Source organism: Pangasianodon hypophthalmus, chromosome 9, assembly GCF_027358585.1.
Source record: "Pangasianodon hypophthalmus isolate fPanHyp1 chromosome 9, fPanHyp1.pri, whole genome shotgun sequence".
NCBI classification, from domain to species: Eukaryota; Metazoa; Chordata; class Actinopteri; order Siluriformes; family Pangasiidae; genus Pangasianodon; species Pangasianodon hypophthalmus.
The window spans coordinates 11,863,812-12,007,990 of NC_069718.1; the positions used below are offsets into that span (position 1 = coordinate 11,863,812).

The 144,179-nt window shown below is 38.1% G+C and overlaps 3 protein-coding genes across 4 annotated transcripts in view; all 3 read right to left on the bottom strand.

The window, feature by feature from the left end:
• Nucleotides 1-8,448, bottom strand: part of LOC113529703 (protein diaphanous homolog 1) — a 67,424-nt gene extending 58,976 nt beyond the window's left edge. Inside the window, exon 1 of one of the 2 annotated variants that reach the window (XM_053237206.1) lies at nt 7,617-8,448. In XM_053237206.1, the coding sequence (XP_053093181.1) occupies nt 7,617-7,736 (120 nt within the window). In that variant the 5' untranslated portion in view covers nt 7,737-8,448. The remainder of the gene's footprint in view (nt 1-7,616) is intronic. The other variant, XM_053237205.1, reaches the window with a different exon arrangement.
• Nucleotides 8,449-11,931: 3,483 nt separating this feature from the next.
• Nucleotides 11,932-13,670, bottom strand: LOC113530033 (uncharacterized). The gene has a single exon (XM_026919708.3). It carries the CDS (start codon nt 12,654-12,656, stop codon nt 12,204-12,206), a length of 453 nt encoding a protein of 150 aa, XP_026775509.2. The 5' UTR covers nt 12,657-13,670; the 3' UTR covers nt 11,932-12,203.
• Nucleotides 13,671-39,831: 26,161 nt separating this feature from the next.
• trpc7b (transient receptor potential cation channel, subfamily C, member 7b) lies at nt 39,832-120,052 on the bottom strand. Its single transcript, XM_026919526.3, has 12 exons — nt 119,431-120,052; nt 107,048-107,810; nt 89,613-89,795; nt 84,064-84,228; nt 81,624-81,840; nt 78,154-78,387; nt 75,784-76,048; nt 54,366-54,561; nt 52,800-53,021; nt 49,231-49,311; nt 47,590-47,665; nt 39,832-45,994 (listed from the first exon to the last, which is right to left on the bottom strand). The coding sequence occupies exons 2-12, from the start codon at nt 107,798-107,800 to the stop codon at nt 45,852-45,854; spliced, it is 2,535 nt and encodes an 844-aa protein (XP_026775327.1). The 5' UTR covers nt 107,801-107,810; nt 119,431-120,052; the 3' UTR covers nt 39,832-45,851.
• Nucleotides 120,053-144,179: the final 24,127 nt, after the last annotated feature.

Here is a 144,179-nt window from a genome sequence, read left to right on the forward strand (position 1 = left end):
AGGATGGCTCAATTCTGGCTCACTTTCACAGTTCCTTTTTTTTTTTTTTTTTTAAATATCCACTGTCTCTTACAGTTGCAAAAGTAAGAGAGACTTATGTAGCACAGACGTATGAATACCAGCTGAATACTGCTTTAACCAAGAGCACTTTTTTAAATTAATTTAAGTATAACTGCAATTACACGACTTGGATTTCATAACTGCACAATATATTTAATAGTTTACACCATGCACATGATGGTTGTAAGGGATGGGTCTAATCTTGTCTTGTTTGCAGTGAAAAGGCCTGTTCCTGAGCATGTTTGAGCTTACAGACTTGTAGTCATGGTAACAAGTCTGACAACAGCTTTGAAGTATGGAAAAATCCTGTCTTATAGCAAATCATCAACAATGCATTCCAGCCAATTCAGTAATCCACATATGAAGCATGAGGTCCAGGTTATGGAGAGTCAGAGCAGACCTCTGGTGTACTGTAAACAGTATAAAGTCACACAGGAAGTTCACTTTGCACACTCACTACCTGCTTACATCAGACTGTTATAATCCACAGGATTAGAGATGACAGAGGATGGAGAAATACACATGATTCTCAGCAAGCAGGGTTTATTCAGTGACCTCTGGTCATGTCTACTCTCAGCCAGGAGACACACCCGGGCCAGGATTTCTTAGAAGCCTCTTAGAAGTGCACTTAAGACCGTAAAATATCTTAGTTAAAAGCTGTGAGTAAAACTGTGCTGTAAAAGGTCAACTCTGAGCGAGGTGTAGGAGTTAATCCTAGGAGTAAATCTTGAGCATGAAGTACAACAGTTGCATCGCTGTTAATCGGTTAACCACATCCATTTCTGCAGTCACAGCCAATACGCGAAGCTCACTCACACCATGCCCAAGTAGTCATGTTACCTAAGGCAAAAATATTTATGGGAAGTTAAAAAAAAATAAATAAATAACCCACACTGAACAAGTTACAGTGTTAACAAAAATAGAATTAACACCACTTCCATCATATCCAGTTACAGCTTCTCCATATTTTATATGGGCTGGGTTATTTTTTCATTTGTTTTGTTTTTTTTTCTTTCAATTTTGCCTATTTATAAATTGTTCTCACTTTCAAATACAAACCATGTAGCTGAGTGAAAAAAAGAAAGGACAGAATAAAGAGTAGATTTGGGTTCAATTTGAGTACTTATCCAGTTTGCCATGAGATGATCCTCTTATCCAGTTATCCTGTGCACCACAAATGAGTGTGAGAAAAGATGGTGCATGCTATCAATTATTTCCACGTATATAACTATAGACTCTATTAAAACCCGTGCATAACACTTGTATCAGTACTGGTTTTACCACATGCAGAGAAGGACTCACTGGCTGAGATTTTTCATTCTGTGATCAGTCACTCCAGCAGGTGAGTAAATGCTGAGTAACTGGGCAAGAACGGAAGCATTTTTATAACCAAAATGTGCATTTTTTCATATATAAGCGTCATTATTCAATAGAGCATCTCAAATGACAGTGCCTGTCAGCCATTAATGCAGTGTTCCTCAAAGCACTGTTCCTCAAAGCACTGCTGAAGATATTTGATTAAAATTCTATGATTTAAAAAAAGCAAACATCTATTTAAAAAAACAGCGCTGCATTGAGTGCAATATACAATCCTCTCTCACTCATTCTCACACACACACTCACACACCCACACACTCACACACTCACACACTCACACACTCACACACTCACACACACAAAACCTGATGTTACTTCTTTACTAGTGTACGGCCATTCACACCATGCAGTCCAGAGAATGGATTAATGTGCAGGCGTGTCTTCATGATGACAACACGCTAAAAGTTGTGGCTAACACAAGACTGTTCTGGCCAATCCCAGCACTGTTCTCAGCATTATAAACATACCATTTGTAACCCATTAACTTGCAGAGCAATATCTTAGAAAAGTGGACTAGGATGGAATTGAATATTGATATTGACAGTGTATGGTCATATCAGTCAGTCCTGTGTATAGAGAAACCGCAGACCACTGAAGTAACATTCATGTAGTTATTACTAATATAGCAATTTATTAGCACTATGGAGATACATCTAGCATTAGGGATCTGAAGGTTTTGTCAATGGATGTGACGAGCCTGAAAAAAGTCCTTCATAGACTGCTGTGTGATTAAAATTAATTAAGACGACTTTGTTTAACCATTTGTTAAAATGATACGGCTCTGCCGCTCCCTCTAATAAAATGTGTTGGAGAAATGTTACTATTTCCTTAGAAACTCAACCCGAGCCGTTAAATATAGAGTTGAGCAGCTGTGTTTATGGTTTTATTTTTTTTATGGAAAGGTTGAAGTTTGCATAATTGCCCTTCCTCATCAGACCTAAAACGCAACCTACAGCTATTAGCTACAATGCAGACCAGTCACAGGGTGAAGTCTGGGGGTGTTTTATAGTTAACCACAGGGCTAGAGAGCAACATATTTTCTATCTCAGCACAAAATACTACAACGCTTCTTGTTGTTGTATAATTAATGACCAGTATAAAGCTGATTTGTGACTGATCCACGGATGGTGAAAACAACAGAATCTATATCCACTTATAACCACATCAGTGAGGCAAAGCATGAGCTACTCAACATTAGGGAAGTGCTGACATTAAAAACTTAACTACATGGACTCTTCTTAGCTTCTGAGCAGTATAATACTCCATACAATATGTCCTCAATATGTCTAGCATTCAGAAGACTCATGAACTTGAAGATGGCTCAATACATTATCCATGAGGTCAATAAATTAAACATAGAGGTCAAATTGTGCCAGCAGCTGTCACTACCATTCAGCCGTTACAGCCTCAAGAGCTGTACTGTCTACAGCGACCTGTAAAGACTCACCACTTTCATTTCAGACATGCTCAGCTCCTTACAAAACATAAGGCAACTGGTAATACAAGATATTAGCTGACAAAAACACATCAGGCCAAGATGCACAGCTCTCTTGTTTACTTTCGAACCAATTTTCCCTTCCAAATATCCAGATTACAAGCCATGCACATTTAAATGACATGTGAAAGTTTGACCCAGTTTGTAGCTCTATTATCTTAGACTAGTGTATTGGCTTGTGTAAACTACACTCCTAGGCAAATAAAATTGGGCAAAGCCCAAAATGGCAAAATATTAAGCTTTTAGTGGTCTTAACAAATCATTGGTCAGGAAATTAGCAAGAATAAACAAATAGATAAAGGAACTTAGAATGGGATAGCTTTTCCCTTTGACTTCTTTAAATGATTAATCCTTGTGGCCCTTGATGGGCTGCATCATGTGTGGATAAACAAATAATGACTAATCTTTTAAAAAAAAAAAATATCCCAGAAGATATTTTTGGAAAACTTTGTACACCCAGACATGTATTAGTTTAAATTTTACATCAGACATTTTAATCATCATCATGCTTTTACCTTTGCGTACAAGAAGGCTATATAAGGGAATTTCCTTGTTTCTAGCTTTTCCCCAAACTGTTCACTGCAGCAAAAGTAAATGAGCAAATGGTGGCACAGGAGCTCTCAGGAGTGCATTTGTTCTGACCAACGATTTGTTGTTAAGAACATTAAAAGCTTAATATTTGCCATTTTTTTGTCCAAGAGTGAATAGACTGGCCCATAACTTTATCATCTTGCACAAGCATTCTGTACTGTAATGCTAAGCTGCTGAAAAGCCATCCAAACATTCACCAGACTTTCACGTTCTGCTTTCTGAGATTTACAGCCCTTGACAGATGGAATGTGGCCCTGATATGCAGGATGGCTTGCGTCACACAAAAGAACCTGTTTTGGTCACCAGCTTGCTGTGAAAATGAATTAAATGAAATTACTGACATGTTGGTCTGTTTTTACTTTGGTTAACAGCCAGTGGATTTTAGCCCTCAGTTCAGCTCTACCTAGAGAGAGTGATGCAGAGGCACTTTAGCCCTTTAGGCTGTCCAGCTCTCTCACCTCTTCATCTGTACACTCTGCTCAACCAGATCAGGAGGAGCTTCAACCTTCACGCTAATACTGCCATCAACAGCTTTAAGCTCGTCAATCTCATAGATGGTTGCCGAGCCGAGCCTCTGCCATAACTCAGCATAGCTGCACTGCATCCTGGAACCTTGAGTCCAGTGTTTGCACCAACATCTCCACCATTTCCACGTTGGAGTTCTCATTAACATCTCATGACACTGAACTTCGCTGGAAAATGGTGAGTGAGGAACGAAGCTCCTGCTCTTTTGTTTTTGGGAGAAAACCTGACAGTTACAACTTATACTGGGGATCACTGAAATTTTCTATTGAACTGGAAAGACAGGAACCTAAACTATACAGCCTCACCAGGGCCTATAATACATCACATTGTCCCTTCAGTATAACGAATGATCTGTAAAGAGAGTTATGGTCTCTGAAAAGTGAGATCAAAGGGTTAAAAAAATTGACATTGCAACGACAGCTAAATGGGTTTTGGATAGAGTTTAAAGCTAACTGCAATATAAACTGCATGTGTGTTTTTTTTCCCAGCCACACTAGAAAGTGGAAGTATTCTCCAGTATTCCACTGGCTTAGCCACACAGGAAACATCTGCTTCACAACCAGGCAGAAAGATGGAGCATGTCTAATGTTTACAACCCAGAGAGGATGGGTTTCATTACTACACCATGTCAAATGCCAGGTGTGTTTGGGACTCTATGGTAACCTTTTGCTGGCTGAAGATCAGTTTTCTTCAGAAGGAGACATGGGGAGATAGTGTAACAAGTTGAGCGCTGTCATCCAGAGGCTCAACACTGTGGTGTAACTGTTATTTTTAGCCACGCCTGACTCACCGCTCCCAGAGTCTGACGTAATGGAATTCCCTCAAAATTCACCACAAATGTGAGCTTCTCGGAGGTTTATGACTGACTCAGTCTGCATCTGGATGTTAAGCTAAACTGAGCCAAATTGTTCATACCCCTGCAGAATGTCAACTGGACGGGCGGCAACTTCAAATATAGTGTTCAAACTTCAGTTCAGTGCCTTTTAAAGAAGAACGAGGAAAAGAAGAAATAAACAAAGCAATTTGTAAAAGCAAAAAAAAAAAACAACAACAAAAAAAGATTTTACCATCCCATCAGCTAGGGCTGCACAATATATTGAAATTATTGAAATATCACAAGTGGAAATACCATGATATGTATATCGCAAGGGCCTGACGATAACTGAATAATTTTAATACTTCAAAAAGTTACGAAAGGTCAAAGTTTTAGGGTGACGCACATAACAGAATGTTTTCCTCAAAAGAACATGAAACATGTTTGCTGGTCATGTCATTTTCGGCTTTTAAATATATAATTAAATGTAATTTAAATCGATTTTACATATTTTCTTCAATATCTTGCAGCCATTACACCAGCTAGTTGTTGCGATGAGTAAACATACAACTGGTCAGTTGGCTCTGTGATTGTGACAATTTCAGCAGTTTCTCAGGATATCGATGTCATATTGTTACATCTCTTCCCCCTGTCTTTCCCTCCTCAGACAGCCAGACTCTTGCTCTGAACCCAAGAATCTGTAAGAAGTCTCACTTGTAAGACTCTTTTACCCAAAGTGCATGTTAAATAAATAAATGTCAATATCAGTGTAAATTAACTGACAGCCTGTGAGCCTAAAAGTGGAAGATCTGATATTAAAATGAGATAATTTTACTGGAGAAGCCGTACTTGGCAGTCAAACAAACTTATTCTGTGATATTCCGCCTCAAAATGTGCCAGGGACAAGCAGACTACCAGTTTTTCTGGGCTAGAAAATTTTTATTTATAGTTGCCTGAAGGACAAGCAGGTTCAGAAAGCTGCTGACTTCAGGGTCACCAGTATCTTTTCTTCCCTGTTCTATAACCAGAGAAAGAAAAAATCTCTGTGATATTAATGTTTAACCATGATTAGCTTTCGTGGTGGGATGCATGCATATTGTTTAAAAAACTTAGTTTTATTTTCACTGCTTTGGCCTCCCATCCACACTAAACCACCCTCAAATGTGGTGCAAAAATGTGCTACAACTTTATCATGGTTGCTCACCAGGTTGTGAGTATATGTCAGTGTAAATTAACTGACAGCCTGTGAGTCTGTATTTTTTTTTTTTTTTATGTGACATGTTTGCAATTTAATTTCACTTTGTTTTATTATTACACCCTCTTTCAGAGGTGCCATAATACAACATATGCCTTACTGCTCATGAATCCACCGCAGAAATTTTTTAATAAGGCCAGGCAGAGCACTCTGTATTCAAGTGCAACCTTGAGCAGGAAAACTGAAGAACCGTTAGAGTGGTAGAGTGAACCTCTTTTTCTAATGCTGATGCACAATGAAGCGGCGATTTTGACCATCGAAAAAAGCATTAAAAAAAAAAAAAAGTGCTGTGGTGCACATGGCGCAAACACTAATCTGTGAAAATCCCCTTATTGTCACATGATCCAAACCCAGTACTGAAGTAATTTGACTTCTCTCAGTGCTGTCTTGCATTGTTTTATCAACTGAACACGGCTGTGTACAACATAAATGCTGCATTCCACCTGGCAGGACGAAAGACTGTATATTTCCTGCTGCATGACCGACCTCATAGTGTTATACCTCATAGTCATTTTTGTGGCACTTAATCAGTGCAAGCACAAAACTATTTTACATAGGAAGCAAAAAGCCAATGTGGATGAGAAACTTGTGCATATCAGTGTGGACACTGTCTATGACTGTAGAGAAACTATATTTAATAAAGTGGCTAGCTGGGTCATTAAAATTGGATTAACTAAATAAACAGTGGACCATTTTTGCAACTATAGACATTATGTCTGTTCTTCAGGGAATAACAGCACCAAAACACTTTAGGATTATTCAGTCTGAGAATAATCACAAAACTGTCAATAGTCAGCAACTTAAACATAATTGTGTACCAGGTAATTAATTATCTTTTCCATGTCCTTGTTCAGTATAATATTTTAAACTTGTTGCTGAAACAGCATTATTGAAAAAGCTTTAACGTGACTCTGCTGTTGAGCAAACTCAAATCTCGCGATACTATCGTTGGAAATGTATCGTGATGGTATATTGTTGTCATATCGCATGTCTCTAGAAGTCATGTACTTGTTCAGTGGAAATATGATTTTTCCTAGAAAGGGTTACAAAAATGTACTAGGAGATCCTGACCACATGATCTGAGAACAAACCCAGACTTCACACACACACTTGTCTCTCTCTCTCACACACACACACACAGCGCTTACTTCCTCATTAGCCAAGTCGGGGCACGTAGAAGAGATTTCTACACAACTATCAAAACCTGTCCTAACAAAAACACTCGCTTTTAACAGGTACGAGAAAGCCTGGAAGCTTTTCGTCCACAGACTGAAGAGTGGCAGTCTTTAATAGTAATAATTAGTTACTGTATCGTGTTAGCGTGGTGAATAATAAGGTTTAAGCCGCACATTCACCTCTAATGACAACAGCAAGTTAGCAAGCAAGTCGTTAGTCGTTAACGGTATTCGCTAAGTTCAAATCCGCTTCAGCAGGAGCGCAGAGAACCTACAGGAAATAGTTTCACAGCTCACATTTGTTCCAAAGTGAAGTATACTCACAAATTTCTTTTTCCCATCTCCTTCATCGTAGGTCTTCTTCGGTTTTTTGTCTTTGCCGCTTTTGGAAGAAGCACCGGCGGCGGGCGCAGATGCTGAATTTCCAGTGTTAGGAGGATCCATGATTGACTCAAATCCCAAAAAAATGAAGTATTCAAGGCTCCAGAAAGATTGACGAAAGTACGAACTAGTTGAACAGAGTCACTGTACTAAAACTGTAGAGTTTGCCCGGTGAGGTTGCTGCCCCTGCGGCCTGAGTGTGCTAGCCCGCCGCCCTATTAGCTCCGGCTCCCCCCGACTCAGCAAAACGGAGGGAAATTTGAAAGCCAAACCCCGAAAATGAGCCAAAACTTCTCTTACTGGAAACTCAAACTCCTCGATATCGGTCACGTCCAAAGATTTAACGCTAACATTTAATACTTAAACGTCGCCCAAACCGTGTTATGTGACTTAGCATAGGTTTAATCACTCAACTTGGCTAGCGTTAGTTACTGCTCTGGCGTTCTGTCGCGCGCGTGCGCGCGCACACTCACATACACACAGCTGCAGTAGCAGCGCGAGACGCCCGCTGTCTGTCTATCTGCTCGAGCTACTCAGCCGCGCGCGCCGAAATTTCACTCCTCTCAACCCCGTTACCAGTCACCCTAGTTATTTATCATCCTTTCGATCAACGTTATGACTTTCCGCCTTGGCGTGCATACTTGTGCCTAAGCAAGTTAACTTTCCCAAGCCGTGCTGTTCATACACAGGAACGAAGCTCTTCACTTCCTGTCTTGAGTACAGGTTAGCGCGAGGACGGGCTGAGGAGAAAGGGCGGGGCCACATGCGCACTTCCAGCTCACCTGAGCCTCCTCTGTAGGGCAGGGCTTCTCAAGCTTTAACTGTAAAAGCTAAATAAATAAATAAATAAATCCCACTGACCCCCTCAGCACTGATTCATTTCATAGGCATCATTTAAATGGGTACAGTAATATTTTGTATGTTTATTATTGTCTATTTGTTATTGCATGGTTGCAATGGCTTTCCCACACACCACTGTTCTGTTCTGCACTGTGTATCTATTGTCTAGTGTATTCAGTGTTCTGTGTATTTTGTTCTATGTACTTATTTGTCTCTCACTCGTATCACAATGTGACATATTTTGCACTTTCTGTAGTCTTGTGTACTGTACTACTGTACTGCTATGTGTTGCACCATGGACGTTACGATGTATACAATCTATATAGAGGATTGACAGTGAAAAACCCACATGCTTGGCTTGACTAGAGCCGTAGAGCTTTCTATTCCTGAACTTTCCACCAACACATCAGGTCGAAGTTGGCATTGCTTACAGGCTTTTTTTTTTTTTTTTTTGAGTTACTGATTAAATCCATTCAATTGAAGTGACTAGTCAATAGGATAACTGTAAGAACTCAGTAATAAATACCTTTACCTCAGGTAAAAGCATGGACCAACACTGTCTGAGGTTTTATTTCTAAATAAAACACCTACAAAGTGCATGTGTAGGTTTTAATTTACTCCACTGTGATTTTAAAAGTGTAGTTCAGCCAACAATGTAATTTATAAATTCTTTCACATATCATCATTCAACAGCAAGCTTTCATTTTTGGACTTGTTTTGTAGAACCAAGTGCAACAGCACCACCAGTGATCCTGAGAAAATACACAGAGTAGTATGAAGAATTGAGGCCAGGGCTGATTTCTTTCTAGCCCAGACTGTAGATTCATTCAGTCTATGAGTAACAGTCATGTCAGCTGATTACAGAAAGTGAAATGCTTCCTGGATTTGATCTCTATTTGGGCTGATATTTATCATCCCACTTCACTGTCACATTTGCAACACGTCATAAGATAGATAAGGCACGTGTGAAATACAGTGTTGGGTGTAACGAATGTGAACAGGGTGGATTATTTGCTCTATCATCTTTTCCCCCAAAATGCCTTTGGAGAAGAATCCAATAGCAGACAGATCACACACACACACACACACGCACTGTCCAGTCAAAGTACAAATTATACAAAAGGACAGCCCAAACTGTACTCTTTACATTTAGCCCACACTCATACATTTAGTTTTTTGTTAGAACAGGAGGGCTACAGCTTCTCTGTTGACTATGGTATTCAGAGGAAACACAGCATGACCCTTTTTTCAGGCATTACAAACTTTTATGAATGCAGCTTCCCATCTGCCTTTAAGTGTGTGTGTGAAACAGTTTGCTCCACATCATTCTTATTATGCCATCCATGACACTTTGGGATATAATGCATTGCTCAGCCCTAATAGTTTCATTGTCAAGCTTTGGATAGACATTAGATTCTATCTTCTCTTTTTCACACTCTTTTTGTTTATAAGACAAAATAAATACAGCTTGTCATGTTACTGACAAACCAGAAAGTGCAAAGTCCTCTGTTCTGAAGCTGTTTCTGTGTTGGGAAACTTACTGACCATTACAAAGTTTGACATCTGAGATACTTTCCATAAATGTCAAGTAAACATATCCTTACAGAAAACTTCGACATATCAGTGATTATATATTTTTCTTTTTAAATAACAGCATATTTGTATACATTTAAGTGGATCTTCTGCTATACAATTCTAAATGTAAATTAGTTATTATAGAAACAATGAAGTATAAGAATGAGTGCACTAATATTCATCAGCCCTGGGGTATAATATTCTGTCATCCCCAAAAAGACATTTTGTTGCTTAACGACAACACAACAGATGCAGTGTAAACTTCAGACATCAAACATGTCTTAGCTGAGTAACTCAGACTGTATGTGGTGTAAGGGGAAAATTGTGGACATGTCATTTTTGGCTGAGCCTTTCCTTTAAATGATCAGGTCATGTAAATTACTCCAACACACTGTGTTTGCAGCATTCATTATGCTATAACTGACTATACAGCAGTTTGAGCATATTGCTAGGCCTGCATTAGATCTAAAAGCTTTATCAGACAACACATCTGTTGAGTCCACACAGGGAATGATTGCTGCATGTAGGTGTAATCACTTCTTTTGCTAACAGCTCCACCCTGTGTGAAGTCTGTGAACAGCAGCCTGGGTCTCTGGTTCAAAGGCCAACACTCAACGTTCAACTATCCTGACACTTACAAGTGTTGTGTAATACTGCAAACGATCAAGGTTTTACAAAGTTTCTACACTGATTAACTCATTTATCAATTTTCAGCTCAAATTGCTCTATAGCTCAAATCATGTCTTCCACTTACATTTTATTCAAGGCTGAAGAACAGTGTAAAATTCTGCTAGTGTATATAATTAAGTGATGGCTAATCCTGCCTACAGGATCTTTGGCACACCCAGAGAACACTGCCACTCAGCCCATGCAAATTCACTGACATGTTTTCCATGATGGCTTCTCCGTGCTTGCTTGGAAGATGTGCTGACTCAAGCCAGGTTTATTTTGGTCGCCTTGCAGTTGATGTGATTAAGTTGCCTATTATCATGGCTTCTGCACCCATTCCGCCCACCTCTGCACAAAACCTCAGAAATACGGATGCGCTCACTGGAGCGCTGCTTGGCCTCGGCTGACTCTCCTCAACAGCCAGTGTTTGGTGTTTCATCGCATTAGCTGACGTTTGGTAGGCTTTATGAAAACAGATACACTGCCCCACACACACAGTTATGTTATTATGCATGATTGAATGATGTTTGCATGCTTCTGTTTTGCCAGATTGACTGCTCCCAGGCACGGTATAGAAGTAGCCCATGCAACATTGTATAGATTACATGGTATATGCACACAGTGTCATTTTATTTTCATTCTTATGTTGAAATAAATTGCATTCTATTACAGTAGGTGAGTATTTTCTGGTCAGATGGTCAGATATAATCCCATGTGCTGGTGATGTCAAGTGTCACGACAAGGTCAAGACTCTTAACAGATGTGTATGAAATAAGGTCTGGTCCCATTATGGATGCATTACTGCACCCTTTAGCAATTTTTTCAAGGTTGATTATCATTAGAATTAGTCTATCCACTCTTGGTCTTAGTATAGGTATATATAGTTATATTATTTTTATTTTATTTTCTGTCTGAGTGGCCTTTGTGTTGAATCCATCATTAAACGTGTAAAATATTATTTTCTGCACCTACCCACTGGTTATTTAGTCCAGCCTAAGCAGATATGCATCAGTTGTTGGTTAGCACGAAAGAGATGCCCTGAAAATGACAGAAAAAAGAGACTCGTGCATGATGATGATGATGATGATGATTATAACAGGCTAATGTTTATCATTCGCGCTTTCAACCACTGTGTTTATTCTGCAATCAGAGCCCTTAATGAACGCAGCTGATGGTACACAAGATTTAATTAGATTTAATTCATGCAAGAAAAGAACCTGCAGTACAGTGCAGTACACACGACATGAGATAAAGTTCATGGACAGAAAGGCATTGACATTATAGTCTGCGCGAGGTCTGGAGAGGGGAACACTTAAATAAGACCAGCGTCAGTTCTAAACCTCCAAACGGCCCCGTTAATCCACACGTCCCGTGGTGCAAAGCGCGAGGCCCGCTTTCCGTTCCGCCACAAGGCACGTGCACCCTGCACGAGCGCGCGGCCAGGGTTCACTTATACGAGGTTCGGGCCTCGCGCAGAGAGCGGTCATATGGCGTGGAGGCGAAGAACGAGTTGCGCAGCTGGCAGTTGATGAAGACCACAATCAGCAGCACGAGGAGGAAGAGTACTATGCACATGACCACGTAGGTCGTCAGGTCCGGTTTACTGAGCTCGCCCTCACGCAGCGCGCCCCCGCCGGCGCCTCCGCGACCCGCGGGCTTCAGCAGCGCCGACACACTCACGGGCGCGTGCGAGACGTCCAGAGGAGCCGGCGCGTGCGTCTGGCTTATAGCGTCCAAGTCCCGCGCCGCCGCCGCCGTCGAGTTCAAGAGCATTTGCCGGAGCATGATCGCGCAAAAACGAAGAAGAAAAACGGGGAGAAAAAAAAAAACACCCAGTAAGGCTCTAATGAAGAAATCCGCGTTCCAAAACAGACGCAGCAAAGTTACAAATTGACGCATATAGTTACCCAAAAATCCTCAAACGCATTTACGCATTAGAAAGACGTGATATTTTGCATGTTATACATTTTCTTCTCTCATGTGCAACTCGCCTTGGGTGCGTCTCGGCCAAAAGCGCAAAGGCCAAGTGGAGTCGACGGGTCGCGGGGTGCGCATTTCACACACTTCGCGCGTTTCACAGAATCGTGCGTTTGTCCTCCAAACATCCCGCGTACATCACATGGACACAGCCTCCAGTACTAAATTAGCAAAGACTCGCAGTTTGTCCATGTTTCCTCATGCGCTCCGTACAGGCTTCAGTCTCACCGATCCGGAAGCTGATCCCCAAAACCTCCCTTATTCTAACAGACGCCAGTTTTTCAGAGCACGAGCGCAGTTTCTCCCCGGTTTCCCCGCACCTTAAAGTCACAGTGCGTCACGTACTTCTGCTGGGAATCAGCCGGAGTCACTCCGGTTAAGTTTGCGTGCTTCCACAGACGCGGGCGCGAGCGCAGTGCCACTCAGGCTCGACCGAGAAGAAGTGTGAGATCAGTGGAGACGCGAAAGCACACGTACACGGTCCTAGCTGCCTCGAGAACATCCTCCTGGGAAAATCGCCCTGTCTCGTCTTCACCAGATCCGGATCAGTAACGGAATTATCCGGAGCTCGACACGGTGCTCGCGCTGGACTCGCCTTGCTGTCGGCTGACGGTGCGCACAGAGAAGAAGAAAAACAGACTGGGCTGAAGAGAGAGAAGAGGAGGAGAGGGATGGGTAGCCTAAAGCACGTGACGCGTCTCTCCGTCCTTCAGACGGGCTCTTCAATTTGAGAGCGAGTGAGCAGAAGAATGTCAGCTGAGTGTGGAATGTCTCAGTGAAGGAGGAGAAGAAGAAAGAAGGGAGCTAGAGTGCCAGAATCAGACATATTACAAAAGGTCTGTCTGAGTTCATGATGAGGAAGGGCTGTTTTCCTGACCTCAGGGTTGCTTTTTCCATCAGATCATTTCTGCAGGACAACCAGGTTTTATCTCCTAAAGTCTGCAGTGAAAAAATATTAAACCATTAAACCAAAAACCCTGTAGGAGGCACATAGCATCAGCTAGCAATCTGTTTAAACATTCCTAGCCTATTATTTTCCTGTCAGTGAAGAGGACAGCTGAGGCCACAGTGGCTTCAAAGCTATTCACTTCTGGTTATAGCATTAACCCCAGAAATCCTGTACTATCTGAATTTGAACAAACATAGTTGAGATGAAGTTTTAATGTTTCAAGATCTAGAAAAAATAATATATTGTCTAAGATACCTGAAGACCTGTGACATACAATATCACCATGCAGTAGCTCTGGCTCTGACCAGTTTCTTTATTTCCCGTTTCATAAATCAGATCTGGAGCTATTGCTACACTCTCAGGAAAAAAGGTTAAGTCTAACACTCAAGGGTTCTTCTGTTGTCCGTCTTGGGGAATACTTAAAGGTTCTATGTAGAACCATACACCAAGGTGTTCCCTACTCAATGTGGAGGCCAAGTAGAACATTGTTAGGAAGGAAAGAACCCTTAACTGTCCAAAGAGTCTTTGAATATAACAATTTGTCTATAAATGTAATGCTGGAGGGTTGGTTAATCAGTAGACATGGCCAAGATGACATTTAACTAACGTTAGAAATGATCACCTACAGACCTCTTCTGTAGCCTGTTGGCTAACAGACAAGGGTATCTTTTCACTACTACTACTACTAATAATAATAATAATAGAGAGATGCCTTTGTTTGTCACATATACATTATAATACAGTGAAAATATTTTCACCCATGGGGGTTAGCCGTGATAGAACGCCCCTGAAGCAGACTTTTAGTTTTACTGCCTTGCTTACAGGTCCAGCAGTGGCAGCTTGGCAATGGTGGGGCTTGAACCCCCAACTTTCTAACTTTCTTTCTTTCGATCTCAGTTCAAAATCTCTGTGAAAGTGTTTTACATATAATCTGAACTAATTACTATAAATCATAAAAGTTATATTTAATAAGATGAAAGACTCAAGAGCTATAAATAAGTGATCTTAAAAAAGTATATTTTTTCGACTTATCATCTTTTCCTCATGACAACAGAGGTACACATGGTTTCAGCAGTAGCAGTGGTCAGTTTGGGTAAACTCACAGGCAGCAGAGGGCGCTTAAAAATTACAAACAGCTCCTTTAATGTCAAGGAAAAGCATAAAGATGTCATAAACATAGTGTCAGACATGTTTTGGAATGAACAGTGCAAGAATAGAGGCTTCAATCTGAAGAACAGGTGGTCGGTGAAGAAAGCATGAACTGCAGCACTGTTGGAATGTCCGCAGTCCAACTATGTTTCCTGTAGCTGGAACACAGAAATCTGTCTGAAACTGTTAAAGCCCTTCATTTAAAACAAGCGGAGCGGCTCAGGGTGACCACAGCACTGTGCTCCAAATGTGCAAGCACCTTGTCACAGTGTGTAAACTACTTACAGACAATGCTAAAGCAGCAACAAACAACAATCTCACAGTTGTGGTTTCTCACAGCCTTCCTGCTCATATATACATTGAGTGGCAAGGGAAAACCAGGTTTATTTATTTATTTTTTTGGAAAGGTAAAAAGCTAAGAATTTGTGGCACTTTTCCCTCCACAGGTCTATTTTGCTCCAAGCGAGTGCTTACCCTCCAGCACACTTGCTGCCGCACTGACCCACTTTCTCTTTCCTTTGTCCAAATCCATCTCCTTACATTACACTTTGTGACAAACGGACTCCTCCTCTTCACTCCATTCCACTTGCAGGCTTGTCATGGACATCATACTTGGACTGGACATGGAGTGAGAGTGAAACAGAGAGAGAGAGAGAGAGAGAGAGAGATTATACAACCTAAAATTGTAATAATTTTGTTTATTAGAACCTGCATAGTGTATGAGTTTATATCCACTTAGCATTAATTTCTATTCAGTATTAACATGGCATTTAATTTTTTTTCCAGGTGCCTTGTAACTGTAATGGTGTCATTTATTCAGTCTAAGATGTATTATGCGTGTTCTGTTATTGCTACTGTAACTCAGTTAAGTGCAAAGGTTTACACACCCCATGGTTTTTGAATGAAAAAGAAAAAGTACATCTATTTTATCTATAAAAATAGAATGCGGCCATATCTGATAACAAGGGAGAATCAACAGAAAAATATTTTGAAATGAGACCCTGGCCTTTTCTGCCTCCAGACCTGATTTGAAGAAGTCTGTTTATCACACCTGGCACAGTTGGATGCGCAATGTTGGGCTGCAGGGGGCCAAATATTACAACTATGTGATGCCAAAAGCTCTCAGAGGATAGATATTGGACGTGCTTTTAAAGGAAGGTGGGGGATAGAATTTATTAGATTTAGATTTACATAGATTTAATGTCTTAATATACTTTACTCAACAGCTCTGTTGAGTTCTCAAATCTGATTGGTCAGACGGTGTTGATTAATTTTATATAACAACAAGGCGCTGACAGTGCCAGCTGTAATTAAAATCACAGTTTGATATTAATTCTAATACGTTATTGTTTCTACAGTAACAGCTCATTCACAGGGACTTGTATGGCAGACGCTCAACATAATCTATGACTATTAATAACGGATTCGAAAATGTGTTGTTATTTATCAAAGAAAAACTTCTAATTGTTGGTATGATGACATTTTCTGCAAGGAGATGTTTATTTAATAGTTATGGAGGGAGTCTTGGCTAGCAGTGCTCTGTAACAGGCAGTAAGTTTTCCACAGCGGGAAAGTCTTCAGGACAGAGCAGTTTGCACTTTGCAGTTTCTCAGTAACACGACAAGCTGCATTTTTTTGTCATATTAACTTCAAGAGAAAGAAAAGAAAGACTGGTGAGGAAATGAATGTTTACAGCTGGTAAAAATGTAAGTGCTAAGAGGAAAGAGCTTGTTTTCTGGACATTGCACAACATTAAATGTAGCTACAAAGAATTAAACAGCATGTTGTTTATTAATGAATTTAAAATTGTAATCACTGGCAAATTGCTGTAGTATAAAACACTTCGAGATGCACTGTAATTGGAAAATAATCAACTTTGGCATGGTAATGTTACCATCCTGATGCTGATTATTTTCCTATAACAGCATGCACCTTTGTGTTTTACCATTGTGCACCATTTTTATTTGTGATAATGAGAGAAATGTCTGTAAAATGCTAAAACACCAAATATCTTGTTGCTATAAATGACTTTAAATATATGTTTGGTTCATTTTGCATCAGGGTATGCAAACTATCTATCTATCTATCTATCTAAATGCACTGTAGAGATTTTGATTTTTGCACTACTCTTGCTTCTTCATTTTAAAGTGGCTGGACTCTGCTACACGTAATCACGCAGGATGACGGGAAATCTCATTAAACACGCAGCCCAAGAGCAGAATTTCCCAACATCCGCCTACTGATGAAGGTGATGAAGGAGAAGCAAGCGGCCACCAACGTGACTGCTGAAGAGCCGATGAGTGTGAAAGGCCTCAGCAGGGGGGCAACACAGTGATGAGATTTAAAGTCTCTGCTGCCATAGCCTTACTCATTGGCTGGATGCGAGCCACTTGTTAGTCTCTAACTTCATTTTATAAGCATAACTCATGACTCAAGCGACTGACAAAATGTTTTACACATTTTAGTGGATGTTTACACCTCCTGGCCTGGAGATTATCCCGGCCTGGAGACTATGTGAATACAAGGCACTAAAATAGCTTCTAGCACTCCAGTTACCTCCAGTTCTGCCACAAGCCTTTCCCTTTGTAGGAGCAGTGACGTGTGGTGTGGGAACTATATCAGAAATCAACTTCTGAATATCATTGGACCAAGGTCCTATCATTCGAGCATTTGTCTTTTCATCAGCTGGTCCCTGAACCAATCTGATACGCAGCGCACTGTGCCAAAATGTTTTGTTTCAGGCATTACTACAGATGCCATGACAGCCTGAATAGAGACTACGCAGAGGAGATGGCGAAGGCCAAGAATCCTCTCGGCATGTTAGTCGTTCAAGCAAAGCTCAGTGAAATATCACTAATGAAAAGACCTTGAATTGTAAACAGACAACTTTAGTCCAAGATAGTCTGAAACATTATTTTTGTATAGTAATAAAACTATAACTGAAGCCTGGAGGATAAAAAGACTAATCAGACTAATCAAGTGAAGGATTGTTATAAACAAACAGGCTACACTTTTTTTTTTAAAGGTTCTCTACAAATACACTTCGGTTCCTTGGGGTACAATCAGTGTAACTGAAAAAAGTACATACGTATGATGATACTCCTCTACAAATATGTTCCTCTAACTCATACTAAAGGTACAAAAGACATCCTCTTGAGGGTCCTCTGAAGGGACAACAGGTTTGTATTTTAAAACCCCTTTCTCTGAGACAGTAAATCATTTTAGGAATACAGTTTTGTTAGGAAGTATATATGTACAGTAATTGAGTATATATTGTTTGTGCAGTAATGTATTTCAGCAGCTTTTAGCATCTATATACAGTCCTAGATTACATTTTAGTTAATGACTATATAATTGGTAACATTATTTAGTGCAAAAATAAAAATATTTTAGAAAATGTAGGGCTTTCCAGAAACCAGAATGATAAAAGATAAAACATTTAAAAAAAACATTTGACTCAGAGAAGGGTAATCAGCATCATTAGCTTAGGCTTTCCTTTGTTTGTGCCAGTTTGTTTGCTTTAGGCTTTACATGTTTTTATTCTAATCCTAAAATAACCCCAGGTTCCATTCTCTTATTGGCATCATGGCCGTTATTGGTATCAAGCTCTCTCATTCTCTTTCCCTCCCTCCCTCCCTCCCTCCCTCTTTCTCTCTCGGCCTGTCAGACTTTCCTCTTTATTTCACACAGCTATGCAAACTACACGGCCAAATAAACAGATAGTGTAGGGGCATATGGACAAACTCTCTCTCTCTTCTACACTCCTAAATCTAACCTTAACCTTGACCACAGTAACCAAAAGGAAATAACTTGATTTTAGATCTAAAAAAAGTAAGAAAGAAAAAAGTGTTTCTCATTTTAATTATTATTTTTTATTTTTTAAACAATATTTATCTAATATTTATCAAGTTCACCTTACATTCTCTGTGGCTTTTCTTATTGAGGCGCTCTAACCTGGGCTGTGCACTGTGAGGAACAGTGTTTGTTGCTTCAGCTAATTTCCAACTAAATTATTTACACCTTTGTGTCAAGAAGATTTTATTTTGATCCTATGCACATACCCACAAAATCCAAAGTGTAAATAGTGAGTGAGAAGTGCAGTATACAATATGGGTGCACAAATATAAACTATACTCAGTAAAATCAAGAGCAGTGCAATATTAATTTTTATGTGACTATATAGTGATAACAGTATATTGCTGAACAAAACCTTCTTTGCCATGCAGTGCACTATGTACAGGTTTCTATGTCATTATGCCCTATGTAGTGAGAATACATATTAAATAGGAAAGCATTTGGGATTCATAATAACTGCTAAGTAATAATAATAATAATAATAATAAACAATTGCAGATTTCAGATAGCATAAGAATGATAAAATTAAGCTAAATGTAAGCTCCAGAAAAAAAGTAGTATGGAGTACTATGGAGCTTATTATCCAATTATTATCTTAATATGTATAATAGAAAGCTACTTAGAATAGTGAGGAAAATCTGGGGATCTGGGACTTTAAGAGGTTCAAGTTTACAGTATGCAATTTGCAGAAGAAATCGACAGCTCTGCTTTATAGATAAACATAAACATGTGAAACGTAATCTTAGTGAATCTCAAAGCCGATCAGAGTAGTGTGTTTTGTAGAGTGGTGTTTGTAAATCAGCGTAGCTTCGCAGCTATTGCTCAGGGTTGTAAAGACAGCAGAGAGAATCATACCTCAGGTCCACATTCCTGTACAGAGATTTGTGAGCATGGGCTATGGGAGGAACTGCGCATCTGCCTCAGATCAGTGTAAAAGGGCAATTCATCCCTTTGCCATAAAAGTCACAAGCTGACAGTTAAATGTGCCTGCTGTGTGAAGTCGACTTGCTGTTCCATAAAAGTGTTTACTGTGTCTCTCGATGTCTTTCTCTGAGCCTCTCCTTCTCCCAGCCATAAGAAGTTGACCTTCTCTGAGGCCTATCAAACAGCTGAGATACACAGACCATATCTCCTGCTGGAACACTGCTTTGTTTGATCACCTCGCTGACTCACTTACTTTATGTCCACAACATACCACGGTTGTTTTGATTTTAGTGATAAGGTAGCTGTAGTTGTTCAGAGCTTTACAGTAAATGAAAGTGGCTTGGAGATGTGGAGTGTGTCCTATGTTTACTTACAGGTGCTTATACTGATGAAGGCTGTAACACCAACGGTTGTTTCTGGGAGGCCCCTTTATCCTGTGACTAGTTCTGCTAGCTAACAGAACAGCCTATCATTCCATCTACAGGGTGTCCCAAAAGTCTGCATACATGAAATGAAATGAACACTTTTTAATAAAATGTCTTCCAAAATTTATTTATATATATTATATATATTTTTCTCAGATAGCCTTTAAGAATGCCTTTGATAAAAGAAGAACGTATTGAAATCATTCTCATGGCTGGACTGGGAAGCTGTCGCAAGGTTACGATGGACTTTAACAGGAAACATGGCACTCACATCACACACAACACTGTTGCCAAACTTATTAACAAATACAAAAAGATTGGAAGTGTTGCGGATCAACCAAGAAGTGAACGCCCATGAGCATCCTCTGACGAAGGCAAAACCGATGTGGTGCTGGCATACATAGTCCCCTATAGATGGAGAATTTTGGGACACCATGTACTGTTTACATTAAAACATTATGCTATTATCAACTCAATGTTGAAAACATCTAAGGAGCACTTGTAAAAATCAGCATTAAAAGTGTAGCGGCCTTCATGTGGTCAAATTTTCATATTTTCTACTATGTATAGTTCTGACAACTACAGATTTTCCTGAACTATAGCATGTTTCCCATTTGTATGTATCTTAACCAGAAGTACAGTTCTAAATCATTCTAAAATCTGGTTACATCCAAAAAAGAAAAGGGAGAAAATTGCATTTAAAGATTTCATTCCAATTTCTCTGAAAGTCTCCCTGCCTATCACTCATTTATAACCTAATCTTACTTATAGAAAAACATTACTGCCAAATTTTAAAGAACATTTTCAATGGGAAATAAGTTCTCACTCTGATCAGTCATCAGTCTCTGTCTCATCGCCTGAAGTAAAAGTCACTCAGGGCATTTAAACACAAACCTCATCTCGTCTCAGAGATATCCAATGGGCTTTTGTAGATGACCACACAATTTGTTGCAGTCAAATTGCTAATGTGTATTTAATGTACTCTACACAGTAGACAGTAACACTGGCTAGAATATTGTGATGAATTCTTTAAATAGACAAACTAATCAATGACCAAACACAGAACAGGTGGACACAATCGAGTAACACACCAATGACAGGACGGGGCAGGGAAAAGACTAGAACAGAAACAAAAGCACACGATGTAAACCCAAAACAAAATGACATGAAAGCAGCGCTTGTGTCTTTAGTCCTGTTTTTGCCCCTGTTCTGTCATAGGTGTGTTACCTGATTGTGTTCACCTGTTCCATTGCCATTTTGGTTTGTTTTTTTTCTTTTACATAAAATTCTTATTCCAAACATATGCCAAAAAAAGCCCTGAAGACAGCACATATTAATATGTTGTCCTCAAAACTTCAGAGAAGAACAAGAAGAGCTCATCAAAATGAGTTTGAAATTCAAGGCTTTTTTTTTTTTTTTTTTTTTAAATAAACATTGTTTCATACAGATAAATGATTAGCGTTAGCTACAGGGTTAGAGTTCGTATTTTTTCTTAGGACTTGATTCAACTAATGAATTCCAGCCACGGTCCAATTTAAAATGATTTTTTTCTCCCCTGAGATCATGTTCAAATAAGCACAAGTAAATCGTGTAAATCATCTGACTCTTAAAAAGAGAAAGAAAACGTTGCGTATAAAAGAAGAAAGTATATCTAGCCTGCCAGCTGGAGCTCGTAGCATGTGTGTGTGTGTGTGTGTGTGTGTGTGTGTGTGTGTGTGTGTGTGTGTGTGTGCGTTTGAGTGTGTGTGTTTGGGTGTGTGAATGGCAATACTCCTGTTTGTCTTATAGGTGGTGGGAGCCTGTATATTTGTTTTAGTGAAACACGGTGAAAAGAAGTGACGAGCTGTGAGAAATTTCATTAACAGCACATATGGCCTCTTAACAGATCACTGGTAAGAGACGTCTTCCTGTCCTCATTTTATTCTAGAAAGAAATGGAAAGAGAAAGACACTGATGGAGAGAATGAGAGAGGAACTAGTGGGGTCTCCAGTGGCCAGAAGGAGCATGAGCGAGACAGCCTTAAGGCACATTTAGATTTCTCTCCGGACACCCACATTGATATAAAGAGATTGGCTTGTGAAAATGCTTTGTAAACACATGCTGACCTTTCAGATCCTGAAAACACCGAGCACAGCTTGTGGATACGTGTCTTCAGGAGTATGTGTATGTGAGCTCTCCCTCTCATATTAAAGCCCTTGTAACAAACCAAATCTGTGCCATGAATGCCTCAGAGTAATATAATAACATTCCTCTGGAACACAAAATATGATCAAATAACTTAATTTCTTTCTAATATGAGCCTAGCTTTCTCTTGATATTCTTTAATGAGTATAGATGAGAATCCAAGTGGGGTTTTGAAGATCTTGATGCAATTTTACTGCTATAATGAGAATAGATGTTTCTGGAGATTCTGGAGTTACCACAGACATTCTGTCTCTTATGGGTGAAGCTATGAGTAGACATCTATGAATGTATTACAGACATGAATTTTAAAAATTGATTGCTGTTGGTGTTCATATCAGTCACTAAAGGTTGATCATTAAAACTAGCTACAGAATTAGCATGTGGCCTTGCAGTTCTAGTTATTTAATTCAACTAGCTAGTCTGCAACAGTTAAGAAGTTTAACTCTTCTTAATATATACTCACCAGCCACTTTATCACAAACATCTGTACACACCTGCATAATCATGAAATTATCCAAACAGCCAATCATGTGGCAGCAGCACAATGCATTAAAAACATGCAGATACAGGTCAAGAGCTTCAGTTAATGTTCACATCAAACATCAGAATGGTGAAAAAATGTGATCTCTGTGACCTTGATGGTGGACTGGTTGTTAATGCCAGATGTGGTCTCCTGCTGTTGTAATCCATTCAGCTCAAGGTTTAATGTGTTCTATGTTCTGAGATGCTTTTCTGCTCACCACAGTTGTAAAGAGTGGTTAGTCATCGTAGACTTCCTGTCAGCATGAACCAGTCTCACCATTCTCCTCTAACCTCTCTCAGCAACAAGGAGTTTTCACCTGCAGACCTGCTGCTCGCTGAATGCTTTTCATTTTTTGCACCATTCTGTATAAACTCTAGAGACTTTGCATGTGAAAATCTCAGGAGATCAGCAAACCAGCCTGCCTGGCACCAACAACCATGCCACAGTCAAAGTCACCGAGATCAATTTCCCCCCGTTTCCCATTCTGATGTTTGATGAGAACATTAACTGAAGTTCTCCCATTCTGATGTTTGATGAGAACTGAAGTTCTCGATCTCATGGATGGCTCTCCAGGAGAGTCAGATGCAAGTGCGAAGATTGACTTTCTTAAATTACACACAAACAAAGGAAAGAACCAAAGCTAGGAAAACAAAAACAAAATCTAGACTAAAGCATGGCCACCATAAATGCAAGCTACACACACTGCAAACACAAACTCAACAACAATGCTCAGCAACTAAGGGACCAAACGACAGCACTTATATAGGAGAACAAATTAGGGGGAACACAAAACAGGTGCGCACAAACACAGGAAGTGAGGCAGACAACAAAGGAAAAAATTCAAAACATAAGTTAGGTTGCCCTCTAGTGGTCTGGAGGGAAATTATCCTTGGTGGACATGACATTTGACCTGTAGCTACATGAATTTATGCATGTTATGCTGCTGCCTCCTGACTGGCTGATTGGATAACTGCATGAATGTTCCTAATAAAGTTGCTGGTGAGTGTAATGTGGAGCATAAACCACTAGCAAAACCATAATGTGTATATGATCAGCACTGTGTTCCTGTATGTTTACTGATAGAATGGTTATCAGTATGTTGTTAGATATAATGGAAACATCTGTTAATAATGAAGAGTGTGTCTTCTGATTTCAGAACTTCCTAGAAGATAACTACATATGGACAACTTCTAGTAAAACTTTGGAAAGTTCTAGAAATTGGACCGTTCTTTAAGAAAACAGATCTATCATCTTGCTTTGGGGAGCAAGAAGCAAGCAATGTGACTTGTTTCACTTTTCTAGACCAGCCAGACAATACAGAATAAAGAGCAGACAATAACTCACTTCACTGCTTCTTAAGGGCTTTTCACATTTGCATGGAAACATTTGGCATAAAAATGGAACTGTGCTTTCCACTTCAGCCATGTGTCCATCACCAAAGTTTCGAGACGCATGCTTTTTTTTTTGTACTAATGGTGCTCAGAGGTGTGTCTAGCAGCACTGTCTCTTTGTTTACCTGGTAATGCATACATCACACAACACATTATACAAACAGAATAGAAGCATGAAAAGGATGGTATGCTCTCTCACTTGTCAACCACAGAGACACTAGCCAATGGTGGGCAGTTGTAAATTATGTATGTGGAAGAGGGTGGATAGCACTGTTCTCTAGAGTGTTATGCTGGTTGGCTGGTGGATGGGAATTGGCAGGTGAATGAATTGGGGAGAATATCATATCATATGCTCTGGCTTTCACTGTCACCATATCTTAACCCAGTAGAACACCTATAGGAGATTTTGAAGCAACGTGTTAGACAGCACTCTTCGCTACCTTCATCAAAACACAAACTGAGGGAATATCATTTGGAGGAACAGTGTTCATCTCTCCTGTGGAGTTTCAGAATATATGCCAAGGTACACTGAAGCTGCTCTAGTGACTTATGTTGTCTCAACACCTTACTAAGACACTTTATAATGTTTTATTCCTTTAATTTGTCACCCATGTGTATTAGATAGAGCGTAATAGAAGAGCAGCATGGTTCTCTGTGTGTGTGTGTGTGTGTGTGTGTGTGAGAGAGAGATACTAGGAGACTGTGTGTATGAACAGCATGTGGGAGACTCAGGTGAATTTTAATGGCTGTTTTTGCTGAATATTTGTGCACTTGGCTGATTTGACAGAGTGGAGTCTGTGAGAAGAACAGGATCTTAAACTACCTGCCCTCTCATGGGCCAAACACTCACAGCAGAGAGGATGATAATGAGACAATAAGCAATGCTCACTCTCTGTCTTCTGCTCTTTTTTTCTCTCTATCCCTCTGCAATATAAAAGTGCTCTGTTTGCATTGTTGCTTTGGAGACTATAGCCTAATTATATTGAATTATAACCAAACTGCATGTTGGCTAAAATGGAATATGGCCCATTCTCTCTCTCTCTCTCTCTCTCTCTCTCTCTCTCTCTGTCTGTATGAATGAAAACTGGTTGTTTCTCCAGCTTAATCGCACTGCTAATGACATACTAGCTCTCAAATGCAATCAATACAAATGAATGCTAATGTTCAAGTTCATGCCGCTTCTCAAAACATATAAATTCAATTACTTTTATGAAAGCACTCTGTCTCACAGGCGCTCATACAGCCACACACATCAGGGGTCCCAAACACAAATTAATGATGAGTAAAATTAATAAATTTTTAAAGGCATACATTTAAAAAACAGGAGAAGCACTTAGAATATTATTACATTTTGTGTAAATAGCATGTTGTAGATAGATATTATTGATTATCACCATACAGAGGAGAGATCTTTCTCTTGTGCTCTAATACACAGCCAACACTATGTACTATTATGCATAGTATGAGCAATAACCATGCTAACTGGGAAGCTTTTACTAAAATTAAGCAGCTTTTTGAGGTGAGCTGACTGCTTTTGTGAGTTTTTATTTACCGTCTGTGTGTGACACTGCAGCAATTAGAGCAATTAAACCACAGAGTTCTGTTTAATTATTTGCAATGGCTTACACTGAGGGCTTGTAAAAGTCAAATTACACAGTATAACCTCAAGATCCTAATGTTTCATTAAGTATTCATGGTGGTAATATTGCAGTAGGTAACATAAGGCTTTTTATAAGATTTAGATGGAAAACATGCTGGCACAGTGGGTAGCATTGCTGCTTCACATTTTCAGGGTTCGAGCTCTGGTTACTGATTTTCTCAGAGTGTCTAACACCTAGAGAGCCCCTAGGTGTTAATGAGTGAATGTGTGTGTGTGTGTGTGATGCCCCTGAACTGGCATCCCATCCAGGGTACATTCTTGCCTCGCACAAAGTGTTCCCAGGTTCTGGATCCACTGTGACCCTGATCAGGATAAAGCGCTTATTGAAGATGAATGAATGATGTTTTAGATGGTGATGATTCTATTCTCTGATTATGCTATTTTCATATAAATGCCCAAATGAACTACTCTTCACATAATCTCCAGTCAGCCATATTCAAACCCTTTCACTATCTCTCAAATCCTTTAAAATAACCTGCTCACAAACAATCTTACTCCAGAAACCCTTTTGTGATATTACTGAGACTTTTGTTCATTGCCTGTTTTTGGATATTTGCATTGCTTTATTTTCATATTCACTCTGTGTAGCCTAGCCCATATTATGCCTGTTTTCTGTTCCTGTTTTTGAGTATTACTTCACCCATATGATTTGTTTCCATGGATTTAGTTTAATAAAGCCTTTAACCTGCACCTGCATCTTCCTGTCTACCGTTTATGCTATAAACACAAGAGTAATCATGCTGATTATGACATTAGTTATGAAGGCAGTTGTATTACATTGCTCTCTTTTGCGTGTGTGTATGTGATGTGCTACAAAAGACCATTAAATAAGAGATAAATCTGTATATTTACAGTTGGCACTATTGTTTTTCTATATTGTTATTGATAATGCACTTGGCTTACATGATTAGATGACAGAAATAAAAGAGGAAACTGGAGCTATATGGTTATGAATTTCCTCATAACTCTCAAACTCATTGTGACTTTAAAGCTGCTCTGTGGAAAAAAAAGAAAACATCTCTTAGCAAGCAACATAAAGGGACATAATACATTTGTAGCAAGACAATAATAATAAACTTTGATTCATATAGTGCATTTCATACCTGAAATGTAGATGAAAGTACTTTACAAAACACACTATATTGCTTGTAGTACTGAAGTGCGTCATAAAAGTCTTTGAAAGGAACATTTTTCTGCAAAACTTTCTGCATTAGCGCACTTCAAGGAGCCAGGGAAATAGGAATATTTTGTAATCCTTTGTGCTAATGTACATACAAATGGGTGACAATTTTAAAGGAAAAATAATGGCTGTTATTCTGTGTTATTCTGTGTACAGTTTTGCTGGCATGGTTTGAGTCCACTTTGTCCTATTAAATTGAAGCATCACAGCAAATCCATACAGAGTTCTTCTGACTGATCACCTTTATCCTATGAAATAACATTTCTTTCATTATTCCCGATGAACTTGGTCTCCTATGGATGAGCATGAAAATGACATAAATCATATGCTATGACCTTCACAGTCACCAGATCTGAGCCCAGTTGAAAACCTATGGGAGATTTTGGAGTGCTGTGTTTGACATTGCTCTCCACCACCCTCGTCAAAATCAAATGAAGGAATATCTTTTGGAAGAATGGTATTCATCACTCCAGTACAGTTCCAGAGACGTGTACAATCAAAGGCACATTGTAGCTGTTCTGGTAGCACATAGTGGTCAAACTTAGTAAGACACTGGAGCTTGTTGTCTTTTTTCCTTTAATTTGTCATTGATATTGCAAAGAAAACTGTTCTAAAACATGTTAAATATGTTTATATTGAAATATGTGTGTTGTCTTTAGCAATTCTTTTGTGGTTGGTGATGTATTTTCATTATTCCTGTGAGACATCGGCAGTTGTGTGGCACTCTGACATCACAGGGGGACATTGCTAGCACAAACATCACAGTGATGTTTAAAAGGAGAAAAAATTCAAGTGAACTCAAATATAAGCAACAATGGTCAGCTTTCACTGTTAGAAACAAAAGAGCAAGAGCTTCTTTTCTCACTCACCATTTTCCAATGACTAAAGTACTAAAGTGCTGCTGCATCACTCTCTCTAGGTAGAGTAAATCCCACCGGCGCTACTACGAGCAGGTAGGAAACCATTAAACAAAGTGAAAATAGATCAACATGTGGATGAAAAAAAATTAAACTAAAAAATCAGATTTTCATTACAAAATAAATCTTGGACATCAATGGAGATGACGTAATTATAAAGATTAATATGCAAGTGATTCAGGGAGGATTTTTTCTTTAATTACAACAAATTTATTCTTTAGCATTCAAAAACATATAAACAGGATTACTTTAAAACCACACATTGTCCTGATCAGAATACAAGCTTGCATCCTAGGAGCAGATCTACTGAATAGGGTAGTGTTTGTCATTTCAATTGCCACTTCTCTTCCACAGCCCCTAAGATATGAAGCAAAATTGTATCCAGGACAATGTGACTATACTACCAAATTCTTAAAGTGGACCAGAGAACTGTATCCATTATTTATACATGGATTCACTTAAATAACCGAGACAGGGCTCCAGCTCAGAACATATACACTGCAATATCAGATTTCAGAGGTTCAACCTAAAAAAGGGAGACACAATGCTTTGCATAAGTATTCACCCCCTTGAACTTCACATTTTGTACTGTTGCTATAACTACAGTATACCTGAAAGACTTTTTTTAACTATTTGATTTACCTGATACAATATGCTTAACATTAGAAGTTTTTACTGTGATACAAAGGTTAATTAAATGAAAAAGCAGGCATTTAACGGTTGCTTAAATATTCATCCCCACTGGGCCAGTACTTGATAGAACCACCTTTGTAGCTGCAATTATAGCTGCAAATCTTCTGGAGAATGTCTCTATCAGCTTTGGACATCTGGATCCTGATATTTCCATCCATTTTTCTTGGCAAAATTGCTCAAGCACTGTCAGATTAGATGGAATTTCAAGTATTGCCACAGATTCTCAATCAGATTGAGGTCACAACATTTATGCTTTTATTTGCAAAGAATTTGCAAACTATATTGAATTCCCCCACTTCAGTATTGTTCATGATATAAAATCACAATTAAGTCTGTCTATCTATCTATCTATCTATCTATGATAATTAGTAAGTTAAATGAATAACAATAGCTACAGTCTAGCTGCTTCCTCCTGTAGGTCTTTTAAAACTATCCAGATTCACAACTGTGCCAAAGAGTGACTGAAGTGACATTACGGAAAAAAAATACCAAGGGATGATGATGATGATGATGATGATGATAATGATGATGATGATGTGGCTTATGAGAATAATGAAAGATGCTTTTCTTGAGGGTGAGAAAGAAAATTGTGGTTTGTGTGGAATCGGGGTTGTTCAGGGACAAGGTAGAAAGGGAATACGTGTCATTTCATTCTCTTCATCCACCAATGAGTTTGTCCCCTGCAGGCCTGCAGTAGAATCAATACACAATCTTTTTACTTTTTCTTTCTCAAAAAAGACTTAAATAAGAAACTTTTGCTTTATTAATAGCAAGAATGAGACTACATAGTACTTCATTAGAATAACAGATAAATTAATGAACCAAAACGTTTGATCAGTTTTCTACAAGGGATTTCTTACTATTATTTAAATGAGCTGCCATTATTCATTACAACTCAAAGTGCTGCTCTGCCAAGGAAAGTTTGAGTGGAAATAGCTAAATGTCTGGTATTAAGGTAGTGACCAGAGGGTGTGAGGTTACTGTTGGGCCCTTGAGCAAGAAATTTAAACCTCAGCCTGCATCTGTATGCTTTGGAGTCTATCCTGGGAACACTGAGTATGAGGTGGGAATATACCTTGGATGGGATGCCAGTTCATTGCTGGTCACCACACATACACACTCATGTGACAAATGTGTTGGAACTATGGGTGAAACAGTGTTTTAAACATTCCTGTGCTGGTTTTTGCTGGTGACCAGCATATGATGGTTAAAACCAGCACAGACTTGTTCAAAATAAATATATATATATTATTGTTCAAAATAAATATATATATATATTTTTGCATAACACGTTATGGTTTTTGCTGGTCAGCATCACATACTGGTGTTTCTTGCCCAATGCATGATAGTTTTTTGCTATCAAATCACTATCAAATACGGGTGTTTTTAGCTCAAGATATGATGTTTTTTGCTGGTCTCCCAGTGTGCTCATGCTGCTTTAGCTGGCCTCCTAATATGGCCTTGTTTACTCACCAGCCAAAGCAGCAATAAGACCAGCACTACCAAGTTTAAACCAGCTCCATACCAGCATTGACTAGCAAAAACCATCTTAAATCTGCTATGCTGGTCTGTACTGTCTTTTTCAGCAGGGTTGTACTTAATGTCAGCATTGCTCATAATGTTTCTTCTTGAAAGGTCTGTGAAAGCTTTAAGAAACATGACAGCCCAAACTGCTCCAACGGTGCAAATGTAAGTGAAATAGCTTGTTACATAGACAGCTGACATTGATATACTGTTTTGCTTAATGGATGTAACTAGTCTTTTTTTTTCAAAGATTGTCAAAAGTCACTTCACGGTTAAAAATAACCAGCTCACAGCTTATGTACCACACAGCGTATGTATCATAGGCAGAGAATTTATAGTATAATTGATATTAGCTAGATAGCTGTTTTCCAGCATTAAGTAGGTTGTGTTTTTAATGTACTAAAAGTATTAGTGTATTATAATTCTGACTGGTTTCCTGGACACAATGCCTGCCAGCTTTCTTTTTGATTAAAATGCTTCCCAGTGACACAGCTGCTTTGAAAATGGATCAAAAGATGCATGCACAGGAGGTATATGTTAGGAAACCTTGCAATAGTGTGACGAAAGAAGAGCAGTTAATATAGCGAGGTTCACTGCAGCACTGCTCCGTGCTCTGGGTGGGAAATGGAGCCACAGCCACCTGGCCACCAGCCCTGTGTCCTTCTACCATCTTGAAGCAGTAGATAAAGAAACACGCGCACACACACACACACACACACACACACACACAGCCTCAGAGTTGTCACCCCTGCAGAGCCATTAGGCCACACGCTCATCTTTCTTCTCACCTTTTCAGTATCAGTCTCTCTGTCTCTCACTCACAGACACAGACAATTAGAGCTGTCCCTAAAACCATGCCAATGTTGGTTACGTCTCATGCCAGTCTGCGCCTGTGCACCCCTGAGGATGGCAGCTCACCCTGCCATGTGCTGCAGCCCTGTTTAGCCCTGTTTATACACTGCTTAATGCCAGCCAAGGGCCTGGAATACAGACACACTCCTCGCTTCTCATCATCACTACCCTTCCTCACCCTGTCCTTCATCATACTGCTCTTCTCCCTAAGGGGAATTTAGGTGTGGACCAGAAGATGCCATGCATCCTGAAACACAAATAAATCTACTTGCAGCTTTCTGGACTGTATGATCTTTTTTTATTACTGCAATGTTCAAGAACATCAGAAATCAGAGTATATTGTAAACATGTTGTTATTCATTAATCTCATGGAAAGAAGTGCTAAACTTTTAATAACTTACAACATAAACCATATCCTGTAAGCTGTAAAGATGTAGATTCTTAAAGTTCCATATATTTATATGGATGGGATAACAGTCCATCACAGGGCACCATGCACACACTCATTCACACCTTTTTGGCAGGTGGGAGGAAACTAGAGACCCCAGAGGAAACCCAAATGTGAGAACATGTGAAACTCCAGACAGACAGTAACCTGAGCTCAGCATTGAAGTAGGGAAGTAGGGATTCTGGAGCTGTGAGGGACTGTGCCATCTGAGATTACATACTTATTAATAATATTTATTTATTACTACTGATAGGAAGTATAATATGATAGATATAAAATGAGACCCTAAAATCAGAAACCTTTAAATGATCATGGCACAGTGCTTGTTTTATCCTATATCATTTTTTTCCTTTCCCCACAGGGGCACTTTTCAAGTAAACTGTAATAAGTGTGGGGCCATGAATCATGCTGTTCCCCCGAGAGCAGCTGAATAAAAATTAAGGGAATATTTCATACTGAATCCACTTGAGGAACAGCCTCATGGCATGAGCGAGATATAGCAAATAATAGGAATAAAAAAGTAAGAGTTGAATAATATTAGAGTGTTTTAACAACTAACATAGGGCACAGGCAAATTAATTATACTGCCGTGGAAACAGGAAGTATTCAACCAGGAAGTATTGTGTGCTTTTTTTTATTTTTAGCTGACAATACTGGCAGATGGCATAAAAAAAAATCCTCTACGATTATTAGTATGCTGAGTTTCCCTTTGTGATGGGAGTTAAAAACTCACCTTTATTAAAAATTAAGGTTCACAGAAATAGTTGCACATGCCACTAAATTGTTCTTAAATTCTTTTAAATCATATCATCCTTGAGGACATTGTTAGTTAGAGAACATTTAAAATATAGGAATAGCTTATCCATTAAAGGACCATTCAATTAGTCAAGACGTGTTTGTGTTTGACGGTTTCTTCTTTAGTTTTGCACTGTAGTTATGAGGCTAATGACAGTAATGGAATTCCTTCCAATAAACACATGCCCAAATGTTCTTACTTGCACCAAACGACATGATTAAGTTATGTAATTTCATTATAACAAGCAAATTGTGTAATATATCATGGAGAGTCTGTATTTACAAATTTAAGTTAAACTATATTGTTGTCAGCATCACTTTCAGATTGCTGGGACAATTCCACCATCAAATACGTATACACCAAACAGGACTAAGGGAAAAAAAAACTTATTCCAGTTTTCCAAGATGGCTGCCCATACAGTGTTACTGGGTTCATCTACACTATGAGTTTTTGTGGAAAGTCTGCATGACATACCTTAAGATGTGGATAGGGCATGTGGTGGATATTTTTGGAAAAGATTTTGGGTGAGATAGAGTTCCAAGCCTTGTTACATCAGCCTCATAGCTCCTGTGCAAAACAAAAGAAGCAAACAAAAAAAAAAAAATCCTGTTTTAGCTGATTGACTACATTTAGGGTAAATGGAAAATTGTGTCAATGTAACCGTGTGGCTAAAATAATACTTTAAGCTGATGGAAAGGGTTAGGACCATGTTCAGGTTTAGGGATCTAACTGAATGAACCAACTGCCAAACTTTAAACACTCAGAACACATCAGCAAGTCTAGACTAACATTCGTCCTTCTCATAACTGCATACGGTTTGCTATTAGCATCACTGCTTTAGGATGATTAGCTGAATAATAAGATAGTAAGTGTTCAGATTTTTTTTTTCAGAGATTTCAGATGGGTGACAAAAATAAAAGGAAAAGCTGGTGGCTCTGGAAGGAATTTTGCTGGTGTGGTTTGACTCCACTTGTCCCCTTTGTGTTGTTCTGACTCATGAACTTTATCCTATGATGAAACATTTCCATTCTGGTAGGAGTGCTCTCTTTCAGGATGACTCCGCCCCCATCCACAGGACACGAGGGCTCACTGAATTGTGTGATCAGGATGAAAATATGTAAATCATATGCTATGGCCTACACAGTCAACAGATCTCAACCCGGTTGAATCCCAATAGGAGATTTCTGTTCTAGATGTTCTAGATAGCACTCATCATCAAAACACCAACTGAAGGAATGTGTTTTGGAAGAATGGTGTTCATTGCTCCAGTACAGTTCCACAGACTTGTAAAATCTATTTCAAGGAGCATTGAAGCTTTTCTAGAGTCCCAACACTTTACTAAGATGCTTTATGTTGATTTTTCATTTCATTTGTCCACCATCTGTATAATTAAAACTATTTTAACATATAACTGGTCCAGTATGTTTGCAAAAGCAAACATCTAAACATTCTAATAGTTGACACTAGGTTGCTAAATATGCAACAAAATCTATGATTTTAGGTGACAGATGGGCTTTACTGCTTCCTACACCAGGCATCTGTGTTGAAGAGCATAAAAAAGGACTGCCTGTCCTCATAAGTGCACTCGTATGTGTCACAAGCAGAGAAAAAGAGAGAGCACAGAGGGAGATAGATGACATGAGCCAAACAGAGAGATAGAAGGAGAGAGAGAGAGAGAGAGAGAGAGAGAGAGAGGTGCAGAGGGAATGAATAGAAAAAGAGAGAGAAGGATTTAGATAGAGTTAGAAAGGAAAAGAGAGATAGTTTACAGCTGATGAAGTGCAGGCTCTGCCCTGTGTTTATTAGAGGACACACACACACACACACACACACAGTTACTTAAGACCTACACTTTACACGAGAACCCTGTTCCATCAAGACTGCACTTTTATTTGACAGTTGACCTCAACACCTCTGTGTCATGATCCTCTTTCTAACAGGAACAGATTGAGATATTCTCTGTTCTCTACAGTAATTTAAACTCTACACTCTGATTTTCTCTCTGTGATTAGGCCAGTTTCTATTCTCTGTTGGCTATGAGGTTTGTTGGTGCATGCCCTTTTTTGTCCACATATTTTGCTTTGTAATAACTATTACCTATGAAGTTGGACTTGGCCAGGGATAAAACTTTCCACTTTCTGTTTATGAACTTATAAACAGTATACCAATAAACCAAAATATGAGCACAGTTGTGTAAATAATCAAACATGATGAACAGTAATAGTAAGTAATAAATATGAAAATGTACTTACTATGTAGTAAAGACAAAGCACTGTGTGGTCAGTGTGAAAGAACACAAATATTTATATATATTTATACTGGCAAATTCATAACAGTCCATTTGTATAAAGAGATAATGTTAGTGTTAGAGGTGGAGTTAGAATTCTTCTTACAATGACCAAAAATCCAACCACACTGCTCATTCAAATTCATATTTTTTTGGTTCCTACTAAGAGATGACAGACACAAATCATTTATTTCAATGATATTATGAAGAGCTACATGGCATGTTAAAGGGTTCCAATCTGGATAGCAGTTGCTCTGCATGGTTAAGCATTTCCCTCTTCTGATCCACCTAAATCAGCTCAAGAAGAGCTCAGTAATTAGCTGGTAGTTTAATACTGAGAAAATATTATCAAAAAGGGAATGCAAAACAGCTGGCGTATTCTAATCAAAGCTCAAGTAAGGCTATAATGCCTAAAATATATAAACAAAAACACATGGAATTACTGATTTAAAGGATAAATTCAGCTGGATTGATAATCCAACAGCTGGATTACCAAACTCTACCAGTGACCGCATTCCACTTTGAGGCTCAGTCTAAGAAAATCTGATTTATGTTTTTGTGCAGCAATGAACCAAAAAGATCCCAGGAGTAATTCATACAAATTCAAAGAAGTGAGAGTATGGCTTAATTCAATGTCATACAAAGAAAGTTTGTATGAGGAGCAAATGCTGATTTCGTCCTGAACCCTAACCTTAACCTTCAGAGTAGAGCAGAAGCAACAGAAGCAACTTGCAAAATCTGACTCCTTGTTGTTGGAAGCCATGTTATAGTTAGAGATAGTTTTATTGCGTTCATTTTGTTTTTATTATTTAATTAAATTAGGTCTTTTGGGCCTTCTATCCCTTGGTGTCAGGCATCATCGTGGTGGTGCAGTAGGTAGTGTTGCTTCTTTACTGCTTCATAGTCCAAGCTTTGATCCTGAACTCAGGTTACTGTCTGTGTGGAGTTTCACACGTTCACCCTGTGTCTATGTGGGTTTACTCTGGCTTCTCTAGTTTCCTTCCACCTCCTTAATGATTGATGGTTTGGCTACTCTAAATTGACCCTGAGTGATAGGTTGGTGTCCCATCCAGGGTGTGTAAGTGACGTGCTCCCAGTGTTTACGGTATAGGCTTCAGATCTACCACCACCCTGACTAGAATAAAGCATTTACTGAAGATTTTTATTCAAATCAATAAAAAAAAAATCAACAGCTTTGCTGTTTTGTGATTTTTGCTTTAGCAAGTTTATTATTTGTTTTCCCATTTCAATGCCTTTATTTGTCTGATTTATGTTCTACTTGACTGATTTATGTTCTACTTGACTGTGACTTCTGTGTACTCTGCAATTGAAATAAAATTTGAAGGACAGTATTTTTAGGCTCTAGTGGAAATGGAATGAATTTTCTATTTCTAGGATTGAGGCCTTCTGCAGTTAATGGATGGCTGCTAAGCAATATCCTGTTTTTAATTAAGCAGAAGGAACCATTGCTTAATCAATTAGAAATAAAGAGATTGAGCCAGGGGTGAAGGTGTTAATTTATTTCATTTCTTTGTGTGCTGGTGTAAAATTTGGAACATAGTACACACAGTTTCATTAGCCACAAAGGCAAAGTGAATGGCTGAAGCTGTATGAAGGGACACCATATATACATTCATTCATCTTCATTTAATGCTTTTTTCCTAGCCAGGGTTTCTGTGGATCCGGAGCCTATCTTAGGTTTAAATAGACCCAATTTATTGTAGTGCACCATACACACACAGATCCACACACTCACTCACACCTAGGGATAATTTAGAATAGCCAATCCATCTACTGCTATGTTTATGGGAGTTGAGGGGAACCAAAGAACTCAGAACTCTATACTAAACATTTTACACACAATACTGTTGCACAGTGCAGTTTTTTGTTCATCTAAATTGCAAATTTGCTTGCGTGTCATTTTATTTAACACTCATAATAAGTGCATGACCTACATGCACCCTTCTAGATACTGTAAATGCATTATGAATATTCATTATCAGCGTGTGTTTTTGTGTGAATATGTGTGTAAATGTTCTCTCCTGAGTTCAGGATGTCTGTTTGTGTGTGTGTGTGTGAGTGATTGACGAGCAGATGTTTAGTCTTTCTTGACAGACTGTCATTGCAGAACAGGACACAATGTCCCAAGAAATGACACAACTGAGAGCAGTATGCAGCAGAGGAGGATGGTGGGATTGTGGAGTGATAGATGCAGTGCATATGGAACAGCTTGTTGCAGTGGAGTAGTTAAAGCTCAGGCTATTAGCATGGCAATAAGACAGCCATTTGTGTGTTTTGCCATTTCCTTTAATAATCCTGCCTAACAATTAGGAATACACCCTTAGCTGGTCAACAAAACAAAACAGAAAAAGCACAATATGCCTCGCTAAATTGAAGCAGTAGTGAAAAGTGGACTGTAAATTTACTATTTATTAAAAATCAGACTGTGCTTTTTTTCTTTATTGCAAATAGGCAAGGTAAATAAAATAAATCCATGTTTAATTTCCCCACAGTGTAGTGAACCATGAGGGAAATCACTCTAGCAGAAGGTGTGGGAGAGAGAAGCCACTAAGCCTTGTCCACGTCCATCTCCAGCTCCATCAGTAAGAGTCCCGTGAGCTTTAAATTTGACATGACCTTAATGACAGGCCAGTGACGGCACAATCAAGAGGGCAAAATAACCTGTCACTGTTGTCTAAAGATGTGTGCCTAAAGAATTCCTTCCCCAAGTCTGTAGAAGATGCAATGTTTGCAATGAAGTCTATAAAATGGACTATGTAAAAAAAAAAAAAAAAAAAGCGACACATGACAGGGTCATAATAGTCATGTTCTGTAAAGTGACATCCCCTGCTACACAACTTGCCGAGCAGATAAAAACACCAGCATGGCCAGCAGAGAAGTCAATTTGCTTCTGTGCCAGAGATTCGGCTGGAAAATTATATACATCTATAAAGTTGCAGTGAGAACACGGCCACAGTCTGTGGTATTATACAGATTAAAGCATCAGCATACACACATACACACATACGCACAAAAGCATGACAAAGACTAGAGAAGTTTCCATGGAAAGAAAAAAAAAATCACAATTAAAATATTTTATTTATTTAATTACATGTAATATCTACAATCTAAAATCAACCAAACAAATTCTTTATTCCTACCGTTTCATTTATGTTGAAAATATTACAATATTTCAATACCAGTGAAAAATACAGTTTCTGAACATCAGTTTCATGACATAAATAATAATTTACTTATTGAAATAATTAATTGAAAAGATTTAGAAGTGAATGTATTGGTGTCTGATATGCACTCATACATAATGACGCAATTTTACTACCAAAAGTCAAGAGCACAATGTCAGCAGGATTTCTTCTGTACTCACAGATTTTAAAAAAAACAGTGTGCGCTCGAATCTGTCTCGCTTGCCCAAGGATTTGAATTGTTTACTGTCAAAACCACATGCCAAAAATAATGCAGCTCAAATTGTCTCTGCTCTGAGTGTGTACACGCTCTCAGCTCAGTCACCAAGCTTTTTACGTTTTTACATTACAATGACCAACTCTCACAAATATGGTGGGTTGGATCACGCATGTGACCTTATTGATTTGGAAAATGTGTGCATGTGAGTCATTTCATTGCAGAGATCTGTCCACACTAAAGATGCCTCATAAATGTGAATGTGAATCATCCAGGCAGTCAGATGGCTCTCATATTGTCTGTGCAATGATACTGCCAAAACCTATTAATCAATCAGAATGGGTTATGCTTATTTTTTTTTCTAATAAATTGAGTAATGCTGCTATGTTCTCCTCAGCAGAGGAAACCAGAGAGTAAACAGGCCAATAAGGTTTTTTTTTTTAAATCTGTAAAGTGAGTCATATCCAATTCGTTGACAGGAAAAGATTCTGAATGCCTTATTTAAACAATTATAATAGCATTTCTTAATCTTATTAAATTCTCACTTTAGAAATGAAACACTGAATACAATCCCCAAATTTGCAAGTTTAATACTGTTATCTGTGCATGTTATAGCCACTTTTATTATAAAAGACCTGACCACAAAGCTTTCCTGGGAATTTTAATATAGTTACACTGAAACAGATATATAATGCAAGTTTAGAACCTATTCAGAAAGCTTACTTTGTAAGAATTTATCTACTTATTGGGTGATTTGATATCAAGTCTTATTGTCTTGATACATATCAACACTTGAGAGGGCTGATATCAATTATAAACTAGTTGTGCTTCTAATCAGTGTAGCGGATCATATAAACTTGATATTGAAGTCTATGTGTTATTCCTAAAATGATTATCTTAGAAAGTCCAAAGACACCAAAGATATTAAATAACACAGAAATGCTGAATTAGAAAATAAACATGCCATGCCACCATTATTGCATCTAATGAAAAGATCATATGCATTTTACATGTGATCATGTTTTTCATAATCATATGTGATTAAGTAATATGTGATCATGTGAAAAAATATGTGAAGGTGCATTTCATCATGTTATGTTCTGAAAATGCACATGTGCCAGTGTGCCATGTGAATACTATGTGATGATGTGTGAAAAATAAACCCACATGCTCTTCATGTGAAACTAAATGAACTGTGTGGAAGAAAATCACAAGTGAAAAAAAATAAAATGACATCCACAAAGTGTGAAAACAATGTGTGAAACATAAGTGTCAAAAAACCATATGTGTAAAATTTACATGAGAAGTTCATATGATTTTTTTTTAAATAAGGGACTGGGAGGGGTTTCTCTTCAGTTTTCCCCATTAATGAAAATATGTGAGGGTAGTGACAACCTCATTTTGATTTTCAGCCTCATTTTAATTGGCTTATTAGCTTTCACAGCATCATTGCACTGAAAATCTAACAGCATCATGTTTTACACTGATATTTGTATGTGATCTTCTCGCACATCTCTGCCCTGAAACGATCTACAGTCTCCTAATCAGAAAGGTCACATGTATGAATCATATTTTAACACCAACAATAACAACAAAACCATGATATTTGCTGAACAGTCCACGATTGCTGTGGGGATAAAATGAACAAATTAGCAGCACAAGCCTTCAGTGTAGAGATGATTTGCTCAGGAGACCAACAGCTGTGAGCTGTTTATGAGGAGAGTAAGAAGGCGAATAAATACTGGGTTTTCTCCAGGAGATGTGTAGGTGAGCTAACGGAAACACGAAGCGATTTGCCCACACACACTGAAGTGCGACATTCAAAAACACATTACTGTTACATAGGACTTCATATGAAAGTGGCTTATACCTGATTTAAAAAGATTGTTTCAGCTCTGAAAAAAATCTCATCATTGATAAACATTTACTTCATATATATATGAAGGTCCTTTTTGCTGCCTGACCAAAACTATGTGGACATGTCAGATTACATAATGATTGACAGCAGTGTCAAGGCATGTAGGAATGACAGAGTAGGTTTTTACGCAGGTTGCTAGTCAGACAAGTTGTATGGTATGTGTGGTATATTTTGTAGATATTTCTAAAGGCATGGCACTCAGAGAAAATGAAAAAAAAAATAAGGTAAGATTGTGGTATGTGTACATGTGATTGCTATATAGTTTAGAAAGCTACATGGTCAGCAGCACATTGTATTGCAGTTGTGCAGAAGTGGTACATTTGTCACATCTATTTTGTAATGGTTTAAATTGAGTTTAACTCATTATGGTCACAAGCTTTGACAGTGAAGCTTGGCAATATCAGAGTAACTTTCTTGTTAACATATTTCCATTTGAGCTGGAAAATGTGAGCAGCAAAGAAAATCAGAGCAGCACAAATATGTAAAAATAAGGAATCCCAGATTATAGATTAAAATATTGTGCTCTTGACTTCTAGTGGTATAATAACAGCATATTACACATTCATCTCAAATACACTCAAAAAATATCCATGGCTGAAGTGAAAGTAACATGACACACTTTACAAGAGTGCTGTAAGCATTAAAAGGCTGAGAATTGTCTTTGTACTGAGTTAATTAGACAGCCTATTAAAGATAAGTGTAGAGGAAGAGTGCAGTGACAGTTCATGACTTTCAGGAGAATTATTTGATATATATAAGACTAAAACATGTCATCAGGTAAGACATTTCTCTTCTACAAGCTACAAAACCCTAGAAATGTCACAGTGGTTTTCTCTTTTTTCTAGCATTTCTTTTTAAATCATGTAGCCAAACATATTATTCACAATACGATGTCCCAGCATGCACCCTGTTTCTACTGTTCTATGTCTCTTTTCTCTCACCTCTCTTGTGGTGTCAATCTGCTTGAAGCTCACAGCCCTTTCATAATTAAACCACAATTAAGTTTTTAAACTAATTTATGTTACATGTTAATCACACTACAGAATCAACGGAAAAGAGTCAAATATGACCCTCTGGTTCCAGGCTACTGGAAAATTAGCCAATTACTCACTTTCCATAGCCACTTACTACATTTTTTAAAGGGCCCAAGTGAAGTTACTGGCTCCCTGATTTGGAAAGAGAAATCAACTGTTCACAGTGTAGAGTAAAACGTGGATTTGAAAAAATACCTAGGAATATAATAGAAAAAAAATTTCATAGATAATTAAACTCTTAAAGATGGGTGTCTATTCAGACTATATGAGCTACAATGGCAGTTTTATTTATTGAGTACTTTAAAAAGTTTTAAAATTGCAAAAGTTTTAAAAAGTAAAAATGCTTTCTCTACTAGCCGTCTTAAATATTTCATTTTAATTTTGCTCCATTACCAACAACTGGCTCATGGCTTGACAATCAGTCATGTGCCTATTTTTTTTTCCAGGATGTAGTTTGAGTTATGAGTTGCAGCTGCAGCTATGCTGGTTTGCAATTATATAAATCATTTTGGTCAGACTAGCCTAGTTTGTAATCACTGTTTTTCAAATGAACACAATACAGAATATCAGTTAATATTGTTAACAGTTAACAATGCAGAATTATAGTGTTAATTAGAGTGTTAGTAGCTTATTGTACTAATTATCCTTTGCACAGTGTATTCACATTCGCTCTTTATTTCTGCTCTAATTTATTTAATTTCTCATTCATTGCTATGAAATGGCATTTTATTAAGTCAGTTATATTATATTAAGTCAGTCACATTTTGTAATTTAATATATAGCTTTTACATGGAAACTTGGATCAATTGTATCTTTAAAATGTTTTAAGGTGCATAAATAGACCATAATTAGTTTTAATTAGAGGAAAGCTTTAAATGTACACTACATGCACCTTCCTAGGTAAAAAATACACACTAAAGGCACAAAGTGTATACCCTTGAGGGTACTACAACTGGCGACAAAAAAAAAGTTTAGTACCCTTTCTTCTGAAAGTGCACCTGGCTTAAAGAATCCCATTTTAACTCAATGAACTGGCATTATAGCGAGTAGATTAAAGCATCTAGTTTAAATAAGCTCTCTGTTTTCACTTCATTAACTGGCAATGCCAACGTGGTTGAATGTGATAGCAGTTAATTCCTGAATAAATCCAATAAATTCATTGTCAATCAGTTAATTAATCAGTTAATCAGTGTTAAAATAAATGCAGTTAAATTGTGAAATGTTGCTAGCTCTAATTTAACATCAGAATTACTGGAGCTTGTTACCTAGCATACTCATGTTTTGGCAAGAGGGCTATAGGATAGCTGGTTGCTAAAGGTGAACACTGCCAGGCTGAGGAGGCATGCTAGTCATTATTTAGCCTGGATAATTCTACTAAATCAAGATATTACAACTCCTATTACTGTATCACAAAACATAGACTAGCCTTTTGGGCACAGATTGTAGTGTAATTATAGTATGTTTAGTAGTTTTACATGAGCTTTTCCAGAGTTATAGTTTCTCCAAATGTAGCCCTTACTATCTCAAGTCAAAATAAAGAAAAGGGTGTACTACAGAGAAAGACATTAAATAAGAGTGCATTTGTGTATTGGTGATGTGTGAGAAATATTTTGTTTGATGTGTGAGAAATATTAAGTTGCTAGAGGACAAAAACTTGTATGCAATAATTAATATTACTTAATGTTAGGTTAGGACAAAAATATGGTTAGGTTTGACAAAAAAAACAAGTGAATTAGTTTTATTGTGCATTTCATTTTTTTAGTTTTTTTTCTTGAAAAAAAAAAAAAAAAGAAAAGTTGGCCACTACATGAAAATCACTGCATCCAAACTGTGCACCACATTGTACAGGTTCCTGGCTACGCTCCTGCACTGAAGTGGGAGGAATTTAGGAATTCCACCTTATCTTAATTGAAATGGACTGGAGCCAGAGACTGAGGATAAAATCAAAATGGCCCACAGTTTGAAATGTAGTGATGCTACTACAAGGGCCGTTGCCTTGTGAACGCACTGCACTGCTCTACAATTCAAGCACATGTCCATGAAAATAATGCTTCTCATTACTGATTATGTAGCTACAGTTACATGAAGTCTAATAATGTAGACTTCTGGCACTAACTAGCAAAAACCAAATTGGCTCAGGATGTCGGCAATACTTCACAAGTCAAATCATATTTTCTTTTGATGAATGTTTTTGTGTTGAAAATAACATAATATAAAATAATAAAAGGATAAATCTGTGTTGACCTGAATGAATGTAGTACTAATTTTACATTTTATATCATTATTCCCAACTTGGCTATGCAATTAGTTTGTAAAAAAAAAAAAAAAAAAAGAGGTGATGTGGTATGCAGCTAGTTTTGTGTTTTTTATTTTATTTATTTATTTTTTTTTACAGAACTGGATGTAGTATCCAAAATTAATTTTATGAAAGTTGAAACATGTTTGTGAAGCTGTTAAAATCAGAATTAATTCTCAAACTTTAGAAAATGCTGAGTCATGGCTAAATCTCTAACTGCAGGATTTCTTTTCTCTTGGCCAGTGATTCAATCTTCAGATGAGTGCACAATATCATTTGGGTTACTTATAATGGGTATGTAAATGAAGACTTTCAATAGGTTGCAGTGCTTAGGATACATGTAAACAGCTGATTCAGATTCTGAAAGTGAAATGATAATAATTCAGATCAGTGAAAATATTTGGAAGCAAACATGTATCAGATTCAGACTGATACAGAATTTCAGTCTAAATATTTAAAACCGAGTCCATCACTATATGACTGTCCTGATGGTAATTAAACATCCTTTATATCCTTCATTCAGGCTTAAACTGTATCAAGAAAAAGCAAATAGCAGATTTTATTAGTGTACTGTTTCTGCAGAGGATTAGTGTATCCAGAGAGAAGAGAAGACAAGTGCAGATGAGCAAAGAGAGAGGAGAGGAAAGATAAATACAGGATATGGACAGAGCTGAGGAAAGGGGATCAACAGCTCTCATCCACTTTCATATCATGTTGCCCTCTATTTGCCCCATAACCCTGAATGAGGGATAATCCTTTCACCTGTCATACTCTCTCCTCCAGCTCACACAGCTCTTCCCAATTATTTGAGCAAAATCCTGAAAACAATGTTCACATTTTTCAACTCAAATAACCCAGCCTTTATCCTTTGAAATACCTCATTAAAACTTATTCGAATTACATAAAGCATAATAATCTCATTACTGGAGACAGGCTGACTGTAAAGTTCCTACTAAATACTGCTCATTACTATGGATGCATTATGGCCCTCAAATTCATCTGCTACCCTGTATTTATACTTGACAGTTATGACTGAAGCATACTTTACTCTTTACTTTCCTCTAATATGCTCATCGAAATGGACAAAGCTAAAGAAATTAGCTAAAAACTACTTAGTGATATCCTTCTAGAAATTTAAATCTGATTTGCATGTACAGGTATATGCAGAGAACACAACGTATACACCCCAGTCACATCTGTGCTTGTAGCTTGTAGTCCAATTCCAGTCCAATATTACTTTCATTAGAATAAATAAAATAAAAAATCATGACCGGACATGCTGTTATAGGAAGATAATCAATGATGGGGTGGAGTGATGAGATCCAACCCAAAGCAGAGTTAGTGTTATTTTAGAAAGACAACATGTCCCGAAGTGTTTTATTCCTTTTATACCACAGCACTTAAATTTTTTATTTATTAATGAGTAACACTGCAATATATATCGTAGCAAGTGAAAATGTCTTTAATATGGGCAAATTTATCTAATATTTCTTATTATGAGATTATTATAAATCAAATATAAGATTATTTAGCCTGTTTTTAGACACTGTTACACATTTCAAGCTTTAATGTCTTATTCGATTGGTAGATAATTTTGCTTCTTTCTACAAATATATGCTTAAAATTAGAAAAATAATCAGCCAATAGAAAAAGACGTTCACATTTGCAGTTAGTAGAAATATCTAAAAATAGGTTAACAATCATATATTTTGTTTACTGCAATCTTAGTACAGGAGAGACTACAAAAATTTGACTATATTCAAGAGATTTTAACTTGTTAAGATGTCATTTTCTTGCAGTGAACATTAACATTTTAATCATTTTAGTTAGGTTAATGTTTGTTCTCTGTCTTTAAGTTAATAAAACAAACAACAACAACAAAAATGCAGCTTGTCACGTAACCAAAAAAACAAAAAGCGCAAAGTCCTGAAGATGTTCTCGTGGCAGAAAACGTACTGACAGTTACAAAACCCTGACACTGGAGACTCCTTCCATGAATATTAAAATGTTTACTGTCAGCATTTTATTATTAGATTATGTATGTGGAGCAGTCTCCACATAGAGCTGTTACTATTGAAACAACAGCATATTAGAGTGAGTACATTAATATAATATATAGCCTTCAGTACTATCAGAGCTGCTGTTACACAAAACAAATCAACACCTTCTGACAAATCCGAATTGAGAATTCAACAGTGCTGTGGAATAAATCTTAATAAATCACAATTTCTTTCCTTCATTCAGCAAAACCATTCATTATTAAAGCAAACCATGAGTGAAATCTAAAAAAGGAAAGAGATGAACAGGCCGTATTTCTCATAGTGTAATTACTCATCATTCAGATAAAAGACGTCGATTTCACCATCAATTTTTTTTCTAAATCTCCAATGACTGTAATTTGTCCATTTCTTTAAAGTGCAGAGCACAAAGCAGAGGAAATGGCTGTTTTTAGGACCTGAATTACACATTTCTCTTCATAGCATGATTTTCTCAAGTGCAGTTGTCATATATTGGTGATTGCTCATCTTTTTCTTGAGAAATGAAGCAAAAGAGCTTGTTTTAGCCAATTAGAAAGCATTTTAGGATTGTGTCAATCGAGAATGGCTTGATTTGTACTCTCTTCCTCTTCTCCCTTATACTTCTCTGTCTCACTCTCTCTCTCATTCTCTCGCTCTCCCTCTCTCACCCTCCCTCAGGGCTGTTTTTTGTCGTTCTTGCTGAACTTGTCGCTGAGTTGTTGAATGAGGTCGGCCAGTTCTCCAGTGGCCTGAGATTTCTCTTCCAGCAGCTCGTAGCGCAGGCTGGAGATATCCTGCTTTATCTCCTTCAGCTCACCTACAATACACATACAAAAAACACATTATGTTCTCACACACACAGTTAGACTCAAACATGCACTCATGCATGTAAAGTGCAAACTGCAAACATACAAAGAGCCTGCATATTGTGCATGTGTACATATGGACATAACAAATAAACACACACAGACACACACACACAGAGTCTTTCACCTTTATATGTAACACGGCCATTTCAGTGTACACAATGAATTCTATGCCACATGTCTGTTTAATTATCAGACAAGAAGGACTAAAAACAAGTAAAAGTTTCATCAATGACAATGTAAAGAAAAAAAAAGATTTTTTGTGCGCAAAAATCAAAAAGTACTATTTATTTATTGCACTAAAAAACAACTGACTATCTCTCATTTTCTGGACAATAGATCTTCATTGCTAAAAGAAAGTCATATGGATGAGATTTCCACAAGAATACAAATGCACTTGATGTCCCAACAAAGCATAACATAACAGCTTTGCTCATCACAAAATGTTTTGAATTACATAAGAAATTTGGTGACAAAAAAAGCATTTTGTGACACACAAGATTAATGCTATTCTATATGAAAATAATTTCATGGTACAAAATACATTTTGTTCACTACTCATGTTTTATCGACATCCTGTTTTATTTTAAGCTCCAATGATGTGATTTATTCTGTGCACAAACAATAACAATATTCTGTTAGCAGAACGTTTTCAGAATGTTACAGCTCCAGGAATATTCAATCTGATTCTCTGGGTGTTCTAAGAATAATTTTATATAAAAATGATTTAATATAAAGAATGATTTTATATAAAATTTGTAGATGTTCCTATGAGGTTGCTGCAACAGTTTTTACACTTTTATAAGAATGTGACACTAAAATTTTAATAATGTTCTAATAGCATTGTGAAGCAATTCATTATTACAGCAAGTGTAATTAGAACATTTAGAATTAGTTAGTTTTGGAACGTTACAGCTAACAGAGAACAGTTACTAGAATGTTCAGGGAACAGATTGTAAGACTGTAACGTTAAAACTTAATTCTATAATGTTCTAATAACATGGTGAAGCAATCCAGTATTACAGAAGAAGTAACATTAGTTAGTAACATTAACATTACTTTTAGAACGTTATAGTATAACCTTCTTACAGCCTGTTCAATACTCACTGAACGTTCTAATAACGTTCTCTGTTTGCTGTAATGTTCCAAATTAAATGTTGGTGTTATTAAATGTAAATTAAATGTAATCAATCTTCTTCTGAAATAATGGATTGCTTCACAATGTTACTAGAACTTTACAGATTTAGTTAGTTTTGGAACATTACAGTCTAACCTTCTTACAACCCGTTCAATGCTCACTGAATGTTCTAATAACGTTCTCTGCAGGGTGTGATGGCACCTCATGTGTATCTTCATACACTAAATAATTTGCGTGTATTGTATTTTTGAGTGTTTCCTTGCACAGTGAGATAACCTGGGCAGTTTGGTGTGTCTGTACGTTATAACATGTCGCTACAAACACAAACACACACACACACACACACAACCATCAGCCAAGTGACGTGCTAGTAATTGAAACAGACACTTAAGCAAACGAGATTTTTACCTTCATTAACTTCATCATTCTCCCTGTCGACCTGCGCCTTTAGAACATACCTCTTTATAAGACGCTTCATAATCTTCTGTTAGAGAGAAAGAGAAAAGGGGAGGGAGGGAGAGAGAGAGACAGACAGATGGAAGATGGAGAAAGAGAGAGAGAAAAAGAGAGAGACTCTGGTGAATGTTCTGTAAATCCTATTCCTGTGTCTTTCTATTGTCAATTGTCTCAATACAGGATAACAGTGCAAGATATTTTTATCTTGTCTCAGCACATACTCACACACACACACACACACATGCATACACACACACACACACACACACACACACACACACACACACACAAATGTCCAAGGTAACATTGCTTTCTGCTTACTGTCCTTCAGCTCCCTATAAAAGACTATTTTATAGCTGTTGTGTCTCCTCTGTCTAGGAACAACTGAACCTGGAAAGAACATTAAACATTGAAAGAACAGCTTATAGTCTCTTATACCACAATGCAGTTAAATTCTCAAATCAGAAGGTATTGATTAATTTTCTACAACAGCAGCTCTGACAGTAGTCCAAGCTGTAACATCAATCACAGGTTTATCGTTTCTATAGTAACAGCTCAATCACAGGAACTTGTACGACAGACATTTCACATTTATTTAACTTTTATGGAAAGAGTCTCGAGTGTCAGTGCTTTGTAACAGTCAGTAAGTTTTCCACTAATGGAAAGTCTTCAGGACAGAAGAGTTTGTGATTTTTAATCATTGACAAATCACTGTGGTATAAGAAGACTAAAACATGCCAGGACGTGCTGTTGTTGGAAGATAATCAGCTTTGCGGTGGTAAGAGTAATTCTGCTTCATGATGGGCGTATCATACCATCCCCAGCGTGGATTATTCTCCTATAACATCACCCTCTGTTGGGTTTTATTCCTGACATATCCACTATGTATACTACATGAGACTCTGTCACTATCTAATACTTAATATCATTTCCATGCTATAACATGAGAATATATAAACTATGGGAGCCTCATCATTCACCAACACCACTACTGTCCAACCGCAGCCTCAGGACTTTAATAGCTCTACTGCCAGCAGCTTATTTTCATCAAATCTTCTAAGAATAAACTACTTTAAGTAATGATGTTACTTCCTGGCAAAAATGCTACTGCAGACATCTTCTTCTATAAAGAATTTCAAGTATATGCTGGATATCCTGTACATCCTTTATATCTCGCTGTGTGTCTGATCTCTCTCTCTCTCTCTCTCTCTCTCTCTCTCTCCATACTTTATGTCAGACTTTGTCTGTCTCTCCCCCCTTTTCTCTGTTTGTTTGTTTCTCAGACTTTGTCTCTCCATCTCCCTCCTTTGGCAGTCTTTCTCTATCTGTCATACTTTGTCTGTCTCTCCTTCTCCCTACTTTACCCTGTTTTTCTGTCTTTCTCTGTCTGTCAAACTGTGTCTCTCCCTCCATCTTTCTCTCTCTCAGACTTTGTCTATCCATCTCCCTCCTTTTCTGTTTGTCTGAATTTCAGACTTTACATCTGTCTCTCCCTCTCCCTCCTTTTCTCTCTTTATCTCTATCTCTTTCTCTCTGTCTGGCCGTCTCTATCTCCCTGTCTGGCTGTCAGTCTCTCTGGCTTTCTCTCTGTACCTGGTAGCGTGTGGGGTTTTTGATGGGTTTCTTCACTGTGTTCTCCTCTCTGATTCTTGAGTGAGCTCGGTATCGATCCAGCTGAAGAGAAAGCAAAGCAAGAAACAAAATGTTCAACAAGAAAAACATGCATTAAAAGAAACGAAAACTTCCACAGTCTTTCACACCTGTTCAATAACAACAGGGCTACATCTTACAGTCTGTGGTGCTTATAAAACTAGCTAACACTTTACATAAGGGTGGTGTTCACAGGAATACACGACACCTGCAGAAGCCTTTTATAAGAAGTGAAACACACAAACATTTATTTCAACAGGCATCAGCTGCCAAAAAGACTGTATTTGTCAATTTTTGTTGACAGGCTGAGTTAAGTGAGACAGGTTATTTCCAATAATTCCAGTAGTTCCCATCGTTTGGAAGTGCTCACCTTGCCAGCGGCACACTGAACTACAGTCAGTTGTCATGACGCTTGTCAGGTAGTGAGGTCATAGAGGTCAAAGAGTGATGCTACTGCTCCTGGAAGCAAAATGAGCCGCTCACCCCTTCTCCCGTTAATGTTCTAGCGCTCACTCACCCCTGATACCGTGCCATCTCCTAAATAATCCTGAGAGGCAGCGTAATTTCCTTATGATTCCCTCCACTGCACTGGATCAAACAAGTATCCAGCTATCCCTGGGGAAAACAGCACTATGTGTTTAATCATGCCTTTCAGCTGATGTACTACAATCACAACTCTTTTTACCATCTCTCTCTGTTTTACTAATATTTCAGTAAACCACAATCATGTATTGCCTCTTTCAGACACTTGCTCCATGTGTGCCACAGGCCCCCCTTACCCCCCCAGTGTATTGAGCTCGCTCGATCTAACCTCTCAACTGGAAGCGGTCCAGACACACACTCCATTAGGGGTACTTTTTTCGTTTTATACTTTTTTATTTGTATGGGTCCCTGGAGGACTAGTGGTTAAGCCACAGCACTCTCACCGCTGCGGCTTGGGTTTGATTCCCGGCCAGGGAACCAACCCCAGCCACTGGGGTTGCATGCAACAGTGCGCTCACAGTGCCAGTCCTAAGCCCAGATAAAAATGGGGAGCGCTGCGTCAGGAAGGGCATCCAGCATAAAAACTGTGCCAAATCAAATACACGGACCAATGATCTGCAGTGGCAACCCCTAACAGGAGCAGCCGAAAGAGCAGCAGCAACAACACCTTTTTTTTGTATACTTTCAGTGAGACAACTACAGCTTTCTAACAATCTTGACATGCTGCAACTTTCTAACATTCTTAAAACATATTCTTTAAATATTGTGAGTAATTTGCTGCCACTATGCACACTCTCTTAAAGAAAATGTCATAACACAACATTATGTCAACAAAATATGCCATCTGTATCAGCTGTTAATTCAGCTTGAAAAATTAAACAGACTTAACAGCAGCTGATGCTTATTGGAATAAGCCCTTTATAAATATTTCTGTAATTTAAAAATTTTGAATGAAAACCTTATGTGCAGTAGATATAAATAAAAATCTACACACTCCTGTTAAAACTGCAGGTTTTTCTGATCATGTCAGAGCTTTCTTACCTTTAATGTGATATAGCAACCAAGAAAATTCACGTGAAAAACAAGTAGAAATGTTTTAGGGGGAAAAAAACTTACAATAACCTTTTTGCACAAGTGTGCACACTCTTTTCTAATAGAAAAGATGTGCTCAGAATTAATGAATCACATTCAAACTCATGTTCAAAAGTAATTATCATACACCCGTAATCAAGAAAGTGATTCTGATTAACCCCAAATAAAGAGCAGTGGTTTCTGTAGGATTTTCTTGACATCTTCTTTCAAAGCATGTATGAGATCTCATTGTTGAAAGTTATTAATCAGGAGATGGGTACAAAAGAATTTCAAAAACGTTCGTTGTACCAAGGAACACCATGAAGGCCAACACGAACAACTGGAGGCAACTGGGCACCACAGTGATATTACAGGATGCTCCTCCAAAAAAAGAAGAAGATGAAAACTTATCAGGGAGGCTGCTAAGAGACCTACGGCAACATTAAAATAACTGCAGGAATATCTGGCAAATACTAGATACTCCCTGCATGTGACAACAATCTCTCATATTCTTCACATGTCTGGGCTATGGGGTAGGGTGGCTAGACAAAAGCCCTTTCTCATAAAAAAAAACCCAAGCCCACCTAAATTTTGGTGCAAAACAAGAGAGCTTATCACCCAAAGAACATCATACCCACAGTGAAGCATGGAAGTATCATGCTGTAGGGCTGCTTTTCTTCAGCTGGGACTGAGGCGATAGTCAAGATAGAGTGAATCATGGATAGCTTCAAATACCAATCTATTTTGGCACAAAACTTGCAGGCCTGTTAAACAGCTGAAGATGAAGAAAACTTTCACCTTCCAGCATGATAACAACTCAAAGTACAAATCCATGTCAACAAAGGAATGGCTTTGGAAGAAGATCAATGTTTTGGAATGGTCCAGTCAGAGCCCAGATCTAAATCCTGTCAAAAAACCTGTGGAATGACTTGAAGAGGGCTGTGCACAGGAGATCCAATTTCATAGATGTGGAGCAAGGAAGAGTGGAATAACATTGCCAAAGCAAGATGTGTTAAGTTGGTAAACTCTTACCCAAAAAAACTGACTGCCGTATTACAAACAAGGTTCTTTAACAAAGTATTAGTTTAGGGGTGTGCATACTTATGCAACCAAGTAGCAAGAATAGCATTGTTCTCTCAATTAGAATCCGAGATGAAGTCCTGAATCCAGTTCTGTCATCCATCTATTTGTGAAGGAGCTATGTCCACAAAACAGCAGATCTTGTGTGACAAAATATTGTGTAGTATGAGCAGTACAGAGACGAAATTTCACCTTGAAATACTTAGGCTTTCTCCGAAAACTTAAAAGGCCCTACTGGTTCCAATCTAATTTAGTTAATATTTCAGTGACAATGTTTCAGTGACTCTCAGTTTTATTTTATTTATTTTTAATTAAATTTGAACCATAGCACTATGCCCCTGGAACACTGGAAAGCACTGGAAAAAAATGCAGAGGTAGAACTGTCAGCACTTGTGTGTGAATTCTGACAGTTATTATGTTTGTTTGTACCTGCCCATGATATTTTCTAACAAATTTGGTTGGTTCTATTTTCCAAAAATACGAACAAACTAGCAGCCTAATTTTAACCAGCATGGTAGTGACCAGGCAGGTACTAAGTATGCTGTAAATGCATTGTGCAGAGCTGTATGTTCTGTGCGTGGCATGCTCCCCAGTGCAGCAAACAGCAGCTTAGCATAAACAAGTGTTTCTGGACAGCTGTAACAGGACACCAGACCTCTATTTGTATGAACTGCTGGGTTTCAAATAAGATCTTCTAAGAAAGTTAGGCTTTAAAATGTCAAGATATACTTGTGTGCTAAAGTTGATATACATGTGTATTTATTGAAGATGTGCTTCTGTAATCCAGCTGTAACAGCACATAACATCCGAGCAGTTACATTAAATTTACCTGTATAATTTATAGGAAGAACAGGTCAGTATTTTTTAATTTCTCAAACCTTTGGTCTTGAGTTGAGCATGCCCATCTCCAGTTCATTGTCATGCCGATGACCTTTGGCCTTACAGAGGTGGACGAGACATGCTTTGGTGCGCAAGGCCAGATAGTAGAAGGACTTTGGACTTGGCACCAGGTTAAAGGGAGCAGGCAGCGTGCGGCCTTCATCAAAATACGACAACCACAGCTTCGCACGAGCAAACTTCCACTCAACATCAGCATCCTCCTGCAGGGAGAGGGAAAGAGATGAAGGAAGGGGAAAAAGAAACCCAGAGCTAGAAATGAGTGAAATTGCTGGGAAAGCTACCATCTGTGAGCAATAACTAATCCTGTGTGTAAAGCCTAAAGCTGTTGCTAATATAAACACATTTAATGCAACATCAGTCATCAATGAATGATTGATATTTCCTCTGTAAGTAATTGATGCTATTTGTTCTGGCTATGTGGTTCATATCATTAATAATATGTTTAAAATTTATTTAATGAATACAAGGTAACATAAATCATATTAAGGGCCCCTTTTTCATGATTAGAATTTAATGTGATATTGGCACTTTCTGCTATTTTGGTGACCAGTGCTACAGTCAGCAGTCTGACAAAAAGTAACAGAATTGTAAAAAATGATGGGGTTACAGTGCTTACATTATCAAGATATGTGGTTGTGATTATGAAATCAAATCAACTCTTCATAATCCCATTTCTAAAACCTGAGAGGGACATTTTCATAATGATGCATGATTAGGTATATCATTCTCAGGACCTGCCTAATTCATCCTGATGCTTTACTCACACTCTCTCCCTCCTGCTTCTTCATCTGGAGCTTTCTGCATGTGTGACTCACCTCCTGTAGTTCTGGATCTCATGTGGATACACTAATGATTTGCACTCACCAATAACAGCTTATGCCCACCCTGAGTTCACACCGGATGCATCTTGTAATTGTCAAGATGGAAGGCAGTTTTCCACACATTTTTTTTCTCAGCCTCTTGTGCTGAGGCCATGGTTTAATTATTTATTTAACAAAAAATGACTATTGCAGCTTTTAAAAGAAAGTGTGGTTTTGTGATTTCAGTAGGTTTCTATAGAGTTTATACTTCACTCATGGACATAAGTGAAAACAAAAAAAGAAAAAAGTGTAAAACAAGGCAGTGAGTTTGTCATTTGTCAATCAGTCATTTGTGTTCAGTAAGTAGACTCTTTACTATATTTTAAAGCAGGGTGACTGTGATAGTGTTACCCCATGTTGGAAGAAAGAAGTTGTAAGAAATTGGACAGGATTTTTTTTTTCATGTCAGATAAATACTGTATTGGTTATGTGATTGCACTAATTGGGAGGCTGTAATATTAGTGCAGTTTTGGACCAGTGTGGATTTAAGAACACCACTGTGTTGACAGATTGTCGCTCCACTCAGTTCAGCACAGACACACTCATTTCTGACCATGCAAAGCCAAGGATGAAAAACAAATTGGCTTGTGCTCAATGCAATCAGCAATATGCTCAGTGCACAAACACAGAACCTTTAATATGATATTAAAAAGTGATATTAGTAAATGCCAAGTAAATTCTTACCTCTATTTCCTGGTAGGAGCTGTTTATCATGGCTATGAGCATGTTGAGCAGGACCACCACCATGGTCACGTTATACACACCGTATAGCACATAGCCGATGTTCTCAATGAACTTATGGTCATACTTCAGAACCACTGAGATCACCTCTGACAAGCCAAAAATGGACCAGAATAACGTCTTAAAGCTCTCCTCCACCCTGACACACACACAAAGAAAGTGAGTTTGTGAGTGTTAATTGCAACCTTCTTTCTTTCTTCTATTTTTTTCCCCAAGAGGACAGGCATAACTGGTTATTTTCTTTGAGAGTATAACGCCTCCTGGAGCACTTAAAGTGTTACACACTGCCATTTAACAAACGATCTCTTTCAATTCAATTCAATTCCATTTAAAGTAACTTTACTGGCATGACTGTATGTAGTACAACATTATCAAAGGATCAGGATAATAGGGAGAACAGTAGAAAAACCAGAAAATATTAACAACAGCAATAAAAATAGCAACAATACACAGCAATAAATTATAATAATAACAGCAGAAATATAAATAATAATACTAATAGCAGCAGGCATAATGAAAATAATCGTCACTCAGAGGCAATAATTGAGTTTTTTTAAATGTGAGCATGGGATCAGTCATCACCATGGGAGTTGGTGGCATGGTTTGAAATGACTCAATCTTGCATAACGTGTGTGTGTGTGTGTGTGTGTGTGTGACCCAGTGTCTCACTGAGCCCCTACTGTACACATCCAAAACTCACATTAGTGTGGAGTCACATTAGTCAGACAGTGTGTCCATACTATAATAATTATAATAAGATTTAAAAGGAAAATGCTATATTAGATTTTAAAAAATTGAAAGTTCTAAGTTCCATGTAGTCATATAGTTTCCAGTAGTAACATAATCCCTGTGTGCTAGTGGAATGTAACCTCATGTTAGATTTCTCTGGTTCGATACTGAAATCATTATCTGACATCCTTTATAAGGTTCTCAGTTAAGTTCAACACACAGACTGATAATGAACAGGAGATTGTTTTGTGAAAAAAAATTCTTGTCCAGAGTTTAACAAGATAAAGCGTTCATGATGAATCAATGCAGGTATATTAGAAAATCAGAAATACTGAGGTTTATTGAAGAATAACCTCAAAAGTAGAGATAGCACTGGTGGATCGGATTTCAAAGAAAAAAAGAATGAATTTGATCTGATCCCTTAACAAATAGAAAAGATTGGTATTGGGTTCAGAAAATATACACTATATGGTCAAAAGTTTGTGGACACCTGACCATCACACCTATATGTGCTTTTTTAAATCCCATTCTAGTTTTAGCCCCCCTTTGATGTGATAATAATCTCCAATCTTCTAGGAAGGCTTTGCACTAGATTTTGGAGTCTGGCTGCGGGGATTTGTGTTCATTCAGCTATAACAGCATTAGTGAGGTCAGGCAGTGATGTCAGGTGAAGAGGTCTGGGGTGCAGTCGGTGTTCTAGTTCATGCCAAAGATGTTCAGTGGGGGTGAGGTCAGGGCTCAGTGCAGGACACTCGAGTTCTTCCACTTCAACCATGTTGTCATGCTGGAACAGGTTTGGGCCTCTTAGTTCCAGAGAAGGGGAAATTGTAATGCTACAGCATACAAATACATCCTATACAATTGTATACTTACAGTTTTTTCAGTTTGGGGAAGAGCCACATATGTGTGTGATGGTCAGGTGTCCACATACTTTTGTCCATATAGTATATTTTTTGGAACTGGAAATGTTTAGATGTAAAAAGACTTGACTGTATTTTTTATTAGCTTTTAAATAGGGTGGGTATCAATAATGGCTGATAATCATGGTTTCAGTATCAGTATAGGAAAAAAGTGGTGTTGTATCATTTCTATTAAAAAAATAACAGAGAATAAGTTTTTAAGGATATAATTAATTCATTCATTTTCAGGAATTGCTTTATCCTATTAGGGTTGCGGTGAACCTGGAGCCTTTTCAGTCCTGGGAACACTGAGTATAAGGCAGGAATAAGCCTCTCTCTCTCTCATACACACACACACGCACAATTTAGTAGCCAACCTACCTACCAACATGTTTTCCGGAAGACAGGCGCAAACAAGAGTATCCTAAATATAAATTTTATTTATTAATCACAATACGACCACCGTGTGCAGGAAAAAATGTGCAGAAAAATCCTCTGCTTGTGCAGGAGCTTATTTCCCTTTTCCTAGCTCTTAACACACACGTGACAATGTGTGACTTACTGCAGAGTGTTTTCTGGAGGTGAGTGAGTGTATCTGCGTGTCTTCTGTGTAAAGTTCAAACTAAAGAGATGAAGAATATCAGTGTATTCTGGATTGAACTCTGTAGTAACAGCAAGGCATTAAAGCTGTATGACAAGAGCAAGCTTGTGTCACTCAGCTAGATAGTTAAATGAACAACATCTACAGTGGAGATTCGTTTGGCCGTGTGTTAGGGTTAACTTGTCCTGAACTACAGTTAAACTCTTCTCAAGGCAGGATTGCAAATATTCTGTGCAGCTGAATAAATAAGCTTCAATCTGAATTGCAAATTACAAACAGGATTCAGCTAGCTGATCCCATCATATTTTAGTACCAGCTTAAGGGTTGTTTTCGTGTTCTAATGTGTTCTTAAGGAACACACACACACGCACACACACACTAGACTTCCTTGCTGTAAGTGATTCAGCTTTCTGTAGGATAGGTATAGATGCAACCACCACGATGACAAAAATTCAATTAATCTGTCTCCTTCTCTGTCTCGCTCACTCCCTGTCTCTCTATTTGACAAGGAGGTATCTGTCATCTTCATACCTTTCTTCTTTTCATTCCTTTTTTCCCCTGGTGGAATGATCTACCCATCTGATGTGTGCTGATATCCCTGCCCAAAAGCAGCAAAACACCACATGTATGCACACACACACACACACACACACACAAACACACAATATACATATACTCTTCAAAGAAAATGGTCAAGGTAACATGTCTTTCTGCTTTATAATATCCTTCAGCTACCTATAAAAGTCTCTTTTGGTAGCTGTTGCTGTGTGGTTCATCCTTCTAACTCACACACACACACACACACATTTGTCTTATTATCCTTGTGAAGACCTTCCATTGACAATTAATAATGCAGATAATTAAAACTAAGACTACACCTAAATCTAACCCTATTCTTAACCTCAGCAATTAAAAGGAAACCTTTTTGCTCTTTTAGTTTTTTTAAATATAAGTTTTCCCTCACAGGGCCAGCTAAATGCCCCCACATGGCCAAAACACTCCTCCCTTCCTATCCTTGTGGAGAAATTTGGTTCTCACTGAGATATAAAAACACACTGACCCCTAACCATAAACCATTCTTAGGTTTGTCTATAACAGAGTGTTTCTCTTTCTCAAGTAGAACCCACTCAGAAAGCTAGAACCAAAGACCATTCAAAGAAGCACTGAGATTGATAAATATGAATAACACGAACGTCTCCTAATGATGGATTTTCTGCTTGTTTTCCTTTTCAATACTAGATGAGAATTCTGTTCTGAAAAATTAAGCTGGCATTATGCTTTACAGGCAAAAAAAACCCCACATATTGTAAAAGAATTCTTTGGTCATGACTTTAGATCGGTAGATCCTAGAACTCTTGATGTGTTAGTGCCATTGCAACCAAAGACAACCAACAACAAAGTTCTGCTGGTGTCAGGAACGTTTGATTAAAATCTCACAGTGTGCGTGCTGCTACCATGCTTATCTAAAATAGGAGAGCTACAGCTAAAAATACAGTAGTGGTGATGGCGAAATGTAAATAAAACATGCTAATATACAGAAGAAAACATCCTTATTTCCTCAAACTGACTGTTTGAATGTTTTTGTTGATACAGTCCTGTTTTCTGCACTTCTGCAAGATCATGCTGACCAATGACTTACGCAGAACATTAATCACAGGTCTACAGTTAGAGATTCATCGTATAATCTGACACTGAGAACATGTTATTGCACAGTCCGCTATAGAATTCAGCCAAGATTTTACTTGGATCATCTCATATAGTGCAACAAGTAATATTCTTAAAGGTCTGCTGAGTAATAATCTTAAAAGACTGCTGAAATCAGGCAGCGTAAACCCGGCTTTAGTTACATTTCATCTGTAATAATGTTCTATGAGTTTTGGAAATGCTTTTCTAGAGCTTTTATTACTTGATTATGGAGTGTAATATTTCTTTTTAAATCTTTATTATTGTTCAGATAGCATGTATTAAATTGCCATTATTGGATTATTAAAAAGAGGAACTGCATTAGGGAGGGACATGTTGTTCAATAAGATCTCAGCGAGCCTGCATCTCTCTTTTGCTCTTTCCTACTCACGTTCCCTTTCTCCCTTCTGTCTCTGTCTCGAGGGCCACATATAGTACTTTCTGTAGGAATAATTTGAGACGTTGCAAGAACCAACAGAAATTAACATAGACAATCACCTAAATGTTTTTTTTCTATATACAGGGCCCCCAAAATAGTTTGTCTTTAAGCTGAAGATGGAAAATGAAATGTGAATGTGTCATCAAAAGTCAACAGCATAATCTAACTGAATTATTTTATAATCGATCTATACATATGATATCACAGTGCTGGCAGTCCCTAACCATATCTTAAATAATCCTCAATTTCCTACTTGAAAATTAGTCTTTATCTATCTGTCTATCAGTCTGTCTGCTTGTTATCTTTCTATCTCTCTTTCTCTCTCTCTTTCTGACATGCTGTAATATGTATAGATATTAAACAAAGATTAGTTGTCCATCAGAGCAGTAACCACGTTGATGAGAAGATCCCTCTCTTGACTTGACAGACTGATATCCGGATGTTTAATTCTATTTGCTTCATTGCACACAGTGCTGTATGGAGAATTTCCGTCACACATTTATTCTTCAAATGTCTTCAAATGTCTAACAGTCTATCGGTCTGCTATACTGTATATCTGTCTGTCTGTCTGTCTATCTATCTATCTATCTATCTACCTATCTGGCTGCTGGCTGCACCTCTGGATGTACATCTTCCCATCTATCTATCAATCTGTCTGTCCATCCATCCATCTAGCTAGATGGCTGCTGGCTGCACCTCTGCCTGCTTTAGAAGATACTCCTCAATAGCTTGTTCTCTGCTGATGGACATGAGAACATTTACTTTCATCATACTGCATGTGTGGCTGGTCAGCTACATACCGTAACAACATAATGAACAGAAACACACAGTGATGCTTCCCACACAATGAACTTTTATTCCACGCTTCTAATTATTTCTGTACAAAGCTACTTAGACAGTAGGCCAGACAGCTCACATTGTCATCTGCTTATGTGACTGCAAATAGATCTTTTTCTCATGTCTAACAACAGAAGGACTGAGGATAGGGTGTGTGTGTGTGAACCCTGAGCCCTGATACTTTTTCACAGCAGTCACCTGACAAAACTGGTAAAACTAAGCAATTAGTTTTAAATAAATTTCATGGACTCAAAGACTAAAACCCATAGCACTAACTCCCAGAATGCTTGCTGTCATACAAAAAAAGGAAGCTACTGAAATATTAAAAACCCTAAAAATCCTGCCAGTGGGCATCTGCCTGAATGCTGAGGTAAAAAGGGATTATTCACCCCTGATCATTGGTCAAACTCTTTAAACTGCTGGTGAGAACTGTGGTGGTTTAATTAATGTTCACGCTGCCGCTGTCCCACTGGCTCCTCTACACATGTTTAAACATTTATTTTCATATCTGCACATTAAAAGATTAAAAGTTAAACACTAGTTGGCATAAGAAAAAAGAGAAAAAATAAAAATTTTAATATGGAAATGAATAATAAAACAGTTATGCATTTTTAATAATACAGAACGTGTAAAAAGATTCATAATGGGAATTATTCAGTGTAGGAAAATATGCTGTATAATTTTAATCAGTGCAATAAATCATCAGAGATGAATTGTAAGCTAATGAAGACATAACTGTGCTCAACAAAATTATTTACTTTTTAGATTTGGGCTTGCCTAGGGCCCATATCATGATCTACGACAGATAAAAAAAGATTACTATAAAATGCACATTGTTATTTAACAAAGAAAAACATATAATCATTAGTATAGTGAAGTTTTCTGTAAGGAGTGATTTAACATTTATGGAAGGAGTCTCCAGTGTCAGTGCTTTGTATAATTCATAATTTGGGAACTCAACAAAAAACCCTTGGGAACCCTTATTATTTTTATTATTTTATTTTAATGTTATATACTTAGTACCTTTTGGCTTGCCTGATGCCCTAGTCATGATCTAAGACTAATAACATGTATTTTTTTTAATAAAATTATTGTTATTTAACAAAGAAAAACATAATTGTTGATATAGTGAAGCTTTCTGTAAGGAGACATTTATTTAATATTTATAGAAGGAATCTCAAGCGTTTTGTAACAGTTTTCCACCATGGGAAAGTCTTCAGGACAGAGAACTTTGTACTTTTTTGGTTTCTCAGTAGCAGGACAAGCTGCATTTTTTCATATCAACTTCAAGAGAGAGAAAAAAAGAGAGGCTGGTAAGGAAATGACTTCATAGCTGCTATAACGTAAGTGATAACAGGAACTAACTTGTCTTATAGACATTACACATCATCAACTGGTAAAAGAACAACATGCTGTTCATTAGTAAATAATTAGGTAAATTTGCTGCAGTATAAGAGGAATAAAACACTTTGGGACATGCTGTTATAGAAAACGAATCAAAGTCAGGTTGGTATGACACTACCCTGTTGATTATGTTTGTAAAACAGCACATCCTGTTGTGTTGTCTTTCTAACGTTATGAAAAGTGCTGTTATCTGATTGTTACACTGTCAGCCTAGAAAGCCACTTAAAAATTGATTTCAGTGAAAAACAATAGTGAACCTGTCTGTCCTGCCTACATTCCTTCTCCCTGTCGTCTTTTTCTTCATATCTCACCCTATACTTCTTTGTCAACCTCAATATATCAATCATTCTCTCTCCTTTTTTGACTACATGTCTGTCATCCCAGACACATTAACCTTTTTTCAGCACTCCTACCAAACTCATTATCTTTCTCTTTTAAAGTTGAGATTCTCCCTCCTTCAGCATTATCTTCCATCTTTCACAGTGCCATTCTCTCAATACATCCCTATTTCATCAGCCTTCAATTCTTCCATTCTCCTCTCTACTTATTTTTCAATAGAAAACGTAAGACGCCAGCACACTCACTCACACACTCTCTCTCTCTCTCACACACTCACACACACGCATGCTCTTTTCCATTCGCCCAGGTTCTAGGCAGATAGCTGGCATCAGTACTAACTTCGCCCACACAGACTGGGCAAGACAACACTCATTCCCTCCGTCCCTACTTCTCTCATCATATCTAAATAACATCAGCCTTTTCTTTCTGTCTGAAGCAGTCTAGCAGGGATATGGGATTTCTTTATTACCTGTACTTCTCACTTTGTTTTCAAATGCCTATATTACAATAGTCGCTCATATTTTGTGATATTTTCATGCTACTGCCTTTTCTCTTTTATGTTTCTGCCTCTCCTGCTAAGCCTCTTACTCATTCACTCCCATTTCCATCTGCCTCTGGCATCACAGTGAGTTGGCTGATCTCCCCCATTTGCAATTCCCTAATTCCCCTCGACATCCAACCTATAGAGCACATCTCCACCTTTTTTTCTTTAACTCTCTCCCTCTTATTACATTTCAATTCAATTCACAATTCAATTTAAATTAAATTAGACGAGCAATTAAAGTTATACTGAATTACATTGCAATATTAAATCAATACAGCATTAAATGAATTTAAAAATTAATATAGAAATCCAGATATAACATAGACCAGTCAGTAGATCACATACAATGTATGTAGAAAAACAATATTAACATGAGTTATTATATCTATTGTATCTTTTAGTGTATGGTGGTGTCATATATTAATGTTCCTACAATACTACAGTATAATAAAACTTGTCCAGTGTAACTGTGTCTCAAATCCAGTCATGAGAAAATGCAGTGAGCTAAATAGCTCACAGTCAGCTATATATAGTTCATCCATGCGTTGCTAGTTTATCAGGTGCACCTACTATATAGGTCACTGTAGATGTACAGTTCTTGACCATTGCTCATTCAAGTGAGAAAAGAGAAAATTGCAGATTTATTTTTAAGATTTGGATTTATAGATTCTATTCCAACTCCACTGAGAGACGCCAACACTCTGATTGTATAAAAGCAACTATTATTTTTTGACTTAATTTGCATTTACTTAAGTAACTCGTTCATTTTCAGTAACCACTTTATATTATCAAGCTCAGGATCAAACCAGGGACTCTGCAGCTGTGAGGTGATAAAAATAATAAATATGACCATGAAGACAGGCCCCTTATCTACCTAATGTATTCTTTGCAGAACATTTATAAAACATTTCTACATAATTTTGGGCAAATATATTTATATTTTCTGAAATGTGAAGTATTGAAGTATGTTATAGATAAACAAAAAAAACCCTTTGTTGTTATTTTGGATTTTTCATCATTTTGGATGTTTGACATGTGATGGGTTTCCCAGAGCGCCACATATGTTATTTGGTAGGCGGATCATTCTCAGCACACCGCAGACACTGAAATATTAGTGACATGATAGCCACAATGGTGGGATTTTATAAACACTGTGTATTTCTACTGGCCACTTTATCACACACACTGGGTTAGTCCACCATGCAGGTTTGAAATTAGAGACTATAGCTCATCTTTCCATGCACAGTGTGTATATATAATAAATATAATAAATAATATTTGCTCAGTAGTGATCCTGTGGTGGTCCCTTTCCATTTTTTCGTCTCCCTTTCCATTTTCTATAGTCCATATTTGGGTTAGAGGTGAGGCTGATGCATTGTGCACAGTGACAAATTACAGTCAATAAATATAAACCTACAAAGAGACATATATCATGACTATAAACTCTGTAGCTCATCTACAGGCTTTGCGACTGATGTGTTACCAACTCTCATGTACTAGTGCTTAATCCAAGTACTGAGTCTAGTTGCTCTGGTTCTTTTACATCTATCTTTCTGATCACTTGGTGGAAACATCTCTCTCATCAATGTTGAGTCTTTGAACAGCTTGATGCTTGCATTGTACACTGTCTCACTCATAATGTGCCAAAACCAGCATCTGCCATATAAATATATGTAAATGTAAATGCATGCATATGGACCAAAATACATTTATATGCACACCTACACCTACACACATACACATTAAAGCACAAACACTTAATCATACTCACATAAACCTCATCTTGCTGTAGAAGCCAAAAAATGATAATGATATTTTTTCCAGTTATATTTAGAGAAATAAAAACCCTTACTCACTCCTTTAAGTGGTGGCATTCCTGTATGTACGGGACAGCCAAATGAGCATGATGCCCTTCTCCTGACAATATTTTTAGTTTCTCTATTACAGAAAGTTCACCAAATGCAGGACTGTCTTGTGACACAGTATTAGTCTCAGATATATTTGTATATTTTGCAAAGAAGGAGAACGTGTATCTCTGTCACTTCTATGTCAGCTTTCTTCACTAATTAATGTTCTTGCCAGTTTTTCAATTTTCTGTGTCTATCCCCCTCAATGTTGGGTTAGCATAACATGTGGTGAGAGGGTGGCACAAACTCTGTATATGCTTTATTTGGGTGAATAAACAAGCAGGAGCCACACCTGATCCCACCTGTTTAATTAGCTGATCTTGGGTTTCAATATACTATCAGGTGTGGCTTCTGCTTGTTTGGAATGAAAACTTGCCCCCACACTGGTCCTTTCTGGATAAGATTGGACACCCCTGGACTATGTTAAACAAGGATAATACCTAAACAATGTCAAAACACAGACAATGGTTGAAAACCAGAACGAACAGGGAAAGAAAACAAGGCTTAGATTTAACAATAAAAAAGCATGATAAGACTTCATGACACTACAAAGAAACAGCAGGGTATACATAGACAATCTGCTCAAGGGCTAACACACAACCGGTGAACACAATTGGGTAACAAACCAATGAATGGACAGAACAGAACAGAAACAGAAGGGAAACAGAAACAGAAGGGAGTAGGGGCTCAGTAATTAAAGCTTTGGAATACTAATCAGAAGATTGTATTTTCAAACTCCAACACTGCCATGCTACCATGGTTGTGTCCTTCAGCAAGACTCTTAACCTCTTATTTATATCCTTTTATTTGCTCAGTTGTATACTGTCTCAATTTTAAGTTGCCTTAAAATATTCCCTGAGCCCAAATGGGTAATTAGATACAAAGGCAAATGGAAGAACCCAAAAAAAACCCCACATAACAGGAGAGTAGTGCTCGTCGAACTGGTAACTGCAACACCCTGATAGGGGAACACATGACATTTATTCAGTGAAAATTTGATCAGGGTTTATTTCTACTTAATATCTCTGAAAGAGAATAAATATGGTATAATTCAGTGAGCCTGTAGGGTCCCTGGAGGACTAGTAGTTAGGCCTCAGCGCTCTCACTCCCACTGTAGGTCCCAAGCCCGGATAAAACTGGGGAGGACTGTGTCAGGAAGGGCATCCGGCATAAAAACTGTGCCAAAAACAAATATGCGGACTAATGATCTGCTGTAGCAACCCCTAATGGGAGCAGCCAAAAGGAGAAGAACAGCAATTCAGTGAGCCTGTGGCCTCAGATTCTTGTTCTCGGCTGACAGGAGTGGAACCTGATATGGCCTTCTGCTGTTGTAGCCCATCCACAACAAGTTTTGAGCATTCTGGGATGCCTTTCTGCTCACTATGGTTGTAAAGAGTGATTATTTGAGTTACTTTAGCTTTCAGCTTGAACCAGTCTGGCTATTCTCCTCTGACCTCTCTCATTAACAAGTCATTTCAGCCTGCAGTCCTGCCACTCGTGTTTTTTGTTTTTCACTCCATTTTATGTAAACTCTATAGACTGCTGTCTGTGAAAATTCTAGGAGATCAGCAGTTTCTAAAATACTCACACCAGCACTGCGTTGCTAGCATGTGATTGGCTGATTGGATAATTGCATGAATGAGCAGGATTCAGATGTTCCTAATAAAGCAGCTGGTGAGTGTATATTACTGACACCATATGAGCCATGTTTTAGATGTATATGTAGGAAAACTTTACATTACTTTACATACTTAGCTGTGCACCCAGTTATGTGATTTTATTGTCTCTAAATGAACAATATTAATATTTTTGGGAAACATCTTTCCAGGAAAAAAGCTTCAATAAAAATTTTGCATCAAGGTCTAAATAAAACTTCTTAAAGGTTTTTACCAACACAACATTCTTATTAAAGTGAAACACAAGAACTAAGCAACTAATTAGGAAGCCATTATTTTAAAAAGTTGCAGAAAAGAGAGCCTGTGCACTAAAAGGGGGAAATCACTGCAAGTTTTAAGAGACTTTAAGCTGAAAGTCTTATGGAGATTATGCAGCTTATTGTGCTTTGTAAGTCTTGAGAATAAAGTCATTTCACAGTGGGAGGTATCTATAATAAACTCTGGCAGGTGAGTGGTATTTGTTTCTCCCCATGTGAGCCCACATTCATTCTGCCATTCAGAATGTACACACCTGAATCTCTCATTTGTCATTTCTATGTGGTGAATATAATTCACAAGTTTGTTGTCGTCCACTCTTTTGGTGTGGGCTGTAACAGGTTCTGTCCAAACACACGTTTCATGCCATGTGCGCCAGTGATGTCAGGCTCTGTGCTGGTTCCCTCTGTGTTCCCACATCTCACAACTCCCTCACACTTTCTTTCTCTCTCTGCCACTCTCTGTCTCTGACTCTGTCTGTTTGTCTGAGGAAACCATATTCCCACGGTTGTCCATTTTCATAGAGTTCTTGAGGGTGCTGTGCAGGGTGTGAATACTAATGATCATGACGTGTGCATCTGCACTTCTGTGTGTTTCTATATTTTGCAGTTTGTGCGTGTGAGCATATGCGTAGGCTTAATCCCTGGTCTATCAACATGCTCTGAAGGCAAAATGTCCTTTAAGTATTCTATAAACATTCCTTACATGTACTTCCAGAAAACATAGAGTCTAGCATACACACACACACCCACACACACACACACACACACACACACACACACACACACACTCAGGAGATATGTCTTATGCTGAAAATAACCCATTTCAATGTCTGTGTGTGTGTGTGTGTGTGTGTGCTCTCACATTTTTTGAGCCTGTATTTCCACTGCATCCCTTCTTTGTTCTTTCATTCTTAAATATAGAGCCTGCAGCGCTGCTGCTCTACCCAGTCCTTTTTTTCTCTCTCACCTCCAGCCAGCACACTCCCCCTCTCTATCCTCCTCTTTCTCTTTTCCTTTTTTCCATTCCTATCTTTCTTGACTATGCTATTCTAAGCCTGACACCAGGCTGCTGATGTAAACCTAAAAGCACCGGAATCATTTCTCTTTAACAAGCTCGCTGAGCTACTTGTTTCCGGTCAGTCACAACTTGCTGTCTCAGGAAAGGAAAACTCCAAGTCCCTAGCACATTATTTGCTAAAATAAACCAACCATTAAAGAAATGATTTTTTATCTCCAGCACTAGCAACTGGAGAAGACTCCCTATGCCACCATTCATCCTTATTACCTTTATTACCTCTCTGATGGCTGGAACTCATTTACTCATTAAGTGATGAGGCTAATGATACTCAACCTAGAAACAAACACAAACTCCTTATGTTAGAACACAAAACACATAAAATACCCAAAGATCCATACATGTTTTTTTAACCCTAATTATATTAATTAAGTTAAATGATCAGTTAATGATATTTTTTACAAAACAATGCATCTGAATTGAACCATATGTGAACTCAATAGACTTAAAAAAGCATCTTCACCCTGCAGAATATATATATACATATATATATATATATATATATATATATATATATAGTGATTCTGGTTGCATATCTTTTAAAAACAGAAGAGCAAGAGCTTCTTTTCTCACTCACTATTTTTCAGCAGTGTTAAAGGTCATATAAAGGAAAAAAAATCCATCGAAGGAGTAGTGGAGAGTAGTACAGTAGTGATATCTGTTGAAAACAGACTAACATATCAATAAAAGACATTTAAACTATAAAATAAACCTCAGTGTTTCATTGCTAAATATATCTCGGATATCAAGGAAGATCACATGTTAAATATAAAGATTAATCTGCAAGTCATTCAGGGTGAATTTATCCCTTAAGTATGAAGTGCTAAATAGACTTTGCTTATGTGAGTATTGCTGTTGCTTGTAGACCTAGAAGAATCTAGCATTACTATCAAGCTAACATAGTTAGCAAGACCTATCACAGCAACAATAAAGCTAGAATTAACAGACACTGTGACTGTACATGATGTTCTACACATTCCGTGATGAAGAAAAACTAGCAAGTTCTACTTCAGCACCACAAAAGCTTGCACCAAAAAAAGGATTTTTATTGCTTTGACATTCTCATTGGTGCAAGATCAATGGAAATGTATGCGAGTACTGGGTTATAAAGAGGCCAAAATTGAGCCAGAATGAAAATGCTAATGTTACAGCTTTAGTGCATCAATACAAACATCAGAAAAGAAACTTGGAAAAAAGCCACATGAGGTGAGCATGTGCAAAGAGAACAGTCTGTCTAAGGAGTTTTGTATTTATTTATTTAATTACTTATTGTAATATTATTATGTATTTTGCTATTTTGTGTAGTGCAATGGTAGCTCAGTGTTTAATGTTCTTGGCTATTGATTGGAAGAGTGAAAGTTGAAATCCCAGCACAGCATAGCTGCCATTGTTGAGCCCTTAAGCAAGACTTCTTCTGGACCACTGTACCACAGCTGACCCAGCACAACGACCCCAACTTCCTTCCAAACTGGACAATATGAAGAAAAGCGTATGGCTGCTCAGCAGTCTGATGATCTATGGTTTGTGATATTGTTAGAGAGCTATATTTATGTTTACATTTATTTTTTTTTACATTTATTATTACTCTGGGACTAACCTGATTGCTAATTGAGGATGATGGGAGTGGAGTAATTAACTTCTAATACATTTTTCATTAACTATTTTATGTAGTTGTGATAAACTGTGTTGACTGACAACCCTTAGACAGCTACTGGCTACAATTTTGCCTCTCCACCTGTACTGGGACAATGATCATTCAAGCTGTCCTGCTCTTTCATAATATGTCAGCTTGCTACATTGATTAGTTAATGATGCCTTCAACCTTTAACCTAGATCACTGACACTGTGTAGAGTTACTGTTTATGTTCTACCCATGTGTGTGTGTGTGGGTTTCCTCTGGGTTTTCTGTTTCATCCCATTTCTGAAAGATGTTGGTAGGTGTATTGGCTACCCGAAATCGCCCCTGGGTGTGAATGAGTGCGTGAATGTGTGTGCATGGAACATTCAGAGTGTATATTTGCCTCATGCCCAGTGGTCCCCGAATAGGCTCCACATCCACTGCAACCCTGATCAGGATAAAGCTAAAGATTACTGAATGAATGAATGAATGTTATCTGAAGTAATTCTAAGGCATTCCATCACATAGGTATCTTGCTAGCTTTCTTTGCATAGCCAGATAAAATTGGCACCACTGATCTTCTAGCAAAATCAGACAATTATTAATTTTTTTTAAAAGAAGGCCTATTTCCTGTCAGTTTTTAAATTAAATTTGATAGAAATGTTTACAAATGTAGATGGCTACTCTTAGTCCAGGCATGCAACAGGCAACCTAGCTAGTAATCTTGCTAATTAGATGTTGTTGTTCTTTCAGCTGCTCCCATTGGGGGACTCCACAGTGGATCATTGGTCTGTGAAGCTTTTATGCCAGACGCCCTTTCTGATGCAACCCTCCCCAATTTTTAGCCAGGCTTAGGACCGGCACTGGGAGTGCACTGTCGTGTGCAACACCAGGGGCTGGGGCTGGTTCCCTGGCCGGGAATCAAACCCAGGCAGCGGAGGTGAGTGCACAGAGGCCTAACCACTAGTCCTCCAGGGACCCTATCTTGCTAATTAGATAGCAGTGTATATTATGCTTGCTAATCAGATTCTCAATTTAACAGAATAAAGAGTTCATTGAGATGAAAATTGCCAAAAATGGACTATTTTCTTTTACAAGTAGCAAGAACTGCTGGACCGAAATCAAACTGTCCATAATTCAGTAACTCTAGTTTCTGAACATGAACCAACTTGGCTTCTGTAGCAGATTTTCTGTTAATGCATCTAATCACATGCATTTATGTAAGTTATTTAGCTTAAGGCAGCTCATCAGACCAGAGACTAGCTACAGCAGGGTTAGAGACATTACGGCAGAAAGGGAAACATTTTCACAGAAAGTATTCACAGATTTTTTTAAACTATTTGGTCTGATTAGCAAACTGATTATATGACATTTTTTTTTAAAAAGTTGACAAAGTAGTGTACATTTTGCGAGTGTACAATTTACTTTTCCCATGTCAAATTCAAAACAAATATTTCATTTGTTCATGACACTAGTCACAAGTGGCACCATGAAACACTACTATGAAACAAAACATAACCACTTCAGATTGCCTTATTTATATCCATAAACTAATCGATAATGGTTATTCATTAAAAGGTACCTATTGTCACCATTCAGTCATGTTATGCGAAAGACCAATAGTAGCTCAGGCCACTAGCACAGACCTTCATTGAACTATCACCGCCTCAAACAGCATTAGCTGAACAATTTACAACAAAGTTTGAACATGCCTCATGAGCATCATGAACACTGTGAAGGCAAATAAGATCATGATGAAGGCCAAATGCCAGAGTGATTTGCATTTCACATTTATTCACTGCTCTTGGTATTGGTCATTACCTGGAGCGAAGCTGCACAGAAGGGTGAAGCGTATTTATTTAATTGGAATGCTGTGAGGTCTTGTTGAGGTCACCTGACTTTCCAAATTCTTTTCTCTCTGTCTCCTTTTGAGTTGTTTTCTCTTCACTTAATGTTCTTTCTCTCAATTTCAACCCTCTGTCTTCTCTAACTCGTCTCTCATAATTACTTCTCTGACAAATATCCCCTCCATTGTCATTTGTTTTTACCTATCTCTGTTCCCTCCTTCTGTTTTTCCATTTTCACTCTCTCGTTAGGGGGTTTGACTTGCCATCTATTCTTTCCTGGTAATTTTCTTCCTTTTTTTTTGCTTGTTTTGACTTTACCTATGATCTCTCCATCGTTTCATCCATCCAGCCAGATTGAATCCACCTGTCCTTTCTCTTCTCACCTGGACAAGCTATCTATCATTACACAGGTGTCAGGATGCTTGATGGACTACTCTCTCATTGTGTCATTTTGTGTGTGTGTGTGTGTGCGTGTGGTCTTGGTCCCTCAAGCCATTTTCTAGAATCTTGTCCCAATATTGGTCATCTCTCCATCTCTTTCTCTGACCCGTACACACGCACACACATACGCATGCACACACGTGTACACAAAGGCCCAAGGGAGATCATTATCACCTCCACCTGCCCCCAACACACACACACTTGAGACATGACGGTAACACTGAGCTGTCAAAACAAATCCGGGGATCAGGGTGAGACATCGGTCTGCTCTGAAACACACACACACACACACACACACACACTTGCATACACAGTCTTATGCAAGCATGCTGCATCCACATGAACAACATGCTTTTAATTCAGACAACAAATCAATGAATGAATATTTCAATAAACTAGCCATATTCAAATGAATTCTGCTATATTTTTGTTGTGTCTGATGTCTATGGAGGGCTGTGTGAGTGTGTTTGTGGGAGGGGAGGAGAGCTGGGGGGCTGCATGTTTTTGTATCCTGGTGGGGACCTAAAAATCTCCACAAGGATAGGAATATCTGACAGTTTTAACTTTGAGGGGGCTTTTTATATAAAAAAGAAGCAAAATGTTTCCTTTTGTTTCCTAAAATTAAAGTTATGGTTAGATTTAGGTGTAAACATTGCATTTAGTAGCTGCATTAATAATTATGTCAATGGAAGGATAGTACGAAAATTGTATATGTGTATGTGGGTGTATAAAAAACAAGCTCAATCAATAACTCTACTGGCTGAGCCATGCCCTCTGTCCATTTTAGTAAACGTACATGGACACTCTAAATAGATGCCATACTGCCCTCTGCTGCTTCTGTTAAAAGCCTTACAGTGTTGTTACAACATGTAATTATATATAATTAGCTATTCCTAACCAGATATACAGGGTCAGAGCCTATGGTTTGTTTATGATTTGTCTCATGGAAATTAATAACCATCCATCCATGTCCACTTTGACCACAATCAGTATTCATCCTGAAGATCACAACTTCTTCTAATGCATTTGCCCAGTAACAGAGGCACCAATTTACAACCTCAGATAATGTGACATCATATCACGTGACACCATGATATGATTCCAACACTCCCCCTGTGCAGCAGCCAGCAAAATATATTTTAAAGCATATGTAAATGAGACACTTTGAACATTCTATCTTTACAGGTATCTCAATCATGATGGTTTCATTACATAACACATAACACATAAGCATGGATCTTGTGTTAAACACAATGACCAAAAATGAACTAAAAATCAATAGAACTCAAATACCCTAACAACACCACCACAAACAGTTAATGAACTCTCACAGTTATAAGTACCTGTCCAAATTACATTTACAGACTGACCCCGGCTAGCCGACAAAATAAACAAATATTGAACATTCTCTACTCTAGCTGTCTAATTGCCTGGTAAGGAACACAACATTCCCTGATATTTGGAGTTTAAACATTGTGTGCCAGCCTGCAATGAATTAATGACATGGAAATGCTGAGAAAAGTTTAGTTTTACAATTGTTTTCTTTTTTTAATCAGGAGATGCAGCTTCCAAACTGTATGATGCCCCTGCCTCATTACAAGGTTCTCAGTTAGAAGTGTCCATCTCTGGTCCTGTATTTTCAAATTCTGGTGCAGTTTGGTGTCACACATCTAGCAAAAGTGGTGAGTCATATCAGGTGTGTTTGCGCAAAGAAATGTCATATTACTCCCTGAAGTCAAAATTGTTTAAGGTAGTGTCAGACTCCATCTTGTCCCCACCCCTCTTTGTGATTTTCATGGACAGGATATAGAGACAGTCAAGGTTAGAGAGGTTTCCAATATGGAGGTCTAAAGGTAACATCCCTGTTGTTTGCAGATGGTGTTGTTTTGTTGGTACTATTCAAACTAGACCTGAATGTTTCACTGCTAAGTGTGAAGCAGCTGTGATGAAAATCAGCGCATTCAAATACAGCCATGGTTCTCCCCCAGAAAAGAGTGGGATGCTTTCTTCAGGTGAGGGGGAAGACCTTGCCCCTGGTGGAGGACTTGACTTATCTTGAGATCTTATTAATGAGTGAAGGAAAAAGAGAGTATGAAACTGAAAAATGGATCAGGTCAGTCGTAGCAGTGTTTCAGTCACTGTACAGGTCTGTGATGGTCAAGCTCACTTTATGACAAAGTTCTCTGTTTACCGATCTCTGGCACGCTCCTCAAAAGATTAAGGTTGCAAGTACAATAAGGTTCCTCTGCAGGGTTTCTGTACTTACTCTCCATGAGGAGCTGGACAATTGGGGAAAGCCTCAGAATAGAGGTGCTGCTCCTCTGAACTGAGAGAAGCCGGTTGAGGTAGTTTAGGTAACTTACGAGGATGCCTCCTGGTCTGCTCCATTCAGTGGTATCAGGCATGTGCCACTCTATAGAGGCCCCAGGACATACCCAAGACACACTGGACAGATTACATCTCACAGTTGGCTTGGGAACATCTGGGAATCCACCAGGAGGAGCTGGAATTTTTGTGAACACAGAAGTCTAGACTGATCTTCAGGACTGAACCTGTTGTCAAAGCAACCCCCATGAATGAATGAAATACTTGCTCTAACAACTTTGATATTTGTTTCTACCACTGTAATGTCATTTTGAAAGAAAGAAACAAACAAAAAACTAACCCCATGGCTTTGCTTTATGGATCCTCTCTTTAAGAGCAATGGCTGATGGATTTTTCTCTATTTTTTTATATCTGTATTGTGTACACTCATCTGATATCAGTAAACGACTCATGCACCTCCATCTAGTAACACCACAAGCAAGACTTAAATCCGATTATCAGATGTCCTTGCAAATCTGTAAATTTAAAAGTACCTCCTGCAAAAATGTCAAGTGAAAAAAGGAACATGAAAAGCTTTTGCAGCAAAGCTTCTACAGTTTCACCACTCTGGCATTAACCTGTAATCTATCATGAGTGGGATAAAAGTATCGATGACAGCTTTCAAGCTCCCAGACACTGTCAAACCTGGAGGTCAACACATTGCCATTTAACACTGCCCTATGGTACACATTACACTGACTAAAATTGGTCTCCTAAAACATCTTAAAGCGAAAAGAAAGTGGTTAAAATCAATGGCTCCTCTTGAGCTCTTCTCTGACAGTGTGAACTTAAACAGCGGGATGTTTGTCTCACCCTCGCTTTTAAACCTTACTTCAGAAACTGTTGCAATAGATAGTAGACAGTAACCATGGCTACATTAATGGGGTTTCAAGGGCTGTTTGTTGGGCCAGTTGATTGGAGGGATTGCTCTGGATGGTGGAACAAGACTTTAATCAGCATGCTAATTTCACCTGCAGTGAACAAAACTGCCGGCAGCAAGATGATACCATAATTAGGATTAACTGTCCTGCCAAATGCATTCTCTCGAAGGCTTCCAAAAGAACAGACAAAATTAAGAAGATACTACTGAGATAGTCCAGGAATCGGAAGCATATTATTTGGTTAATGAGAGGAGTGTAAAAGATGCTTTGGAAGGCTTCTGTTATCAATTGACACTCACAGTTTTCTCTAAAAATAGTTGGTCAGGACATAGAAAGTGCAGCTGTTGCTAGGCTAGTTTACTTTAAGAGGTGAAAAAACATACTCACAACCCCATTTGGACAGAATGCATAATATCATGCAGATACATGGCAAGAGCTTCAGTTAATGTCCACATCAAACATCGGAATGGTGAAAAAATGTGATCTCAGTAACTTTAATTGTTCTTCGTCTGTCCAATTTCGGTGAGCCTGTGCCTGTGCCCACTACAGCCTCGGCTTTCTGTTCTTGGCTGACAAGAATGGACAGACGAAGAATGGAATACCATCGCCTAGTGTGATGAATCTTGATGAATTCAAACACCAGAGCCTATGTGAGTATTGTTACTGACCACGGGCTTCCTTTTATGTCCACAATTCAGCCATCTCGTTATGGCTACATCCAGCACCATAATGCACCACGTTACACAGCAAGCCTGTCTCAAACTCTTCCATGAACATGACAGTGAGTTCAGTGTACTTCAGTGGCCTCCCCAGTCATCAGATCTGAATCCAAGAGTGAACTCTGGGACATGGTAGGAAGATAACCCTGCACCAATCATGTCAACATGGACCAGAATCTCAAAGGAATTTTTCCAAAGCCTTGTGGAGTACTTGCCACGAAGAACTGAGGCTGTTCTGAGGGCAAAAGGGGGTCCTACCCTATTCCTTATAAAGTGGCTGGTGAGAGAATATGACTACATTATGTCCTATTTTAGACTTATTCATCATCCAATTCCTTCTTCTTCAGTAATGGCTTTATTCTGAACCCCAAACTGTCCAAGGTATCCCTGAGGAACCCCTATTTTTTTTCTAAATGTAAAAGACAGTTGTGATCATATACATTCATCTTATATGCTACATGCATTTGTCTTGTACCTGCATGTCATGGTCATATGTTCTCTTTCTGAGAACGATCATAAATATTCTGAAACTGAGAACCAAGATGCTACCAATAAGCTAGATATATAAATACCTGTCTGGCACTGAATTGTTCAGTTTTCAGTATCATTTGAAATTAAAATGAAATGTCTGAGGTACACATCATACCGAGTCTTGTTTCAGAGCAAATTGGTAAAGATTACAACCAGGCAACTCTCTTGGGTTTTCACACATATCTGCAGAAAGAATATCATTAATCCATAGTGCAATACAGAGCAGTTCTCCTCAATAAGAGATGACAGCCATGAAGGAGAGAGCAGAGAGAGGGGAGAGGAAATATATACAGAGAAAAGGAGGGAGGGAGGGGGAGAGAGAGAGAGAGAGAGAGAGGGCGGGAGCTGGGCTTCAATAATAAAACTCACCAAATGAATTTTAAGCCTCTTTTCAATGTCATCTTAAACGCAGATTTGCTGTCAGTTAGACTTTAAAATGTCAAATTCAATACACTGCAATCAAATGTCAGAGCATGAAAGTGTGTGGTCTAGAGACAACATTCAAATTTAACTGTGAGTAGAGTTGTATGTGTGTTTCTTAAGGCATGATCAAGAGAATAACGTGCTTACGTTGTAAAAGCAGGGTTGTACTTGGCTCCTAAGTAGTATGAGTACAGGTTGAACATGCCAATCATAAAGGCAACGAAGACCATGATGAAGATGACCATGAATTTGAAGATGTCTTTAACTGTGCGCCCCAGCGAGATCTGCAGCGGTCCGAAGCTCTCGTTGGCTGGAAGGATGTAGGCGATGCGCGAGAAACTCAGTACCACTGCGATCGCATACAAACCCTCCGAGATGATCTGAGGGTCAGATGGTCTCCACTTATTCCTGGCTGAGAGAGCGAGAGGGAGAGAGAAAGAAAGAAAGAAAATGCATAGCTATCAGTCATATTCATTCACATGCACATCAGTCACATAAATCAGACACATTATTATCTGTACCAATTTTACTCTTAAGTATGCACTGCAGGATCAGTAAAGTACACTTATCCATCTGTTTAATTCAGTCCATATGGAACAGCAGATGGCTGGTATATCTCTGTATTTAGCCTAAGGACTATCTTCAACTTTACTATGCTAGTTTAAATTAGAGTGTTGAACACTACTGAGATTTTGTTTTAAAACTCTGAGATAGCACACCAAGTATTAGAGACATAAATCGGTCAGATTAAAGACAGGCTCTAAGCAAAGATGCTCACACACCCAGACAAGATTTAAGGTTCTTGCTCAAGGACCCAAGCGCAGCAGCTGGGATTTGAACTCAAAACCTTCTAAGCAATAGCCCAAAGCTGTCTGAGCCTTAAGAGCTCTGGTGATGCTTCAGTAATGCAGTCATGCATGTTATTACCATCTTACACCAGTAGATAGCAGCATTGATAACAGCTCACAGAGGAGGAAGAAAAGCAAACAGTGCCATGGTGTGAGACCTGTCACGTACAGTATACTGGTGCTGTATGTTAGGGGTAAAAGCCCTGAGCAATGAAGTGAGCTGGATCTCATACTAGGTTATACAAAGGATATGTAATGGTGACAGTGACAGGCAAAATCAACAGCAATAAAGCGTATTTTTTTGTTTAATATTTAATCCTGTAAAGATGATGATCTAATACTTCAGTTCCTGGACTTTAGCCCAAAATGCTACTCCACTGAATTCACTCACACAAGGAATGGTAAAAATACTTAAAGGTTGTTTAAAATGAACATGATAACAGCAAGCTAATGCATAATACATAACACATTCCATAGTATTTCCAAACCAAGCCAAAGAACAGAAGACCTGGAGAACAGGAAATCTTTTCACTTCTGCCAAGGTGTTTTATTTCCCTCTGGGAGGTCCATTCAAACCAGAACCAGCAGGCATTTGAAAACCCTTTTTTCCCTAGTGCTAACTCCCTGGTTATACCAAGGTAGTACTGAATTCTTTGAATCTGATTGTACAGAAGGTGTTAATTCATTTTCTATAACAGCAGTTCTGACAGGAGTGTCAGCTGTAATGCAAACCACAGATTTATATTGGTGTTCATTTTAATAAGTTATCACTCTACTAACAAATAATTCATTGTGATGCAAAATGTGCTAAGGCGAATAATGAAAGGATTAAAATATTAAAAAACATTTAAAAAGAGAGGTTTATTTAGCATTTATGGACCTAGTCTTCATTGTCTTCAATACGTTTTTCTGACGCGGGTCTCAGGACCATGACAAGCTGCATTTTTTTCAAGAGAGAAACTTCAAGAGAGAAAAAAAGAGAGTCTAGTGTGGAAATGACTGTTCACAGCTGCTATAACGTAAGGGATAACAGGAACTAACTTTTCATGACATTAAAGGTAATTATTAATGGATAAAAGTGTTATTAATTAATAAATTTAAATTGTAATCAGGAGCTCAATTGATAACTTGTAACTTTCTACATATTCTGTATTGGAAATGTGGAAGCATTTCAGGTAATTGTTAAAAATAGCCAATCTGGACGAGAATAAAAAAAAAAAAACATTCAAATGTGTGGAATAATTGAAATTTGCCGGGAATTAGACCAATGAGATTACTGACCCCACAAACAGTGAGAAGAATGGTGAGAGAGAGGCTTTTTTATCTTTTTTATTTTTTCTGAAAACTGTCAATAATTCTAGAATTGCATGCCATCTTGTATATTATATTTATTACGCATTATAATACGTTAATATTACATATTATAAGCAGCATTATACATGGGAATAACATTTCCATGTACGTGGTGACCTGGTGAAACAGTAACTCACTGTTTACAATACAATATTTGAACAGCTGCTGTCAGGAAATTAGTGTAACTCTCATTATGCTTCAAGACTTCAAGAGCTTGTAACTGCACCATAAAATCCACTTTCATAAATGACAGCAATTTTACACATATTTTTCCCCACAGTTAATTTGAATCTCTTATGTAGAGTGGTACCCTCACCATATGTGAAGTAGGCGATGTCGGCAGGCAGTGAGGCGTTGCTGATGTCATGATTGGGCACATGGAGATCTATGTAAAGTTGTGCTTTAGATGCCTTCAGGAAAGCCATGAAGCGAGCTGTGAAGGACGCGACAAAGATGGACAACATGCCGAAGTCCAGAACATTCCACAGGTGCATGACGTATTCGCGTGGACCATCAGACCAAATTTCTTTACACTCTGACCAAATCATACCTGAAAGTGAGAGAGAGAGAGAGAGAGAATGAGAGAGAGAGAAAAGACATTGTACAGATAGATTTAGGTTCCCCAAAGCACACACAATGTAAATGTATCCTCACAGTTATAACGCTGGTCTATAAGTCCACAAGTTCCAGTTATGTACCGTAATAAAAGGCATAGTATTGATCAAAGCAGTTAGCTAATTAGACATGCACTACGATCCCTCTCCACGTTGCACAACACTGCCACCTGTATACAGGCAACGCCCCCCCACACACACACATGCACACACACAGGGGGCTGAAAATGGATTATTGAAATGTATCTCTAATCAGACTCATCTCTCCTACAATTACTGCTGCAGACAGATAATGTGCCGGAATGAGAATCAAACACACACACATAGAGATACACACTGAGCATGCACACAGCTCATATTTTCCGAGAGATTGCCTTAGTAAGAATGAAATGGGTTATTACTGACAAACACACGCACATAATAGCAGGGCAAAATTCGGATGGAAGAAGGAGGCAGAAGGAATGTGAAGACTAGATGAGCTGCAGAGTAACTAATAGGGAAAATACCTGTACGGTTAAAATAACCCTTCTGCCATTCTCAAGATCTTTTTTTTCCTTTCGTTTAATCTAGTTTGTACATTCTACTACAAAATAGTATCCACTGACTGAAATTCTATTCCTAATTGATAACAGAGTAGTGTTTTCAGCACTACTGTACCTCGATCAGTTCCCCAACTGACGTGCATCCTGTGCTCCACTTATACACTTACATACTCTTCACACATGATTTACAGACATGTCATTGTAACACAGGAGATTGCTTTAAGACTATATGAGAAGCACAGCATCCCCTAAAATTTCATTAAAATGCAACATTGTCACTCATGGTGAAATTCAATATTCTGCGAATCAGAATATTGCAATATCATGCTGTTTATTTGTTTATCACAAACTGTTTTCGGTGGACTGCACAGCTCGCATGAAAATCACGTTTGAAGCCCATAGACGCATCTCTGATTGAACATCAATGATGCACGGCTTCAGTGGGATCCTATGGCAGATTCAGTTACACATGTTTTAATGGGAGCAAATCTGGTCCAAATACGGCTGGATAAATGCAGTATCTAGTTCCTCCTCAGAAAAAAATGATTTGCTAGCTTTGCAGTACAGTAAGGCCACAATGAATATGTGATTGACCTTCATTAGATTAGAGATTTGGAAAGTTCCTGTCTGCTGTGTTATCAGCACACACTGTGTTATAGGCACAAGACAGATGTTCTTGGGTGGATGAGGTATATGTTGATTGTGGATTCGATTAAGACACTAGATAATATCTTTTCTCCACATTCTTCACTTTACTGAAGGAGCACAAACAACTTATTTCAAAGAACGACTGCTGTAGCTCCTTAAACTAGATGATTTGTGTCTATTTCTTTATCTGTGAATAAATGTCTTGGGTTCAGCGGCACTGTTCAGTCTGCGAAAAAAAATACTGGCCAATTTCAGTTCAATGTATCTAGTTTTTTTCTTTTTTAATTACAGGAACTATCACGGCTTCTGCAGCAAATCCTCTGTTGCAGCCAATCACATGCATTTATATCAGTGATTTAGCTCAGGGTTTCCCAAACTTTTTAATTAAACTAACATTAAGGGAAACTTTTGTAATAAATTTGCAAAACTTGTTACTTCTAGCATGCCATTTTTCAGTTTGCGAAATACAAACATCTTTACTATTTTTTGTTATTAAAAATGTAACATTTTTAACTTTTTAAGTAAATTAACATGACATTTCTATTACTATCAGTATTATGAACCCCTGCAATGCCACCATGATCCCCTAGGGGCTCATGGCAACTTTAATTTAGCTGATTAAAGCAGTTCATCAAGAAAAGGAAGAGTTTTCACAGCTTTGATTTCATTTACCATCTCTGGTCTGATTTGTGAAGTGAGAGGGAAAAAAAGGTGATGATGAAAACAGAATGTTTTAGAATGATTGGACAGAGAAGTATGCATTTATTCTCTGCTTCATATTCAAAACTGATGTCTCTTAGTCCATGGTACGATTCTATTCAATAAAGATAACAATAAAGCAGCAGTGCAAAACAAAACATCACTTCAATTGTGTCTGATGTATCCCCGTAAACTAATCATTGATGATTAAGCATTAAAACTGTAAGCGCTGTTTAGTGATATCAGTTGCTAATCTGGAACTTTGTAGGCAAGAAATTGTATGTAGCTGGAACCTCACAAATTTAGTTACATTTGCCTGACTCAGAACATTACAGCTATAACAAAAATGCAAACAAAGACCTACCTTCACTAAAGCTAGAGGCATTGATTGTGCATTGTCCACAAAAACTCTGTCTACTCATTTATAACAATAATCCTACTTCTTGTAAAACACATAAGTTTCATCCCTCTATCTTGTCAGGGAATCAGTGACATCACTAAACAATGTAGCACAATATTTCTGAGATTAGACATACACAGATTTTGGTCACACAAAATTTGTACAACTCCTGATGTGTGTATTAGAACAGTACACATTAATTTCTACATACAGCAATACATAAGAGCTGTCCATGTGTGTCTAGCTTCCCCCGGCCGCCCTCTGACTCCATTAGCAAGAGGTAAGCATTTGCTGTCTGATGGGATGCAAACATAGAACCCAGCAACATGCTGACTAGCTATTACTGGCTACTTTCTGTCAACAAATACTTTATGATAATTTGCAAGTTCATTGCAAGTATGTTCATATTTAAAATATTTTAATATTTCCTAGTTCATTGCCAGCCCTAATAGAAGTCTAATGGGAACTCAAGAGACAGAACCAGTGGTCCAGTGGAGTCTGTGTAATGGAAGCTATAACAAACAGCAATTACTATCCGGCAACCAATAAATGGTGTTGCAAATATTACCTAATAAAAACCATTATAGGTCAGTGAAAGTAGGATCAATTAAATCCTGATGGAAACTTTCAAATATCTGATAAAATGTACTACTGCAGACCATTCACAAGGAGTCCACTGGACACTTGAGGGATATTGAAGTCTTGTTCAAGGGCCCAACAGCAGCTCTCTGGCAGGGTACAAATTCCAGGGTTCAATCTTCCAGTCATTAGGACTGAACCTTAACCTCACCCCGTCCACTCTTCCACAGTGGATAAGAATGACCATCTCTGCGCCCCATACAGCTCACATCCCCACATTCTCCCAGCATGCATTAGTGCTTACCCAGCACCCATTTCATGATGAGGAGTTCTGTCCAGGAGAACTGAGTGGTTTTGACCCTGAACACCTGGCGTGGGTGATCTGTGATGGTCTCATTGGGGAGATTCTTCACTCCCTCAAAACGGTCTGAAGCGTTCAGCACCAGCAGGCCCAAGAAGATGGTGAAGGAGACAGCATGAGCCACAAACTTCATAAAGGGACTGCGAAGAATCTGACCCAGCTGGAAGAAAGGGAATAAATAAAAAGAGTTAAACAGAAGAAGAGACAGAAAAGAAAAGAATAGAAAGAAAAGAAAAGAGAGGGAGGAGGGGCATGGGTGGATTGATGAACAAATGAAAATGGATGGATGGATGGATGGATGGATGGTTTTGAAGAATGGCTGGATAGATGGATGAATGGATGGATGGATAGATGAATTGATGGTTTGGGTGGATGGATGAGAGAGAGAGAGAGGAGATAAAGAAATAATCTGGGAAAATAATAATAGCATGAGTGTGTGTGTGTGTGTGTGTGTAATAAATTGACACTGCTTTTTTGATTTCCAATTAAACATGAAACACATTGTAATAATGTGAGAAACAATATTGTAAGTGAAAAAAGAAAACGCTGTTCTAACACACAAGTAGACACACACATACACACACACACACACACACACACACACACACAATAATAACACATACAGTACACTCCTTTTGGGCAATGAAAATAATACCTCAGGATCAGAAGATGTTTACGGTGAAACAAGAATTATTGAATTGAATCCCTACACCTTACACTTCTCCAAAACTCCCAAAACACACACACACACACACACACACACACAGACACACACACACAGGGACACACAACATATAATTGGTCAGCCAATCCATATACAGGGTAATGATGGCTTTCTCAACCTGTCCCCTGATCTATACAGGAGTCAGAAGTGTTCTGGGTCACTGCAGGTCCTGGATATGTGTGTGCATGGGTGTGTGTATGTGTGTGTGTGTGTGTCCCTGTGTGATTAGCTGGCTTTGTTGTATCTCACCTTATTCACCAGAGACAGCAGAGCAGCAACAAAACTGAATCACTTGCTGCTGTTTCTCTCACCAGGTTCACCACAGAAAATGATTCATGGGTGTGTACAGTATGCTGGGTTAATTTCACTAAGATCCTGATTATCATCACTATTATTATTAACATTATCATCATAATCTGCATGATCCATGATGAATCCCACTTAATTTGATTCCTTTCTTTTCTTTTTTCCTTTGTGATCTGTCTGCTCTTTGTTTTTGAGTGTTTCCTTCTCCTTGTACATCTTTTTTTCTCTAACTTTGCTGTCTTTCCCTCCCTTTCCTCTACCTCTTTTTAATAGTCTGTCAGACAGAGACAAAGGAGATGCGTTAATGAGATGTAATTATAGACAATCACACTCGGAGCACACATAAATCTCACAATATCTCAGTTGATATCTGTTGTTCCTTCGTGTCTATCTTCACCATGTAGAGCACTAGGCTATATGTATGTGTGTGTAAATGACTATGGCTGGAATGTATGCTGACAACTTCAATTTGAATTTCTGGGTAGCCTATAAAATAACCTGTCTACAGGTTATATCATGTCTCTAAAATTGCCAGCTTTTTCCTGAGAAGAGCTCCTGGAGAGTTTTTCAACTGTGTCTAGACCACTTTCTTTAAAACAAGGCCTTGCCTTTAGGCCCAAAGAAAAGCATGTAATAAAAATGTGATAACTCGGGTCACAATTTATGAGTGAAACATGCTGTAAATTGTAACATGATTAACAAAAGCTATTAAGATAATTCCAGTAATGGAACTTGTTTATAGCTGCTATAACATAAGTCATAACAGGAGGTTGCTCTGTGAACATTGAACATAGATAAATATACAAGAACACAGATATATACAAGAAAAATTATACTGCATCATTCTTTAACTAATGCAAAATTGTTGTGCAACTGGCAAACTGTTGTGGTATAAGAGGAATAAAACACTTCATGACATGCTTCATCAGCATCACACCACAACACTGTTTGTTTGTTTTCCTATAACAGCATGCCCAGTCACGTTTCATCCTTCCATATCTAATATTGCTCTCAAATAGTGTAGTTTTTCATGAATGTTTACATTGCCCAAAACATGCATTTCAGGATGAAATATTGTTGTTACAACAAAAAATAGACAGTAGCACTGCACAGCCCTACACCAAAGTGGATACCGTGTACGCTCAGGTTCAAAGACTCTATAGTGAATAAATGAGACGTGCATATGTATTGGGCATAACTGAGCAGTGCTTAAGTCCAGAGATAAATATTGAGTTCTGAATAACCATGTGCAGTTTGGAGTGTACCTGCTCACTACATGTGTTGAACTTAACTCTGAATATGGCCCACAGAGGGTGTGTGAGTGTGTGTACATGATGAAGTATTGTTTTTAACCTTGCTGCAGGGCATGATCCAGTATGCGATGGCGAGGAAAGGAAGTCCTATTGTTACTCCTAGCACAGTGAGACACTTCACTCCTATAGACTGCTGCCTCAGGTCAGCCAGATTCTCATACCAGATAGTTAACAGCTGCTGCTGGCAGTTAGGATGGGCAACAAACTACAGAGATAGATAGATAGATAGATAGATAGATAGATAGATGGGGGGAGCATTGAAAAAATAGTATTCCATAGATTCAATAAATTATTTAATAATTACCAAAGGTACTTCATATTGATTATAATGATGAATTTGCATTACATTTACAGTTACAGCATTAGCTACATATAGAAATGTTTTTCAGTCTCCATCAAAAACACATCCTCATGACAGCACAAATAGGTCTGGTTATACTAACAAGCTCAAATCATATTAGAGAAGAGTTAGTACAAAATCACTATGAGTATTTATACTAGGATCTATGAGCATTCATTAATCCATCCATCCATCCATCCATCCATTCATTCATTCATTCATCCCAAATCTATCCTTGTCAGGAGAATTCAGCCCAGATGGGACTCCATGCATGCACAATACACAAAGACAAATAACAAGAGGAAATCCACATAGACATGGGCAGAACATGGCAAATCAACACACAAACTGTTCAAATAGCATAAAATCATTAATATTATCCAGCTTAGCTAGCCAACTAGTGAACTGCTACAAAACAAGCTCTTACGTTAATATCAAGTAGGATTTTAATATCTGAATCTTGATTTGCTTTGTTATACAGTATTCTTAGCATTTTATGTATCAGTAATCACAACTGTCAGAATGTATCAGAACAATCATGATTTATATAACACAAATATTAACCAATTAGCTACCTAGCTGGCTTTTTGCACCCAGGTTCTGTGGCTAAAAATGTACAAGTACCACATCATCCTCTAAATAATTATATCAGACACGAGAGGTTATGCTGTTGCAAAGTGAGCCCAAAGAGGAAATGCAGCAGACATAATCTTTATTTCAATGAAAAGTTTATATAGTTTTATATTGTTTATAAAAAAAACTAGCCTCACCTTTTGAGTTAATGTTTAAATAATCATTATTTTTTTGTACTTTTGTAATATTTATGGCTTATGTTCATATGGTGTAATGATCGAGGCCCTGCCATCCTGCTCAAAATGATCTAGCACTGCTACTGCTCGCCAGACTCTTCATTAGTCTACAAACTGCTTTATTTCCTGCACACCAACAGATTGAAACTTCTCTCAAAGTAAGAAATAAGACAGTGCATCTGGGCAGTGCTAGAGCAGTTTATTGTGTGCTGAAGGGAACTGAATTGTGAAGCTGCATGCAACCTCCTGCCATCCCTCTTTCTCTCTGGACATTAACTGAGTCAATAGGCAGTACATTTTAACAGAAACAAGCTCTGAAAAAACAGACACTTATAAAACACTATTATGCTTTGGAATACTTGTGCTAATTATTATATATACAGTGCTTTGGAAACATATCAACCCCCTTAAAAGTCATCAAATTCGTGTGGATTATAAATGACACTTATACAGATTGTTCCGGAGTATTTTTATTGCAAGCCAATATGCAAAAAGTAAAATTTCAAAGTCAAAATTCATTATTTGTCAGCAGATCTTTAAAAAAAAATTAAAAACCTGAAAAATGCTGCTTGCATAAATATTCAACCCTTTCTGAGCAGTTTGAGCAGTACTTGGTAGAGCCACATTTTGCTGCAATAATAGCTGGGATAAGTTCCTACCAGCTTTGTAAAGAGTTTGGGATTTTCACCCATTCTTTCTGGCAGATTTGCTGCAAGTTCTTCAGGTTGCTTGGATGTTGTTTGTTGACTGCAATTTCCAAACAGTGCCACAGATTCTCAGTGGGATTCAGATCTGGACTTTGACTTGGCCACTGTTAGCCACATTCACCCTTTTTGTTTTTAAGCACTTCTACATTGCTTTGGCCTTGTGTTTGGAATCATTGTTCTACTGAAAGGTGAAGGTTTTTTTTTAGCAGACTGAAGTAGGTTCTCTTGTAATATCTCCTGTATTTTGGTCCATCCATTCTCCCTTCTCCCTTTTTAGACAAAAAGTCCAGGTGCAGAGGATGAAAAGCATCACCAGAACATGATGCTACCACCACCATATTTCACAGTAGTGATGGTGTTAATTAAAGTATGGCCTGCATTAGGTTTGTGCCACACATACCACTTTGAAACTTGTCCAAATACTTTATCTTGATTTTAACCTCATCACACCCAAAAAAAAAAAACAAACAAACAAAAAACCACATCTTCAGTGTGTCACTCTCATGCTTTCATATGGCTCTTCTTGAGCAATGGTTTCTTTCTAGACACCCTCCCATACAGTCCTCAATTATGCAGAGCTCTTGAAATGGTTGTCTGGTGCCACCTTCACTCCACTCAGCCACTGTACTCTGTAACTCCCCTCAGTGTGACTTCCCTTACCAGTCTCTGTCTTGTTTTTGTGCTGAGCTTTGAGGGATTGTCTTGTCTAGATAGTGCTTAGATGGTGTGGTGCAGCTTCCACTTCCTCACTACTGATCCAACAGTGCTTCCTTAATATAATTTTACACCCTGTTCCTAAGTTACGCAATTCTATTACCTTATCTTTATCTCATTCTTCTCTTCCTTAGAATGCTCCTTAGTCTTCACTTTCACTCCTTTCCAGACTGACAATCAATGACAGGTGGGCTTTATTCAAGAAATGGGAGCTGTTGTTATATTGCACAGGTGAAGGCAAATTATAAGTCAAATGTGTCGTTGTTAAGACATTAGCTTTCATCTGAAGCTACCGGAACCTGGGGGTTGAATACTTATGCAAGCAGCATTTTTCAGTTTTTGATTTTCTTTGAAATAATTGCTGACCAATAATTGGGTCACTGGAGGACTAGTGGTGAGGCTGCTGCAGCCCAGGGTTTGATTCCTGGCTAGGGAACCAACCCCAGTGCCGGTCCCAAGCCTGATCCGCTGTGGCGACTCCTAACGGGAGCAGCCGAAAGAGGAACAACAACAACAACAACAACTTGATGACCAATAATTAATTTTGACTTTGAAAAATCAGTGTAAGAAAATGTATATATTACGTTCTATAAATTCCAGGTGGGTTGAATACTTTTGTAAGCCAATGTATGCATTATTTATGAACCATGTGATGTGCAATATTTAAACTTCACAGCTGCACAGCACGTGAAGAACATTTGCTGTCTTGTTTCTCTGGACCACATGTTGCTAACTGGTGGACTGCAGTCTCGATACAGACCAAGGAAAATATTTCAGTGGACCAAACCTACTATAAAAATACTGTGGCAGATCTGATAAACATATGAAAAAAAACTGCCCATAGTTCAGCAACTCCAGTTTTCTAAGCATGAACCATCACAGCTTCTGTAGCAGATCCTCTGTTGTGGCTTATCAAAACATATACATTTATGTAATTTATTTAAGTCATCATTGTTATTATTCTCAAGTAATAATTCAGGCTAATACATTGACTCAATTTTAAAATATTAAACATTTTGCATGACCCTGAGGTGGACATAACCCTGTACCTGTCTGCCTCAGTAACAGTGAGCTTGGATTGGGGATAACACTGAGAGTTTTGATGAACATCTTCCCTTTCTCTTTTAGATGAGTATTAGCATTCACATCACACACACACACACTCCTAGCATTAATAATTGACAGTAGGCTACTGGCTTTTTCTTTGTGTACAGAGCGTATGTGTGTGTGTCTGTGTGTTTGACATTTAACCTAGGTCAAATAAAGGACAGATGAAAATAAAACCATTAGTATTTGCAAACTCTAAAATAAAACCTGATATTTACAATACCTCATGTGTTCATAGAAAGAAAGAATTTACTGTCATGCATTGGCATCTGATTCTCATACACTCAGCCTCATACACAGCATACATAATGAAATCAAGCTCTCAATAAGCATCAGGGTCTAAAACACCAGGTTTTCCATGCAGCTACCAGCCATAGTTTACTGTCTCTTTAATAATGTATTAGTCAAATTATAACATTTGTACATGTTTAATTATAATACTCTAAATATTTAAAGTCTAATACTAATTTTTATTCTAATAAGAACTCATACATTACATACACACATACAGATACATACATTAGTTGTGCTACATTTTTTTTCTAATTACAATAATTGTAATACTAATTCTAAGATTAAAAATTCTAATTTTAAATGTAATAATAATTTTAATTCTAATATAAACACTTGTCCTACATTCATTCTGTTTAATAATATGGACTCTTGCTCTACATTCAATGTGCGTGGGTCAATGATATGCAAATATCTACTCTTTTCTGTCAGCACCAAGCAAATGAGTTGCTATGTGTAACGTGTTAGGTGTGTTAGCCAACGTTATGTGTAATTACACTGTAACTTAAATTTTTTCTTAATAATTTACCAAAGAGAAATATTGATATTACACTGTGTTTTCCATTGCTTCCTGTATTTTCATATTCATAAGGTCAATTTAAAATGCATCATAACTCTGATACTAAGGAAGTACCCCTACAGACCACACCAGTGTTACATCATAACACTGGTACAGTATTATCCAAGTTATTTTACCAAATATATTATATTCAAATTACGAGAAATGTTCAAAATTTGAGAAAAAAAAGATGATGTCATTGTTGCTGATATTAGTAAACTTGTATTCTACTAAAGCTGTTATGATTAAGTTAGCTGCTGAAGTCTATATTAATACAGTACATTTTCCCCACATCGATCACTACACAATTAACAGGACAGGATGTGTTTAGTGTTGGCTTTACTACTTACTTCACTATGTTCTTTGGATACTTACTTCTTTAGTGTCATAAAAGGGTTCTACCTGAAGGCCTTTTTGATAGGAAAATACTGTTGTACAGTTATACATAAAACCCTTCCAGGTCCCCCACGAGGTACAACCAAAGAACTCTTACATATTTGAAGGTGCGTACATCAGCTGGCTATTAATAAAACACTAGATATTGCTGAACTTCCTAAGGTGAGCTCACTATTCGTACTAAAACTAGACAAAGCACATAATTTTAGTCAGGTTTTGAATGAATTTATTAGTTCTCTAGCTATTTTCTTAGTAAGTTCTTTGACATGTTATAGGGCATCCTATTCAGTGTGTGTCCCAGCCTTGTGCAATGTTTAAAAATTAATAAGCTCAAGATCCACCACAACCCTGTCCAGGGTAATAATTACTAAAGATGAATGAACAAACAAATGAATGAATGAATATTTTTTCTTTTGACTTTGATTTTGTATGTGGTTATTTTTGTTAATGCTGCTCTGATTATGATTTTGAAATATTGTTTTTTTTACTGTCTTGTATTTTGTCTTCATTTCTTTCATACTCATCTGTACTGTTGATAAATCTCTGCATATGGATCCACATATCCCTATCTGTATGTTACACTGGCCCAAGGAAAGAGCACATTTTTATTATCTATACACCCACACAAACACTGCTTTTCTGGCCATGTTGACGTGTGAGGCTGACCTTCTTAACTTCATATTTGATGGCGAGTTTGACGCGGCTGAGGCAGGGCCGCTGGTGCTCTGAGGGTGGCTTCTGGTCAACATCACCATTCAGAATGGCCTCCACCTCCTCCGTATCCCGGCACAGGTCCAGCACCCCCACCACAAAGTCCTTACACTGCATGGATAGCTTACGGTAATCATTCTGCAGAGGAGTGGAGAGACAGGGTAGAAGACAATTACTGTAGATGTTAGAACTGACTGACTGACATGAGAAAGTTGGAAGTGATTTAGTTTTACACAGACACCAGCAGAGTGCAAGCAGGTTCATCTATTATAAAACCCCACAGGTATTATTTATAAATGCATAGTTCCAAGGTATCTTGTTTCATCTGATTCCATCATGACCTTGTTCTTGCTACTTGAATTCAGGCACATTTATGACATATAAAAATAATTTCCAGTACACATTGTTTAATATTCATCTGCCCAACAGAAAAAGAAACTGTACATGTCTGATACAATCCACCGCTTTCGTAGTGTGCAGAGAATAACCAAGCTGTGCCATGCTTATCTATAATATACTGCTACATTCCGTCGTAGCAGTGAGTTGAACAAAAGGTGAAAAAGTTTCCTGAGTGCCTCGTTACACAAGCTCACCCATCTCATTACAGTTCCCTGCACATTCTTTTTCATAAAGTATCCCATAATGAGCTTCTAGAGTCATTACAGTTCTCTTGCTTGTATATACCAAAGATACAGAGAAATGTCACCATCCTGACTGATGACCAGCACCGAAAACAAATTCATATAGTCAGAGACAGAGAGAGAGAAAGAGAGAAAGAGAGAGAGAGAGAAAGAGAAAGAGAAAGAGAAAGCATGTATCTGTCTGACTGCTGACACTTTATCCTTGCCTTGGAATGGACTTCTCTACAGAAACCAAATCCTAGGAGTCTAGGAGAAGTATTATGAACTCTGTCTGTATGAATTAAACAGATATAATAGGTTGAAACAATACTCTTTACTGCAACAGAAGTAACTGAATCAGAGATAAATGCATGTATAATGATGGAGATATGCATAATGTTTTGCATGTGCTGGTGATATTTGAATAATTAAAGACTTCAGTTTTATTCTCTAGTAACTGTGAGCTGAATGTACTGTATATCATTTAAACACACACTTCACACACCAGAAAAAAATACAGTATATGCAATATACTAAAAGAAACTGTGACGAGTCATGGTTAAAGGTCTCTGAAACCATATCCTACTGTCAACAGTGATTAGTGAAAGACACTGTTCTCATATTTTAGCACAACTGCATTTCATTAAGACATCTGGGATTTTCACTGTGGTTAGTTTTTATCAGCGCCGTAGTATAGTAATGCATTACAATTCACTTTACAGTCACCCCACACAATTCATTTAACCATTCATCTTCAGTAACCGGCAGTGTGGCAGGAATACACCCTGGATGGGCCGTCACACACCTAGGGGCAATTTGTAGCATAGCCAGTCCACCTACACATGTTATCTGGACAGTGGGAGGTAATCAGAATACATGGAGGAAACCCACATAAACATACAGAGAACATGCAAACCTCCACACGGGCAATAACCCAAGCTCAGGATTAAACCAGTCACCCAGGAACTGTTAGATGGAAATGCTAACCGCTGCACCAAATTGCCATCTCTCAGTTAACTGCTGAAGTATGCAAAACAACAGCGGGAGAAGAGGCATTTTGAAAACAAGTGCTGATGAGTGATGAAGTAACAATGGAACTGTTTGACCACAATCACCAAATGTATGATTAGAGACAAAAGGAGCACCATTTGATGAAAAGAACACCAACTATTAAACATGGGGTTGTGTGGCAACTATTATGCTTTGGGGTTGTGTGGCAGTCAGTGGCACAGGGAACACTGCACAGCTAGATGGAAGAATGGATTCCAGTAAATATCAGCTTTGAATATCATTACTGAAGCTGAAAAGAGACTGACCTCTTTAACAGGACAATAATCCAAATCATACACTATATTGCCAAAAGTTTTGGGACACTCCTCCAAATCATTGAATTTATGTGTTCCAATAACTTTCATGGCCACAGGTGTATAAAATCACGCACCCTGGCATGCAGACTGCTTCTACAAACATTTGTGAAAGAATGGGTCGCTCTTAGAAGCTCAGTGAATTCAAGTGTGGTACCGTGATAGGTTGCCACCTGTGAAACAAGTCCATTCGTGAAATTTCTTCACTACTAAATATTCCACAGTCAACTGTTAGTGGAATTATAACAAAGTGGAAGCAATTGGGAACGACAGCAACTCGGCCCCGTAAAATCACAGAGTGGGGTCAGCGCATGGTGAGGCGCACACTGAGCAGAAGTCGCCATGACTTTCTGCAGAGTCAATAGCTACACACCTCCAAACTTCGTGTGGCCTTCAGATTAGCTCAAGTACAGTACGCAGAGAGCTTCATGGAATGGGTTTCCATGGCCGAGCAGCCGCATCCAAGCCTTACATCACCAAGTGCAATGCAAAGCGTCGGATGCAGTGGTGTAAAGCACGCCGCCACTGGACTCTAGAGCAGTGGAGACGCGTTCTCTGGAGTGACGAATCACGCTTCTCTGTCTGGCAATCAGATGGACGAATCTGGGTTTGGAGGTTGCCAGGAGAAGGGTACTTGCCTGACTGCACTGTGCCAAGTGTAAAGTTTGGTGGAGGGGGGATTGTTTTTTAGGGGTTGGGCTTAGCCCCTTAGTTCCAGTGAAAGGAACTCTTAATGCTTCAGCATACCAAGACATTTTGGACAATTTCATGCTCCCAACTTTGTGGGAACAGTTTGGGAATGGCCCCTTCCTGTTCCAACATGACTGCGCACCAGGGCACAAAGCAAGGTCCATAAAGCCATGGTTGAGCAATTTTGGTGTGGAGGAACTTGACTGGCCTGCACAGAGTCCTGACCTCAACCCGATAGAATACCTTTGGGATGAAATAGAGCGGAGACTGCGCCAGGCCTTCTCACCCAACATCAGTGTCTGACCTCACAAATGCGCTTCTAGAAGAATGGTCAAAAATTCCTATAAACACACTCCTAAACCTTGTGGAAAGCCTTCCCAGAAGAGTTGAAGTTGTTATAGCTGCAAAGGTTGGGCCAACTCCATATTAAAGCCTACGGATTAAGAATGGGATGTCATTAAAGTTCATGTGCATGTATAGGCAGACGTCCCAAAACTTTTGGCAATATAGTGTACCTCATTATCCACCAATAAACTACTACAAGTCCCCTGACGTGAACATCATCTTATGTAATGTTGTATGTAAGACAGCCAAAGAATATCTCAGAACTACAAGTCTTCTGCAAGGAAGAGTAGGTGAAAGAAAGAGTAGGTTGTCATGCAGAGAGAAAAAAAAATTAAATAGGAAGACACTACACAGAGTTTGTCCATATAGCTCTCCCAGTCAAACCAGCAATGATTTCCACAAAACAACGCCAACTAGTGCTGAGGGAAAAAGAGAAGTTTCAACAGCAAGCTTTGAGAAAAAGATTAAACAGTTATTGCATGGGATGTGCCTTCTGCCTTAATGTAAATATTTATAAGAGTTAATAACCCCATATATGATTAACTACAGAGAATGAAAAAAAAACATCTTTAATGTGGTGTAATCAAGGATCAGTTGTCCACAGCAATTAAACTTTCCTCCTGACGGCAGCGGTGCCCATGGTTATGTGTTTGACAGATGTAAGATAAACACACTGAAAAAGCTTTCCTGAATATCAGCTCAGTATTTCAGCCTACAAACGGTCTATAACAGTGTGCTGTGATGTCAGCTAACTTTTATGAAGGTTAACTGACATCACAGCACACTGTTATAGACTGCCACACAGATTAGAAGTGAAAATCTCATTGGATTAATGACATTTATGTGATCATACCTGGTAATGAATGTATACATTAGTCTGTCAGTACAGAATGTTTTACATGAGAGCAGTGGTCATTATGAAATGAAAAGCATTTTCATTTTCAGAGCAGCTGAACGTGCCTCATGCAGCAACAAGGTCTCATAAATTAGTGACTAGGCTGTGTGCAATGTGACTCCTGGTGTAAAATGAGTTGTAATAAATGTTACTGAAAAGGTATTAATGCTCTTTTATCCAACAAGCTTCCTATTTGACTTGTCTGCATGAGAGTAAAAACCACCTGCTTCCAGTTTTTCAAAAATATGTGGCATTTCGTTATCATATTTTCCTCTTTGACTTATTGTCACTGTAAAGCATAATAAATATCTGAATAATATTGATATAACTGTGCACAGTACTAATTATTACAATAATTAGGTAAAATTTGGAAGACCTTTAATATCAGTATCTGCCAATGAACAAAAGTGTGTAGAATGTTATCTTGTACTTGCTAAATAAACTCAGAAGAGATGGGCTGACTGAAATTTGTTTATAAAATATTTTTGATCAAAAATGAAAAAACTATACTTTCTTTTAGAATGCACAAATTTTTTTTTTACATATTTTTTGTATGACACTGTTGTGATGTTAGTTTTATATATCTGGATACTTTCCTGCTTTCCTCATGCAGCTATTGTGAAAATAACTTCGTAACTTTCTGATAGAACTTAAAAACATGTTCTGCTCTTCCTTTTCTATCCGCTTATACTCTTGGCTTAGTTTTCCCCTCTCTGGTATTCACTTAAAGCCTTCTGACTAGTCTCCTTTTCCATGTGCATATTGGTCCGTCCATCATGGTGCGAGCCCCGGGGAGAAATGCTCCTCAGTTATGCGCTGATGTGGATGAGCAACTGGCAGTAGTAAACAGACATGGAGAGAAAATCCAGTCACCCTGTATCCAAACACGTCTAAATCTACATTCTTTACTCTCTAGCAGACTACACTTGGCACAAATAAAGGCCTTGGGACTCCACCTGGTGATCACATTGGCACATTCACTGTCAAGAATTCTTTATAGCAGCTGTAGATGAGGACAGATGAGGTGTGTACAGGGATGAGACATATTTCCAGTATCATACAACACTTATTTTTGTTTTATGCAAACTATTCCAACTTCCTGTTGAAAATTTTATATAGCTGAGTGAATACTGTATCAGTGAATTCACCTGTGGCACAGCACTGTCAGGGCAAATCTGTATGCAGCAAAGCTGGGTCATTATTTTATCCCTAGATGGCCTATTTACCTCTCGTAACATGTCAGCAGGGTGGCTGTGGGTGACAGCTGCCACCCTTGAAATAAGCACTGCTACCCCAATTGTCTTCTCAACTCTGATATTCTCAAATCACATACAGACGAGTCCAAAAATCTGAGACCACATTGAAAATCTGGAATTTTTCTTTAAAACAGTTTGAAAGTTTGAAAAACAAACAAAGGAGATGTCTTGAATATTCAATATTTAAGACTTTGCACTGTTTCTAGGTCACAATTTTTTTTTTATTTTAAGCAAATGTGTGATATTGACCATGTTAACCTCTTTGTAAAAAAGGTCAGATTTGACTTCAGCCTTATTGTTTTCATTGAAAAAGGTGTTCAGACAATCTGGTTGATCTAATATGGATCGTCAGGTTTTACACAAACTTGTGCAGTCCAGTGTCGTACCAAAAACTAAGAAATTCTCAAATTCATGTCAATATTTCTAAGATTCTTTTCATTTTTTCACTCCAGTTATAGCTGCATATATATATATATATATATATATATATATATATATATATATATATATATATATATATATATATATATATATATATATATAAAATTTTTATTATTTTAAATTAGAAAAGAACGAAAAGCATTTTCACCAGTGGTGTCAGACTTTTGGACCCCACTGTATCTCAAAATCTATTAATCCTGTTCACAATTCATTTACACTTAATGCTTAATGAATCATATCTCAACTCAATTTGCACCATCATTGTCATGTTGTAGATATTGTATGTACAATATGACAATGGTGGTGAAAATTATTACAATGGTGGTGCAAATTAATAATATATTTGAAAGTAACTTTGAAGTCAGTAAAGTTATGATGTGCCAAAAGAAATATTCAAAGATTAATAATCTGGGCACATCACTGCTCGCTTTCGCATGAGTATCATTATTGTACACTTTACAGCTACAGGCTCCACAATTATTACATCATTATATATTCACGGAGTATAGAAAGTAGAAGAGTGAGGCTTAAAAGCATCTTTATAGAGTTAAATAGAGGCAGAGTGAACTCCTGGAGCTCTTGTGGATGAAACACTGGATAAAATTAATGTGTATGTTCTGCATGTGATGTGTGTCTAATACTGCTTTAGAAACATGTATGATGTTAACTGGCCTTTAATATACAATATGATTGACTCTAAATGCTGAAATGTATAATTCAGTGTAACAACCTACGAATCCATTTTCTATGAATGACTTCTGTAGCCATAATACATACACAGCCAGTACTTTAGGGAAGACATGCAGCCTACAATGCAGCTCAGGTCATACTGACACCACACACACCTCGCAGATAAGCTTTATATATAATGCAAGCTAACACACACTCACACATACAGGCTTTCCCAGTCTCTAGCTGTGCTGTAGCATTTCATTAGAGATTAAAGAGAGTACTCATGGTAGATTATATCTGAGGTGCCACTATTACTAACAAGAAAATCCTAGCAGGCAGGAAAAAAAAAGGTTTTATCACAACACAGTATGTCGATGGACAGGTTCATGCTAACAGCAAAAACGATGAAACAAACATTGAGAGAACTGATATTTAATTATAATCTGCAGAAATGTTTAGATTTATAAACAACCAGCTGAGTGTATATGCTTACTTTATACAAATGTTACAAAATTTACAATAATCACATGTCCACACAATAATAAACTGTCTACAAACCGTAGGAAACGATATTTACTGTTGATTAACTGACGTATTTGTAGATATTTGTACATCTGAACCTCAGTACAATATACAAATTGGTCTATAAATTCACTTTTAATACTGATATGGAAGGAAGATTATTTTGATAGCATGTAGACAAACTGATCATGTGATACCATCGAGTTGCACAAATCAACAGTATGTATATGTTTGGTGTGATTTTTGGAGAGGATTCGGGGGTAATGTTAACCAGCTAATTTTTTCCCTGGATGTGCTCCAAGCAATGGTAAGAAAATAGCAGGGCAAGGTTCTGGTGTAACTGCTACTTAATAATTAGTGACGCCTTCATTATTTTTACAGACCAAAGAGACCACAGTCTTGTTTCCTATTGACTAAGACTGAGGCTTATGAATTTGCAGGTCAAAGTTCATCTAGATACAGTAAAGTCAGGAAAGAAGTCTTTCACACCATGCATTCTTTCCCTCTCAGTGAATAGGCTTTTCCACCAGGTATATTTTGTTCTACTGAAAAAAAGAAGAAAAGCATAGTTTTCAGGTATGCCCTGCATTGCAATAGCAAGGGGTCTATATCATAAATGCTACATCTAAACCATAGATGTTCTTTTACATTATATTGTGAGTATGCATATAAAAAAGAGAAAAATATAACCACCTGAACAGCACTGCATGTCATGAAAGACAAATGACATACAGCTAAAAGCAAGCGTATTGCTGAATTACATGAATATTGGATGCATGACCTTTAAGCATGTGGTTAACACACTCCAAAAAATGATTATGGTTATGGTCATGGTTACACACCACTGCTCCCTAAAAAAGGGAATTTTGTCGTCTCCATAAATATAACTACACATAACAAGAAATTGAATTGCATTCCAAGTAATAAACAAATAATAACATCATGCATGTAAATGTTGTGAATATAAATTCCATCCAGTGGGGAGTTACATGTGATAAAGCAGTAGTAATATTGTTTTACTGTGGAAAGTTAAAAGGGTTGCTAATCCAGTTTATGTAAATATCTCATTAATAAACTGATGAATAAGCTTACACTGATATTTCACGCATCCTCTTTTCTATTCATACTCCTCAGGCTTCAGTCTCTCTCACTTTACCAAAAAGGCTTCTACCTCTCTGAAAGGTGTCATTGAGTAGAGTGTGATGGATTATGGGGTATGAAAATGTCAGGCTCATGAACAATGAGCCTGTCATACAATACAGCATCTGACAGGAGGTCTGTCATGTGTAGGGATATTTTAGCCCCGTTTTCCCTGCCTTTAAAACCAAATTATGTAGCTCATTTAACATTGTTAAAACATGGCAACACTGAATTTCACACTGTACCTACACTAGGCCTTCATAACACATTCATAATCACTGCATTCATATTTTATATAAGCAACACTTCCGGATGTATGTTAGACTGTGACATTACATGAATACCTTTATAAAGTTGTCTTTATATGAAACATAGAAGAACCCTCAATTCCATACTGTTTCGACTGTTGTATCTGTCATTTTTTAAAGAATTGTCTTCGAAGTTATTTATTTTGTCCTTATGAACAGCACGCTCATGAAGTATTGAGAAATCCTCTGCAGTATCCAGCTGTCATCTTATTTGTAAAATGTATTTAGTGTATCTACTTTTTATAGAAGCATTAAGGGATTAAATGCTCTGAAGTGCTCTTAAGTGTAAGTGGTCCATTTGCATTCAAAATTATTAAGTATTATTTGAATACTTCATCATTTGAATCTTCACTTACTTACAAAGCTCATATGAAAGCCCCAAATGAATGCTTTAAATACACTTAACTGTGCATTTAATACCCCTTTTTTTGAAGAACTATGCACACCTTCTACAGTACGTCTTTATAAAAGTAATGTAAACATACTGTTAGCATTGATGGCCAGTAGTAGCCAGTAGTAATATTTATCAATAGGTTTACAGTCAAAGTATTAGAGCTGAACAATGCATGCCAAATAGTAAACAGGGTACACAGAAAAGCACCAACTCTTTCATTTAAATAAAAAAAACCCACTGAACTTACAGTTATCTGTCATCTGTCCTTTTGTGTGATTTGTATTTTTTTTGGCCAATGTGTGCTGAGTCTGTGTACTGTTATTTACTCCTCCGAAGGCATTTTAGGGGAAAAGAATGAATAGAATGATAGAATAAATAATCCAACTCATTCATGTTCATTATACCTGTGACTGTATTTCACATTTACCATTTCAGTCACTGCTGATGACATGTTATGGATGTGTCAGCAAAGCAGCCTGAAAAATATCAGCCCAAATGGAGATGGAGAGAAATATATCAGCCCACTGACAGACTGCATGAATCTACAGTCTGGGCTAGAGAGAAGTCAGCCCCACGTTTTCATACTTTTCTGTGTATTTTTTTTTAAATAACAAACTAATAACTTAAAAATACAGTAACAACCTCGGTCAGTCAACTGTTTTCTCTTCTCTCTTTCATGTAAAGTCACATAAAATCTCTAATGCCATGGGTTTAAAAAAAAAAAACTTGAACACTGCTTTATAAATGTATGCAGTTCTTATTAATATGTTATAAAGGTGTATGTGAAGGTGTATGTTCACTATGTAGGTGAACTTCATATAAAATGTTACCAAAAAACACTGCCTCAAGCACTTCAGTCCTACAGGGGCAGAGCTGAAATATCATTAGCCACCCCAGAACTGATAGGTCATCGCTCAATTTGAATTGTAAGGAACAAGTGATATTTAGTCATGACATCATTTTTAATGATCATGCCATTCCAGGCAGCTTGTTCATAATGAGCCTTTCCTTTCGTTTTCTTCTACCCACAAAGAAAAAAAAAAAAAACAGGGCTTGAGTTGAGAGGGGTGTGAAGTGATGCCATCTCCCTGGTAAAAAAAAAAGGCAATTAAATCTATTCTAATTCAATCCATAATTTTAGATTTATACACCATGTTGCCATGTTAAACCAATTAGGAGCGGTATAAAGCATGCAGGCATATAAGGAGGAGATGGCCAGGTAGCGTTCCAGACTGCATTGACTATTCAATCCAATCACATGTTAAAACCCATCTGACTACAGAGCATCTCGAACTGTAGCAAAATATAGATGGATAATATAGTATAGCAGCACAATGTTATTTATTTCCTGATCAACTAGATTGAGAATAGTCCGTGCTTCTGAGACATGATCTGCCAATCCCGATTAGTATGCACATCAGTAACACTGTATTTAATAACGCAGCAGTGCAGTTTCAATCTTCAGAAATGGAAAAGCAAGCACATGTAGCTACAACATGATCTGTAGACGTTCTTAAAAAGGCAAAAAGCAATTTGTCAAACTACAGCATTTACACAAATAATTTAAATTACTATTATTATTTTGCTATTGCTACCCCTATGTCTGTGTCCCACACCAGTCAAAATGTTCTGAATCCATCAGAGTCCTGATTCCTGAGTTTTTGCCTGCTATTAAAACGTTACATAATCGCCCATATATTTGGATTATGATCGTTAAGCTCCATGTCTATAAACTGTGTGTATCGATCTTTATGCATCTTTGCCTGTTCCGATTTAATATTGATTTATTATGGACACACAGCATAGATACTCAAAATTAATTTCTTGCCCTCTACAAATAAATTACCTATCTAGAGAGCACTATGCCAACATCATTTAAGGAATAAAACACAGAATTTCTGCCATTTCACACTCGGTTGCTGTGAGACACAACCTCCTCTATGTAGTGAAAAGTAATTGCATTTCACAAGATCACACAAAGCTCACTGGATACATCCCGACCAGTCAAGAACCCTCAAAGCTGTATTGGTTAGAATAATGAGATCACTTCAGAGAAATACACGTAAGCCACAGTTGTTTTCATTTAATCATAACTTGGGATGTAAGTGCTGAAACAGGGCATTCCATCTGCACATGCTGCAGAACTCTGGGATACATTGCCTACGGCAACCAGCTTCTTCATCAACAAGACTGTTGCTCTCTGGAATAGCATTAAGACCTCAGAGGTTGCCTGAGAAATTATATTAGTGAAAACAGATATCACAGCTTTTTTCTAGCATGCCACTGGGTTATACGCGAGATGGAGAAGTGATTAACCAAATGATTTAGACCTAACACCGGGTACTAGAGCCAGTATAACAGTATAACCTTAAAAGTACTAAAATCTCTTAGTTTTTCATCATTATTATTTTTTTTGTGTAAATAGTAAAATATACCCAGTATATGGCATGAACAGACACATTATGAAGAAGGAGTTGCCCAAGTATCTTAATTATACACTTGTGAGATAAGCAAATGCAATTATTTCAAGGAAAGGAAGCAACAACAGATGGGTTAAAATAATTTAAAAACAAAAAAGCAGCAATGAACAAATGCTTGGAGAAAACAGTAAGCAAACTGTGGCAAAAAAAGAGAAAAAACTGAAAATTAAAAATGAACACACTATTTCCCCAAGGATCATTTAATGAGAACTGTTTAAAAAGATTTCTTAGAATAGCATATCACTTCACTGAACGAGAGCGGACAGCAGATTCATTACATATTCCTAGATTCATCTGAGCAGCGTCTGTTTGGCAGAGCGGCTCAGCAGGACATTTGCACAGATATCATCTCACCATATCATCTCCTATTTGTTTCCTTGTAAAGCTTATATCCTGGGATTTGGCACCAAGCTAAAGGTAGCAAGTACATTTACAGATCTGCAGGTACTCATTGCACATTTGAAAAGGTGTGTCGCTACTGAGAATGAGCATATTAAAATATTAGAATGCACATCTGTATTCTCTGAAATATGCTTCCACCCCTTAACTGACTACTAAGAGTGATATCTCTGTAGCAGGTGAATATACTGACCTATACAGGTGAAAATAATGACCTGTCATAATCTAAAAAGTTGGACTACCCAAATATCTTGTGAGTTCATGTCAAATAAAACCACTTGCTGATAAAGCAAATTATCTGACCTTGCTAGACAATTTTTTTTTTTTTTGGTATGGTAAGCTATAGTAACCTGAAGCTCATAAGAGAGGCTATAAATTGACAGCACCGATAAAATGATGTACCTGTTTAGCAGTGAAACACTTTACAGCCAAAGACTTCAAATTGTGAGATGAACTGTATCAATGTATCAATGTCAGATCCAAAACGATGGTTAAAATTAATTATCATATCTACTTAAACATTTTGCTAATTAACTGGCTGATGGTTGAATGTGATCATTTCAGTAAAATGTTCACTTAACTTCAATTCAATTTTATTTGCATAGAGCTTTTAACAACAGACACTCATAAAAGCAGCTTTACAAATAATCTGGATGTATATTTAGATCCTCAGAGAGCAGTTGCAACAGTGGCAAAAAAAAAAAAAACTCCCTGAGCCAACATAAAGAAAAAACCATGAGAGAAAACAGACAAACCCATCCTCTGCTGTGTGACACCAGATTAGAAAATCGTTACTCTACTACAACTGTATACTATAACGTCAAACAGTGCTAAGTGTGTTGAAAGGATGTTCAGTATGAGCATATTGTGAATTAGTGAGTCCTGGGATGAGCATAAGACAGTCTTCATGATTACAACCACAGTACTTAGGTACAAATCTGATGTTCATTTAAATTCACTGAAGCAAGGTTGAGACTTAGGCATAAACTCTGGGAAATGTGATTAAGTTTTTTGATTGTTGACTACGAGAGTTTGGTAGCTAACATAATTTAGAGCTGTTAATGTGTTCATGTGACAGCAGCTTGTGTAATGAAAACTGTGCAAGGTCTATAGTAAGTAGCTGGCTGCCCAGCTTTTTCATGAAAGTTACTACATCAATCACATTTTTAATAATTTGTGTCTATGTTACATGCCTTAAGGAAATACTTTTTGGTGGTGTTAATTCCTTATATTCTCTCAGAACACAAGCTTATTGCACTAATTGTCTTTATGGGACCACCCACTTTAAAAAGCTTTCATTCCTGTAAGCTGGCAACCCTGCAATGTCCTCAGTTAGCCTCCAGGACAGTTTTTTTTTTCTGAATGCCACTTAATTCCATTATATTTGACCTCTTTGTACATTGTTGCTCAGTTGTGAATTCAGTGTTACCATTTCCTTGACCCTATAATAGATTTTAGAGCTTTCTTGCTACTGTCCTTCAACTTAATTTTTAGCTTCTGTTTGCTTTCTCCCCTCAAGGAGACCTTCATTTCCTCAGTGTTATTATGTTTACCCACCGTATCATTACTCTCTTTACTCAGCTGTTCTGGCAGCAAAAGTGAACCAAATGAACACTTGTTTGGGCCTTGAACCATCCATAGAGCTTAGAAAAATCAACAACAGAAGAGCCTGACCACTGGATAGCACCTTTGGCTGTGTCCCTGAAAAATCTCATGTCCCCATAACATTACCCCAGCCCACTAATTGAACAGCACTGCAATTCTCCTTGCAACATTCTAAGGTACCAAATGGATTTCACTTCACACTGACTGTGCCTTTGGATGGGTGACTGCACTCTGGAACCAGCATGCACCAAAATCCAATCATTTAGAAACCTTTTCCACCTAAATGTGAGTGGCATGCTGTGAACTTTCATATAGGTGCTGCTGAGAGCTGGCAAAATGAGGGGGATCTTCTAATGGTATTTTATAATAAATTGTTTTTGAACCATCAAGGATGGTTTCATTAATCAGGACTGGGCATGCTGAAGGATTTCCAAGACCATCCATCTTGATCATCAATTTTGCAGACAGCGCTGCAAAAAAGTCTCACAATCTCCGAGTATCTTAACTCTCTGAGTATCCATCACCTTGCTTCTATGCTTCAATGCACATGCTTCCATATAGCCATCGTCCGAGACGAGAACTGAGCGACATGGTGATGATAATGTCTGTCCTGGGAAATGGCTTGCCATTTCAAAACAGAGCATTGGATTATTGTTCATAGAGCTTCATATGAATGGAGCTGCATTAACCTGTAATCCTTTCACATGCTTTTAGTTGAATGCACAGTTGACACAGCTCACCTCCACTAAGAAACAAGTACATTCAACTCCTTTTGATTACTGAGGAGCAGAGTAGACTATAGTGGACATTTCACAAGTCTGAGTCAATATTCCCCTAGAGACGAGCCCTAGGTTCTCTAAGTCCAAGCCAGTGGGTTGTCTGTCAATAATTTGGACCTGGAGTACCTAGGGATCATCTCTTGGAATATTGACTTGTGAAATGTCATTTTCCTCAGTAATCAGGACTGGTTCACAGTAAACATTTTGTAAACAATTGCTTTTACTTAGGTGACAGCCTTAGAGACCCCATCATCATAGCCTACCCTTTACCTACAAATCAAAATGATTGTTTTTTTTTTTGCTTTGAGGGCATCTGAGCACTGTCAGAAATAAAGACACTTTACATTCTTTAGGTTCCCAAAGGTACAAACTTCAAAATGCAAGTGTCCCTTCAAAAGAACAACAATGGACCTTGTGGTTCTATTATATACCTAAATAATGTTCCTTCACAATTACACTCTTCTAACTAAAGATACTCGTCAGTACTCTTTACTATACCACCACAGGGACAAGTGAATATACTCAATTTCAGTGCCCTATTCTCTGAAGCATGGTTTATACTTGATACTTGACTACGAGTGTGGGTATGTACAGGGTTCACTGGCATGGTTCACATACTCACCTGCAGAACCTTTTGTACATCTGGAGGATTAAAATTGATATCAACTAGATGGCAAGTCAGAGCCAAACATCCCTGTCCATCAGGTTTCCTTGTTGAACTATATAATTGCCTAGGGATTTCTTGCCATATTTTTCTTTGCACAGCAGCATGGAGATGTTAAACACACAGACAAACTGTTAGTTTCTCTTAAACATGTCCTGTTGTCATTGTGATTGTATTCGTGAGCTCTTCATTATCATATACTGTATATGCCAAACTTGTAATTCCTCTTTAGCAAGCCTTTTGAAGATTGTATGGCTGACCTTTTCCACCACTTCACAGTGGCTTTTAAACCACAATTTGCACTTCACACAGAATGCATTTATTAGGTGGTCCCAGGCGCAGTTGGTGTAATGAGCTACAGTCATAGAAAATTGAATGTTAAGTTCAGACTCACGGTGAGCACATTTTGCTGCCGCATCAAGCTGTGTTTTGTGCTGCTTCTCCTCGCATCTGGCCCTTGGTCTGAAATATACTGTTAGACATAATAGACTTGCTATTTAGGGTGAAGTATGCGGTTCGGGAGACACACTTAAATAAATCCTGATTGTGCATTGATTTGCCACTTGCAACCCTCAGATTTAAAGATTTAGTTTTCAAATAAAGAACTGATTTGATTAATATTGTTACAAATATCTGCTAAGGGGCAGCACAGTGGCATAGCAGGTAGCGTTGCCACCTTACAGCTCGGGTTACCATCTGTGTGGTGTTTCTGTGCATGTTCTCCACCCAAGGTCTCCTCTGGGTTCTCCGGTTTCCTTCCACCCCCGAAAAACATTCTTTGAATTGCCTCTAGGTGCAAATGTGTGTAGACGGGGCCCTGTGATACTAGAGTACTTCAGTCCCGAGTATGTACTATAACAGTTTTATTTAAATTTTCATGAGCAATAATTTTAAAATTCTTTATAATTATTTCAAAATATGAAACAGACATTTTATTTCATTAAGACAAATCAACTGACTGGGCCCTCCTTTTTTGCTTAATAAAACAATATTATATTAGGTTTATATCTGATCTCACTGGAAAGAATGTGTCTACTGTACCAGTGTATGAACCTGTTGGTTGCTTGAGGTTTATTCTGAAGTCGTAGGCTTGATTGTCTTTTATTTTAAATGATCTTTAAAGTTTCCAAAGGTTTTTAATTTCAACAATGAACCAGGAAAAAGAAAAAGAAAGCTATTGCTTAAAGATCTTTTATAGCACAAGGTAATATGTGCAAAAGCCAAAGCACTACTGCTGTTCCTTAAAAAAAAGAATTCTCAAGATGCTCAGTATGTTTCTGTCAGTAAAACTTTTGCAGAGGGACTGTATAGAATGTGTTATGAAGGAGGTGGTCATCTGTCAACCATTTCAGCAGGACAACAATGGTGGATACTAATGATGGGGTTACCAAAAATAGGTAAACATGCTGCTGACAAAGTCTGACAAATCACACACTGGTAATGTCTCAAGGGATTATGAGCTATAGTTTTATAGGCTAGTATACACAATATGGAAATCAGCTGGATTTAGCTAGTGTACTTTTCTTTGCTTTCTTTATCTCATTATATTATCTCTACTGTGTAAACTAAGATCAATTGCTATAATTAATTTGGCTGACATTAGATAGACCGCATATTCATTTAGCAGATGCTTTGTCTTGAATGATTTCAACAACATCCGAGGTAGCAAACTGATGTTGGGCCACCAGACTTTCAGCCATCTTTAAGTTCAACTTGTCAATTCTGGCCCACTCTTGCCAAAGAAGCACTTTTCATAACAACAGTGTGACTTTGGCATGGTGGATTTAATGGTGGCTGAAAGTCTTGTGGCACAGACTTTTATAAACTAGGTGATATCTTTATAAACGTTGGGCCAGTGTTAGCAGGATTGTTAGGAAAAAGTGTTCCTTTGCCAACATTGGGCTAGTGTTGGTTCAACTTTGGCAGAGTTGTTATTAAAAGTGCTCCTTTGCCAACACTGACCCAATGTTGTACAGGGAAAGCCGACATAGCTAGCCAAAACAGACGATGGGGCAACTGATTTAGCACATGGGCTAGATGTAGCTGGCTGGATTTACTAAGCCAGGAATATTGTAAATGTCATGGCTACTCTCAGGTCGTCTTCACATTAGATGCTTGGCTATCTCATTAACATTTTTTCCCAGATAATAGCTAGCTATTTTGTATCAGAATGTCCATAAGAGCCTTGTGTTTCTCAGTGCATTTAGTTAAAGGGTTAATAATTTGAAATAGTTTACATTGCTCTCAAGTATGACAAATAGGATAACAAATATGTATCCTATTTAGTCAGTAATACAACATGGCAGGCAAAGTATGTAACTGACCTTGTATTAACAAGCCAACCATATTTTTACCATTCTTCTTTTTTAGTCTAGTTTCCTTCCAGTTGTCTTGGCGTATTTTCACACTTGGCCTGATAGCTGAGTTTTATAATTCACCTCTGCTGTATGAGATAATACAAAAGAGCAGATACAATACTTTTTTTATCAATGAATGTTTATTTATTTGATTTATTATCTATAGAATTAGTGTCTCTTTGCTTTTGCTTGTCACTGATTTGTGTTTTGTGATTTTTGTGATTTTTGTGATTTGTGACTGTGTTTCAGTCAAAGGTGGCTGTCTGAACCAGTCCACAACATTTCATTCCAAGCCATTCATCAAACGGCAGCATTTACATCATGCAACACCCAACCTAGGAAGCAGATCACTTTCACACATCACGTGGACTGCATTCAAGTTCAACTCAAGTCATTTAGGGCAGAAAATGCTAAGTTTACCCTAATTAGTAAAACAAATAATGCTGAATAAGCTCTTACCTTAAACTCTGTCTCTATGTTGGCGAGTCGTGCCAGTTCATTGCTGAGCTCCAGAGCTGTGAGTACAGGGTCTTCGCTTGAAAGTGACAGGTAGGCAGCGCTAGCGAGCCCTTTATACGCATTCATACGTGATCGCGAGTGGCTAAAAGAGTCACGTTTCTGTTTCTCTGTGCACTCGTTGCACTTGCAGAAGTAGTCATGAGGCCGCTCTATCCTGGCACCCTTCATCAACAGAATGTGTACAATCTCATACTCTTGGCAGTGTGAGGCCAAAATCACTGGCGTTATGTCCTGTGAAAAACGTGTTCCATCCTCATCATATGCATAAAAGTCATCATCTCTAAGTTCCTGTTCCAGGGGACTTAACGTTAGCCTCAGGCCTCCTGCAAATGCCGGGTGAGCCAAGATAGCTTCAACAATTCGCACATAGCCTTTGCTAATAGCCAACAGCAGAGCATCTCCCACTCTCGCAAGCCCCTTCTTCTTCAGGAGCAGCTCTGTGACTTCCAAGTGCTCATTAGCTACAGCTAGCTGCAATGCATTCTGGCCCATGTAGTCCACACAGTTAAAGTTGAGGGTTTTGCACTCTTCAAGCATCTTTCGGACAACAGGGATGTTTCCGTATTCAGCAGCATCAAGGAAACGCTCCTCCTCCGTAGTGAGACTGGTGCCACGCTCGTTAAACATGTAAGCCGGGCCTCGAATGGCCTGCCGACGCCCCTTTTCCCTCAGTGTGGTGTGCCTGCGATGCATCGTTGCTGGTCTGAAAGAGAAATAGAGAAATAATAAATATGTGAACGGGTGACAGACAGAGAAGAACAGTAAAACAGAAGAAAACGAAGTATGGAAAATTACTGTATTGTTTTTTTTTTCACATTTAATCTATTGGTGCTAATCTAGAGCAGATACCAAAATCTGTAAAACTGAAACCTTTGCCACTGGGCTAGTGGTATAAGGGAAAAAACCAACACCATTCCAGCTATCTAGTGCCAAGATTTCTGGTACTTAGTGCAATTGGAAAATGGCCTCACATGAGCCACTCCCTTCATCAGTACTAGTGGAGCGACTCTATATTTAAAGATCTCTGACTGAACTGTAAACCCCAACACACACACACACAAACACACACACCGCACTGACGACAGGCTTGATTAGTGGACTTACTGTGGAATACGATTGTCACAGATGGTGAAGGATTTCTGTAGATAAATCATTTGGCATTGTTGCTCAATATAGTGATTATAGTAAGTATGTTAGTAAGGTATTGGGCCACCATGAGCCACTCAAACATCTTCAATGCATACATTTATGGGTTGACATAGATTCTACAAGTCTCTAGAGGTGTACTGGAAGGATGAATAAGTTTCTTCCAAAAGATATTCCCTCAACTGGGAGGGTGCTGTCTAACACATTGCTCCAAAATCTTCCATAGGTGGTCAGTTGGGTTGAGATGGTGACTGTGAAGCAAGTATGACTAGCATATGATTTACATCATTTTCATCCTCATCAAACCATTCACCCTGTGCATGGGGACAGGGTCATCCTGGAAAAGACCACTCCCATCAGGATAGAAATGTTTCATCATAGGATAAAAGTGTCAGAAATACTTTGCACTGATTTGCAGTAACTCTTTCCTATAAGAGAACAAGTGGAGCCAAACCATGCCAACAAAATATCTCACAACATAACAGAGCCACCGTTTTTCCCCCTTTAATTTAATACCTCTGTGTATATCTGATGCTGTTCTAATACTGATGTCCTTATGCAAAACTTCACACAGTGATAGCAACATGATTTAAAACAATTTGTGCCCTATGTTCTCATGCAGGATCTGCGATCTGTTGCTGAACACTGCACAAAAACATGTCAGTGGATCAGTCTGGAACAAATGTCGACTCAGATCTAAAAGCGATCCAGGCTTTTAAGCCTGTATTGATCCCGATATCGCTACTCTCTCATTAGGAGAGACAAATGCATAAAGACCTACATCCTACTTCACAACTGCACTTAAGTTTGGTGGAATTTTTAGGTGGTCTGTAAACTAATGTGTTTGTGAATTTGTGTGTTTTTGTGTTTGTGCTTTAAGGGAGTTTTATCTGACCTTCTCAGGCCAGTCCAGCTTTCCCACTGATCACACAGCCTTCTGTCTGAATCCTCAGGGGGCAACCAGGAACACAAGAAAATCCATTCACTCAATACAGGTCTCAGAAGCAGACACACACACACACACACACACACACACACACACACACACACACACGCACGCACAATCATTCACTTTGGTCCACAGGAACACACAAGCACACACATAGTATGCCTGTCAATAAACCTTATACAGTCAGGGACAAGTGTTTCTACCCTGAAAATTACATTTCCACATCCACAAAAGTGCAATCTATTTCACAAACAATGCCTTCCAGCTACAAAAGAAACAAAATAACACTGTCCATTCTCATGTTAATGCTTAACACATTAGAAGAAAATATATATAAAAGAGGGAAACTGAAGTGGAATTGTGTCAAGGTTTTGCACACGTTCTTTTTTTTTTTTTTTTTTTTTTTTTTTTATAAAAGCTTGAAATACATTGTTAAATTATTATAGAGAACCACTATAGTGTTCTTCAACAACTTCACAAAATTATATTACATTATGAATTATGCTGATTATGTTTCAGATATACACACAGATTTTAAAAGAGGAATGTGCACAGATAAATTCATAATCATATTGCTGATGTGCATGGAAATAAATCTGGGACCAACACAACCAGCTGAATATTTGTATTGGAGATGTAACGGAATATTAATACGGAATGTATGTAACGGAATTATTAAGAATGAACACATAATATGTTAAACAGTTACAAATACAGAAACAAATAGGAAATGCACTACTCATTTTTAAATGAAAATTTTTATTTAATTTTTAATTCAGACTCCACTAGCCTGACCTATACGCTGCCTTAATGAAATACAAAGATGAAATTATATTCCTAACATTGTTTTGTACAAACTGGCCCAACATCAACAAAAAGAAATATGCTTTTATTGAAGCGCCACTCCATATAGCAGACGCAGACCACACACTGTGCACAGGGCACAACATCTGTGCTGGGGTCTCCAAAATATAATCATTCACTATCAGTAACTGCTTTATCCAGGGCACCGTGCACACACACATACATACATACACACGCTTGTTCACCTAGGGGCAATTTATTTTAGCCAATCCGCCTCCTGGCAGGTTTTCTGGAGGCGAGAGGAAACCGGAGAACCTGGAGCAAACCTGTGAAGACACGGAGAGAACATGCACAGAAAGTCTACATAGACAATCACTCGAGCTCAGGCTTGAACCCAGGACCACGGAGCTGTGAGTGAGCAACAGTACCCGCTTCATCACTGCATTACCCCCAAAAGATAATCATTTAATTAATTTTAAAGATGTTTGAACTACTGATCAGAAGATTGTGAGTTCAAATCCCAGCACTGCCAAACTGCCACTGCTGGGCCCTTGAGCAAGGCCCTTAACCCTCAACTGCTCAGTTGTATAAAGATGAGATAAATGTAAGTAATGTAATGTAAGTCGCTCTGGATAAGGGCGACTGCCAAATGCTGTAAATGTAAAATGTAAATGTAAAATGTAATCATTGTTATTAAACAAAACCTAATGGGAAATCATATGGGTATTATAAATGAACAGGGAAGATACAGTTGTTTTGAAAGATGGTTAGCTAGCTTACTCAGTCACATTAGATATAGAAAACATGCCAGAATGTTCCACAGGGCTTCGGCGTGAGACCATTTAAAAACTCGAGCAATGTAGTTGAGGTTGAGGAACTATAGAATTGCAAGAGTTGAATAAAATTATGTTTTACAAATTGCAATTTGATGTTCTATTTTGCAAACAATTTTTTCCCCAGTAGCCCCAATGGTTTCAGTCTAGACCAAATTCAGTTCAAATCAGGATACAGTTACAGATATTTGGAGCACTAAACAGATACAGATGTAGATAGTAGCATTGTGTTACACACCTAGCAAGAAGAAACAGGATCCATAGATCAAGCCAGGAATCAGGTCCTCTTCAATAATGTATGTCACAGATTCACATGTTATTAATAGGAATGGATTTAACTGTCTCAGGACAATTAAGACCCAAGCAAAAAAAAATCTTGGCCTGTCAGTGCTCTGAATTGATTAGCATTTCTCTCATTGATTTGGTCTGATTTGCTCCAGGACATGCTTAGTTTTATCCCTACGCAGACAATTCTTCATCAAGCTGACATTAGCAGAAACAAACAGTGCAAACAGTGATCACAGGGAAATTGAGCCTGACACTTTATTGGTACTCTGTTTGCACACTGCATGTGGGGATTTGATGTGGTTTTATTACAATTTTAGAATCAATTTTGCCAAAGTAACAAAGTAGAATTAATAGTTTGGGCTGCTGATTCTTTTGAGGACTTTAAATCATTTGTCTAAAAAAAATTCAAGCAGTTGTGAAGATCTGATAACAGCTTGCCACATGGCTTGGCTGAGGTTTTATCTCTGCCAGCCAACCAACTCAGAGACACCTGTATCTACAATTCTTCTCTCTGTTCAACAGAGTAGAAAAAAGAAAAAGGATGAAAAGAGGCCCATAGATAATACATGACAGATGATCACAGAATTCAGAGAGATCAAACACATGGGAGACAGAGTGGAAATGGAACTCATTCAAGAAGCGTCAGTTCCTGAGGGACATGAAAGGGTGTGGGACCGGCAAGTGTGTGTCACACTAAGTAAAGGCGAGTGAATGCATAAAGCTCCTGCGTGATCTTATGTGTATATAGCATGTGTACATGACTGTTGAAACTATGAAAAAAAATATAATAACGATTTGTATTTGTAGTTATGTGTGGATTCAGTAAATTTAATGGATGTTAAAGCTGAAGCTTGATGTTACTTACAGTGTTTCCTCCAAAGTCACGACCCTCACATACCAAGGTTAAAACTCTTGATTGTTAATGCAGGATGGGAAGCTTTTTATTTGGATTCCCCCCTATTTGCTCCCTAATTATTTTTGGCCAATTCTCACCTACCCCTATCATATGACAACTACCAGCTACAGACTGTGAGGGCTTACAAGTGCTTCCTCCAAAAGCCAGGCAACCACATCTTTTCAAACTGTTACTCATGCTGCATCACAGCGCAGCGTAACACACTCAGCTGTCCACCCTCTTCCATATACATGAGCTGACAGATGCCCATGATTGGTTAATGATTGACAGTGGAAAGAGAGTAAGCCATCCCTCTCACCAGGCCTGGAGTAAGACCACACAGGGCTCTGGGGCTATGTTAACACCAAGGGCCCCCCAACCCATTTGGTACCCTATGTTATACAAAATGCTACATTTCAGGCACACAGGTAGATTTATTATAAAACATGGGCTACAGCACACCAACCAAGTTTGGATGTTTGCTTGAATTATTTATGCATTTAGGGACACTGCAGTGACTGTGAGCTGTATTTGCTGGCAGTGTTCACTATCTCACTAGAAGTTTTGAAATGCTACTATTTACACTTCCACATTTGTAAAATGGTACTGTGAAAACAGGTCTATTAAACACAAATACAAATTCAGAGCAATGAATGTGCTCTATGTGCTCTAACCTGAAGGTTGTAAAATAAAGCTGTTAATTTTTAACCTATTATTATCTATTCTACCATTAAAACCAATAACAGAAACTATTTAGCTATATGTACTGTTTAGCACAGTAGCTGCACTGTGATGATGTTCATAAAAGTTCTGCAAAGTGTTCATTACGATTCCATATTTAACCACCCATCATATAAATTAGATATCATGTTCTGCTACTGCTAACATTTTATTTGATTTTATTTTAGGGTAAAATTGGTTGACAATAGCTTGTGCACTAAGTGGTTGCAACAACTAACTTGTGCCATCACCGCTCCTTCTGCTGTGGGGCATTCCCTCAAAATCGAGCATGTGACACTTCTCAACAGAACTGTACAGGTCATCTCACACTGTGATTTTACTTAGTTTCCCTTCACTGGATCTAAGAGGCTCAAACCTGTTCCAGCATGACAATACCTCTGTGAACAAAGCGAGCTCCATGAAGACATGGTGTGCCAAGGTTGGAGTGGAAGAACTCAAGAGCCCTAACCTCAACCCCACTGAACACCACTGGGATCAACTGTGCTCCAGGCCTTCTCGCACAACATCAGTGACTGACCTCACTAATGCTCTTGTGGCTGAATGAGCAAATCCCCACAGCTACGTTCCAAAATCTAGAGGAAAGCCTTCCTAGAAGAGTGGAGCTTATTATAACAGCAAAGGCTAAGGGGATCAACTCCATAATAATACCCATGGGTTTGGAATGGGATGTTCAACAAGCACATATGGATGTGATGGTCAGCAGTTCACATACTTTTGGCCATATAGTGCACATTCAACATTAGGAGCATTTTCTAATGACACAATTTTGTTCCAAGCAACCTTTTGGCCTCTATGTGTTTGTTTTATTACAATATTTTTGTACTTTTTCCAGGGATCATTTGTGATTGGGGTGGCATTGTAATGTAGTTTATATCTTAATTTTATTACATCCCAGGTCATGAACTTCATTGGAAGAATCTGTTTTGCAGATGGTGCTATGAGACACTCAGCAGTGTTAGCATGTCATATTTTAACACTTCTAGCATGGTGAGTCACAAGACATTTGCAACTCAGGTCATTGGCTTAAATCTCTTTCTTGTTTGCAGACTGTAGGGTGCACAAAGACCAGACCAGACCAGGGTGTCCTCTGATCAGATTTTTTGACAGTCGCCAGAATGTGAGGAGAATGCCAAAAAAGGGTTTAAGCTTAAAAATTGCTGACCACACCTTTAAAGCTATATAATGTACAGCAGTGTAGTAGTGATACATACTGTATTTTCAGAGAGGAAAGCCTGAAATGAGGGATGAGCTCAACTGTCATATGAAGCTATAGAAATGCTCATCCAGTTGGATTGACACATCGCAGGCACACACACATACACACACACAAAGAAGCGTAATAACTATGCCTACTCCACTCTATCCTTGTTGACCTCTCGTCTACAGCTCCCTTGCTCTCTCTCGCTCAGACAGCGAATGTACGGAAATGGGATTTTTGGGGTTGGTCATCACAGGACAAAGCACCAGCTGGAATTACAATCGAGCGATGGAAGGATAGTGAAAGAGATACTGACAGAGAGAGAGAGCAAGAGAGAGTGAGGAAGAAAGGAAGTAGACAGTGTACTAGGTGAGAGCTTTACAGTTTCTGTCATTCTGACACTGAAAGGATACACCACATAGAGAGCCTTTATACCGAATAGCATACAGATACTACAGCTAGATCTTTTTGTCAGTCAGGTCATTCTGACACACAACATTCACTCTAATTCACCTAAGGCTGAATCTTTACACTTCATGCAACAGAGCAAAATAACATGCATTCACACTAATATATTGCTCTCATTCACTTTTATGACCAAATTCATCACTTAGTGATATGCTTCAGTATTTCCCTCAGGGTCTGTCCTGCACACACTGGGCTTCTAATATCACTCTGACTATGAATGCTATGATCTTTTCAGAAAATTCAGCTCTGTTTAATATCTTAAATACCCGTTCTGCACTTGTGACTTTTCAAATCTGCCTAATTTAAATAAATGCTCCATTAGAGGATGTATTAGTATCTAAGTGTCTTAATAAATCCAATTAAAGCTGTAGATGAACACTCTAAAAATCTACTGGATTTGCTTAATGATTGAGGTAACCATTTGCATACATCTTTTTAAATAATTCTGAGTTAAGTATTATTAAGTAAATGTGAGTCAATTATGGACAGATGAACACATCTCGTTTATGTACGGCCAACAGGATTTTATTCAACATTAGAAATCTAAATTAAATGATACCAGCTTCACTTTCCTTTCAAAGGTTTACAAACATTAACGTATCATCTGGATCTGAAAAGTCATTTCACGTAAGAACTTTTAAGCAAGCAAGATATTAACAACACAAGCATGATGTTTGCACCATGAGTACAAGCCCAAGTTAAAATACCAGACAGATTGATACAATTATGTTGAATAAAAGCCTATACAATTCTCAGGAGGAATCGTATGAACAAAGATGACAAACAGAAGAAATGTATGGAAATGGTGTAATGCCTCATCTATGAGTGAATATGCAGAAGACCAAGAATATAGCATAAGCAGAGAGTAACAAATGAAGACGCAGGTGTTAAACAAATTCAAGTGTTTAAAATGTAAATGTAATCAAATTCACCGGTGTGTTCCTGAATAATAGGCAAGACAAATATGTATGTGTTAAATCCAGGTAAAATACTGTTTACAGGCTCTAAGTGTGAATAATGAAGATGTGCTGTTAATATTCTGGGTTTTGAGTGTGAAAGAGGCTACAGATTCCCAATGGAAGCTCAACCACTTTTTCTGTAGAACCTTTTTGTTTCCATCCCACTCAAAAATGACTCTTCAAATTATTAAATTACATAGTATTATCAGATTAAGTGAAATACAAAAAAAACGCACTTTTCTTATACCTTTCACTGTAAATCTTTATAGGTGCAAAGGTGTGTGCATTGGATTCTCAGTATAAGAAATATATGAAAAGAACTGATGCATTTATATATCAGTGGCTATGAGATTTTCGCTTCTTTTTTTTGTTTTTAACTTTCCAATGCAATGCCCAGATATTTTCGTCGACTCAACTCAAAATTTGTCTGCTATTGTGCAGATGCAAAATTGTGTATTCAGATGGGTAAACATTCACCTGCAGAAGAAATATATGTCTGAACTTAATATTTTATGGTGAATCCATTTTTAATATCATATCTCATTCACCAACCATCTAGATATAATTTTTGGGGGCGGGGTGGAGTAGGGGAATGGGGGGTGGGGGTGAAGTGTCCCTTGAGTCTTAGTGCATCGCAGAATCATGTATCCTCCCATTAGCTGTGGCACAATGTCAAGTTCAGAGTGTCCACTCACATTAAGATAGGAAAAGTATCTCAAAATGCTTTTTGCACATACCAAACATGACTGCTGGTACACGAGTGCATGCGGCTTGAACCAATCCTGCTGAAAAGAGACATTTATCATTGTCCACTTGATTCCAGTATGAGAAGTTAAGATTTCTATGTGCTTTATGGAGCACAACAAAAATAGCCTTACAGCATAAATTAGACTTTTTTAGCCATCAAAAAAATCTCCCTACCTCATTAACTGTAGTGGTACAATGAACATGCTACACACTGTAATTTTCTATACAAATGCTCTTCAGGGCTTCTTTATCGTTCAGAATTTATGAGAAGAATTTAAACAGAGGCTCAAACCACCTCCGCCTTAAATCCCACTGATGCCCCTGATCTATTTTACATGCAAAGGCTATGATTAAGGATTGTACAATGTGACAAGTGATCAGATATATGCAGATTTTCCCCAGTGTTAATTTCAACACATATGAACTCAGCTGGATATGTGTACATTCTCATGTTTCAGCTTTGCAGTGCGATCAATGAGATATCAGCCAATAAAAACAGTAAAGTAGTTACTAAATGAACTTTATACACTCTCAAACATAGCATTAATCATATGGAGAAGTGCTTGTGGTGTTTTAATTTGAGGCTATTCACCACAAGGCCAGCTGGATCATTAGGCATGAAGAATAATTCATTACTGCAAGCAGACTGAGAGACTGAGAGAAAGTCGGGACACAGATCACAATTAAGAGTCTCTGTCTTATCAGTGGAGATGAGGATCCTTATGACTCGCCCTGTCTATGTGATGACCTGAACTGACCTGATGTGCCATAGTCATTAAAACCATGTGTGAGAGAAAGTAGCGAGAAACTTAACAGAAGAGCAAGTCCAAAAGTGCTCACTTATCACACATATGGCTGAAAGACACATGAGGCTTTAATCAAGGTTGTGTAAGTAAGGAATTAAACATTTACTGTACACATGTGCTGTTATAGAAAAATAATCAATGATGGGATGGTGGGATGAGTTATTCTTATCATCAGAAAGAGGTTTTCCTAAGTCAGCATGTCCCAAAGTGTTTTATTTCTCTTATACTACAGTGAATTGTCAATGGTTATTCTTAATTACACAGTTTTAATTTATTAATGAATGACAGTTCATACATTTTAACCATTTATAGTTAAATTTAATGTTGTGAAACGTCTGCAAGACAAGTCAGTTCCTCTTATCCCATTATATGTTACAAGTAGAAGTGAGAGGGAAGTGAGAGAAGGAGGTGGATAATATGCTGGATAGCAGGAGACTACTGTACTTGTTCTCAAGTTCTCTATGTGCTCTAACAAGCCACTAAGTGTCATTGCTAAGAGTCAACTGAATTGGCAATGACTTGAAACTTCTTCCCTGTACATCATACAGATTGTAAAGTGGCAAACATTGCAGCTGCAACACCTAATCAACAAAATCCCTAAAATTTGATAAAAATAGTTGACAACAAATTTCATTACTGAGTAGTTGGCCTGTTTCACACACTACGTCACTTCACCACAAGTAGCAAAGCTATCTGAACCAATTATCTTAGTGCTAGTGTCGTTACACTATTTTGATAAATGCTATATTGTTTGTATTGTGTTACGTGCTGTGCGTCATCAAGTCGCAATCCTGCATTTGGTTCACACTGAAGGTGCTCGGAGTTGAACCCAAGAAGAGTTTCCATGATTCCATGATTCCAGGAACTGAAAACTAAGAGTCGAAGATTTAGACTCTATTCCACACACCGAAAATGATTTGCTTTGTGCAAACACAGCATGCATGATGAATTTCGCATCTGGCTGTACACAGTTAGCAAGGCAGCCAATGGACATTGGCCTTTATTTTGAATTTGACTCGTCAGAATAAGACAAATCTGGGTCTGAAATGCAGGCGAATCCCTGCATTTCGATCTGACAGGGATTGAGACCACTGGTCCACTGATCACACTGACATACAGTTGCAAAACAGTGTGTTACCTGTAAACATAATGAATCCAAAAAGTAATGGGTTATCAAAATAACTGTGCCCTGGTGGACATACATACAAACATACACAATGGCTTGGAGCTATGACAATATATCATTAATATCACATTGATGCCATCAAATATACTGTGCCACAATATTGCTATTCTAGGAGTATCATCAGTATGTTTATAACACTAACCAATTCTATTGCTATTCACAGCATTAAGGATGGTCAACTGTGCGTTTTGTTCCAGTTGTTTCATTTTTTCTAGATGTTAAATGATTTTTGTAAATGTTTTTTAAAAAAAGAATTGTCATAACATTTAAATGTGGCACTACAGTATTACTGGCACTTCACCAGCAAACCTAATTAGTGGGATACGTACTGTATCTTGTAGGCTTTGGAAAATGTCTTTTAAATTTGTGACATTATTGTTTAGTTTTTTTTTCCACATTGCCCACCCTGAAGTATAATCTATAAAGAACTAAGCAAAGGAATGAAGGAATGAACAAATGAATGTCAGCAAAACCAACCTTAGGTGAGTTTACCAAAAGCATTGCAGCTAAAAGACTATTCAAAATGGCAGAGGGTGCATCACATTAAACTCTCTGCCATTTAAGGTGATCTTGTCTTTACAATGCTTTTGGGAAACTGGGATCTGATCTAAAAAAAAAACATGAACAAGTTAGAATAAATCTGTACATGTGAATGCAGTGTGGTCCAGCATCATACAAATAAAGTCAGGAGAAAACGTACACATTATGGATGGAGTGATCCCATGTTTCCATTAAGGTGCAGATTTCTCACTCTCTACATGCTTCAGAAAGGACATGTGTGCTGCTGTAAGACAATCTGCATCCTGTGTTCACATGTAAGTGTTGTGTAAATAGGCTACCACAAATAGTCATGATAGGAAATATTTCAGTAATTAAAAAAAAACAACTGATCTGACACAAACACAGCGTTTTAGGCCTGTGCGGCCTCAGTGTAAGTAGGGATTGATGCATCCCTGGTATGAACACAAACTCACCTTCACTATAACCTTAGACTTCAAATCTGAACTTTGCATTCGAATTAAGTGTTCACACTTTGCAAGTGGGAGAGCATGTAAGAGAGCAAACAGAAGCAGTATTTAAAAAAACGGTAGAAAGCATACCTGTTGAAAATAGTTATTATTATTATTACTATTACTATTATTATTATTATTATTATTATTTCCGGTTGGTTTATGTGCACCCGTAAATCCTTCTCTATCTCTGCCTTTGTTGCGGTAGCCTCTCTCATCGTGCTCTTAGACGGCATTTTTGCGGCGGATTACATTTTCCAACCCCAGCATCAGACTTTAAAGCCAGAACTTACGTGTGAGGCTGAGCGCAGGGCTTGCAGGGCTTGCAGGGCTGCTCTACTCCGGATCGGGCGCGCAGCTCCGCATAGTCCTCCAGTGTGTCCGCTCCGTGCTGAAGCGCGCGCGCCGGAGGAGGAGGAGGAGAAGGAGGAGGAGAGGAGGCGCACCGGAGCTCTGCTGCAGCTGCAGCCCGGGACTCCGCGCCTCGGAGCGGCCCACAGAGGCGGAGCTCCTGGCTTGGACCGGCGGAGAGAGGCGGGGGGTACGGAGCTGCTGTCTCTCTCTCCTGCTCCTACGGCTGTCTCCCGTCCTCCGTCACGCATCAGAGAGGAACCGGGATTCACATCCGAGGCTGAGATCAGCAGAGTCGGAGAGCAGAGAGCAGCCCAGCGCGCAGCCCAGCGCGCAACAAGTCCAGGAGGAAAAGTTTCAGCGTTTGCGCCCAAACCGACTCACGAGACAATCTCAAAACCACACACACTCACACTCACACTCACAGATATGAAACACGCGCACAAATGCGTGTACATGTACAGACATTTTCAACACCCCTACACACACACACATACACATACACACGCAGGGTCAGAGTGACACAAGCCACGCTGACTTGAAGCACGTGCTCATGCGGGGTTTGAAAGAAAAGACACATTACCCAAGGGGCGTGATGCATTCAATTCATTCCTGGCTTGTCCCTTATGGAGAGCTCACATACATGTTACAGGTGATGATATGCTTTTCACGTGTGATTATGTGAATAATATGTAATTATACATATTATGTGAAAACATATGAAGGGTATTTCACCATGGTATGCCCTGAAATTGCGCGTGAAACTGCACATTCAGGTAAAACATCAAGTAAATATATGTGATCACATAAATTCATTCATCTTCAGTAACCACTTTATTGTGATTAGAGTGAATGCAGAGCTTATTCTGAGAACACTGGGCGTAAGGTGGGAATACACCCTGGGTGAGATGCCAGTTTATTGCAAGGCAAAGTGCACACACACACACACACACACACACACACACACGCACCTAGGGGCAATTAAGCATAGCCAATCCACCAACCTGTATGTTTTTCAGGAGGTGAGAGGAAAATCAAGAACCCAGAGGAAACACACGCACACACAGACGGACATAAAGTGAACACACGAAGCTCCACACAGACAGTAACCCGAGCTCAGGAGAGAACCAAGGACCATGGAGCTGTGAGGTTGTGATGCTACCCACGGTGCCACCACGCTGCCCGTTTCATCAAGTCATTCGCTGAAATTGCATATGTGAATTCAGACAAACACATGTGACATCATGCGAATAATGTGTGATCACGTGAAAAATAAAACCACATGCCCTACATATGAAAAACGAACAATGTAGGCTATTTTAGCACCTATTTGTGTTAATACATCTCTTTTGAGATCTCTCTTTTGGTTGTCCCTCTAAGGAAACCCTTAAAGGAAGAAGGACTTGACAGCTGCAGGATTAGATTAGTCCAGTGGTTGTTGACCTCCTGACAGCTGTGACGTCAATATAAGACATGAATAGAATTAAGCAGACTAAAGGGAGAGAATAATGGTTTATGGTTTATCTGTAGGTCTGTATCTGTTGATCCATGTGTATCTGCACCAGGAAACCAGGAATTAAGATTCATCTTGAGTCAAGGTGTACCATCTCTCTCTTTCTCTCTCTCTCTCTCTCTCTCTGTGTGTGTGTGTGTTGCTAGTCTTAGTGGAAGGTGATGCAAGGGTCAAGTAGCATGTCTGATAGCTATGATGAATTTCGGAAGCTCAGCTGTAAGGAGAGGGTATAGCAAGTGAGAAAGGAAGGCAGAGAGGTTGTGTGAATCAGGGAGAGAAAGAGAAAACACTTTTACCTGCTACAGAGGCACAAGCCAGACAGGAACACTGATTAGTCAAAAAATATTCATTTTTAATTTAGTTATATAGTTTAACCCTGGATATTATGAGAAAGCAGCTTTATAGAAATCCATTCTAGATCCCTAATAAGCAAGAGACAATAGGAAGAAACTCAGAAAGGAATCCCAATGTCTTTTAGGTGATTATGAAATAGGAATTCTACGCACTTGAGTATGTACTGTATGGTTAATGGTTAAGTATGACTATAGTATAACACATCTATTTGGCATAAACCACAGTTTATGGGAAGTGCAAGTGTCTGGTGTTTCCCTTGAGCTTACCTTTAATCTTTTTAGCTTTCTGAATTCAGTTGTGAGAAGCTGTGAGTGTGAGACCATGCTGATTTGGTGTAAATGTTAAACACCATGATTTGGACAGAGAGGAAGTAAAGTATACAGATTATTAATTGCATAGCAATATGTGAGCATGAATGCATATCCCATTTCTCATTCCAATTATTTATTTTTAAAAAATAAAAAATTGGTCAGGTAAACAACTACTGAAAATGAAGATTTAGTGTTTCTCCTAAAACATTTTTAATAGAGAGCAACACTGGGGATATTACTAAATGTATTTATCTCATATTTATACTATTTAATTATTGGCCAATAAATCTAGTCAACTGACTGTCAACACTCGCTTAATTGCTTTTCATTTATTGCAAATACGCAAGCTACATTTTGAAAGACGCTGGCTATCAACTAACATATACTAGATGGCCTCTATTTATACTTTGCACAGATGCTCCTGCAGGGAGATTTTTGCATAATGGCTCTGGGATTACCCATCACTTACTGAGATGAATTGCAGGTCTATTGCCACACAATAGACTTCACTAACAAGACTGAAATTAACCTATGACTATGAATACATTTCATTTATTGTGGTAAGATCAATTTTAGCAGAGTTGAAAACTGAAATGCTTTATTCATGATACTGGTTGTATAAAACGGTACAAAAATAAGGCTATCTTTGAAGAAGATACAAAACATATGAATAATTCTTTTCACCCGACACAGTCCATATGTACAGTGAAGCAGAAACTTTGTAACTGCACACTTAAGTGTACACTCATAGAAAATTTAGATCCCTTAAGGGTTCTTCAGTTGTCCTTCTTCAGGAACCTGTAAAAGTTCTACTACCGAGTGTTTTCCTATGAGAAACGGTTCCAAGTACAAGCTAAGAACCTTTAATTATCCAGTAAACCCTGAAAGAACACTTGAAGATCCCTTGTTTTTGAGTCTGCATTAGTGGATTTGTACTTCAGTGTGTAAATCAATAAATCAGAGAAAATACTTTTAAACCCAAGCAGAAGTCTTTTACAGACATGCCATTCCTTTTTGGTGAATGAATTGAGAGCTTTTCCCTTCATGCCTAAAAGATGCTTAGTCGAATTGGATTGGATCCTATTATATGGTTTCTATGAAGATAGCTATTAAATAAGGATTAAATAAGGATTTTGTTTTTATCTGGCAGTTTAGCAATATGACAAAACCCTAGTGGGTACGTGGGTAACATTTTTAACCTTTACAGAAAGGATTACTCATGTTGCTGTAGTGATAAATTCCAGGCATCTACTGTTAAGATAAACATCTTCAAGGCTATTGATGGCTTCAACAGCTTTTCTAATTAATTCTTACTGGGCCATACAGAGACCACTTAAACCCAATGGACCAATTAAACTGTCAGCTGCCTGACTTATGATTGACAGCTTTATGTAAATGTCACTGCCCTCTCTTCCTGCCATTTGAGGGCTAATGACATTAGGGATCTTTTGTTTTCATAATGATTGTCATGTTATGAATTTTGATAGTGTGACTCAGATGTGGCAAATGTGGCACAATGTAAATAATTTGTTTGACTGTGCATGAAGAAGTGTGTATTAGGCATTGGATGACTATTTCACTTCATTAGTTGACCAGGAATTCATAAAACCTTTGGACTTGGATACACTAAATTGCCCTCTAGGTGTGAATGAGTGTCTGGATGTGTGTGTGCATGGTGTGCTGCAATGGACTGGTGTCTTATATGGTGTCTTATCTGGTGTGAATTCTCTTGTGCCCAGTGTTCGTATGATAGGCTTTGGATCAACTGCAACCCTGACCAGGATAAACCAGTTAATGAATGAAAGAATGAATAACTGAGTTAAGGATTAATGTATTTGAATTAAAAATGGCATGGTCTGAAAAGCTAACACAGAGTCAAGTTCAATTATTTGTAGATAATTTGGTAGTGTAAAAAGGAGTAGTGTAGACCTCAGTGCAGAGCAAAAAAAAAAAAAGTATTGAGAGCAAAAAAAAATTTTCTAATTATTTTGTTAGTTGCAATTTTGTTTTTTCTTTCTTTTTCTTTATTTTGCTCTGGATGGTTGGGCAAAACACTGAAATTGGGGAAAAATGCCCACCTCAGCAACACTTTTTCTGTATTGTTTTCCATTACCCATTGGCCATCCCACATCACCCACTATAACTCCTTAACTTCTAACCTCAACTACATTTTACCTACCCCTAAGCCTAATATCAACCCCACTATGCCCAACCCTTCTCTTTCAGTTCTTTTAAGTAATGTCTGCATTTTCTGTATATAACTAATACATATAAATAAATCTATGATAGATTCGCATCCCATGCAATCTTCAGATCCAACACCACCTTGAACAGGATAAAGTGCTTAGTGAAGATGAATGGACATAAATAAATAAATAAATAAATGATAAATGAATAAAATGTTCCTCCTGGGGATGAGCCAAGTGCCCGCAAGGTTCATATTATAATCTATTTCTATCATCGTACCAAAAATAAATGCATCATGACACACACTACAACGGGTTGCTCACAATTCTCTTGTGAAGCAGAGTTTTTTCCTATTCATGTAAAAATATCTTCAAGGAGAGATCATCGTCTCATCTTACCTTCCCAGAAAACAAGAGAAACAACAAACGAATCTGGGATGATTGGAGAATGAGAGTATAGACAGAGTGATTAGCCTCTATAACATGTCAAAACACAGTATACCTGTCCTTATACAGGCTTCTCTAGTTCAATCACTATGCCTCATCTTTGACTTATTTCCCCTAGACACCCTTCTAGGTTACGGTATGTCTTCTGTTTGTGACCTTTGGACCCCCTGTCAGTCCAATCTTTTAAAAAGGTTTCCCATGTTTTAATAGTTAAATCAATTAATCAATCATCTAATTTCTCTATCTTATGTGAAATCTGAATACTTAGCCTTCTGCACCTCATTTTCTGTTTTTAGATCAAACCCTCTTGATGGTATTCTCAAATGAGTCAAACGTGTAAAAAAAAAAAAATTCAACCCATGACACATCCAACCACTTTTTATTAAACCAATAAAATGCAAACAATCAGATTATATTCATTTTATTTAAACACAGTTGTTTATCAGGGGCTGGCAGGTGATAAACATTTTAGCTGGCATGCTTAGAATAATTAGTCATAAAAGAAGCAGGTAGCTTTCCTGCGTCATAGGAACGGTCCTATTTGGAGCCCTTCTGGGAAACACTCAGTCGTAGGGTTTCTAAAAATGGACAAATTAAAACCCTTAAGTCTTCTTGATTTCCTCTCTGGGGGCCACGGTTGCTTAGTGGTTAGTCTGTTTGCCTTGCGCCTCTGGGGTTGAGGGTTCAAATCCTGTTTCTGTCCTCTGTGAGCAGAGTTTGCATGTTCTCCCTGTGCTTCAGGGGTTTCCTCCCCCAGTCCAAAGACATGAATTGTAGGGTGATTTCCAAATTGTCCATAGTGTGTGAATGGGTGTGTGCAGTTGTGCCTTGTGATGGATTGACACCCCATACAAGGTGTCCTCCACCTTGTGCCCCAAGTCCCCTGGGAGAGGCTCCAGGTTCCCCATGACCCTGTGTAGGATAAGCAGTACAGAAAATGGATGCACATACAGTAGATTAAGCTAACCATTTGCCCCATGTGGTTTTTTTAAAGTGGCCCACCTGCCAGTAAAGTTGAATAGCCCTGAACTAATTGAATGCCATTAGCCTCTTGTTTTAGCCTGATGGCCTCACTCCATCCCTGCCTCCTAATGGCTTCCTTTAATTAGGTAAACAATCAAACAGTAATGATTCTACCATTCTGTGCATGCATCTGTTCAGATTATATGGGATCTGCAAGAGAGAAAGGTTGATGAAGATTGCTTCAATGCTTCAGGGGCACTGTATCATGTCTGACCCCAGCTTCCTAAGCTGGGATAAGCGAATAAAAGAATAAAAGATTTTCACTGTAATTGTACACTGTACATGTGTTTAAAATGTATACTTGTATAAAATAGCTTTCATTCTTTTTTTCTGTTAGTGCCATGGAACAGAATAAAGGTGCAGGAATGGTTTTTACAATTTCTGATCTTGAAAGTTCTCATCCTCTGGTCCTGTTAAGGCTATAAGCTGTTGATCAATGACCCTCTTTCCTCTAGGGCTAGTGTGAGGGTTAATGTGTCAGATAATGGATCTCAGTTCAGACCATGTTTGAACTTGTGTTCTCTCTCTCTGTGACTTTAATGAGACGTGAAATAAAGTCAAGAAAGTCAGCATTCTCTTTCATCTTTCCACATATCTCTTTTTGTTCTTTTATCCTTCAGAACCTCTGGCCACCTGTCCATCTCACTCTTTCTGACTCTAGTGGATTAGTCCCATGCATTCATTTTTTTCTCCTTCAGACATTTTTATTTTCCCAGAGGCCTTATAAACATGATATTGTCCCTCTTTTTGTCTCTCTTCTGTTTCTATTTATTAAACCATGCAGGCTAAATCTATCAGAGGAATGTGTGGAAGTTTTTTTAAAATAAAACTAATGAATATAAGAGGAGAGTTTGGTTTATGTTGTTGTTCATTCTTATTCAAGGGCTGTCATTATGACCATTATGAAGTCATTTTCAGGACAGGGACTGATTTTCAACAAGTGATGGTATGAGCTTCAATAAAATATAATTTGATAGAGATTATTAACTTTAGTTAGTAGCATATGGTGTATGCTATTGCTACTTATGCTACATACTACACTATGCTGTTGAAAGTTTAATTCTGATTGGCCAGAAGGTGTTGATTAATTTTTTATAACAGCAACTCTGACAGTATTGCGTTATTGTTTTTTATAGTAACAACTCATTGATACGGACTTGTATGTCAGATGCATCACATAAATGGTTTAGAAAATAGTGTGTATTTATTGATATGTTTTCTGTGAGGAGATGTTTTTTTTTTTTATCCCTCAGAGTTAAAGCTGTAACATTACGTTTTCTGACAAACTAAAGTCTACAGAGGACTCAGTATCATGACAAGCTACTGTTTTTTCTTATTAACTTCAAGATTCTGGTGAGGGAACAACTGTTTATAGCTGCTTTGATGTAAGTGATGTGCAGAACTAACTCATTTCTCAGACTTCTGACAATATTAAATGTAACTATAAATGGATAAAAAATGTGAAGTGTAGTTCTTTAATAAATAAAACAAGTCAAACTCGAAGCCAGTGGTGTCGATGGGGATGCATCCACCACCACCACCAAGTCTAGTCTTCTTGTCACTAATTTGTGAGCCAGAACTACCCTTAAAATATACTTCAGACATGTCCTTTTCCATTTTTGTGACCTTGACGCTGGTTGGATCAATTTCAAAACCTAATAAGTTCATCTGTTGGTTACAATGATAATTCCATATAAATCCTACAGATATTCCACCACTTGTCCTTGAGACAGACACACAGATGGATGGTCCAATGGCAAAAATCTTAGCTAGCCAAAAATGGGCTGTGAGTTCCTGAACATGAAAGTGTAACATCTTTGTATGACAAAGAAGACGGAAGCTATTGAAGAAAAGCTATTTCAGACGTTTGACCTTGCTGTGACCTTGATCCTGTTTGGACCAATTCCAGAATCTAATCAATTCATCTGCAGGTTATAATGCTAATTCCCTATAAATCCTACAGAGACTGAGCCACTCATTCTTGAGATACAGTATCATGCTAGTGATAATCTCAGACCGACGGACTGACAAGCCAAAAACATAGTCAGTGGTGGAGGCATAAAAATGGTTAGAATTGACAAATTGCTGTGGTATAAGAGGTATATATATATATATATATATATATATATATATATATATATATATATATATATATATATATGGGGGGATGTGTGTGTATATATATATATATATATATATATATATATATATATATATATTAAGGGTATATATATATATATATATATATATATATATATATATATATATATATATATATATATATATATATATACCTAGTAGCCATGAATACTCACAATCACAAACATGATTTAAGCAGAGACCTTTACATGCAAATCCATGACTTTCCTAGAAGTAGCAGATGTCCTAAGGCTTTCTGCCGATCTCCATAATGAGAAGTGGAGAGAGGGAGTGAGAGCTGGATGCTAATCAAGCCCCTGCCAGAAGAACAAATCAGAAAACTGATTCCCACTGAGATGATTGGAAAGAGCTGGCTGCACTCCTCACTAGTGGAATAGAGTAACAGGGGGAATGTGCAGGTTTAAATTATGTATATCTTGTAAATGAGAGTGTGCCAAAGAGCCTTGAGAATCTTCAGTAGCCATGATTATGGCATCATCATCTTTAAAATGGTCCCACCCTTACTTCATTTACACAGCTTTTAATGTTCAGTGCAGATATACACATCACAAGCTGGGATGGAGCCAGATGGATGGCATGGTGGCAGCAGTGACATGCTGACACCTGATGTGGGTCATGTACCTGCTGTGACCTTAAATCATATCTCTGTGAGGTTTATTATGCCTATGCAATTCACACCTTCTTATATTGTATTGTTGTATTGTAAGTGATCAAATTTGATGAGTATTAGAAATTATAGGGCAAATAAGAAGCCAATCAAATAATGTCAGCCAAGTGTGTGTGTGTGTGTGTTTATGCTGAACGTTTGATTTTTACAACAAGCAATTACAATTGCCCTGTGGGATAAATAAAGTTGCATTGAATTTAATGTTATATTGTAGTTTACAACATAACTAGCTACACAGACACTTACTATCAAGGGCTAGTTCACTGGTTGAACTAGCTCATCTAACTTTCACGTTTTGAACTATACAAACACAAAATCCTTCACAGAAACATCCACTGGTGCTCTAACATCAGTTTGGGTCAGTTAGCGTGTCTGAGGCATGCACCTCTCCACATCTCTTTAATACTTTTAATCACATCTGCCCTGCAGTTGTCTACATTTGTGATTAATGAAAGTTAGATCACAGCTAACAAGTTAGTGTAATTTAACTACTATTTGACCACATGTCTGTCTGACCACAAGTCAATATCTCTTTCCTTCGTGTCTTGTATATTTTTCCAGCAAACCAGCAAACGTTAGTCCATATTAGGGGTGTAACACAATGCCAGTACCTGTGTCTGTAGCTAGTGCTCCAAATACCAGTATAAACCTGAACTGGACATGGCGAACATAGAAAGATTTTTTATTATTCTTAAATATGCACTGTGAGCATGGTGTGTGAATTCTGGTTCGGACAGTTCCTCAACCTCAGCTACATCATTCGAGCTTATAATTATTCTTAACTAGAGATGCACTGGAATGATTTTTTTTTAAATCTTGCTCACTCAATTATTAGATTTCTTTTCTAATGAATTTAGTTGGGTTCATTTCCCAAAATATGCTAAAGTTAATGAATGTGGGTTTGTCCTGTATGCTTCATATCTGACTGTCTGCTTGTGGCCAAATGAAAGTAAAAACTTTCTTGTTGCATCCTGCAGTACCGCAGTCCTGATGTACACCTCTAGTCTCAGCCATGTGAACCATTCTGGTAAGTTTTTCTAAAAAAAAATAAAAAACGAATAATGCGTCTCTTATTCACATCTGTTTAGATCACATTATCTGTTCAATCCAAATAATTTATTCTTATTCAGTTACATGCCTAGTCCATATGCACCAATCAATAAGGTCTACAACCTAGTGACCATATTAAATGACTCATTAACCTTCAGTGATCTCTGTCAAATGCAGATGGAAGGCTTCTGAAAAAGAGGAAGTTGTATAATTGAAGAATAAAAGGGGTATAGCCTGTGTTTTTGGCATAACATAGCAGGCACAGGCATATTCTTGTCTATTTCAAAAACTGGAATGAGTTTCTTTGTCAATCGGGTTCAGGTTTTGAATCTAAAGCATGAGGCAATGGAGCTGTGTCTGGCATCTTAGTTACAGAAACATAAGAGGGTCACTAGAGTAAAGAATAAATCCCGTGTTTGTCTTTCTATGCTGAGGTGCATTCACCATAACCAGCATTGCTGCCCCTGAGGTCCATACGCAAATGCTTCTGAGAGGATTTCACATTCAATGAAAAGACCAGGCATAATGAGCAACTGCAGTCATAAGTGCATTACATCAAGTAGAATAGACAGAAAATGAGTAATGCTTGAGTAGGAAAGGTTCATGTCACGTCATAAAATCTTGGGATATTTAGTGTCGTGCCTGCGCATGTTGTTCTGCAAACCTTCTGTGGACTAAAGCCATTTCTTCCTGTGTTATAGCTGAATGTGGCTATATAACTGCATCCATTTTCCATTTTCCCAGGTTTTAGAGACTCATTGCAAGCCTGCTCTCTCATTCTCTTGCCTTCTCTCTCACTCACTTTCCGCCTGACATCTGGGGGAAATGGCTGCCTCTACAGGTAATTGGGCTCAGCTGTTCATGCATACAGTGGCAAAAGGAGCTTAGGCAAACCATCAAACTCTCTCTCTCTCTCTCTCTCTCTCTCTCTCTCACTCTCTCTCTCCATCTGTTTTGCTCCATCCATAGAGGATTAGGATTTTGTGTGTGCACGGTCCAGACATGTGTTGAAAAATTCAAAGACAAAAGAAGAAACACAATGGCAAGAAAGCCCAGTCTAAACATGACTATAGGAGCAAAACAGCAGCAAAGTTACTGCGCATGTCTGTTCCTATAGCATTACTGGTGGTGCCATTTTCAAATGTAAAGCTGTAAAATAAAATGACCTCAAACTTTAGTGTCTCCCAAAAAAAGCAAACAAATGAAATATCTACAAAAATTAGCAATAAATGATTAATCGTTATTAGCAGATCCTTTGAACAAGAATTTTTTTTTCACAGAATTTTTCATAACCTTTACCTGAAGTGACTTACATGGATGTGTATCATTAATTTGTTGATAAGGAGTGTGTTTATATCAGAGAGACTATGAAAGCTCATTGTTGTTTGGATGTTTACACTTACTTTCTTAGAAGAAACGTGGGAAATATGTGCTCTTATAACGTGGTTCTCTATTGTAAGCTGGAGCAGGTAAAGGCTGTCCAAAACTTAGCATTTTTCCTTGCTAAGAAGGAAGGGGGGATTTGTGAGCAGAGTCTGAGCTAGCTAGCTAGCTGATTAGCTATCTTGTTGGAAAATTAAAGCACTACACAACAGTTTATTCACTTGTTTAGGATACAACATGCAGTTTACTGATCTCTAGTTCTAAATGTCTGTTTTTAAAACCCTGATATAGTTTGTTGATTTGCGTTGTGCAACAATGCAGCTTTTAAGTACGTAATATTTCCAAGTTTAAATGTGTGCGCCAGAGTTTTTTGGTATCCAACCCTCTCTCTTCAGAGGAACAATCCAAGTGTTTTTGGAGATCAATATTCTTTTTCTGAATGCAAGTTTGCTCCTGGCCAGAGTTAATAACATGGTCCTAAATTTCAATTTTAAGTCAAGCTACCAGCCACATAAAAGGAGGCCCACGGTGTACAGTTCTTCACTAGTGTGTTGAATAATATTTACCATTACCTGGATGTGTTCAAGGAACAGCAACTTCACTTCCATAAAGATTGGTTTGAAATGAATTATTATTAGATTTAAAGCTCCACACAGTGATGCCCCTAAAGCCACAACTCATCTAGGCTAGATCATTTAAATGTTAGTGCAAGAGGAGGAGCTTTGTGATTGATGGCCAACATGACTCATCTCATCTGTTGGATGTTGGTGGTCCATGCCATTTGTTTGTTTTCTCCCACTGGAGTTTAGCCTCTGAGCAGATATTTTATTGACACCTGTCATAATGTGAGGTGAACCAAATAATATAAATAGTATTCTGACTTAGGAATCTCTGACACTACCTTTAAATGTGCTTCAAAGTTACTCCAGACCCAAACAATGGAGTTGAGGAGAGAAGCAGAAACATTTACTGATATAAAATCCAATTATCTACTGCTGAAATGCTAAGACATATTCTGTTAAATCATATCAGTTTATACAGATTCTATTCAACCCTGCAGATTATTTTGCAATATAAAAAAACCCCAGACTCCAATCTGCAGCACTCACCATCTCTCTCTCTCTCTCTCTCTCTCTCTCTCTCTGTTTCTATTTCCTTCTGTTACACTAGATTTCTCAGCCTCAGCTCACTCTCAAGCTTCACACCTCCATATAAAAGTCCTGCTGAAACCCACTGAAGCCGTAAAGTCATTCAATCAAACATTCACTATCAGTATAGGAGCAATATTGCACTATGGAAGCCCCAGGGGGCAATTAACTCTGTTATGTTATGGTATTAGAGGAGATAACGAAAACATGGAGACTGAACTTATCATTTCCTATAATCATGTTCCTGAACATGTCCTTAGCATATGCTGTATTATCTCCACACTGTGAATGAAATCAGTTTATGAAAAGATGTATTTTATTTGACTGTCCTATTTATTTAGATACCATTTGAAACAACTACAGAGCAACAAAATTGTGGTACTGTTAGTGCATCTGAGGCATTTGGAGCAACAGTGTTCATGTACAGACAGGTGACAAATTAAAGAAAAAACATAAAGTGTATGGTGTAAAGTGCAAGGTGTTTGGCCACCACGAGCCGCCAGAACAGCTTCAGTGCACCTTGGCATTGATTTTACAAATCTCTGGAACTGAATGATCACGCTTCTTCCAAAAGATATTCCCTCAGTTGGTATGTTGATGATGGTGGTGGGGAGCTCTGACTAACTCACTGTTCCAAAATCTCTCATGGGTTTTCAGTTGGGTTGAGATCTGGTGACTGTTAAGGCCCTAGCACACGATTTACATCAATTCCATCCTCATCAAACCATTCAGTGAGTCCTTGTACACTATATGGCCAAAAGTTTGTGGACACCTGACCGTCACACCCATATATGGTTCTTCCCCAAATTGTTGCCACAAAGATGGAAGCACACAATTGTATAGGATGTCTTTGTATGCTGTAGCATTACGATTTCCTTTCACTGGAACTAAGGGGCCTAAACCTATTCCAGCATGACAATGTCCCTGAGCACAAAGAGAGCTGTGGACATGGTTTGCCAAAGTTGGAGTGGAAGAACTCAAGTGGCTTGCACAAAGCACTGACCTCAACCCCAGTGAACACTTTTGGGATGAACTGGAACTCCTACTGCACCCCAGACCTCCTCAACCAACATCAGCACCTGACTTCACTAATGCTCTTATGACTGATTGGGCACAAATCCCCACAGCCACACTCCAATATCTAGCAGAAAGCCTTCCCAGAAGAGTGGAGGTTATTATGACAACAAAAAGAGACTACATCTGGATTGAGATGATCAAAAATCACATACTGATGTGATGATCAGGTGTCCACAAACTTTTGGCCATATAACCACACCACACCTATCAGGATAGAAATGTTTCATCAGAGGATAAAGGTGATCAATCAGAGGAACTTGGTATTGATTTTCAATGACTCCTCCCTCTTTTGCCAGCAGAATATCCCCACAGTATAACAAAGCCAACATTTTTTCCTTTAATTTGTCACCTGTTTGCCTTTGAAGAGTATGAAGCAGAGAGAGAAAATGAGAGACCTCTCACTCATTTACTGAGGTTTAATTTAAATAAAAGATTAGGATTAATAATCAGTTTAAATAATACTAGGCATACACAAGAGACATAGTCTATAGATTAGTGATGAGGATGACTAATGACAAATATAATAGTGCAGTCTGGGATGCAGAAATGTGGTCAATTTAAATTTTATTACGAAGGATTTTTAATTATACTCCAGAACATGGTGTAAAGCAGACGAGCCAGAAGTGGCTTAATATACACGAAAAATTTCTCTATCTAGGTCACATCTTCCCAATCTTGGTTCTGGAGTACACCCTGTCCTGCACATTTGAGTGTTTTCCCTGGGAACTGGAAAAAGAGAAACTATAGAAATAGATAACAGTTTTAGTTGTAGTAACACATGTCACACTGTGAGCAAACAACACCAGCCACATTCATGGACCAGAAAACTGCCAAGGACAAGACAGAAAAAGAATAAAAGGTGACACTTTTTTTTTTTTTTTAATAAGGCATAGCCACAAATTTATTAAGGCCACGTGATAATATATTATCAAAGCCACAAACTAGGTACACTATATGCACTATATGTAAAGGTTTGTGAATACCTGAACATCACACATATACTATGTGGTTCTTTCCACAAACTGTTGCCACAAAGTTGGAAGCACACAACTGTTTAGAATGTCTTTGTATGCTGTCACATTATGATTTTCCTTCACTGGAACTAAGAGTCCCAAACCTGTTCCAGCATGATAATGCTTCTGTGCAAGTGAGGTCCATGAAGACATGGTTTGCCATGGCTGGCGTAGAAGAACTCGAGTGGCCTGCATCGAGCCCTGACCTCAACCCCACTGAACACTTTTGGGATGAACTGGACCTGGACTGCGCCCTAGGCCTCCTCACCGAACATCAGTGTCCAACCTTACTAATGCTCTTGTGGCTGAATCAGCAAAAATCCAAATAGCCATGCTCCAAAATCTGGTGCAAAGCCTTCACAGAAGAGTGGAGGTTATTATAACAGCAAAGTGGGACTAAATCTGGATTGGGATGTTCAAAAAGCACATATAGGTATGGTCCAGTGTCCACAAACCTTTGGCCATATAGTGTATCTTAGGACCACAAATCATTATGTTGTGATCACAAGTAGCTGCCACCAGTTGTGTACCCTGAGAGCACAAATTAATATGCTGTGGAAACTTCATACTTAATATGTGGTCTTCAGTTAATCATTTGGAGGGATTGTATAAGGGGAATATGTATTTATGTGTCATTCCAAATGGAAATAAAGTGTAAATTTATCAATAATCTCTATGGATGGCCTATTTCAATTGATTTCTGTTTTTCTCACCGATTAGTTGCCACGTGTTAACTACTTCATGGCCAAAAAAACAAAACAAAACAAAAAAAACCCACCATATCATGTGGCTCCATAGGTGCCAGAAGGAACAGATTTCTGGTTTTCACATGACACATGGAGATCTCTAAAACGTCTCCAGTCATCCCTAATTAGCACAGATGAGCTGAACAATTCTAAGTTGATTTACATAGAATCCATATGAGTAAAATCCATATGGAGAGATAAAGAGAAACAGGCTGAAGAAGAAAGAGAAAATGAGATGCAGATGGCAGGAAAAAGCAATAGAAAAAGTCTAAAAGAGAATGAGATTGTAGACAATCAGTAGAATAAAGAGATATACACACAAAGAGAGGGAGAGGGAGAGAGAGACATCTGTATGTGCTTGTGTATGAGAGTATTTTAAGCAATATCGCAAAACACTCAAACACCATCTCTCAACTCTGACGTAATGTCTAATATGTAAAGCTCATCATACTACTTTGAACCATTTTTAACTTCCTAGTGTTGTTATTGTTGCCAACAAAGATATGTTGAAATATGTATTTAGGTGTGTGTGTGTGTGTGTGTGTGTGAGTGAGTGAGTGAGTGTGAGAGAGAGAGAGAGAGAGAGAGAGAGAGAATGGCTTTAAAATTTAGAATTTCTTTGGCTTCAAATTGTGAGGCTAATAATTGAGTTAAACAAGATTGAATGTTTAATTCACTGTAACTGCTTCTGAAAAGACAGAAAATTAGACAGACCCAGTAAAAAGAGAAAAGGAAATGAATACAATATAGTTGCAGACAAGCACACCAGATACATGTGTGGGGAAAAATGTATTTCAACATGAATGGCTCATAAAATGTGATCTGATCTTCCCTGAAGTCATAATAATTACTTGCTGGATATTGCCACTCATGCAATACATTTGAGACATAGAATGCAGAAAGAGGAAAGTGGTAAGAAAAGTTATACACAGAAGAGAAGAGAAGAGCTTGTAAAGTTGAACAGTTTCTCATAAGGACTGTAGACAATTAGAGTTATTTGAAAAGCAGATATTAAGCTTCATCACTGCCAGAAGATTCCAACATGTCCTAGAACTCCTCAGAGACTTTTAATGGAAAACAAAAGAACAATTAAACACAGCTACCTCTAACCAGTAAAAACTATAAAAAATACACCAGATGTTTAGCTCTCAAATATGAAAAAACTGGGATGGATAGAGTGTGCTGTTTAGTGGTTTGGTTGAAAGAAGCTGCAGTTTGAAAGAAGCTGTTACAGAAAAGTTTTACACATAACACAGTAGTGAAGGGGGCTAATTATCATCCATACCTTCTCTTTTATAGAGCCAGAGAAGACTGAGGTGAGAAAGGGAGAGAGGAATGAAGGGTGGAAGAATACAGCATCTTCGGTCTTTTAAACTTGTCTTGTAAGAGCTCTAATAATTTTCCATTATTCCAGAGAGAGGGAAAGATCCTCTAATATTAAATTAAATTGAAAATTAGTGTTCAAATATTGTTTGATTCCTGTTCCTTTTTTTCATTACTCACCCAATTACCCTGACAAAGGCAGTTTATTTGTCACCATCTCTGGGATAAAGGCAAATATGGATTTACAATTAGAGTGATAAACATGACGGTTGCCTTATTGCGAGTATGAGATTAATATTTCAATTTTGCTTCATGCTTGAGTCACTTTAATCTTTCATAATAAAACAGTAATTGAAACTGTTGAGGTAACCAGGATGGCTAAATGGAGAAATAGAGAGAGAGAGACACACACACACACACACATTTGTATATGCTTGTGTATGAGAGTATTTTAAGAGAGAGAGAGAGAGAGAGGGAGATGAAATGTCTATGGTCAGCTCCTCAAAATCAAGTCTTTTGGTCCTGTAACCTCACACACACTTGCTTGCTAATTAAAGGGAAGCTCTAGTATTTTTCAACTAAAGCTCTGTTTACTGTATCTACAGTGATTTCAGTGGACTTTTGGAGGTTTAAGGCCAGTTGTTCAGCCAGTTAATGAACATTTATGTGAAACATTTTTGTAGAATGCTTAATGAATCCTCCAGGCAAAGGTATTTGTAAAATAAGCTCTGAAATCTGTAAAATCAATCCTCTCAGGCTGGAAAATACTTTGTTCAAAGGGAAGCATTTGTGGTTATATTTTGACTTTACATGAATACCACAAAATCACAAAAGTTGGATAAAACTCCATAAGAACTGCTTGGGTAAGACTTCTCTAATGTCTTTTCTCTTACAAAGGTCTTATTGTTAAAGTGTAATGATAGCAGGCTTGATTTTGTATTATACTGCATATATTTCCTAATGGAAGTCAACTGCCCTTTCACTACATTAACTCTAGGAAGCAACAGAATGACAGAGTGGTTGATTTTCTATGTACATGAGCGACACACAGCCACGATTTCAGCAACAGCGCAACAAGCGGCATTTAAACTGAGATCTTCTCTATAATGTGCAATAAAGGTGTGGCTTGGTAAACTGACAAATCCTTGAATAAATCTTTGAATATTTCTTTGACTGTTTTATACCTGACTAGGATGCAACCAGAAAAGGTTGTGAAGGTATACCCTGACCTAATATGAGAGCTGAGAGGTTGAACAGGAAGCATACTGCCTCCACTCCAGTCCTCATAGCAGCACTGTGTTTCATCAGGGAACCATGTTAGAATGAGATTGGAAGTGTGCCTAAATTACCGTGATGATTAAAGCATGAGCACTCATCAAATATGCATAGGAAATTGCAGTCAGGCAGTGCAAACACACAGCTCTGTAATTCATATTAAAGTTTCCCCGCTTGTCATATTACATATGCCCTCTTATCCCCCTGTGCTTCATTATTTCACAGGATTTATGCATGCTTGACCGTTTCATCTAATAAGCACTTAGCCAATTATCTTACTTGTTCGACCACCAGCATCATTATAGTCAGTGTCCCCATCATAAAATAACTTTATTGTCTTACTTCACAGTTTACACACAGCATATCGACATAAACAAAAGGACATGCATAATAATATGTTTGGTCAGCTTTTTATATAACTAATGTTTTACCAATATATTCTAGCATAGCATTTAAAATAGTGTAAAAAAGAAATCTTAGTTTTCATAGCAATTTGTATTCATGTCCTCTAATTCAAAAGTTCTAATATGGCTTAATTCAGTATTGATGAAATGCTTTATTACTGTGAAGGAAATTATTATTACAGGGCATGCACCTTCTCAGCAGTTCCTAGATTGCTTGGTTTCATAGCTGGATAGAAGTTTCATTTCCAAATAAAGCCCAGTTCACATGTTTAAGTAAAGCAGCAGCTTCATCAGGTGTGCAGCCTAAGATTACACTTTGTGGTCATATTTTACTTAGATGAGGTTGCTTTACTTAAGTTCATAAGACTACATGATGCCTACATGAGCTTTCATGGTCTTCAGGTTTTCTCTCACCAACCAAAAATATATGAAGGTGGATTGGGCTGGGTGTGAACGAGTGTGTGAATATGTGTGTGCATGGTGCCCACACCTGACCAGGACAAAGAGGTTACTGAAACCCATCTTTACCCTAGTGCCAGTAATTTCAGCTATACATAAATGGTTGTTGATAAGATTTAAATGTAAGAAAAAATAAAGAATAAATAAAATCTGTGTTTTGATTATCTGATATTTGCTTCATTACAAACTTGAGGGGGAAAAATTATATTTAACTGATCCATTATATTGAGATGGCTTCCTCTGAGTGCTGAGCTTCCAGAAACACTTTGTGTGATACAGTCAGATCTGGAAATATTTGGACAATGACAGAGTTTTTGTGATTTTAGCTTTATACACCACCACAATGGATTTGAAATGTGATCGAAGTGTAGACTTTCAACTTTATTTTAAAGGTTCCACAAAATATGGCATTTACCATTTAGGAACTACAGCCATTTTCAGCAAAGTACCTCCATTTTCAGGGGCTCAAAGGTATTTGGACAAAGTGACATAATTGTAAATATAACCATAATTTTAATACTTGGATGAAAATCCTTTGCAGTTAGTGACTGCCTGAAGTCTGGAGCCCATGTTCTCAAAACTCAAATTCTGAGTTTCCTCCCTGGAGATGCCTTGCCAGGCCTTCACTGTAGCCACCTTCAGTTGCTGCTTGTTTGTGGGTCTTTCTGCCTTCAGTCTTGTCTTCAGTAACTGAAAAACCTGCTCTATTGGGTTGAGATCAGGCGACTGACTTGGCCATTGAAGAATATTCCATTTCTTTGCCTTCAAAAAGTCTTGAGTTGCTTTTGCAGTGTGTTTAGGGTCATTATCCACCTGCACTGTGAAGCGGCGTCCTATCGGTTTTGTAGCATTTGGCTGAATGTGAGCAGAGAGTATAGCCCTATACACCTCAGAATTCATCTTGCTACTTCTGTCAGCAGTCACATCATCAATAAACACCAGTGAGCCTGTTCCATTGGCAGCCATACATGCCCATGCCATAACACTGCCTCCACCATGACACATGATGTGGTATACTTTGGATCATGAGCTGTTCCTTTCTTTCACCATTCTTTTCTCTACCCATCATTCTGGTACAAGTTAATCTTGGTTTCAGCAGTCCAAAGAATCTTATTCCAGAACATGGGAGGCTTTTTTAGATGTTTTCTGACAAAGTCTAATCTGGCCTTCCTGTTCTTGAATGTTACCAGTGGTTCGCACCTTGTTTTAAACCCTCTGTATTTACATTCATGAAGGCGTCTCTTGATTGTAGATTTTGGTAATGATACGCCTACCTTCTCCAGAGTATACTTGACTTCTGTTGATGTTGTGAAGGGGTTTTTCTTCACCAAAGAAAGGATTCTGCGATCCACCACTTTAGTTGTCTTCCGTGGTCTTCCAGGCCTTTCAATGTTGTTGACCTCACCAGTGCTTTCTTTCTTTTTAAGAATAAACCCAACTGTTGATTTGGCCACACCTAAGGTTTTTGCTATCTCTCTTATAGATTTATGTTGTTTTTTCAGCCTAATGATGGCGTTCTTCGCTTGCATTGAGATCTCCTTGGACTTCATATTGGTAGCTCCAGTCAAACAGCTGCCAAATGCAAACTCAATACCTGATATCAACTCCAGACCTTTTATCTGCTTCATTTGTCTTGAAGTAACGAGGGAATGGACTGCACCTGGTCAATTAACTTCTTGTCAGTCAATTGTCCAAATACCTTTGAGCCCCTGAAAATGGAAGTACTTTGCTTAAAATGGCTTTAATTCCTAAATGGTAAATGCCATATTTTTGTGGAACCTCTTAAAATAAAGCTGAAAGTCTACACTTCGATTACATCTTGATTGTTTTATTTCAAATCCATTGTGGTAGTGTATAAAGGCAAAATCACAAAAACTCCATTTTCATTTTCATTATTTTACATCCAGTTCAATACTGTAAATCAGTAATGTCTGAGAAATGACAAGACCTCAGAGTCAGCCCACCTTGTAACTTAAATGCAGTGTGTGCACACACATTAAATATTGAATATTAACGAAGCTAATCCTTTTCTTGAGTGCAAAACTTGGCAAAAGTCCCGTAGGCTAAATCATTCTGGAGTGTGACTGACAGTCGAGCCAGATGCACAAAATCTAATCAACAGCAAACAAATGGGGAGAGAGAAAGAGAGAGAGAGAGAGAGAGAGAGAAAGGGAGGGAGACAGAGGGTTTGTGATGGAACCTGTATTTGTCCTGGCTATTCAAAATGTGAATGTGAGTGTGAATGAATGTGTGCATGGTGCCTTGAAATGGACTGGTGTTCTATCCAGGGTGTATTCCTGCCTCACGCCCAGTGTTCCAGGGATAAGCTCTGGATCCACTGCAACCCTGACTAGGATAAAATACTTACTGAAGATGAATGAATGAATGAATGAATGAATTTGTAACAATTTACAAAGCTGTTTTAGCAAATTTCCCCAAGCCTGATCATATAAACAAATCCTTGAGGGAATCCACCCAACATTTTTGATGTGATGTGAATGATGGCATGAGAAGAGGTACACAAAGCTCATACCTAACCCTAACCTTCAAACCTTTTAATACAAGTTGTATTGTGCAGATTATTATGAATTATCAAGTGTGAAACTGTTTCTGTGCCTCATTTCAACTGTTTTCCCTAATAGAATTAATATACTCCACTTCACAGGTAGTGTAAAGCTTTCTTCATCCACATTCGCAATTTTAAAAGCCTCTATCAACTACTGAAATGTTAAGAAACTGTCTCTTATGTGTTAAACTAACCAGAGCTGCATTGGATTAATAGCATTCAGTCTGGAATAGTGGCAATAGTTTTCACTTTCATGCCTGCTCACCCATAGTATTAAAGCTGTTTCTTTCAATAAATGCCCATACACTTTTGCTCCACAAGCTCTGAATTTGTGCAAAGACTGTGACAGAGAAAGAGGGAGAGAAAGAAAACTAACTGAGACTGTGATGAACGATGTTTATAAGGAGATTACTACAGTATATTTATAAGATACTTGTGTGCTAATGCTTATTCCCACTGCCTGTCTGTGTGAAAGCTCTTGACAGGCATTGCCTCTGATAATCTGGTGAAAATCATACAGAGCTTTATGAGCATTGGGGGAGTAGCAGTTAACATAAGTGGTGGTTTTTGTTTTAATTCTTATTATTCAGACGTAATACACAAAATCTGCTTCTTTGTCAGTACTGATAACCAACCCTGAGTGCACAGAAACCCTACCTGATACACTTCCTGTCTTGTTCTTTCTTTCCTCTCTCACTTTATCTCAGCACCATATTAATCCGCAGAGGATTTTTATTAACAATCTGTCAATTTTTAATCTGAAAACAGGAAAGAATGAGACAGTGTGCAAATGTGCTGTGTGTGATAACGTAGCTGATAATACAGAAGATTTTATTTCCGGTATATATATTCAATATTTCAGGATGGCAGTAAAACTGCAGGATACTTCATATATTTGCTTTAACTTCAGCCATGAAATCCACCACTTCTGTTACAGTGCTGATGAATGTGCTCATGTGTGTGTGTGTGTGTTAGGGCACTGCAGCTGAGATGATGATGATGATGACGATGATGATGATGATGATGATGTTGGTGTGTGTGTGTGTGTGTGTATGTATGTGTTTGTGTGTGTTCCTGTGAGCACTGCTGGTGCTATTTCAAACCGAGAGCTCATCAAATAGTGACATAACAAATGGGAGAGAGAAGCGGTCGGTCGTATCCACTAGGTTTTTATTTATTTATTTATTTTTTTTGGTCTTTCTGGCAATCATAATCATAATCCATAGCAGGGTTCAGAGCACAGGCAGGCAAGTATAACATAGACATGTCCAGAATTGTCATTTCTGGGAAAGAAAAAGTTCAGTAAAGCAAAATATTAGACACATGAAGGACTGTGATGGAGAAATCTAACAAACCAAAAAAATAAATAAATAAATACCAGCACGGAATTGCTGTGGAGACTCATGAAAGATGCCAAATAACAGTGACATAACTGTGCGAAGTTTAAAGTAATGCAATGCTGAAATTCCAGTTTCTGGTGGCATTTGTAGCATGGTCCTTTGTGAAATGCATTACTTGACAATGACAATACCATATAATGTCTTGCTCCACTTTCTCCACAGAAAGGGAAAAAAAGGATTTTGCAACAAATTGCATCAATCAGATGATCTCTAGAATATTTACCCTACCCTGTAATCCCGCATGCTATTCCTTTTCCAAATCATCCCTTGATTGTTGAAAAGATTGGAGAACGTCTGCACTTATCCCCCCTCAAAAATCTTGATATCTGCTTAAACATGTTTCATCCTTGCCTTTATATTTCAAAAGCAAATATCAAATCAAGACTCTCAAGCCATTTCTACAAAAATGTAAAGACCAAATATTATATTATTCAGAAAAAAATTAAAAGAATAGTTTATTTCGTTTGTTGTAAATCCAAGGCACAGAATGGATCATCGGGGTGTAATGTAGCACATGAGATCAAACCAAGGACATGTAGCTCAAACCAAGGACCCTTAATTATCCAAAGAACCCCTGGTAGAACCCTTTTTCTAAGAGAGTAGTGAGTAGGCCCCCTGCTCCAATATACATTAATTAATTTATTAATAAACTACTTTAACAGTAACTGCTTTAACCTAGTCAGTGTTGTGGTGGATCTGGAGTCCTGGATGGGATGCCAGGGATCACAGGATATCATACACACACACACATTTACACACGCATTCATACCTTGAGTCACTTTAGCATAGCCAATCCACCAACCGGCATGTTTTTGAAAGGTGGGAGGAAACCGGAGAACCCAGAGGAAACCCCTGCAGAAACAGGGAGAACAGAAGCTCCACATAGACATGAACCTAAGCTTAGGATGGAACAGGGCACCCTGGAGCTGAGAGGTGGCAATGCTACCCATGCACCACCATGCTGCCGGTACATATACACCATATAACTAATTAAAACACATCAGAGCCTGGCACGCCTACACCCAGTGAAACATCACAGCTTATCCACAACAAGATCTAAATCGAAAACAATCAGAGAATAGACATGGTATTAAACTGAGAGCTTAAAATATTTATTAGAGTCATCATGAAGCTTGTGGTTCGAAGCAGTAAAGGCCTCGCTAAAGGATGTGGACAACAGAATAATAGTTTTGATTAGGCTAGTCATTTTTTGTGCAATAGTAAGCTCACATTTTTGTCAGCAAAATATAAAGGATTTCCAGCAAGACATTTTTCTTTTTTTCCATTACCTTAATTCATTTTGTGCCACCATATTCATTCTGTGCACACAATGGCTGTAACATATGGCCCCACATCCTGATACATTATATAGTGTATATTGTAAGCACATGGAAGGTGACAGTGCAAGATGACCGCACAACATAATGACTGTCCTTTCCCGCTTTTGCCTGTCCAACTGAATAGAGGCCAGAAAACAGGAAGTCCCTATTCCCATTTTTCACCTGCCTCACTCTTGTTTACTCCTTTCTTCAGAGAGAATAGGCACCAGAGGCATCTGAAGAAAGGATGCCTATTCACCATCTGCCATTATTGTTGCAGGTTCTTCTCTGTCTCCTTCACTCAGTGTAACCTTCACTCACTCTCTGCCTCTGCATACACCTCTTTAGTGTTGCCACATGAGAAAAGCAGCCCAAAAGAAAATCCTGCTACACGCATATTATTTGTAGAGTAAATTTATACAAGACTATTTTGCCCACTCATTCACTTTCAGTAAGCATTTTATCCTGGAAAGGTTGCAGTGGATCTGGGGCTAATCCCAGGAAGAGTGGATGTGAGGCAGGAATACACTCAGAATGGGATGCACACACAGATCTACACATACATTCACACACTCATTCACCTAGGAGCAATTTATCATAACCAAACCATATTCCTTAAACATATATTTCACCAACATTCTAAATGGTCTTGTACTGATACATACACTGTTAGAAAGAAAGATCAGCTATTATACTGAGTAGATTAATTCACTGATACACAATAAAATACATTCATAAAATGAAAGAAGCCTACCATTTTTACTCCATAAATATATTTACTGTAGTTACACTCATTTATTTCCACTGAGAAACCATTTCACCAAATAATGATTGTGGCTTTCAGACCATCTTTATATTTTTACTCTT

Bases quoted from the DNA above. Each gene is read 5' to 3' on its own strand.
- LOC113530033 (XM_026919708.3), bottom strand. From the start codon at position 12,656: ATGCGTCAATTTGTAACTTTGCTGCGTCTGTTTTGGAACGCGGATTTC.
- trpc7b (XM_026919526.3), bottom strand. From the start codon at position 107,800: ATGCATCGCAGGCACACCACACTGAGGGAAAAGGGGCGTCGGCAGGCC. The intron at 89,796-107,047 runs GTAAGAGCTTAT...ACTCCTCTGCAG, and splicing joins ACATAGAGACAGAGTTTAAG to AATGATTACCGTAAGCTATC. The intron at 45,995-47,589 runs GTAAAAATCTCG...TGTGTATTGTAG, and splicing joins GAATGATGAAGTTAATGAAG to GTGAGCTGAAGGAGATAAAG.